We start from the raw sequence: 144,179 nt of genomic DNA, 5'->3' as shown, positions 1-144,179 counted from the left end.
TTTTGTTTTGCTTTTGAACCTTTACATATTGATTAACACTATATTTAGGCTACTGGTGAATTTTCCCTCCGACTGACTTTTTTTTTTCAGAACAGTCCCTTTAAGGTTTTGGGCCTAGAAGAGATGCGGATACTTGACCCAGTTGCTAATGAGGGGCTGTATAATCTCCAGTATCCTATAGCTCAAAATAGCAGGATGCAATATAAAAAGTACATCCTAAAAGGCACTATTGGAATGCTTTTTGTCTTCACAGGCAATATGTAAAGGACATGACTTTCTAAGAAAGTCAGAAGCTGGTCTCTTACAGGCACACAAAGCCATCAAATCAAAGCCGATAAGGTGAAGCACCTTGACAGTGTGGTCAAGAGACTGAAAGCAAGTATCTCGTACATAGAGGGAGAAAAGCATTGGAAAGAGCAATCAGCATCATCAGACCAGGTCTGTAGCAGCCAGATGGGGACATGCAGAATCTGCATAAAGCCGGGCTTTGTGAGAGGTAACAGTGTACCCCAATTTGTGAGCTTATCCAGAATATGAATCCGTTCTAACAGAGAATTTCACAAAAGAGAATTTCACATTAGGGATATGTGATTAGAGGCTCAAAATAGGAAATACGGATCTTTTCAGGCTTCGAGGTAGATGCCACAAAGAGTCAGCATCTTTGGGAGAACCATAAAACCGAAGCTGAGTTGTTTCCGCACACAAAGATCTTTGCAGAAAATGTGTTTAATGTCTCTTGAATACAGACTGCATATGTTAGCTCTTTTCCTGATGTTGCAAATCTTCATTTTAAAAAACCTTGAAATAAAAGGCTTATAGTATAGTGCTGTTGAGCAGTTCAAATTAATAGCCACTGTGGAATTTTACCACTTTAGCAAAAAAAAAAAAAAGTAGTTGAAGAGATATCAAAGTATTTCACAGACACCAGTATTTATATAATTTAGATGAGATAGAAATAAAAGAGAATGTTTTTCATGACATAAATCAATAATCAATATTGCCTATAATCTATGGTATATGTGAATGCATAATCATCTAAAATTGGATCCTATACCTAACATCTGTATGTTTGTTAAAGGTTTCTTTTTAATAAAAAATAGCATTAAGCCATGGATATTATTATCATTATTATTATCTTTGAGCTATTATTTGACTAAACTTTGTGGTGTAATACTTTCATGAAACAAAATATTAATGAAATCATTGGATGTATAATAGACAGCCTTTGTCAACCCCTCAATTTTTTTCTTCCTGTCTTCACAACGTTGCCAGATACGTGTTTCTGGATAAAACCCCCTAGAGGTCTCCTGCAAATTCTTTTTCAATACAACCAGATCATTGCAGATAATTGTATTACACAGTGTATCGATCCAAAATCGTTGTGCACCGGAAACATCTGAAAAAACATGATTATAGCTTTCTGTTTATTGTTCGTACATCATATAAGCAGGCTTTTGTATGAATCACCTGTAAGAAAGGCAAGGTGGAAACATCAGAGAAATTACCTCTTTACAAGAATCTATTGATCACTTTAAATCAAAGAAGTATGTTTGACATAAGATTACCTGCCAGTTTGAACATTAGGTACACTATGTTATAGCCTGGGGCAGTTGTAAGTCTGACAAAGGGATTGTAAATAAAGCATGCAGGCTGTGAGCGCTGCTGGCGTGGGATCAACTCAGGCTCAAGTCCAAGGCATAGGTAAACTTAAAATAATTTACCGCTTTTTAACCAACACGTAATGAATTAGAGTAAACTCTTAGGAGAACTGCGACGCATAAATAAATCTCTTAGTCGTTTCGAAATGGCACACTTTACGGAAAATTCACATCTTACATAGTTGATAAAAGCTCTTTTTTTGTCTATATGCCACAAGTTGTCTCAAGTAATCTTGAAGTCAGCCTATTGGCATAAGCAGATTCTTAAAAAAAAAAGAAAGACTTCCTGAAACATTCCTATATCCGTATTGGTTTATATGTTGCATTATTGACGAATATCCTTTTAACTTAAAGATTATTAACTTTCAGTTTTGGTGTCTGAAAATTCCCCTCAAAGCTCATTTTAAAAGTTTTGAGGTAGTTTTCTTTTTTATAGAAGAAATACAGATTGTGAAAGATGAAAAAGTATATAAAATAAAATATTACACAAATTGTTTATGCAACTGCATTAACAATGTTAAAGCCATATGATCATAAAATATTAATTTTTTAGTTGGTTACATTTGCTTATTGATCAAGAGCAGAGAAGGCATTAATGCCTTTACATATTGTTTAAGCTTGAAGAATTTTTTTTTTAATTTTGAAAACAAACTTGTTGTAAGATCTTTATTGGATTTTTCCCCCTATACTTTAACATGTTTTGAAATTATTAAACATTTAACTCATTTGTTCAAGAGAGATTCCTATATATTTGGAATTTAATAAAGATGAGCTCTGGGTGATGCATTGTTTCTTGTTAAATATTTAGCTGTTTGCATTAGCTCTGTGGTTTCCTGAGGCACAAATTTAGACTGTTAATATATAGCAGGTTTAAGCTATAAAAATGGTAGATGCTGCAAAACTGGTCATTTTGATCACTTGCAAGAAAATAATGCAAAGATACATGTACATATTTATTGAAAAAATAAGCTTTCTGTTGCTCAAAATCTATAAATGAGAAAGTAATGATCAGATATTTTTATATCTAATTTTTCATAGAGACATCATTTAACTTCAAAGATGAGTGACAAATGCAGAATATTTATATAGAGTTGCTTCTTTATGAGGTTGCCTGTAAAAGATACCTCTGATGTAAGGTTGTAATATTGTGGTTCACAACTTTATTGAAGCTGAACATAAACACTATTTTTGGACATAAAATGAGAATCATTAAAAGGAGAGATGCTCTTTTTATAAAAATATGCCTTTCCCTATTTCTATTTCTGTTGATTGAGGATCCTAAAAGTATTTCTTGTTTTTTCTTCATTTTGGACTGCAAGATTGAAATTACTAATTTTTGTAAAATATCATTCTATTCAGTGAAATGGATTAGATATTCAGTTTAACCCCAGAATACTTCCAAAAATTGGGCTTTAGAACATAATGTGAATAAATACATATCCAAACATATGATTAAAAAATAATATGCCTGATTACATTTACATTTGATGGTATGTGTTTGAGGACATAGAAATAAAAAAAAGATACAAACACTTTTATAAAGGGAAAATATTTGAACAAAATATACAGATATATATATATATCTAGGGATATGGTCAACAAAGAACAAAGGAAAAATGTCTTTGTCTTAAATCACTTAGTTTTTGAGAGCTTGAAGCATCCTGCCTAAGTCTGCGTTGGTCTAATGAAAGAGTGCCATCTATTGGATGACCTTGAAAAGCTGCTTAAATTTCATAAATACTAAATGTGAAAATAAATCAGTGGAGAATGATCATTTTGGCATAATTTATAATGTATCGATCTTTGTCTATGTGAGTATATATATACTTGAAGTCTATGCTAAAGAAAGGACAGGAATACTACACATTAAGATTATTCTTTTATAATATATTCATGTATAATATATTTATGTCACAATAAGTGTCACAAATAAATTTAGCAAATCATTGTCTAATTAAGACATCCAATTTTTTAATTCAAGTGTTTTATAAACTTGAGATTACTGACGTGCACCTTATATCCCTTACACATACCTTCGTTTATTTGTGCTTTAAATAAAGGAATCTGAGAATTGAATGCTTGAGCTTGTATTTGAACAAGGATACGTTTAAATCTTCCTCAAAGTTGCATTGCATCAAATTTAAACCAAAAACAAAAGGAAAACAAAACACATTAGCTTGAGTTTTTAAAAAGTAATGTTCTTGTTTTATCTTTCAGCCCAAGAACTTGCCAGTCAAGATGAAAAACTTCTTCTAATAGAATCCAGCTTGAAAGCTACTCAAGAGCAGCTAACTGAGCAAATAGCAGAAACAGTTCGCCAAGAACAGAACAGTAGAAAACCCCAGGCAGAGCTGAAGACAGTGACAGAAGGGATTATTGCTTCTGAAGAAGAAAAAAATGATTGCAAGTGAGTTGTTTTTTAGTATTTCAGAAAGCTTTACTTTACATACTGAAATCAAGTTAGTCCTTTTGACTTTAGTTGCTAAATATTTAACTCTCTCTGCCTTGCAAAAGGTTGTGAATATATGTGCTAGCTTGTACAATAAATTGTTGGTTCCAAAATAGAAAAACTTAAAATTTGCAATATTTCTTATCTGAAATGGCACATGTTGAAAATTGTAACAGTCCTATTCCAGATTCTAAATAATGATGTGGTGGTCAACTTTCTTGTTAACTATCAAGAAATATTCAAGGTGGATGCAAGAGAAAGAATACACTGTGTTTCTCTAGCACCTATCTGCCAATGGCATCCTTTTAGAGACCAAAGGTTACATATGGCTCTTGTTGCCTTTCTTTTTTGTAAAAGTAGCTGCTCTAAGCAAGACACTATTAAATTGAGAGACATTTAGAGTAGACTTATTGGTCAGTCTGTTGAGGCATGTAAGAGACTACGAAGAAAAGTAATAAAAATCTATGCTAATTTTGAAGCATCCATGAAAATTGTTCTTAGTTCAACATCTTCTAGTATTTAATTTCTGCTTTGATCATCTCTGAATATTTATGCAATGATTATACCTAACACAATGTTTTCAGATTTCATTATTTATTTTTCAAATAAACAATAAAGAATTTCTTGAGTGTTCTTATAATTAAGTATTCTATCCTGTCTGTCCTTTTCTCGATTTTTTGATTATTAAAAATTAATAAGGAAAGTAACGTAGCCCACATGAATACCTCTCTTTTTTTTTCTCTCTCTCTCTGTCAAGAATTACACTTTGCTCACTGAACTTTAGTCAAATTGAGTAATCACAGTTAGATAAAGCACACACATCTAAACTTTTTTTCCTCCTGTCACTCATACCTTTGAACAAAGTCCTGAGGCCAAAACTAAAATGCGCATTTGATATATACTGATCTTTGGAAGCCAAATTCTAAACTCCCATTACTTATAGCATGTCTTAATATATCTATTAATAGGATTTCAATACGATACATATAATGAATGTTGAAATAACTTTTTAATCTATAAAGCTAATAATGTTAAAAATTCTTTTTGAAATTTGTACATGAAGAATTTATTTCTGTTTTTTAATCCAAAGGTTTAATATTGTAAGGCACTAAAAATAATTCTACAATCTAGATTGACATTTCACATGCTTCTCAATAAAATTAAACGCTCAGATAAACTCTGTTTGCCATTAATGTACCTTTAGCCAGATGCCTGAATTCAGACAACAAGAAAGCTACATCTAGCAAATATTAAAAGGTAGAAATTGGTACCAATGATTGAAAGCATATTGAGCGAAGTTTCTTTGTGAATGGCTGCAGTAATGTACTATTGTTATAAATATTATGGTATTTTAAAATAGCCAAATTATATTAGGGGAATGATATGCTTTAGACATGTTTAGAGAACAAGAGACCTATAAAAATGGTTGCAAACACTAACGTAAAACTAATGATAGTGTCTGATGTTAACTAAATGTTATAAAATAATGCCAATATTTTTCTACACTGAGATATAACTTAAAAGCACATTTTTAGTACATCCACAAAAATATTACTTTTGATCTGAAAACTGGCATGTAATAATCTGTTTTCAATCTTGGATTTTATAAGTAAATAAATCATACAGTGATTCATCCAGTTAAAATACACTGAGTGATCAAACTTAAGCTCCATATGCTTGATCTATATTTATCTATTTTATTTTCCAATATAGCTTAATCATGAAATTAAGTAGAATTTTCTTTCTTAATATGTGAGCACTAGTGAGATATACAAATATCAGCTAAGATTTAAGAGTAGTTAGAATTGCAACAGCATTTTTATATGGAACAGTTTAATAATCAAATATCTTAAAAGTAATAAATTATAAATATTAATATGCCATGTTATAAGAAAATATTGAATGTTGAAGAGACAGAAAAATGATCATGATGAAAACTGATGATTCCTTAGGAGAAATAAGCTCACTTTTTCTTCAAAAAATAGCCTTAACACCATGTCATAGGATATGCTTGTATCCCAGATGTATGTATCTAAGCATGAAAAAATATACCACTATTTAAATGTGAAACAAAAATCAAAGCCTTTTTGATCTAGTAAACAAAAAGTAGGTTTATTTGTCTTTATTTTTTTCCACTCAATCAACAGGTGGCACAAATTGATCAAATTAACCAATTGATTTGGTATTGGGCAGTGCCAGACACTGTGGTGTTCACCAGTCAGCAGAAAGACAAGCCAGGTGTCATGAAGCATTAAAGCATTACAGTTAGTTCCCTTAACCAGTCATCCCTTGTTTGGAAAATCTGGATTTTGACTAAATGTTGCAGAGGGAAATGTATGGAGTATAAAGGTATGGTCAATACCTTGAATAGTTTCCAGAGTTTGCAGTCACACTAGAAATTTGTGGCAGAGATCAGAGGATCTCACTAGAATACAACAAAACTCTGGGACTTCCCCCCCCCCCAATATGAGAAACTCATTAAAAATTTTTTTTATTATTTTACAACAAAAAGAAAGAATAGAAAACCTGAAACATGAATTTTAAAATGTGTTGAAATTATTTATAAAAACAAGAATTAGAATTTACATTTTAAGGGATCTGCTACAATTTGAAATAGATGTCAGTTTTCTACATTTATCTTATAATGGTAATATTGTGTCTAAGCGATTTTTTGAAAAATTATGATCTGAAAATGATTTCCTTTATTCACTGACTTTGAAATAGTCATTCAGAAATAGCCAGGTTCCCACACCACCAAAATCTAGTACTAGGTTGTCATTCCTTAACTAAATATGAAATGGTTAAAAAGAAGCATGCAAAAACTTTGGTAATCAAAAGGAAGACTTTTTTTGATCATTAAAATGTGACCCTTAAGTTTTTGTTTCCATAAACTTAAATTTTTGAAGAACACATAGGGTTTGGGTTTTATTTTCCCCTCCTCTTTTTGAACTAAATGTAGAGAACACACACCGTACACTCAGTATAAGCCTGTTACACTTGAAAGATTTGTTCTGAATGTCCAGTGGGAACCTGGAAATCGTAATAATTTGTAGTATCGATTGAGTGAAGCTATGCAGCTGGGGCCTCCGGTGAATAGACAGGAATAGACATTTTATTGATTAACTTTTACAGTCATATTTTCAAGACTCCGCTGCAACATAATTTTCACTTCCCAGCTTTGTGTTGCTGCATCATGAAACTTGGATTCTTCTCCTTTAACATTTACTCACTTGAGGAAAAAAGTATGGACATGTCTTGCCAGGGTTGTGTTCTGCAGAGATGCATAACTTTCTGGAAAATGATTTCTCTCAAGTGCTACTTCACCACAAACAGTAGAAAGAAACTATCTGGTTATAACAGGTTTTGGAAATATCATTACGGCTGCTATTCGGTAATGAAACTTCTTCATATTTTCCTCAGTCTTTTCATGCTTAGAAATCTGACTTTTCCTATCTTAAATTCATGCATGTGATTATCAAAATTAATTATCTTGTGATGGCTTTGTTTTTATTCGTTTATACGGTACGTCTATTTAATATGGCAAGCAGAAGAAAAATTTACTTTAATAGTCTACAATTTAGTATAAAAACTCCTAAATCATTTTGACCAATATTTCACAGTATGAAAATATGAATATATACCTACTGGACATATATTCTATTTCTAGTCCTGTGAAAGTTTTATTTTTTTCATTTATCTAAGAAAAAATTGTTGCATTTGCACAGATGAACATATTGCAGATATTTTGTATATAATCATGTTTATTTACCCTAAGTCCTTTACTACTTTGCATTTTTGCACACTGGAGCAAATTGCAGATTTATAGTCTGGTTTACGTATGTGGAAAGTATTTCACTGTAATTTCACGTAAGAGCCGGTGTCAGATATTTAAACATTGAATTGAATTTGAAAAATGGGATTTATTTTAAAAAAAGATTACATCAACTCTTTTTTTTAAACTCATGTCTCTTCATTGGAAGGACATACAACAAGAATAAAAAGTAAAACTCACATCTCTGCATTTTTTCTATTTCTGACTTTGAAAAATTTAATGTTAGAATATGTTGTTCCAAACATAAAATTTAGGAGCTTCATATAACTACATAAAACCCAGGAGACATAAAATATAATTAAATTAGACCACAATTTAGCAACAAGCTTTAACAGTTAAGTAAGATAATTCATATTCCATGAAGTTTATGCTTGATCTAGTTAATTTTTCAGAATTTATTTTTATTAAAGATGATTGATAATTTATGTAGAATTTTGATTGTAAAGATTCATAAATTTGATTTAAAAAGTATTCAAAGCATTTTAAGCTTATAATTTACTGCTTATTTAAGTCAAAATGATAAATTAAGACATCCCTTCTTATTAAAGTGTGAAACTGGTATATTTTCTCATTTCAAATAATACTTTTTGTGATATTCAACAAGTTTATAGTATGTCTCCTATTGATTTTCAAAGATATAACTATTGAGAATGTGCTTTGAGTTTTCTTCCATGGAGCTTTAATTTATTCAATATAAGCATTTTTATGTGTAATCTATATGTAATGACAGTGCTATTGAAGTTCCACAGCTAAGAAAATTAATGTGGCACATTAATTTGTTTTAAAACTTTCAGGTACTTGCATATATGTAATTATTTTTTTACTCTAATGGAATAGCTCCTTTTAAAAAAGGCAAAGGTGATTGAATAAAATATCTAGGAATTAACGATTTTTTTCACATTAAAATAACGAATAAAATACTGTATAAAGAAGATAGGTTATTTTTATAACTTGTGTGGCTTTTTAACTGGAAGATTTACCTGCATAATCATGTATGTGTTTTGAACTTATTTATCAAAATAAGGAACACAATTAGATGAAATAATAAACATAAAATACAAAAAGTCTGAATTGAGATTGATTTCAATGTAATCCTGTAGAGGAATCCCCACTTATTGATCAATTTTAAAGCCCATGCATAGTACTTAGAAAGATAAAGTAAGCAAGGTCAGATAATCAAAGCATTTAAATAGTAAAAACAGCAACTGCCACTGTAGACTGCTAAAATAAATCCATAATACAAATTGCCTTAGCAAAAAGTGGATGAGCAGCTGATCTTCCTATTGAACTCTGATACTGTTCAGTGACCACACTGGGAAAAGGATTGGGAGAAATGCCTTCAAGATCAATATTGAGTGAGATGTAGCAGGGATTCATTTTGAACATGCAAGCATTACAGGTGTGAGAGTATAGACATCTTCAGGAGATGGCATCAAATGGAGATTGTTTAATTCAATTAAAAAGTGCCATTTATGCGTGATATTGCCAAACAACAGTCATAGAAATGCTTTAACAATCTCTTGAAAAAAAATTGTTTGGATAGGTTTAAAACAGCCCTAGCATTTGAAACTATAGAAAGTTGACTTTATACTAAAATAGTAGTGCAAATACTTACCAAAGTAAATTAATATCTTTCCATGAATATATTCCATATAAACTCACATCATTAATACATATTTAGCATATCAAATAATTATGTGATGATAGTCTCCAGTCCTGTGCAGACGTATAAAAATCAATTGCAAAACAGAGGATGAAAGAAACACTTTTTAGAATTATGTGGGAATTGGATACTCTTGCTGTGATTCCCTTTTGGAACTTGAGATTTGAGGAGTCCTATTTTTACTGAGAGTGCTTGAATTCTACTGACTCACTATAGTCTTGACGTTAGTGGACTCCAATGGGAGTTTTCAGTATATAGATCTATGACCAGCAGAATTAGGTTTAACATTTTTAACTAGCTTTCTTATAAAGTTTGAACTTAACATCTACTTAATGAGACATCTTCATGGCTATAATGACATTTTGTGGGAAAAATATGATTTAGCATAAGCATATGTAGTTTTATTATATTTTGAAACAAATTTATTCTTCAGTCAAAATGGACACTAATGTTATTTAATTACTCCCTACCTTTTCTCAGGTTCCCATAGGTGTCATCCTTTCGTCATTATCTGTTTTCATAGCTTCTAAGTTCATACACATGTTCATTACACAGATTGTATTGTGCCTCGACAATAAGATTTTCCACACATATTTTTCTGCCAGGTATTTGTAATGGAATATAACCACAGCCTCCTAGAAATTTCAAAGATGTATTTAGATATTTATAATATTACTGACTGAGAGATTTTACTTTATTTATGAAAACATTTCTAAATCAAACTTTTTAATTAAATGACCTAAACCATTGAATTGTTTTAATCTATTTCCTTCTAGAACGGAGAAGAAAGAAGTAAAATGGAAATTGATTACATTTAAGACAGAATTTCCATATCAAAATGAAATATAAATATCAAGCTTGGGGCTTAAAATTTGTGTAACTTAGGCTTAGTATTTTTCCATTCTTTCTTACCATAATGAATAGTTATTTACAACTATTGTAGTCTCCATGTTTACTGTATGAAATGCTGATAGCAGCAATTTTAATGGTTAAAATTGTGAAACAATATTCACAGTTGTCAGAAAAAGGTCATTCTATTTGCATTCATTAGGAACCTGGAAAACTGTGCAGTGTGTGTTTCCTTTGGGATGGTGCAGCTATTGATTTATATACCGCTGTAGGAAAAATTAATTAGGATTATATTTCACTTATTACTGCAGGCTGTGTAATAAGAAAGAAAAACACTTTTTGTTAGAAAGTTGAACAGAAAATACCTAAATGGTATTATTGTTTCTTAAATCACAACTACTTTATCGTATAATTTTTCTTTTATGATCTGGTTAAAGGCTTAGTGCATTTGTAGAAATTTAATTAGCACTTTAAAAAATGAGTGTTTTAGTACATATCCTATAATAGTAATGATGATTTAAATTAAGCGAAAGAGACATTTTCCCCTTGTTAATTGAAACTTTCCTTTCTCTAAGCTGAGTCAATGCGTATTTGTTTACTGTGAGTTGACAGGTAGTGGGAAGCTTTTTGCCAAAAGAATTAGGTCAAAAACAGAACAGATACCAGGGTAAGGTAAATTGTCAGAGTGAAGAAACATATCCCAGAAATGAGAATTTTAGAAGTATAAGAACAAGAGGGAGAAACTCACTTAATTTTTACATTTTCAGTCTCAGAAACTTTATGTGATTAGGTTCTTCCATGAATTTAACATTTCAACGGAACTGGAATGTTAAATTGACAATATTCTCAGCTAGTGTGATGAGATTAGATTTCAGATTGTTTTAAAAATACATTTGGCTTCTTTCTATGAACATCATGCATACTCTAAGTAAAAAATAATTGAATACAGTTTTCCACATTGTTTATATGTGACACATGTTTGAGATTAATCAAATTGTAGTCACTTCTAATTAACAGCAGGGAATAATTTCTAAATGAGGCAGAGCCAGATGACAAAAGATAGTTTGTGTGTGTTCATGACATACTTTATGAATGGAAACACATGCCTATTGTGACATTCTAACTTAAAAATTTTATTAGCATCCCTATTGTTTTTTTAGATATGTATTAGCATATGTGATAGCATTTAAGAGAAACCTGGCCTGTCGTGGGGCACTTGGGTATAGAATCAACATTTAGGGAAAAAACAAAATCAAAGAGAGGTCTTTTGATGCCACTTATAATAATCTAAAACTAAGGTATATAAACTCATTAGTATTATTATAAGTTCTTAGGTTTTATAAAAGGAGTTTATACAAGGTCAACAAGAAAACAGTATAAATTTAGGTTCTAATATACATTTTATACATTAAATATTATCCAAAACTTAAGGCCTAGGATTAAAAATACCTTACTCCCCTCTCCAAACTTTTAACATAATTTTTCTCAGCTGTGACCGTAAGAATCTATTTTTAGGTATACCTAGTGGAATATAAATTTGGTAAACATTTTGTCCTTTCCCTCTCTGCTTCAGATACTTGGAGTTGTTTCAAGAGAAGGCAGCTTTTACCGTCAATAATTTGGGATTTTGTCTTTCTAGAGTGATACAAAATATTTTCCACCTTGGCACATAATGTATCTGTTGCAAAAATTATATGAGATAATTATACCAGATTGATTGCAAACTCTTGGCTTTTGTGGTGAATCTAGCTTTTTCAGTTTGTTTCAGGAAATGCTGTGTGCTAGACCAATGAGATAACTAAGAATTTTATAAAATCATGGAAGTGTAGGGATAAAATTTTAATTCCTTTCTTAACTAAAACAAAATGACCAGGACTGTATTTCTTCAGAAAATTTATTAATTGAGTTATGTAACTGTCCACAATTTATTGAAAAGCTAATGTTTTAAAGATATTATTACTTTAGGTTGTGAGGGACACAAAAGGTAGCATAAATATGCTGTTTCACTATGAGTTGCTCATAGGCAGTAGGGGGAAATCGCATGGGGACAGATGTTCACCAAAGTGTAAAAGCAATGAGTTGAAATCTTCCTTTCAGAATGAGTACATAAAAAAGTAAGAATTGGAAATTATGTTTTGGACATGTGTAAATATCTGGTATGGTATTTTACATGGGCAAAAAGACTAAATGGCAATGATGAGAAAGTACATTTTTTATTTAGAAAATGGTGAGTAATTAATTTTGTAGAGAACATTTGGATCTGTAGAAAAGCAAGTTGAAACCACATTGCAGATAATCTTCTATGCTAGAGTTAGAAATTTCTTATTTGTTTAGAAGTAATGCAGAGATTATGAAGAATCACAGAAACGGAAGTGTAAATGATCATAGCAATGCTAGAGAAGCGCTAGTCTTACTCTCTTATTCTTTTCACATTTCACCTGTCTTATTCCCAATCATCCTTAAAAATTGACTTTTTAGTTTATCTCCTTCCCGTGCCTGCCTCTTCACTCATTCCGCACTGAATTATGTTACATACTCTGTGCCTCCATGGCACCCAATGAATGCTCTATTATAGCGTGTATCTCACCTTACTATACCTATTGGTATAATAATAAAGGCCCATTTCCCCCAGAGGATGGCTTTGTGTTCATTATTATCTCCCTGAACCATTGTAGGCACTGACATCTTTTGTTAGAGGTTAGATTAGTAGTGGATGAAGAGAATGAATTTAGCTCTGTGCCTGGTCCAATCTGTTATTTGTCACTTTGTAAAACATGCTGAGTTGCTGGCCTGACCCCTAGCATCTCTTGAGAATATCAAAGGAAAAGTTTACTTTTATCAAATTGTAGCCCCGATCCTTAACTCCTAGCTTATGTATGGCTTCAGACAATCCATCTAAGAATGGGAGAAAAGGAGTGAGTAAATGGAAGTTTTATTGAGGTAGATGGACATGCTAGATGGCAAAATAATTAAGAAATAAGTGTGTTCACAATTTTGCTTTCAATATTTGCTGTATGAAAAAAATTTTAAAAAAGTAGAGTAGTAGATTAAAAGTCTTTTAAGATCTATTGCACAAGGTGACTATAGTCAATAATAATGTATTATGTATTTCTAAATTGCTAAGAGAGTAAATTTCAAATGTTCTCATTACAAGAAATGATGGGTATTTGTAGTGATGGATATGTAAAGCAAATTGATTTAATTATTTCACATTGTACACTTATAACATTACTTTGTACTCCATAAATATATGTGAAAAAAAAATGGGTGAAAGAGGGCTAAGTCCTTATGGGACACAAGCTTGAACTGAAGATAGAAGATAAGAAGCTAGTGGACATGGAGGATATAAGAAAGAAAGTAGATAATTGATAGGGCAAGCAATCAAAGTATAAAGCAACATTTATGAAATTTAAAGATGGATACTTAAAGGAATCTTTACATTTGATAAAAGGCGAGGGTGGATGATAGGCAAAGATGTAAGAAAAATTTGAGGGCATGTCTGGAAAATGAGAATTTTGAAATAAAATCCTTTGATAAAATGAATAAGGCAGGGGTTTGGAGGACTGTGAGCAGGACTGTGAAAAAATGGTAAAATCATTGAAAGAAATAAGAAGGCAGTATTACTAAGGTGTGCCTAAAAAATTAAACTCTCAAGATGTGGAGACTTTATTGGATAAAAATAACTGGATTAAATGAATTTGAAAAAAAAAAAACACCTATTTTTTTTAGGTCCTTTTCATTTATTTAGGTCCTATTTCATTCAACACCTATTTATTTAGGTCCTTTTGTGTGCCTAACACTGACCTAATCCCTAAGTAATAAACATTGAATAAAAACAACAAAGTCTCTGCCCTCAAGGAGGTTATATTTTTTTAGTGGGGAGTCAGATAATAAAAAAGAAAAATATATATATATATTAGATAAAATTATACAGTATGAGTTGTCTCTTTCATGGATTTTATTATTATTTTCAACATATTAAAGGAGATTTGCTTATTAAGGATATGGAAGTATTTAAATGACATAGTTTCTTCCAGTTCTGGGAACATATTTTTCTCAGGAATCCATACCTTTGCGTTTTATATTTTACCTGCTTTCTGAAGACTGGAAAAGGGGACATTTTAATGCTTATAATAAAAACCCTGGGAACTTTATAGCAATGACTGACAAAGTATTAGAATACATGCCCAAATCACAATTGCATTTTATTTTCAGACATCCTGTGTTCTTTTGCTTCTTTTTTAATTTTGATACAACTTAAAGATTTTTCCTGAGTCTTTCTCTTCTTTTGGCTCTCCTCTTTATTCTTGATCCCAGGGCTTCACTTATAGGGCTGACTCTGAAGTGGCAGAGACTCCAGGCTATCTTAGGCAGGCACCGAGTTCTGCCTCCTTCCCACTCTTGTTCTGCTCCTGGAAAAGTTAAATTAATCTAATTTTTATGTTAAAATTATTCTATTGTTTATCATGATTGCCACTTAATCTCACTACTTTCCTGAAGGTGTGAAGTAGAGTTAGGGTCTTTTGCACTGCCATGCCATCTGGCCATCTTCCTTTCACTTCCTGGATGTAACACTAACAGAGATAGATTCAAGCTACTGGGTTTCTGGCAGGCATTTGGATTATTCTTAATTTGAAGTTAGGCAACAGGGAAGCCCAGACTGATCTAGCATAATTAACTGGACAATATCTCGAGAGAACTCAGAAGAATCCATTCAGAAACCAGTTTAAAGATTTTAAATAAAAACATGTTTAAAAGAATAAAACATGGACAAATACAGACCTTAGAAAGCCTTTGGACACATCTATCATAGTCAACAGTCAAACAGTAAAAGTTGTTGGTATGACATGTAATCCACCTATTTAATTGAAGCCATGTTTTAGTTGCTAATAATTTGTTTTGATTTGGTTTTGTGGTTTTTTTTTTCCCTATCACATTAAAGCCAGATATGTCCCTTTTTCTAATCTTAGAAACATTCCTGATTTCATCCAATCATCCATATAATCGGACATTATCTGTCTATCTCCCAAATTAGGTGGGAGATCTCAGAACACTGTAACTATTCAAATCCTTCAAATGTAAATAAAGGTTAAACTCCCATGTAACTGAAGACCTTTATCTGGAGCATCACAGATGACCTGTTTTTATAAAACAGAGGTTGGAAGCTACAAGAATGAATAAATCAAATGTCTACAGCTGCTGCCATGTAAACTTGACAGCTGAAATGTAATGAAAAGAACATCTTGCAGTACCCAATAGCAAATCCAAGTGTAGAAATAAGACATATATTGGTGACTCTTAGGTAATCAAGTCAGCAAATTTTTTAGGTGAGGCTATATCTAACTTAAGCCAGAACCAAAGTGAAATTATTAAAAAAGAGAGAATTCAAAACAGCATGATAATTAGAAATAATGCTTCTCATTTAGTGTGCACTCAATTTGTGCCAGGCTCTACACTGATTGTACTGATTGTTTTACATACATTGTTTCATTTAGTACTCATATCAACTGATTGAAATAATATCATTGCTATCATTTTTCAGATAAGGACTACAGAGTCTAAAGATTATAGAGATTAAAGAATTTGCTGGTATATCCATATCTGAGATTTAACCTCCTGTGTAATTAGACCTTGAAATTCATTCAGCCATTAAATAAACTACATACACTTAAAGCAACAAATGTACAGTGAAAAAAAACTTAGCTTATGGGGGCAAGAGAAGATGCAGAGTGCCTATTTTAATAGATTCTGAAGTAAGAAAATTTGTTTCAGTATCTGTGGATTATGCCAGTAAACAGATAATATTGCTATAGTTATAAATGTGATGAGAAACAAATAAGGAATATACTATAAAATAAACTTTAAACACAAATAGAAGATTCTAGCATGTCTATTATAAATATTCTAGAAGAAAGCTTTAACAATAGATCAACTATTCTGGCCAATGTACCAAAATGTGATATAGTTGAAAATGTTTTGAACTGTAATGCTGGAGTCCTTCCACTTGCTTGGTCTATTTCCAAACAAATAACTATTACTACACACACATATGCGTACCACATATAACCAAAGTAATGTAATTTTAATAGGGGAATTAATGCAATTGTAGAAACTGAAGAATATCAAATTTACCTTGGTACTGGAAATGATTTTATACACATTTACTTGCCATTTAACAGAATTAAAATTCTATGATGCTTTGTGAAAATTTCTGAATATTCACCTTCCTAAAATGTCTCAAAGGAGTGAAGTGGTATTCACAAATATGTTTTCAAATATAAAATACGTGCATTTTTTTGCTAAACCTAAAAGAGGATTGGAGATGATTGGAAATAAAACTCACTTTTTACAATAGAAATAAATGACGACAAAACGAAATGAACAATGCAAAAGTGGGGAGAAAGCACAATACTTACATGAGTGAAATTAGCTATGGAAATCACTGCATTTGTGTACCTGGTATCAGTAAATTAATACTTGGACTGAAATGCAGTGTACTTGATGATTGAATTAAATAGGCTGTTATTTTACTTGTGAGAAGAGACCCAGGAAAAACCTGGAATATTGTGATGGGAGAAGACCCTAAGAAAAGAGGGTCATTCCACCATGCTGGCAAAAACAGCTACTTCTGAGGTTGCGGTAGAGACATGACCTACTTTGGAAATCAAGAGGAACTCCAATGGCAAAAAGGGCAATAGAGACAAATTTAAGAAGCCAGAACGATTGTATCAAATCATAAGCCTTCATTACTTTGGAGGAAACAGTATAATAGACAGGGCTTTATAGTCTCAGACTCTAAATAGGGCTATGCTACCTTTATGACCTTACAAGGCTGAGCTAGTTTGTTCCTTAAAAGTGTTTTCAGGAAAACTTGCTTTTAGTCTAAAGTTGTGCACTTAAATAAATATACATTGGTTTTTCTAGATTTGTTTTCCTCCTAAGAAAGTAGTCAGAACTTCTGGTCTAATTTCTTACTGTGAGTAACATTTTGTTGAGAAACAAAAAGAAATTTGTGAAATAACATCTCCCCTGGAGGAATGAATGGATGACTTCCTATTCGTGATGCCTCCATAGCCCTCTGCCATTCAAGATGCTTTGTGCTGGGCGAGACAACGACAACAGCCTTTTATGGCAAAGAGAGGAGACTTTGGGGTAACAGTACTTTCTATGGTACAACTTTTAATTTCTTCCCTGATAAGCCTGAAAAGTCTAAAGCTACTTTTAAACTCCCCTGTATACCTCTCGACAAACAAAGGTGCCGTAGGACTATGCCCCTGCTTACAGAGGATTTGTACTAGCATATAATGAATGGACATAAACGGAAGAAAAGGCAGGAATAAGACTGAAAAAAATCAAATAAAAATGCCAGCTTGCATTTGTATTACATTTTAGCTTCATATATACATTAGAATTTTAATTTGTATCATCCAGAGAGAATATTAATATGTATCAATGTTTTAGATTTGCAAGAAGACCATCTAGTTTTTTTTCTTTTTTTTTAAGTTTATGAAATCAAAATAGAAAAATTCTGTGAATTACCCCAGGTCTGGTGGTGGATTTGGGACTGGAACACTGATTTTCTGACTTACCTAGGTAATCTTCCAATTAGAAGTTCTATTAAATTAAATCCAAGTTTTATAAAAGTGTCTTTAGAAAAGGATCTCATATTTCTACCATATATGATTTAGTATGAGTGTGAAAGTTAAGTTTCAATAGACAAGCAGCAAGAATGTAAAGTGCAAAACAATTCTTACCCTCAGGTGAAGTTTTCAAATATGTTATTCTGTGCTTTAGGTCAAAGTAAATTTTTGCTCATGCAAGACATAAATTCTGCTTAGGTAAAATGTAGTGTATTATTTTTCTTCCTAAAATTAATAAGTGGCCTTGAGGGATCAAAATTGCTGAGTAGTATGATAAAGCACTGGTTAATGTAGATACATTTATCCAAAAAATATTTAATTATTTCTGAAATGAAAACCTCTTCAACTAAATGGTATCATGTAGTTACCCCATTCTTTTAAATATCAGACCACGTAAATTCCCTGTAACACTCAAACCTGAGCTTGGCTGGGCTCAGGAGAAAAGCTGGTTGGCACAAAAGAAGCTTTTAGATATCTGGGCTCAAATGTTCTTAGTCAGATTTGACTGCATCAGATAAACGAACAGAGAACTCAACTACTTATATGGGAAGTAGACAAAAGATGAACAAAAATGTTCTTTTCAATAGTAACAGGATCTACTTTTAAGGAATTTTTACTGAACATACCTGTAAACAACTTATATGGTTATCTCCACACAAAATTCAATTTGGTTTGGAAAAAAGATTTATAGTTTAAATGTTAAATCAATTATTTGTTTTTCTTTAAAAACCATAGAGTGAGCACTCAAATAGCTGAGCAGCATCTCATGACGGACTATGGAGGTAAGCAGACCTGAGTTTGAATGCTTATAAGCTATGGCCACCTTGAACAAATTACTTCTTAGACTCAGTATTTTCATCTGTAATTTGGAGATAATAATGTCTTCCTCACAGGGATGTCATGAGAGGGCAGACAGTTTCATAGAGGGCACACTCTGCCTGACACAGTCATGGTTCTTGATAATTGGTAGACATTACCAACCTAGAAATTCTTTATTGTCACATAAAGGAAGCTACAAGTTGTCTAATAGTAACAACTTCACCATAACCCTCGGCATTGGGACATGATGGATACAAGATTAAACAGATTAATATATTCAGAGGATATTGCCCTTATTTGTGCCTTGATAAATGGATATAAAGTAGCCTCTGGCAACTACCAAAGGAAGATTTTTGTGGTGAGTTTCAACAACACATGGATTATTGCCTGACACCACCCAGACTTTTCCTCCAAAGCCCAGTAGCCTTATATTTGAAGTATAATTAATATCTTTAGAGAAAAGACAAATTTTGTTCTCTTAGGATTGTCTAAAAGTAGTCTCTTTAAATTTGCAATCTCTACAAATTTAGTATTATTCAAACTATGTTAGGTATAGTTTTAACATTACCCTTTTAAGAAGAAAGAGATTGATTAATTTGCTGCTGACAAGAGTTCACATTCTTTTTGTTTTTCTCAGAGGATGCATCTGCTTCCTATTCTGAACATGGTTCTACTTATAATCTAATTGCACTACCCTACACTGGTCTATTATTTTCTTGGTCTAAGTCTGTATTTTAGGCCAGTCATCAAAGCATACAGAAAGAGAAGACTTAGAAATAAAACATATACCTACTAGTCTCATTCTATGTACGTATGTATATATATATGTATATATGATACATATATATGTATCAGTATAGCTGCTTCGTATTTTGTAAGCATGCAGTTCTATGCTTTAGGCTTGTCCTCACAATTTCCTGAGATAGGTCAGGATTATTGGCTCCATATGAGTGTGATATTTGTCATCTAATGCTAAATGGTTGAATTATTTAAGAACTCTATTTTGAAATTACTTTGCTCCTTTCACTGGGTCTATTGCCATATAGCCAGAATATTTTATCCAGATGTATGAATGGAGACTTTAAAGAAAAACAAACAAAGAACATTCAGGCTGTATTATGTTTACTAAAATATCAGTGTGAATATTAATTCAATGAAGATCTATAAAAAATGAGATACCATTTAAGGAAATATTATCTACATAAAAGCTAAATTCAAATTAAGATTCCATCTTCACATTAACATAGTCAGTTAAAGTTACATTGCAATGTCATACTATTCTCTAGAAAACCACGAGGGTGGCACTAATCTCAAATTTAATAATACATATATTCTATCATAATTGGAGTTAGAAAGCTTTAGAAGATTGAACTTTTGGAAGCAGCTATATTTTTGAGCTTGGTGTGTTTGGCTGAAGAGTCTTTAGTTTCTCTTCCTTTATTTAAAAATAAAATATTTAATTAGGAACTTAGAAATCATTTTTTTTTTTTTTACTTGGCATAGGAAGATCTTAATGTAAATGTTAGCACAGGAGATGAATCTTACCTCAAAACACAATCATCAGCTTAGGAATTACCCAGGGCAAAATCAATTCAGACTCATATTTTCAACTGTTCTCTTTTGAACCTTGATTTCATTTATCACATTGCTTCTGAAGATTGATTTTATCTATCATATTTCTAGAATCATTGGTAACATATTAAACATACAACACTGAACATTTATGAAAATAATACCTAATGTGTTTCAAAAGAATGTTATTGGAAACTTTAATACATCATAGACTATAATCTTAATGGTTTTGTCTGACAACTGAAAAAAAGGTTCAGAGAGATGATTTAACTCTGTAAAAAATCACATAGCTGATAAATTGCAGGTTAGAATTTTAAATCCAGGATTTCTAACTTCAAGGTTAGCATTTATTCGATTATGTTATATTTGACTTTTATAATATTATAGCATATGTTATTTTATCGTGCTTCATTATATTGTGCTTTGAAGATATTGTATTTGTTTAAAAAGTGAAGGTTTGTTGGAACTGTGCATCGAGTATGTCTACTGGTGCCATTTTTCCAACAGCATGTGCTTACGTCATGTTTCTGCCATATTTTGTTAATTCAATGTTTCAAACTTTTCATTATTATTATATCTGTTATAGTGATCTTTGAATAATGATTTTTGATGTTACTATTGTAACTCTTTTGGGGTGCCATGAACCATGCTCACATAAAATGACAAACTTAATCAATACATGTTGTGTGTGTTCTGACTGCTCAACCAAACAGTAGTGTCCCCATCAATCTCCCTTTTTCCAGGCCTCCCTATTCCTGAAACACAACAATATTGAAACTACACCAATTAATAACCCTACAATGGCTCCTAAATGTTCAAGTGAAAGGAAGGGTCATACGTCTCTCATTTTAATTCAAAACCTAGAAATGACCAAGCTTAGTGAGGAAGACACGTTGAAATCTGAGATAGGCCAAAAGCTAGGCTTCTTGTGCCAAATAGTTAGCCAAGCTGTGAATACAAAGGAAAAGTTCTTGAAGAAAATTGAAATTGCTACTGCAGTGAACACACAAATGATAAGAAATCAAAACATGCTTATTGCTGATATAGGAAAAGTTTTAGTTATCTGGATAGATCAAACTAGCCACAACATGCACTTAAATCAAAGCCTAATCCAGAGCAAAGCCCTAACTCTCTTCAATTCTAAGAAGACGGGGAGAGATGAGGAAGCTGCCTAAGAACAGTTTGAAGCTAGTAGAAGTTGGTCCATGAAGTAGTACAAGGTGGAGCAGCATCTGCTGATGTGGTAGCTGTAAGCTTGTTTTTCCAAAAGATCTAGCTAAGATCATTGATGAAGGTGGCTACACTAAACAACAGATTTTCAGTGTAGATGAAGCAGTCTTAGATGCCATTAAGGACTTTCAAAGCTAAAGAGAAGTTAATGCATGGCTTCAGAGCTTCAAAGGATAGGCTGACTCTCTTGTTGGGGGCCAATGCAGTTGGTGACTTTAAGGTGAAGCCAGTGCTCATTTACCATTACAAAAATACTAAGGACCTTTTTAATGATGCTCAGTCTACTCTGCTTGTGCTCAATAAATGGAACAACAAAGCCTGGTTGTCAGCATATCTATTTATAGCATAATTGACTGAGTATTTTAAGCCTACTGTTGAGACCTACTATTCAGAAAAAAAAAGGATTCCCTTCAAAATGTTACTACTTATTGACAGTGCATCTGGTCACTTAAGAGCTCTGATGGAGATATAAGAATAGATTAATGTTTTTATGCCTGCTAGCACAACATCTGTTCTGTAGCCCAGGTATCAAGGAGTAATTCCACCTTTCAAGTCTTATTATTTAAGAAATAAACTCCATAAGACTGTAGCTACCAGAGATGGTGATTCCTCTGATGGATCTAAGAACAGTAAATTAAAAACCTTCTGGAAAGCATTCTCTATTCTAGGTGTCATTAAGGACATTCACGATACATGGGAGGAGGTCAAAATACTAACATGAACAGAAATTTGAAAGAAGTTGATTCCAACTTTCATGGATGTCTTTGAGGGGTTCAAGATTTCAATGTAGAAAGTAACTTCAGATATGGTGGAAATAGAAAGAGAAATAGAATTAAGAGTGGGACTGGAAGATGTGACTGATTTGCATCATTTTCATGATAAAACTTGAATGAATGAAGAGTTGATACTTATAGATGAACAAAGAAACTTGTTTCTTGAGATGGAATCTACTCCTTGGAAAGATACCGTGAACACTGTTAAAATGACAACAAAGGATTTAGAATATTCTACAAACTTAGCTGATAAAGCAGCAGCAGGGTTTGAAAGGATTGACTCCAATTTTAAAAGAATTTTTACTGTGGGTAAAATGCTATGAAACACCAGTGCATATCACAGAGAAAATTTTTTTGAAAGGAAGAATCAATCTATGTGGCAAACTTCATTGTTATTTTACTTTAAGAAATTGCCACGGCCACTCCAAGCTTCAGCAACCCCCACCCTGATCAGTCATCAGCCATCAACACTGAGGCAAGACGTTACACAAGCGAAAAGAGTATGACTCACTGAAGGCTGTGATTATAGTTAGCATTTTTTTTAGCAAATAAAGTAGGTTTAAATTACAGTATGTACTTTTTTTTTTAAAGACATGATACTATCACAATCTAAACAGACTACAGCATAGTGTAAACATAACTTGTATAGGCACTAGGAAACCAAAAAATTTGTGTGGCTGGCTTTACTGCAATATTCATTTCATTGCAGTGATCTGGAACCAAACCTACAATATCTCCAAGGTATACTTGTATACAATTTAATAGCATTTTTTAAAAAATAAAAATGATGTAGTCTTCATTACTGTTGGTCTTTTCCCTCACTGACTAAAAGCAATGATCCATTTAGTTAGCAAGCTCCTAAAGGGCAGAGACCATTCTGCCCTTCTCTCTGTATACTCTTAGCATTGGATATGCCGTTTGCATGGGAACACAACAAAAACTGTTGACTTAGATGGACGGAGTCTATTCTTCCAACAAAATATGTACTAAACCTCTGATTATTGTCCCCCCACTAGGCATTTCTAATATGTCTAATTTTTCCAAAAATAGTTATGCTAATTCAATCTAGTTCAAGATTCCCTGTTTCTGTTTCATTTTAATGAGTCAGGTTTTTTTTGTGTTTTTTTTTTTTTTCTTTTTAAATGATCTCACCAGGAAATGCTTTGGCAAAATATACTGGGCTTAATATAAGAAATACTGATACCAGCCATGAAATTTTCTTTATAGTTATAAATTCATATTTATTTCTCTACATTTATAAGGTGAATTAAGAAAATATTAATAAAGCTACAGTAAGACTTGTAGCAGTCCAGTAGATAATAAAGAATGTTTATTCTTTGTACTGTATTTTATGTACTATAGTATTCTATCTATTAAAGTATGTGAAATAGAAAATTAGAAAGTTAAAACTCACAATAACTTTTGCAGAAAAAAAAAACAAGAGAAACAAATGACAAGGTAATATTTAATTTTACAAAATGTATTCATAATATAAATCCCCATAGTATTACTTTTCAGTAATACTAGTAAATCACTAAGAAGCCTTCAGCACAGATAAGTTTAACATTTACCTGAAGATATAATTGATCCTGATAATTATTTAAAAAATCAGTTCACATATGAACTGCTAAAGGCAAGTGCCTTCTACTTTGAGCAAAAATGGAAAATTTTGCTGATTATATGTGAGGAGATTGTATTTTTCTATAAATTCAGATAAATTAGATATATTCTTAAAAGTAACATATTTACACTTTTTTTGTCATAGATGACATCCAAATAAAGAGTTGCATCTGTTTATCTGAAGAAATATATATAATGAATATGCCACTGAGTTGTTGACATCATCAATCATAAGAAAAATCATAGCACCCCATTCAAATAAAGGCCAGAAATGTATACATTGGCAACATCTAGGATCTCTAAAATAGTACCTATAAATACTCATTGCCCCTTGCCATGTGCCAGGTACCTTTTAAGACCCTAGAAGGATATGGCAGAATACTAAATAGACTCAAAAAATTCCTTTCCTTACAAAGCTGACAAACTGCAGAGACACAAACAAAATAAAATGATCTATTTCCATGTATGATAAATTTCTGAAGGGAAAAACATGTTGCATAATAAATATACCAGAGAGTTTCATTTAATTAAAAAAAATCAATAATAGTTTGGTTCGAAAGCACAAGAAGTGCCATGGTACAAGAGGTGGTGGTCCTGAACACTGCTACAGTGCTCATTTCTTTTTTTGTGTGTGGGAATTTTTCAGAGGTTATTGTCTCACATCCTTGACAAATATTTAGATATTTGTTTTAAAAAAATAAAACACATAATATCACAGGTTATAAATTATAAAAATGACTTTCCAGTCTTTCTCTTCTTTTAATGGAAAAAGAAAGGTGAGCCTCAGCATGTGCATTTGGTACAGATTTGCAAGTGTAGATCAAAGAGTATTATAGTGAAAAACAATAAATATCTAAGCAAAGCTTATGCATGTTCATTTGGAAGCATGGTCATAGAGGTCATCTCATCTTTTGAATGAGGGAAGCATGTAAAGAAGTAACTAATGTATCAACCATACAAGTCAACATCACTCTAACAAGAAAGGTATATATGGCCTTCACATGCAATGATTACACAAAGAAACATTGCCAAAATGTGCATGTGATAAGTGGGTAGAATAACATTTTATCAGTTTTTCTTTTTCAAATGACACAATTCCATTCTGCTTTTAAACCAGTTTAAGGCAAATTACTCATGATGATATCTTCACAAAAATAATTGTCTTAAATTGGATTCCCTGGAGACAGATTCTGCAATGCAGAGAGCTATGTACGTCTGTAGGGGGTGCTCTTGGGAGATACAGGAAGGCAGGACTGGGGAGGGGTGAGTTGCTGTCCAGCTAACACCAATCTTGATGCCACCAAGGCATCAGCAGATCCTAGGGGAGCTCTGGAGTTGTCTCAAATTCAGGAAATGAGGCCAAGCCCTTATATCTTTGTGTCAGCCTGACATTGACTCCTGAAAAGGGGCACAATCTTGCAGCTCCTTGCAGAGGAAATATGGCAGAACACCACAGTATTCCCTACAACCACCTAGTATCATAAAATATAAAATCTAATTTAGAGGAAATTGTGTCATTTCAAATGCAAATACATTATACATATTTGAAACTTTTTTTATCTTGAAACTACATGTCTCATTTGCTTAGAGTGCTATTGTAAAAATTAAAATGTCAACTATTAAACAACCTCACCTATTAATAATAAAAAACTTAGAGAACCCAAAATTAAGAAATAAAATATATGCTAGATGGACAAAACTGATAACATAATGACTAAAATTTTGAAGTAGCAGACAATTTCATAAAATGCCTCCCCTAATATTACTCCATTTGGTACTCAAGCAACACACAGAACTAATATTGTAATTTCTTTTTTCTAATGAAGACATTGAAGCACAAAGGGATAAGTAATTTAACTAAGGTAAATGACAGAAGCTTGAGTTAAACCATGTCTTTTGATATCATATCACCGTGGGAAGCAATAATTCCTTTGTCAGTCTCAAATTCCTAAAGGCAGCTATGTCCAGTTAACGGTGAGTTATTATTACCATAGGCTTCAAAATGGCAAATATACTATAAGTGTCCACCATGTAACAATGACTGTTACAGGCATGGTAAAGAGTGATGAAATAGAAGTGCCTATTGTTCCCCTCAGGGGATTTATATTCTAGTGATAAAAAATAAAAATAAGAAAACCAGTTGATGTGATAGATAAAAATGTAACAAAATAGAGTAGGTCGGGAAGTACTTTATTTTCTTTTGAATAATAATAGATAGTTCAATTGGACCCAAGTGATAGGCCTTTGAAGATCTAGTCATTCAAAGATCTGGGGAAAGAGCATCCCAGCCAGAGGATAGAAGTGCAAATTCTTGAGATGTGGATGAGGTTGATGTCCTAGCAAAGTCTGAGAGAATGGCTGGAGTCTTTTGACTTAAGGGGTAGTCCCAGAGTTGTGGTTTGGGAAGTAGACAAAGGCTAGAACAGGTGGACTCTTGTGTCCCAAAATGAGACAAGGAGTTTGTTTTCTATTCCAATTCCAATGAGAAACCGGTGGATTTAAGCAGGGACTAATATAACATGATAATTCCTTTTAAGATATTACATGATCTGCTTCTTGGAGAATAGGATAAGGAAGTGCAAAACTCCTTTGATGTGCTGATTATGTGAAAGCTGAAGTCATTTGTCAATGATGTCTTTAATTAGTATTTATTTTCATATACATTGATCAAACTTATATACAGCAAAATAAAAATAACCATGCAAATATTTAAACTTATCAATTCTATCATAACTCAAAAGAGAACAATGTCAAAACTATGAATTTTAAATTATTGTCACTGTCATTAAGTGTAAACATACCCCAGGAAAGTTCTACTAGAGAAGATTTCCACATTGCTTATATTTTATGTACATGAAGTTTTATGGGAAATTTTACAGTGTATTTATGATCAATATATAAACAGGAAAAATAGTTTTCTAAAAGATGTTAATAATTTTCGCATTATTAATGCTACAAATATCATTGGCCAACGGCAATATACTTGGTATTGTGGTGAGACTTGGAATATTAAGGTTAATAGGTACTTATTACTATTTTCTTTTATAACATTCATCTGTGAATTGTATATCACAAGGTACTGCTATGTGAATTTATCTGTGCTTTTTAAATTTCCATCTTGTACACTAACAGTAAGTTCTGTGAATTCCAAATGCAGGTCTGTTTGTTCACCTAATGCACAGTACATAGTTGGAGTTGATGTGAGGCTTTGAATCTAGCTTAGAGTGATGAAGTACATGAAAATAACTTCATGCTCAGAAAAATTGGTATAACTATTCTGTTTTAAACTTTATAATTTAGAGTTGGCCTCATAACAGCCCTTCTTTTGAGAAATTTACAGTGCAATTTGGCCATAGCATTGATTTTTTAATCTGTACTTCCCAAAACATAGCTCAATGAGATTATTTCTCAATTCAACACTTTCCCACTATGATACTTGTTCTTTGTTTCTCATCCATTTTCATTAGATTTTGTTCAATATTTTTTTATGAAACCAATTTAATTTAAGTCATAATCTTTTTCCTAACTTAAAAAAACACGATTCACTAGAGCCTTCAATTATCATATGATAAACTAATGTAAGCACACTGATTTATATAATTCTAATTTTAAAAAGCGACCTTGACTTCGTAGTTATTTCACATAAATTTGAATTGTCAGATAAATTTGCCCTTTTTTTGGCATATTGAAAAGAATATAAAGTTTCTCATCACTATCTTTGAGAACTCCTTGGAGGGTCATATTGGGAAAAGCTCCTTTGGAAGGTAAATTCAGTCATTAAAATCACATTGTACACTCACTCTGGGCGGGCAGAGACTGTATTCTTTTAGGTCAAAAGTTGGCAAACTTTCTTTGTGGAGGGCCAAATAATAAATATTTAAGACGTAGACCAAAAAGCAAAGCCAATAATGTCGTAGAAGTTATTTTACAACAAAAGAGAAAATAAGTTTTAACAATATTCTTATTGCTAAAATTAAAAATACAATAATAATCGTAATTGAGTACAGTTTTTTTGTAATACAGGTCAACTAGTGAAGATGGAGTATTTTTTGGAGACAGTATTTTGATTAATTAGGTTTCAAAGTGAATGTTCCCTATCATCAAATCAATTCCAAATATGTATATGTAAATACTTTCTTAGCTTGTTAATCACACAAAAACAAAATGACATAAATAGTGGTTTCCTACCTCCTGGTATAAAAAACAAGAGCAGATTTAGGTAGACTAATCTGTCAGTATTACTACTGCAACATCTTACAAGTGTTTGTCTTATCCGTACCAACCAGTTCACAGTATTTTATAATTTCCGATGTGATTTTATCTTTAGTCCATGGAAGCTTTTATAGAAGTATATTTACTATTTCACAAGCAGTTATTCACAAGCTATTATTTATCTCACCCCAATTCTACTGTTTTCAGAGAACATTCTTGGAAAGTTTACAATCTTTTGATATTTGGTGATATTTTGGTGAGGGTTATATTAAGACATGGAATATTCAATTTTGCATATTTTCTATGTAATTCAGTTAGGACGATTTGGTAGTTGTGTTTTCTAGTCTTCTCTAACTCACTCTCTCTATATATAGTTTATATATATATATAAATGCTATATTGGTAGTTACTGGTTTCAGCCTTTAAATGTATAATATTTTTCTGGCTTCCATTGTTTTTGATGAGAAATCAGCTCTTAGGCTTATTATTTCTCATTTTCTTTGGCATTTTCTCCCTTTTCTCTTTGTGTTTAACAATTTACTGTGATAAGTGTGATGTTCTTTGTGTTTATTCTGCTTATCTGTGGTTATACACCCTTCATCAGTTTTGGAAACTCATTGATCAACTTTTCAAGTGTTGATTCTGCCTCATTCTTTCTATCCTCTCTTTCCTGGACTCCGTATACATGCATGTGAGACCAATTGCCTGGGTTACTTACAGGTCTTATTCTTTCTTCCATATTTTTCATTTTTTTCTCCCTGTTTTCAGGTTAGACATTGAATATCGACCTATCTTCAAATTTAACAGTTCTGCCTTTTACTTTGTCTTAATTACTGTTAAATTCATATATTGAGGTCTCAATTTCAATTGGTTTTAGTTTTGGAATTTCCTTTGATTGATTTTATAGAGTCTGCTGACTCGGCAAAATTCTTCATCTTTTTGTTAATATTTTTCTTTACCTCTATTTTTGAATATATGAATCATTTTTACTTTTCTTTTGGTCTGTAGTCAGTTGGTCTCATTTCTTTTCATTGTTATTTGAATGATAAGAGTTGTAACTGACTTGTAATTTTTACTGAATGCTACGTATTTTGTATAAAAAAATGCAGAAGCTCCAAAAATTTCCTCCAGAGAGGGCTCATCCTTTTCTGTACTAGGCTGATAGATGTGGATGCTAATCAACTCGAATCAAATTAGTGATTACGCTGATTCAAACTGGACCACAGTTTTGGTACAGCTATCTGCCTTTGGTTAGCCCCATTCTTAATGAACAGGTCTCCAGAAATTTTAGATGAGAGCTTATTGTTTTACAAGGGTCTCTCTGCCAGGGTGACTTGAAGTTTAATGTTTGTTTCTCAGCACTGTGAGACTGTCAAATAATTTGATCCACTTTTCAGAGGTTTTAGTTTTGATTTTTAACCTTCATCATACCCAGCTTCAGAATTTAGGCAAATGTTTTTATGGAGAATCAACTTCAAATTCCTCAAGCCCTCAGGTTTGTTTTGTTTTGTTTTGTTTGATTCTGAAACTGCCAAAAGCTTTGCTGTTTTCCCTGTCACCACCAGCAGAAGCCCTCAACCCAAAGACTCCTTTGCCTACAGGAAGTATTTCACTGCACTTTCAAACTCCAGTAAACTAACATTTCCCCAATTCAGTCCAACAAAGGATAACAAGGGTTTCAATTTGGGAGTTTATGAACTGATTTCTATAAATTTGCAATTTCAAAATTCATTAGTAAAAGTAAAATATTGATGGAAAAACAAAGCTTTTGTTAAATTGTGTAACTATAGAAATATTAGAAGGTGTATTAATTTAAGTTATTGCTGTGTTTTATTATCACTGAAAAAATAAAGATGATGACAAACTTTTAAACATTCATGAAAATTTGAATCCAAAAAACTTGAGTTATTTTGAATAAGACATGTGCCAGGCTTGTAATGGGATGTCTTATATACTTTACAAGAACACTGGTTCATCAGCATCAATATTTAAGTAGTAAGAACCAAGAACTTTATGCAGTAATAACTTACACAAATTTAAGTTTAATAAGGAAAAATGTTAATGAAGTTTAAAAAATCTCTGAATTGTCACCTATAAAGTAATTTCCTTATATTATCTTTTTTTCATACAGCTTTGAAATTACTGAAAATTTAAAATATTTGCAAGCAGCATAAGATATACTTTAGGAAGTCACACATTACTTGCTGTGACTGAAGATCATCTAAAGTTTATGGAAGCAAATAAAGTTATACAAATATCTTTTAACACATGTGGCTATTAAATTGAAGAATTATTTTATATTGATTTCTAGTCACTTTCTTTTATTTATAATGTCGATATCACTGTAAAGTATAACAGAAATACATTTAAGGTACTTCTAAGTAATAAATAGTGACTTTTTAGTTTAAAAATATAGATGCAATGATTAATATATCAAGAACATGGAATATGGGAATTATATTTTAAAAATTCACATTAAAAATAATGAATTCAATGAAATCAGGAAAGATTCTGGGGGAAATAGATCACGATGTCTTTGTTAGTGCATCTTCATGATCATATTAGAAAAACAAAAAAGTTAATATTATTGGCAATAATCACCTATTAAATAGTTCAGAACATGCCTTTTTCTAGGACACAACTCTTAATACCAGTCATTAGTTCCATATATTGGCATGGGACACTGCTCACAATTGTCACACAGGGACTCAGGCACACAGAGTAACCACTATCTGTATGATTTTTCTACAGGTCACACACTTACCTAAATCTTATGCCTCCTCTATGGAATAAAGAGATGCAACTAGATCATCTGTAAACATTTTATTCCTGAGACATTATTTGATTCTATGTTGTATTAGTCAGAGTTCTCCAAAGAAACCTAACCATTAGGATACATATATATCTCCTATTGGTTATATATAGGATCTATATATGTGTGTCTGTATATAAGAGAAAATTATTTCTGGGAATTGGCTTACACGATTGTAGAGGCTGAGAAGTCCTACAATCTGCCATATGCAAGCTGGAGAACCAGGAAAGCCAATGTTGTAATTTGGTACAAGTACAAAGTCTGAGGAGCAGGGGAACCAGTGGTGTAACTCCCAGTCTGAGTCTGAAGGCCTGAGAACCGGGGAGGTGGGCATGCTGATGCAAATTATGGAGATCAAAGGTCCAAGAACCAGGAGTTCTGCTGTCCAACGGCAGGAGGTGGATGTCTCAGCTCAAAAAGAAAAAGGGAGAGAGAATTTGTCTCCTTCCTCTCTGCCTTTTTGTTCTATTAGGGGACACAACAGATTGGATAGTGCCCAGCCACATTGGTAAGGGTGGATCTTTTTTACTCAAATGTTGTTTGAAATGCGAATCTCTTCTGGAAACACCCTCACAGGCACACACACAGGTAATGTTTTACCAGCTATTTGGGTATTCTTGAGCCCAGTCATGTTGACTCATAAAATTAGCCATCACTAAGTCCACTAAGGAAATATTTTTTTTTTTCCAGTGTTAATTGCATATATTAAAATTCTCTTATTATTTATCTACTAAAAGTTTTATCCAATTTTATCAGACCCAAACCACAAATTTTATTTGGAAACGATAAAGTATGTGTGTATGTATATGAGCGTATATGTAGGCTTAAATATAAAACCATATAAATGTCCACCCTGAAAGATCAGGTGAGAGAGAAATGAATTATATCTATTGCAAACTTCTGATATATAACCTAATATTTTTCTCACTCTTCCACTCTACTCTTGACAGCAACATCCGTGAAGGCTGAATAAATCTGTTTATTAATTTCCAATCCCTAACTCTCATCTCAAACTTCATCCACATACTTTTCATCTTTTCCCCTAACATCTACTAAAGCCTACTATTAGTTCTTACCAATATCTACTATGAAACCATCATTTTCTAGAGTAATTTTTACTTAACTATCCCCATTGTAAAGTGTGGCACAGCACATCTTTGGCAATATAATTGGACAATGGTTTAACTCCAAACATTGACCTCCATATTATATTCCTTGTAACAGTAATATACACTTTGACTCACCTTTTATTTGAACATTTTTTTGCTAAAGTATAATACAAAGTGGCATAAAAAAGTTTTAGTCAAGAACATTCTGCCCCTATTAGGTGACTAGGATATGAATTATTGCACAAAATCCTGTGTGATTTTCCTAGTTCGTCCACACTTTAATAATGATGGACTTATATTAAGGAACATTAGTGTGACTTTTGTCATGACCAGGATCAAGAATCCCTGATACCAGGAACCCCAAAATAAATACCTGACCCTGCTTTTGGTCTAACTACTCCTCCCATAAGATCTATGCAACAGAAGGGAAAAACACTTTAGTATTAGCTAGGAAACTGATCCTCTAAGTGTATACTTAAGCTGAAATTATGTTGGGGGAACACATTGTCTTCAAGGCTATAAGTATAAATACATCTTTCTTCTAAGCTAAACCTGAATTCAGAAATGAATTATCAGGAAAAAAAAGAAAAGCATAACTGCCAGTATAATAGGAAATGAAAACACAGGGGGTGAGGTGAGGTGAGGAGGGGAGAGAGAGAGAGAGAGAGAGGAACAAAAACAGGGTTTTCTCTTAGGCCTTATGGTGATTCAATCTCAGCTGCCCACCTCAGACTTCTCAGTCTAAGATTGTTGCTTTACACTCCATTGTTGTGCTGGAGGAACAAGGTCCAAAATGACTAAGTTTTAACCCTGGCAAGTAGAACCAGACAAGGTGTCACCTCACTATTGTGACTAGACTTGGTGTAAGAGAATGAAGAAGGTTCATTCTTTCTTGGAGTTTTCATTCATTTTGAAAACTCAGGTCCTACAAAATGTGATACAATCAGCTTCTTCCAACTTCAGCAAGTCTTAAAAGGGAAGCTTTCCCCAACTTTATTCTGATCAATTAATTCCTGGACTTGGCGGGGTGGCGCTGTGGGGGAGGTGTTGTAGTAGGCAATAGGAAAAGAGGGGGAAGGTGAGAAGTCTTGCACTTGCCATGGTATTGAAAAATATTTATTTATAACTTTATAGCTAAAGATTCTCAGTAGTTCTCTTTAAATAAAACATCAGATGTTGTGTTTATATAACATTGCATTTGTTTTAAAGCACTGTGACACACAATGGGATGTGCTTGCGGCAGTTTTAAATAGCAGTTTACCTAGTGCATTAGAAACATAATTTTATTCATAAAAACAATAAAAATATTAGAAGGATATTTATTAGCAAGTGCAGACATATCTGCAAATTTAGAGAGATTCACCTTACTTAATTAGATTTGAAAGTGTTAAGTCCGTCTAATTAAATTTGAAGCTTATTTCTAAAATGTTAAGAATAATTTAAGATTACATGAATTTTTGACTATTATCTTGATAATAATGAATGAATATTGATTTGCTTTAGAAATAAGCAGAAGAGGTTTTATTTTTAAGATGAAAAGATGGATTTGCTTTTTTTATCCCAGTAAAAAACCCAATATGAAATCTACCCTCAATAATGTTTTGTGTACAGTATAGTATTATTAATTACATGCAAATTGTTATACAGAAGATCTCTAGAACTTTTTCATCTTGCATGACTGAAACTTTGTGTCATTGAATAGTAACTCTCCATTTCCTCCTCTCCCCAGCCCCTGGCAACCTTCTACTCTGCTTGTATGCATTTGACTATGTTAGACACCTCATAGAAGTGGGATTATGCAGTATTTGCCTTTCTGTGACTGACTTATTTCACTTAGCATGATGTCTTCCAGGTTCTTCCATATTGTAGTCCATGAAAAAGTCACTTCTTTTTAACGGCTGAATAATATACTTTGTATGTATAAAATGGATACCACATTTTCTTTATTCATTTATCTGTCAGTGGAGACTTACATTGTTTCCACCTCTTGGTTATTGTGAAGAATGCCAAAATGAGCATGGGAGTACAGAGATGTTCAACATCACTGATCACCAGGGAAATGCAAATGAAAATCACAGTGAGATATCAATTCACACTCGGTATCAACAATAAAGCAGAAAATAACAAGTGTTGACAAGAATATAGAGAAACTGGAACCCTTCGGCACTTTTGGTAGAAACGTAAAATGCTGCAGCTGCTACGGAAAGCAGTACAGGATCTCTCCAGCAAATTTAGCTTATAGCACCATGTGATCCAGCGATTCCACTTATGTGTATTTACCAAAATAATTGAAAACAGGATCTCAAAGAGATATTTGCACTCCCATGTTCATTAAACCGGATTTGATTGTAACTTTAAAAAAAATAAGTAGTTTAAAAAACAGAAGTCATACTTCTTAAAATTGATAGCAAAGAATCTTAAAGACAGTGAAAAAGTTCATTGGGTAAGAGGGTTAATTAGTATTATTTTATTTTATATCAATAAAATCACACTGAAAAATAAGTTAATGCTAACAGTTTAAAAAGAGAGACAAAGCAATACTGCAAATATATATTTTCTGAACCAAAATGGTTCAGAAATAAAGAAGTGGATAGAAATACAATGGTGGGAACATAACTTTCAACTAAAGTTTTAATTTGATAATTAAATGTGTGTGAAAAAGCATTAAACAAAAAGGAATTACTTTGATGAAGCCATTTTAAACAATGGAACAATGTAGTAAAAAGTCAATTCTCACATCATCTTAGATCCAGTATATGCTTTTTTGACATGAAATATGTAGAATAATGAAATAAATACTTAACTTTTTAAGAAACAAGTACATTTATTTTTGAAAAATTAATATTAATATATTAGAGAACTGGGGCTTTAGAGCCTTTTATAGTGGATTCAGACGTTCAGATACTGTTGTATTTGAGAGTCTATAAAAAAATCATGTTACATAGCTTTTCATGCTTCTTTGTAAGAAAGAGAAAACAAGAAACAAAAATATTGAATTCATTGGAAAAATTTGAGGTCATTATAATAAAAATGCCACCCCAAACCTGCCTATATTTCTTTTTTCTATTTCTTAAATTATCATTTGTCTTAAATTGGGTGATATTAACATACCCAAGATAAAAAATTAACTTATCTTTTCTTTGGCCAAATGAGTAGTATCCTGCTTGAAATGTGCCCTTTCTCACTCCATTTTAGCTCTTGGCCTTAAGAAATAGAGTGTGGCAGAGAGGAAGGGAGTTCTTCATTATCTGCTTTACCTCAGGGAGGTGACAACGATGCTAAAATTCAGTCTATACGCACTAAAATCCATTCATTCCTTTACTAAAATAATATTTATTCTGGGCACTGTGAAAGTCACTGGAGAGCGACTGTTATCACGGGAGGCATTTGGGAGTCACAGAGGCAACAACAAAGTATGTAGATGTAGTCTTGAGAGATGACAGGGACGACTTCTTAGAGAAGATTCTAGAATGGAGAGACAGTGGCTAACCTTCCCATAAAGAGACTTTCTGTGAAAATAGCACTCATAAAAAGCAAAACCTTGTCTTTGTAAGCATACCCATATTTTCATCAATCATCCCCTCACAGGAAGATGGGTTTATTCTGTTCTAAACCCCATTGCTCTATTGCTGCCACTTCTACTTTCCTCAAGACTTTGCACCATTAATTATCACCTCCCTCTTAAATAGTTAATCTTCTCATTTTTCACTACTCATCCTTCCAACTACAACAATTTTCAATGATTTTCATGCATGATAAAAAAAAAAAGTCTGTTTTCCAACCTGCCTACGTTAGTCACTACCTCTTCCCCACTTCATGGCAAACTTCTTGAAGGGATAACTCATAACCCACCAGCTGGCTCAGGCCTCTACTGAATGACTTCTTTTATAGTCAACAGACATCCCTCAAATATCAAATTCAGCAGCTCATTCTCTGTCCAGAACCTGCCTGAATACTTAATTTCTGTACAACATTTGACTTTGAGGTCAATGTTTCCTCATTGAAAATGAACTTTTCCCTTAGTTTTCCACTATTTTCTTTTAGTAATTTATTTATATCTAGCACATAGGTACATATTCCTAAATGCTTCTCCTGAAAGTTGGTATGACCTTATGTTTCTTTCACATTCTTCACATTCCTTCATTGTACTCACCTTAAGGTGGTTAAGGCTCGATACCAGACATCCTTTGTTTTAATGCCAAGGCTGTCATTTAGTGCTGTATAAGTTTGAGCAAATTGTTTTCTGAGCCTGAAAGTACTCAAATGTTAAATAGAGATAATAATTGTGTTGAGTTATATTGAGGATCAAATGAGATAATCTGTACAAAGTTACTGGAGAGTGCCAGGAACTTATAAATGATAAAATGCTAGACATTATAATTATTATTATGCATAATAATATGTTATTCTAATGTTAATTATGACTACTGAATCTAAGCTCTAGACCAGCACTATTTGACAGACCTATGCAGGATGATGGAAATCTTGTACGTATCTGAACTCCAATATGCTAGCCATTCTTCACATGTGACTATTGAAGTGTTTAAAATGTGGCTTCTATAAAGGAGGAGATGAATTTTTAACTTTATTTAATTTCAATTAATATAAATTTAAATAACTATATATGACCATGGACTACCAAATTGGACAGAGCAGTTCTAGAACATTATTTTTAGCTTCTTACAAGACATTATGTTAGCAAAGTTAAAACATGTTGAAAAACCAAGTCCCTCCCTCCTCTTGTATAGAACATGCTACTTTCCTAAATTCCCCATTTCAGTTAATGGCATCACCATGCACCAAGGCAAAACATTCAAATGCTATGTGATGTATTAGGATTCATTCTCAAATGAAAAGAGCATGACCTTTGAATCAAACACACCTGGCTTCAAATAGGGCATCTCCATTTCCTTGCCATTTGACCTTGGGCAAATTAAATAACCTGTGAGAGTCTCATTTTTTTTTTCATTTGTAAAATAGAAATAAATATGTGTATCACACAAGGCTATTACCAGGATTAAATGGCATAGCATATGTAAAACACCTGGCATAGTACTGGGCATATAAAGCATATATATTTCATAAATATACATTACCTCTTTCCTTGCCTCCCATTTCAAATAGATTAACAGATCTGTGGCTGAAATATTTTATGAGTCTTTCCTTTCTTTCCATTCCCATTGAATAGTTCTTATTAATCTCCTTCTCATAAAATTTTTCTGGTAGAACAGCCTCTTAAAACCTTTTCCCTAGTTTTAATTTTGTAATCTCTCTTATCCAATCCATTCTCTAAATTTCCACAAAATAGCTTTCTAAAACACAGATTTGATCCTGTTATTATTTATTGCTTTATACTTTTATTATACAAATCTATAATTCTGTGTTGCATGGTTCTAACTTTTACATAAATGATTTCACAAGTAGTATCATAGTGCACATATACTTCTGCACCTTTTAACCTTGTATCCTTGGGGTCCACAATTATGTTTTTAGGTATACATAAGTCTCATCTATTAATTTTTAAATTTATGGTATATTTAAAAATATGCAACAATATATTTATCTATTTTTCTGTTGCTAAACATTTAAGGTTCCTTTGAGCATTCTAATATATCTTTGCTTGTGAACACTTGTAACACTCTTTGTAGCATGCACACCTATTATATACAAAAGGGTGAACTAATTCAAAGTACTCAGCTCATTGGATTTTACACTGGAGATATATATAATTTTATAACTAGTACCCAGATCAAGGTATAGAATTGTTCCAACATTCCAGAAGGCCACCAATTCCCCTCCCCGCAGGAACATAATTCTGATGATCATCACTATAGATTTCTGTTTTTGAACTTCATACTTATCAGTTCATTCTTTTGAGTCTAGGGGGTACTCTTTTCCCAAATATTATATCTGTATATGTTCTGCATGTAGCTGTAGTTCCCCCATTATACAAATAGGATACTCAAGAGCAATGAAGAGGGAGTGGAATATAATTCATATAATTTCCAAAACCTCTTTATGCACTGTACTCTTGATGCACATTTGAATTATTTCCAGTTTCTTGCTATTAAGAGTAAAAATTTTATGAAATGGACATCTGCACTCATTTTTATTTTTCAGATTTTACCTAAGGATGAAATTGGTAGATCATAAAATAAGTACATGTTTAGCTATAGTAGATAACTCTCTATTCCATTTTTCTAAGTGGGTTACCAATCTATACTCTTACTAGAAATTTTTGAGAATCTCAATTGTGGCACATCCTTGACATTCTCTGGTTGCCACTATGCTAAGTTTGTAGCGATATTGCATTATGGTTGTGCTTCCTACTTTATGGATAACTAATGTTTTAAAGTATCTTTTCATATGCTTATTAGCACTTGGATATCCCTTTTTGTAACATGCTTTTTTAATATTTTATCCATCATTTTATTAGTTTTTTTGCCTTTTTTTTAATCTGTAAGAATTTTACATAGTCCAGAATGAATCTTTTGTTAGGTATATATATTACAAATACATTCACTAATTCTGTGGCTTGTTTTCCCCCTCTTAATATATATTTAATAAATACAATTTCTAAATCTTCATGAAGTAAACGTTTTAGATATTTCTTCTATTGTTAGTGATAGAGCATATTGCTTAATGCTAACATTAAATTCATGAAAATATTCTTCTATGTTTTCCTCTTTAAGTTATATTTTTTTAGATTTTATATTAATTTCTATGATATGATCCATCTGGAATTAATTTCTGTGTATGATGTGATGTAGTCAGGGCCCATTTTGTTCCATATGGATATTTAATTGACCCACCACAATTTATTGAAAAAAACAATCATTTCCCCCACTGAATTAAGGAGGGTCCTTTGTCATAAATCAGGTTAGTGTATATGGTGTGTCTGTTCTGAAATCTGTGTTCTCTTCCATTGAAATATTTCTTTACCTTTGTATTCATATCCCACTGTATAAATTGCTATAGTTTTAAAATAAATTGTACCACCGGTGGTATAAATCTTACAGTTTTGTTATTTTTAAGATTGCCTTTCTATTCTGGATTCTAGGTCCTTTGCATTTCCACATACATTTTGAAATTTAATTTACCAATACATAAAGTAACCTGCTGAATTATGTTGGAATTGCAATGAATTTAAAACAGAATTTGATGAGAATCGACATCTTAATATTGAGACTTCCAATCTAAAGATATGATATATCTATCCATTTATAAAGCTCTTATTTAATTTATTAGTTTACTCTGTGGAAATTAAATATATTTTGTTAAATTTATTTCTTGTTATTTAAAGGATATTGATGCTAATATAAGAAACATTGTTTTTGCCTTCATATTCTTCCTGTTACTAGTAAGTAGTAATAAAATTGATAATTATTCATTGATTTCTACAGAGCAAACTATTAATAGCTAATTTTACTTATTAATTCCAATAATTTATCTGAGGATGCATTCAGATATTCTTTGTATACAATCATATATTTAAATAATGACTTTTATTTTTTTTAATTTATTTATAATTCCAATGTTTATAATTTTTTATTTCTTTTTCTTGACTTATTACACTGGATAAAACTAGTACAATGGTGAGTATGCTTATCTCATTCCCAAACTCACATAAAAAGCAGTTGATTAATTATAATTCTGCTCTAGCTATTTTTTTATACCATTTATCATACTAACATTATTACATATTCAGAAAGTGATAAGTATATTATAAATGAGTCTTACATTTTATTAAATGCTTCTTCATAGTCTACTGATAAGATTGTGTTTCCTTTCCCCTTTTTTTCTTTTTAATATAGTCAATAATATTAATGTTAAAACAAACTTTATACATCACTATGTTCAATTTACCAATATTTTGTTCAGGACTTTTGCATGATAGATGTTGAATCACATTTAATATTCTTGACTTATCCTACCAATCTTTGCTATATAAAATCTGAAGTCCTCAAAAAAATGATTGAGAAGGTTTTTCTTTAAATATTTTCCTCCTCTCTAGAAAAAAGTTTATGTTTTTTTCTTTAGTATTAGTGAAATTATGTGAATTTGAACAGATAAATTTTATGATTTATCTTTTAAAAAACATATAATACTATTCATTTTTCTTTTCTTCTATTTTTATAAGTTTGTCAAAAATATTTCCATTTCATCTAAATAGTGGATTTTTGGGACAAAATTATTCATCATATCCTCAGGATATTTATTTATTTAATAGATACAGTCATATGTTTCTTAACAAAGGGGATACCTTCTGATAAGTGATTTGTTAGGTGATTTTATTGTTGTGCAAACATCATAGAGTTCACATACACATAGAGGATGCAGCCTACTACACACCAGGCTATGTGATACAGCCTTATGCTCCTAGGCTACAAACCTGTATAGCATGTTACTGTACTGTATACTGTAGGCAATTGTAACACATGGTACATATTTGTGTATCTAAACATAGGAAATTTACAGTAAAAATATGGCATTATAATCTCATGGGACCACCATTATATATGCAGTATGTAATTGACAGAAATACCATTAGGTGGTACATGACTATACTTATTTTTTTATTTATGTACTAACTTTTACCAATTATCTTTGGACATGAAGAAATGAATTAGTTATTTTATGAGCATGGAGACAATATTATAATAAATGTGGCTTTTTGTTTTAATTGTCAAATAAAAATTGTATATATTGTGTATAACATGATGATTTGACTTCTTTTCCTTTGAGTAGATACCCAGCTCATATTCCACAAGCTCCTTTCACCCCCACTCTTTCTTAGTTTCTAGTGATATGACTGTATCCGTTGAATAAATAAATAAATATTCTGAGAGTATCTGATGAATAATTTTGTCCAAAAAATCCATTATAGCAGAATGGCTCAATAGAGCTAATTAACACATGCATTATCTCATATTTATTTTTTGCAGTGAGAACAATTAAAATCTACTTCTTAGAAATCTCCACAGTATAATTCATTGTTAACTATATTCACCACATTGTATAATATACACCTTAAAATTATTCCTCCTATCTAACTAAAATTTTGTGTCATTTGACCAATATCTTCCAAATTCCTCACTCACTCAGCCTCAAGTCACAACCACTGTATTCTTTATTTCTATGAGTTCAATATTTAAGGTTTCATATATAAGTGAGAACATGTGGTATTTGTCTTTCTATGCCTGTATTATTTTATTATTATAAGGTCCTCCAAGTTCATCCATGTTGTCACAAATAACAGGATTTCTTTCTTTTTTATGGGTAAACAGTATTCCGCTGTGTATATGTACCAGATAAATCACTTTGTACATTATGGACATTTTAATGATATCAATTCTACTAATCCATGAGCAAAGGATATTTTACCATTTGTTTGTGTCATCTGCAATTTTTTTCATTAGCGTTTTGTAGTTCTTGTAGAGATCTTTAACCTCCTTGCTTAAATTTACTCCTAGATATTTTATATTCTTTGTAGCTATTGTGAATGGTACTGAGTCCTTGATTTGACTCTTAGCTTGACTGGTATTAGTATATAGAAATGCTGCTGATTTGTGTCCATTCCTTTTGTAACATGAGACTTTGCTTAATTTATTTACCAGTTCCGGGAATCTTTTGGTGGAGACTTCAGGGTTTTCTAGATATAAGATTATATCATCAACAAACAGGTATAGTTTGAGTTCCTCTTTCCCATTTCATATGCCCTTTCTTTCTCTCTCTTGCCTCATTGCTCTGGCTAGGACTTCTAATCTTATGTTTAATAGATGTGGTGACAGTGGACACCCTCATCTTGTTCCAGTACTTACGGGGGATGTTTTCAACTTTTCCCCGTTCAGAATGTTGTTGGCTGTGGATTTGTCATACATGGCCCTCATAATTTTGAGGTATGTTCCTTCTATGCCTAGTCCATTGACGGTTTTTATCTTGAAAGTGTACTGGGTCTTGTCAAATGCTTTTTCTACATCTATTGAGATGATCATGAGGTCTGTGTTTTTGTTTCTGTTTATGTGGTGAATCACATTTATTGATTTCTGTATGTTAAATCACCCTTGCAACCCTGGGATGAAACCCAGTTGATCATCGTAAAGCATCTATTTCGGCTGGGCGTGCCTGTAATCCTAGCACTCTGGGAGGCCAAGGCAGGCGGATCGTTTGAGCTCAGGAGTTCAAGACCAGCCTGAGCAAGAGCGAGACCCCATCTCTACTAAAAAAAAAAAAAAAAAAATAGAAAGCAATTAGCTGGACAACTAAAAATATATAGAAAAAATTAGCTGGGCATGGTGGTACATGCCTATAGTTCCAGGTACTCGGGAGGCTGAGGCAGGAGGATCACTTGAGCCCAGGAGTTTGAGGTTGCTGTGAGGTAGGCTGATGCCATGGCACTCTAGCCCGGGCAACAAAGTGAGACTCTGTCTCAAAAAAAAACAAAAACAAAAACAAAAATTAAAATTTAAAAAAATAAAATAAAAAAAATTTGATGTTGAATTTGGTTTGCTAGTATTTTGTTGAGGATTTTTACATTTGTCCATTTCCTCTAGGTTTCTACATTGTGTAGAGGTTTTCATAGTATTCATGGATGATATTTTGTTTTTCTGCAGTATCAGTTGTGATGTCTCTTTTTTCATTTCTTAGTGAAGTTATATGAGTCCTTTCTGTTCTTTTTCTGATTAACTTGGCTAGTACAATATTGATTTTGTTTATACTTTCAAAGAACCAACTTTTTGTTTTACTGATCCTTTGCATTGTTTTTTTAGTTTCCATTTCAGTTAGTTCTGCTCTGAGCTTTGTTATTTCTTTTATTCTGCTGACCTTGGTTTGATTTGTTCTTCTTTCTCTAGTTCCTTGAGATGTGATGCTATATTGTTAATTTGTGATCTTTCTGTCTTTTTGATGTAGGCATTGAAGGCTATAAGTTTTCCCCTTAGGACTGCTTTTGCTGTATCCCATACATTTGGAAAGCTTGTGTCCAATTTGTTATGCAGTGCCAGCAATCTTTTTATATTCATCTGAATTTCATCATTGACCCAAGGATCATTCAGTAGAAGATTGTTTAACTTCCATGACTTTGTGTAGAATTGAGTGTTTCTCTTGCAATTGATTTCTAGTTTATTTAGCAGCACGTTACTTAACTTCCAAATGTTTGGTAATTTTCTGTTTCCCTTTTTGTTATTGATTTCTAGTTTACTTTTGTTGCTGTCAGATGTTTTATATGTTTTGAGTCCATTGAAATGTGAGATTGATTGCACAGAATTTGTTCAATTGGTAAATACAGTGTATGCATTTATCTGTGGTGGTATGTACCTCTTTCATTAGGAGAAACATAATATCTGTGTGTTTCTTGTGGCAGGTTGTATATTACAACAATGAATACAACACTATTTACCATCTCATATGTTCATTTACAATCTGTTCTTTATATTCATACCATCAATAAGTGGGGCCTATGCCCTTTTCCCTTGAATGTCAGTGGGTTTGTAATTTGCTTATAACCAAAAGAATGTGGTAGAAATGATGCTATATGACTTCTAAAGCTAAGACACAAAGTGATGCATTGTCATGTTCACTAAAACACTTGGTTTTGGAATCCTGATCCACTAACCACTAAGAAGTCTGACTATCTTGAGACCACCATGCTGAGGTATGAAAACACATGGGAAGGCCATGCGCAGGTGCTCTATTCATCAGTTCCAATTTCTGAGCATTCCTAGATAAGGACCACAAGATTTATAAGTGAATGAACTTAGGCTGATTCCAGTCCCCAATGTCAAGAAACCTCTCATCTTTGTGTCTTTCAAAACTGAAGCCATTGTTTTCTGTTGTTTTATATATAATTTCTTCCTTTCTTTCTCTCTTATTGTTTATCTTTGTAGTTTGTAGGTTTTCTGTAGTGATAACCTTTGATTCATTTCTCCTCATTTGTGTATTTGCTCTACCAGCAAGTTTTATGCTATTATGTGTTTTCATGGTGGTAGATGTGATACTTTCACATTCAGATGGAGAACTCTTTGATGTATTTTTAGTAGGGCCAGTCAAGTGGTGATGAATTTCCTTAGTTTTTCCTATTTTGTGAAAGATTTTACTTCTTCATTCTTGAAGAAAAGCTTTTCTGAGTACAGTATTCTTGGCTTACAGTTGTTTTCTTTCATCAGTTTGAATATATCATCCCATTCTCTCTTGTCCTGTAAAATTTATGCTAAGAATCTATTGCTATTCTAAGGGGATTTCCTTATACATGACTTGATAATTTTCCTTTGCTGTTTTTAAAATTTTATCTTTGTCTTTGACTTTTGACAGTTTGACTATAATATGCCTCAGAGAGGATGTTTCTGGGTTCTATCTATTTAAGATTATTCAAGCTTCCTGTATCTGAATGTCCATATCTCTCCCATGATTGGGAAATTTTCAGCTATTATTTTATTAAATACCTTTTCTATGTTTTATTCCCATTTCTTCTCCTTCTGTAACTCCCATATGAGAGTTTGTTTACTTACTGGTGCCCTATATGTCATGTAGACTTTCTTCATTCTTTTTTATTTTTTATTCTTTTTATTAATCTTACTGGGTTATTTCAGATTTCTCTTCACATTTAGAAATCCTTTATTTTCTGCTTGATCTAGTCCATTACAGATGCTCTCAATTATGTTTTTTATTTCACTCATTGAATGTCTTAATTTTGTTTTTAACTGTATAAAACATTTTATTTCAATATGTGTTAACATTATTTGTGGTTTTAGAGGGCTTTTAATAAATTGCAATGTTATAATTTGATCTTCTCCCTTGCTCTGATTTTTTTCATTCAGAAAATTCCATCCTCTGATGTTGGATCTTCTTTGAGCATCTTCAATATGCATTAATTTCACCCAAATATTTTCTCTCTTTCTTCATTTCTGATAAATTTGAAAATTTGACTTTTTCATTTTCTATTAATATTAAAGCATTGTCAGTTATGTTTATTTTCTCCTAGTGTCTTGCTAGGTTAGCTTTCATAGCTGATATATGTTTTTATTTTATTTCATTTTTTTATTTCGGCATATTACAGGGGTACAAATGTTTAGATTACATATATTGCCCTTGCCCCACCCGAGTCAGAGTTTCAAGCATGTCCATCCCCCAGACAGTGCCCACTGCACACATTAGGTGTGTATATATATCCATCTCCTCCTTCTCCCTCCCATCTGCCATACATCTGATGAATGTTATTAGTATATGTGCACTTAATTGTTGATCAGTTAATACCAATTTGATGATGAGTACATGTGGTGCTTGTTTTTCCATTCTTGGGATATTTTACTTAATAGAATGGGTTCCAGCTCTATCCAGGATAATACAAGAAGTACTACATCACCATTGTTTTTTATGGCTGAGTAGTACTCCATGATATATGTATACCATATTTTATTAATCCACTCATGTATTGATGGGCACTTGGGTTGTTTACACATCTTTGCAATTGTGAATTGTGCTGCTATAAACATTCAAGTGCAGATGTCTTTTTATACAATGTCTTTTGCTCTTTTGGGTAGATGCCCAGTAATGGGATTGCTGGATCAAATGGTAGTTGTGCTTGTGGCTCTTTGAAGTATCTTTATATTACTTTCCACAGAGGTTGTACTAGTTTGCAGTACCACCAGCAGTATATGAGTGTCCTATTCTCTCTGCATCCACGTCAACATTTATTATTTTGGGACTTTTTGATAAAGGCCATTCTTACTATAGATAAGTAATATCACATTGTAGTTTTGATTTGCAGTTCCCTGATGACTAGAGATGTTGAGCATTTTTTCATATGTTTGTTGACTATTAGTCTATCTTCTTTTGAAAAGTTTCTATTCATGTCCTTTGCCCACTTTTTGATAGGGTTGTTTGATGTTTTTCTTGCTGATATTCTTGAGTTCTATATAGATTCTAGTTATCAGCCCTTTGTGGGATGTGTAACATGAAAATATTTGCCCCCATTCTGTAGGTTGTCTGTTTGCTCTTGTGATAGTTTCTTTGGCTGTGCAGAAGCTTTTTAATTTGATCGGGTCCCATTTATTTATTTTTGTTGTTGCTTTGATTGCCTTTGGGGTCTTCTTCATAAATTCTTCGCCTAGGCCACTGTCAATCAGAGTTTTTCCAACATTGCTTCTAGAATTCTTATAGTTTCATGCCTTAGTTTTAAGTCTGTTATCCACGGTGAGTTGATTTTTGTGAGAGGTGAAAAGTGAGTATCCTGTTTCAATCTTCTACATGCAGCTATCCAGTATTCCCAGCACCATTTATTGAATAAGAATTCTTTTCCCCAGTGTGTTTTTGTCTGCTTTGTCAAAGATTAGATGGCTACTTGAGGATGGTTTTATATCTGGGTTCTCAGTTCTGTTCCATTGGTCTATGTCTCTATCTTATGCCAGTACTTTACTATTTTAGTCACTATGGTCTTGTGGTATAGCTTGAAGTCTGGTAAATTGATGTCTCTCAATTTGTTCTTTTTGCTTAAGATTGTTTTTGCTATATGGGGTCTTCTCTGGTTCCATATGAAGCATAGAATTATTTTTTCTGGATCTGTGAAAAATGATGTTGGTATTTTAATAGGGATTGCATAGAATCTATAGATTACTCTGGGTAATATGGATATTTTAACAATGTTGATTCTGCCGACCCATGAGCATGGTATGGTTGTCCACCTGTTTACGTCCTCTGCTATTTCCTTCTTCAGTGTTTCATAGTTCTCCATGTGGAGGCCTTTTACCTGCTTAGTTAAATATATTCCTAGGTATTTTATTTTCCTTGTTGTTATTGTGAAATGCATTGAGTCTTTTGGAAAATTTTTTATTACTGTTTAAATCTTGCTCCTCAAGTTCAGGAGTTCTCTTTTTTCCTGGTTGAGTCTTGGGAGGTTGTGTGTTTCCAGGAATTTGTCCATTTCATTTAAGATTTCTGATCTATGTGTGTAGAGATTTTCTTGTATTTATAGATGATATTTTGTGTTTTTGTAGTATCAGTTGTCATATCTCCTTTTTATTTCTCATTGAGTGTATTTGGTTCATTTTTCTTCTATTTCTGGTTAATCTAGCAAGAGGTCTATCAATTTTGTTTATCTTTTCAGACAACCAAATTTTGTTTCATTGATCATTTTTATTATTATTTTTTTCTTTTCCATTTCATTTAGTTCTGCTCTGACCTTAGTTATTTCATTTTTTGTACTGAGTCTGGGTTTGATTTGCTCTTCCTTTTGTAGTGCCATGGTATGTGTCATTGGATTGTTAATTTGTGATCTTTCTGTCTTCTTGATGTAGGCATTCAAGGCTATGAATTTTCCCCTTAGGACTGCTTTTGCTGAATCCCAAAGATTTTGATAGCTCCTGTCCTGTTCGCCATTCATTTTAAGAGATATTTTATTTCCATGTTGATTTCATCATTGACACAGGAATCATTCAGCAGCAGATTGTTTATGATTTTATGATTTTGTGTAGAATTGAGTGTTTCTCTTGGAATTGATTTCTAGTTTTATTCCATTGTGGTCTAAGAAGATACATAGTATGATTCTATTTTTTTTAATTTTTTGAGATTTTTTTGTGGTATAAGATATAATCAATCTTGGAGAATATTCTTGTGCTAAAGAGAAGAATGTATATTCAGTAGTTTTGGAGTAAAATTTTCTGTAAATGTGTGTTAGGCCCATTTGTTCTATAGACCTATTTATGTCCAGTGTTTCTCTATCTATTTCTTGGATGATCTGTCCAGCTCTGTTGATGGTGCGTTGAAGTCCCTGGCAATTATGGTGCTGTCTTTTATCTCTTTGCTTCGATCTAGGAGTATTTGCTTTATGAATCTTAATGATCCTACATTAGGTGCATAAATTTTTAGGATTGTTATGTCTTCTCATTGAATTGCTCCTTTTACCATTATATAGTGACCATCTTTGTCTTCCTTTACCATTGTCAATTTAATGTCAATTTCATCTGATATGAGAATGCTTGGACTTGCTTTCTTTTGGTTTCTGTTTGCATGGAATATTTTTTTCCATCCCTTCACCTTCGGTCTGTATGAGTCTTTTTGTGTTGGATGTTTTTCCTGGAGATGGGAGATATTTGGATTGCATTTTTTTATCCATTCAGTCAGCCTATGCCTTTTTATTTATTTATTTATTTTTATTTCAGCTTATTATGGGGGTACAAAAGTTCAGGCTATATATATTGCCTATACCCCCCCCATCCTCCCGAGTCAGAGCTTCAAGTGTGTCCACCCCCCAGACAGTGCGCATCGCACTCATCATGTAGGTATTTTAGTTGGACATTCAGACCATTATTTTGATTGATAAGTCTGATATGTGGGAATCTGTTCATTTATCATGTTGGGTAATAACTTATTGCTTTGTTTTCCCTTTTGTGCTATTGTGTTATATGAGCTTTGTGCATTATCTTTGGGTAGTTTTACACTGGTGGGTGTCTATTGTACTGATGTGTGTATGATACACCTCTGAGTGTTTCTCACAAGGCTGGTCTGGTCTTGACAAATTCACTCAGTGTTTGCTTATCTAGAAAAGTCTTTATTTCTCCTTCATATATGAAACTTAGCTTTGTAGGATACAAAATTCTAAGATGGCAGTTGTTCTGTGTCTCAGAATCCAGGAAATGAGTGTCTATTAATTTGTCCCTGGATATTTACCTTAATGTAAACATCATAGATTTCAGGTTCATTATCCAACTTATGCTTTTAGTACATGATAAAACCATTTTACAATGGCAGTCCTTGGTATAGCAAAGCACAAATAAGTTTAACACAAATAATCATTCCACAGGGAATGATTATTAACATTTGACAGTAAATGTCTTTATTTTTAAAATGCATTGCTCATTGTAGCACCATATAACATTAATTATGCTAATGGTCTTTTTATTTTAACTAATTGTAATAATGGTATTTTGAGTAAAGAATGATATATTTCATTTCAATAATTTAAAAAATTTACTTGGGTTTATGTTTTGGGGGTCAAAGTGTTGATCTTTTTTTAAAAAATCTGTTTAGACCATGGAAATACAGGAAAAGCAGGTTTAAAATAGGTATAAATAATGTAGAGTATTTTTTTTTAATTTCTATTCAAGAAAAAAATTCAAAGACTTTTTCTTCAGCCTTTAAAATGGAAAGTTGAAGATTCTTATGAAAACTGCATCAGTAACACATGATACCACAAGGAATTTGACTTATTAACCTCACTTTTCATATAGAGGCCCTTAATTTGGAGCTTTGTCACTTTCTCAAAAGAGTTCCTGCATAGACTATGAAAAGTACACTTAAGCTTAATATTGCAACTACATAAACTCATCCTGTAGTAGTAGGCACTAAATTATGGGTTCTTCAATTTGGTTCATGTGATTTTATTTGCTTTGTTTTCAGTATTTGGTATGAAATTGGCAATAGAGAATGAATTATTATGCACTTACAGTTTCACTTCTATGTGCTAGTTTTCTGCTGATGTGAAAAGACCTTTATTTAGTCTGACCGATTAAAATAAAAAGCCGTGCCTGTTATAAACATGTTGGAGAGTTACACTTCATATTCCATTGTAAGTGAAAATAGAAATTTTACATACTGAAAAATTGCCATGAACAAAATGCTGCAAATCTGGAGTATCTTCCTATTAAGAGAACCAGAAATTAAATGAATACTATAGTTTCAACATTTATGTCATTGAGTGAAGAACAATAATACTGAAAGTTATGTTAGAAAATGCATTATGTGTCTCATATAATCTGGCTTAAATTTCAGGATGGCCAGGAATTTGGGGTCTTTTAAAAAGAAAGTCATAATTTTTTCTGCATGGTTAATTTTAAAAACAATCTATTATGTTAAAATCTTATGTAATACAACTGAACCACATCGTTGCATGTGCTGATGGACTATTACATATAAACGGTCTTTTAAATAATTTTAGTTTTTTTCCAAAATGATTTTTAAGCACTTAATTTAATGTTATCCTAAGCTGTGATTACTCTTCTCCCTTTTCTCATTTTAGTCTTTTGCTAAATCATGTAAAGAAAATTTGAATTTTCTTGCGCAGAAAAATTTGTTTAGGTGACTTTTAGCTGAGAATATTAGGTGCAGCACCAGGAATAAATACTGATAAAAAAGTTGTATATATGACACTAGTCTCATTTTGATATAACTTTATTAATGATGCTAATATAAAATAGTGAAAACGTTTTAGGCACTGTTGTTGGGTCTTTAAATTGCAGACTATAAGAAAATTATATTCTTTTAGTCTTCAAAGTATTACCAGTTCCTAATAAACATTCAGCGTATGTTAGATGAGTGTTGTCAAAACCAATTTCTTTGCCTAACCCATCAATATAGATTTTGTGATCATGTTTCCAACATACTTATTTATTTAAAATCTGTAGCGTACTAATGAACTATTACATTATATACAGTATGAAACATAAACAAAAAGAGAAATGGAAAAAAAATAAAATTGAACATCAATGAACTAGGTTTTGTTCACTTTAGGTTAATGAGGCCTGCCAGTTCTTCCTGTAGACATGTTATCCAAACCTACACTTAGTTCAATGAAAGATCTTCTGAATAACTATAAATAAATCCAGCTCCTTTTGATTTTCAAGAGCTTCTCATTCCATTTCTGCATTTCTGGAAATGCTATAATGACTCCAATTTTCTTCTAACTCACAATATTTGACCTTTATTAACTCTAAAACTCTAAATATTGGTACCCATGCCTCACAAAAGGAATCTTACAATCAAATGATTATAGAATTTTATGTCTTAACCAAGGTACTGTCAATATTTAATAAGTACACCAGGACAACAGGCATAAACAGGGACTGTCCTGGAAGAGAAGTGGTTTATTTTTACCCTAGAAATAATGGCTATTTTGAGGTGTTTGTAAAGTAACCTCTCTCCCACTACATATTACCTGAAGTCCTTTGTTTATGCAAAAGTTATCTAAACATAATTGCTCAAACTTCCTACTAATCAGGCAAGCATTGTCTTTATCTCCCTTGAAGTTTCTCATTAAAAAGATTTGGTCTTTGTCATTTTCTAAATATTTTCTTCCTTCTGCACTTTTAAAAAAAGAATTAATTTATTTTTAATTTAAAATATATGTATATATTTGTCATGTACAACATGATGTTTTGAAATATAATTACCTCATATTCTTATTTTTGTGGTGAGAACACTCAAAATCTTCTCTTAGCAATCTTTAAGAATACAGACGTCGCTAGTAACTATAGTCATCCTGTTGTTCAATAGATCCCTTGAACTTAAAATCTTTCACATAATAATAAAAAACATGTTTGAAAAAAATAGAATAAGATAAATGTTTTAATTCCTTTCCTTCTTTTTTCTTTTTTCTTTTTTTTGTACAGCGGCAAGACTTTAAAATGTATATACAGAGAAAAGTGCCAGAGGAGAAACTGTGTGTGCAGAACGGAAGTATGGAACATAAATGAAAAAGCAATTCTCAGAAATATATCACAGTAAAACTGCTATAAGGACTAGTTTAGTGAACACTTAGAAGAGAAACAATTCTCTGTTTGAGAAAGTGGAGACATTTTTCTCTAAGTCAATTTAATGTCACTACTTTAGAAACAAAAGGACTAATTTGTGTTTTCATTTTATTTATTTTTGAGTTATAACAGCACTACATATAATTTTATTAGGCTAAGTTAATGGTACCTGACATTTTTTAGTGCATAATCCTTGTGTTCTAGAATGTTAACTGCATAAATGCTTGGGGTGAGAGCCATATCAGGTCAGAAGACAAGACTTGGCTGGATTGAACCAGCTAAACTGAAATTAATGGGTTTTGAGCTATCAGATTTTAGAATATATTTAATTTAATTAATTAAAGTTTAAATTGAGTTCATTTCTTAGCAAAATTCTTAACAGCACAGTTAATTAGCTAAGGTCCAAATTTGCCAGTTGATTCTAATTTGATGAGGGATTTCTTCTGGGCTCTTAATTGCTATATTTGCCTTTTTAAAATCACAAATTCAAAGTCCAAGAAAAAGCTGTTAGCCAATTTCATAAATGCATTACAAAAAAGTATATATTAATAAGAATTATTATTGGAACTGTGTGCATTATTTTAAAAAATATATATTAATATGTGTGATAGCAGAGCTGTAATGTTTTTCAGATGTCTCTGTAAGTTCAGTAGAAAAAAGTCCTTGCTTACTGAAAAAGAATATATTCTATTGAATAAGTGTTACAAAACAGTGAGCATAAGGCTTTCTGAAAATGGAAAATTTAAAGGATCCTTTTTTATTTCAGTTCAAAAATGCAACTACTGTCAAAAATATCTTGCCCATGTAAAAGTTCTTTTTGAAAGAGACATGGCAGAAAGTCATTTTAAGCAGTACATTTTCATCTTTAGAGAAGATAGTGTTCTCCTAAACAAAGTAGTACATCTAACTGTTCCACTGTATTGCTTGAATTATCATTTTAAGATTAGAAAACTTCTATAATTCTTTCCATGGAAGCAATATGTACCTTTACATTTACATTGAGTCATAAATCCCATTTATATTCCTGTGAAGAAATTATAGAAAAAGAACAATGGCTTTATTTGGAGTAGGTAAATTTGAAGTGAACTATGATGAATTTATTCATTACAAGCAATTTCTAAAGAAAATAAACCTTAAAATTAGATATTGCCTAGTTCTGATATTTTCATAATGATTTTATAGTAATGGCCCTGATGCCTAATGTATCTGAGCTATTAAAGATTTGAGAATCTGAAATTATTCTTCAAATATATTGAGATTACATAAATTATTCGGTTTAAAGTTAAATGATTTTGTGCTTAAATAGTCATCATTTCATTTGTAGATATTTCCAAAACCCTTAAAATATAAGTCTATATATTACCGTGCTTACTGTCCTTAGGAGTATTCTGAATTTTTAGTGAATTTTCCACTGATAAATAATCTGTAATAAATGATAAATCAAATGGCATTTTAGCTATGCAAATTAAGACTTAAAAGATAGTATGTTGTAATGGTTAAGACTTTTAATTCTTGATTCAGACAATCTTGAAATCAAACCCAAGCAAATTAGTATCTGTGTGAACTGAGGCAAGTTACTTAACCTTTCTTAACTTAAGTTTCTTTATCAGTAAATTGGGGATAATGATAATGACAAAATCACACGGTTACTGTGAGAATTTAAAGAAAAAATGTAGTTCTTAGCCTAGTGTCTGACATGAAAAATTTTCATTATTAGTTTTAAGATGTTTAATCTCTAATACTGTAAATGGTGTTCTAATTTCCCTCTTTCCTTTTTCCTTCCTTCCGTCCTTCCTTTCTTCCTTCCTTCCTTCCTTCCTTTCTCCCTGTCATTCTGACGGGATTTGATTTTTGCTATAGTCCAGTAACTCCACATGTTTTTTATTGTTTTTATTTCTAAGAAGACAGCTATCCTGTGTGTGCTTAAAGTTGGGTTAAAAACAACTGGACTTTTTTGGTTCTTCATGGATTGAAGAATTGTGAGCAGACACATTTAGATTTAATGGTGAAGAAAACATCTTTCTCAGAGATCCTGAACTTTGAGCTGGATACAGTGACTGGATGGGAATTGACAGAATTGACGTTGTCTGTCTTAGGAAGGGGCTGATTGGATTCTTTATGTGAGAGAAAGTTCAAGATGTTATTTGGTGGCCAAAAGAGAGAAATGTGGCAAAGAGTGGTTAGTTATTTACTATACTCATTGCTCTTTCTTTTTCGTAGCCTCCTTTGTAGTTGCGATGAAATTATGCCTATGCATGTCACTTCCAAGTCAGAGCCATAGAAAACTTCCTATGTGCTACTCTACTCTCTCTCTTCCATACATTGACTGAACCTGAATGACCCTAAATTTCCAGGGAGTGCTGGAGCCACAGTTTGGAATGAATCAAGTCCATGAGTCAACACAAAGAAAGAGTCCCGCACAAGACTGTCTATTCAGGGACAGATATTTTGAATTTTTATAATGGAGAGTATAGACTTTATTGTGTTAACCATTGAAATTTTGGAGTTTTCTGTTACAGCATTCAGTCTGTTGACTAATAGTCCGCATCTACTAATAGTCATCTACTCTATTCTGCATTCTAGAGAATGAAGAGAAGTTAATTATGGAAAAGTCATAAAAATAATGTGTGGAAAGAGAATATCTAGTTTAAGACACAGGGAATAGCAAATGCAAAGGACAAGAGGAGACAAGAGATAGAGATAGAAATGAGACAGAGAGAGCAAGAGAGAGAGAGGATGTCTTATTTCAGTAACCATAATGAGTAGTTTCTGTATGCCTCATATTAACTTCCTCTCTTCTCTCCCTTATTTACTGGGATCCAATCACATTAGCCTTCTCTCTGTTCCCTAAAGACACCAATCTCTTTTCGGTTGCAGGACCTTCACAAATGCGGTGTCTCCTGCCAGAAATGTCTTCTCTTGAATCTTTGGCTAACTCCTAATCACCCCATGTGTCTCAAATTAAATGGAACTTCCAAGAAAAAACATTTTCTCAAAATCCAGTCTAACTAGACCCTTATTCTTAATCTCTTTTATCATTTTATTTTCTTTTAAAACAGTTATCACAATTTATATTCATGTAATAATTTGGATATTACATTTTAAAATATCTGTCTCCTCTACCACATATTAAACCGAAGGTTTATTTATCATTGAAAAATACTTGGAACATAATAAGTACACAAATATTTAGTGAATGGAGTGACTCATATGAGATGAAAATGAAAGTAAAGAAAGTTTTTGTAAGTTATGTGCTTGTCCTTTACTTTGGAGATAATTGACAGCCACTGAGGGGTTTTAAACCGACTGATATAATCATATTTGTCTTTCAGAAAGATGACTTCACTTGTAAAATCAATTGAGAAGGGGGTAGGGTGGAGTGATGTTAAGCAAGTCTAGAGAAAATTGTTTCTATAATCTATGAGATAGATGAAGATAGTGTTAATTAAATAAGTATGAGTGAGGATCAAAAGCAAGAACTAGAGCTGAAAGATGTTGTGAATGCAAGCCAAGTGGAGAAGACAGTGAAAGATATTGATGAAAACTAAGTATTTGGGAGAAACACCCAAGATTATTCTTGGCCACTTATAAGCTGTGTAAATTTCATCAAATGACTTACATTTTCTTTAGCCTCAGTTTTCTCAGCCAAATAGTTATGCGTTTTGTTAGTTTTGAAGCAATTATGCCAGCAATAAGAGGATGAATGAAATTCTCACAATGCTGGAGCTTCTTTGATCGAATCAGTGAGTTGGAGTCCAAAGCTCCAAACCTTAAAGCCCTGCTCCTCTTGCCTTTCCTGAGCCCTCATACTGATCCCTGAGGAACTCTTGGAATCTGAGGAGCACAGTGTAAAAATAATTGTGCTCCTAGAGGTCTACATTTGGAGGTCATGGACACATCTCAAATTAATCTCATAATCTTATTTCAAATCTGTTTCTCCACATATTGTCTCTTCTTTTCTCAGATTATGTGCTTTTTGAGTTAATTCTCCATGCTTCATTTACCAACTATTTACTAATTACTGTCAAATCTACTATCTTCTTTCCATATATTAATATTTTCTGCGCAGTTTAGTCATCAACTTGAAGTTACCTTTCTAGCCCTTCATACTTAGCATGTCCAAAATTAAACTTAATCTATAATTCCTGTGTGCACACCTACTCCCCATTCTACATTCCCTCATCTGAATGGATTCCATTAATGAATGTCTACGTGAAAAACTCTGGGAAGTCTTAGACTCCTTTATCTCTCTTTATATTTCTTTTATTTATATATAAATGCTAAGACCCAATCTCAGTCTCAGGAGAAACATCTAGGCAGGCATTACAATTACTCAATTCATCCCTCAAATATTAATAATTACCCAATGACAATGTATTAAATCAACCAATCATATTAATTGGATTAATCAATTGATCAGAAGATAAGAGGACTAGGAGAAGTTCCTTGTAAATTGATTTTAAAGACAGGGAGAAAATGAACAGGAAAAAAAAATAAATAAATGAAAAGAGTGAGAAAATAAAACAAGAGATAGAAGGAAAAGTTAAGAGAATGTTAAGCTACAAAAACCTGGAGAAGACAGAGCAGTCAGGATGGTGGACTATTGCAGACACTAAGGAAGACAAGGACTGAAAGGTGAATACTAATTTCGTAACAGAGAGAAGGGGAGGGTTCTTAGTGAGAGAAGTTGATAAAGTTCTGGGCATATAACTTAGGTTGCCTTGGGTTGGAAGGTGAACAAGAGGCAAGAAAGGATAGGTATGAACAGCTCTCAGGAGTCCTGGCCATGGAAAGGAAGAGACGAAGTCATTTCTGAGCTTCACTTTTCTCATCTGTTGATACATACTTTGCCTTCCTCACAAGATGTTGTAAGTGGGGATGAAATTGTGGGTGGCTCTAGAAACTTTTCAAATGTTTCTTAAATCCCTGAAAATAAATATAACTTCTGGGTGCAGTAACCAGAATCTTCTAATTGTCAACACATTGTGTTAAAATTATCTAGTTTTAGGGACAGTGGTCACCTTGAAGACAGGCTATCTCTTATTCATTTTTGCATTTTCAGTGCTTAATACAGTACCTAGCACATAGTAAAAATATAACAAAAGTTGCTTTGTGTTCCCCAAACTAAATTTTGGTATGTAACTTAAATTCTATGAAACTGAGAGTTAGTGTCTTTGTTCCCAAGAAAAATACAGAAGAAACAGAGACATTAAAAAATGAAAGACAGAAAAGTGGAATCCATTTGAAAAATTTATTCTGACATGTCTTTCTTTTTTTCTCCCTTCTAGAGACAGGGCAAGGCTGAGTGGTTCACTAAACTCAGCACTGTTGTGTGATGCATCCAGTTTTCAGTTTACTAACTTTGGATAAAAATATCTATAGAAAGATACCTGTTAGGCAGTTTCTGTACTCAATCTACAAACCTGCTTTTTTTTTTTTTTTTGACATTGAATGAACAAAACAGTGGTACTTGTTCTTAGTAATATTCAAAAAACCCAGAATGATATTAATACACTATTTTTATATGCAGAATGAGAATAAGAACCTAGAAGCAACCTCTTCTATGTAACAGCTCTAATAGAAGATTATAAAAAATAATCAAGTTTAGAATCTATACAAAATTCTTAGAGTTCACTGGTTTTAGATATAATAATATATCCCAGGTTATATTAATTAGAGATTAAGTATTAGATATTCAGAATATTTAAATCATCCTTTGCCTAATTTAGTTCATATTTGAGTTCCATTTCTCTGCTCACATAATTTCCCTTGCTCTACGTGATACAGAATGGCCCAGGTAGATATTATTTTATCCATCAGAAATAGCCCATTAATTCAACTGAAATATATTTTATCCCTCCAGTAGTGAATCAAGTTTAAGGGGCTTTTGTGGGTTTCTCAAATTAAGAGAAATAAGGAATAGAGAAACCATGGTACATCAGACTTGTTTGAAACCCTAAATGTTGATTAAAACCAAATATGGTACAGTATTGAATCTGCACCACCAAGGCCTGGCATTGCTCCTGAGCTCACAAATAGAATTTAGGTTTTGGATAACATTCTTCAGGGATTTCGCATTAAAATATTGCTTCAATGTTTATAGAGAAGCATTTGAAATCAGGATAATTTCCCCCCCAAAAGGGGAAAGACATGTGTAGGGATAAGATGATGGCATATGTTTTAAATAAAGTTTAGGAGAGAGTATGTGATTAACTTTTCACCAAGGCAATGACGTTTCAGTTCATATCTTTTTTATAAAAGACTCCAATAATATCCTAACTATTTATATACAATGGCAGCTACTGGTGATGCTATGCTTCATTGTCTTTTGCTACTTCTCTGCTCCCTGCTCATGGCTCTGGATATATTTACTACCAATAGTACACACTGCTACTCTTCTCTGGAAGAATTGTCCTCCTTTTAATGAAGTCACTTTCCATGCATTTGCAGAGAATTGAGAGTGCCTGAATTTATACCAGTCCACTCAAGCTCACTTGCCTCAAGATGGAACAGTGCTTGGGCATAGTTTGCACTTCATAGATCTTGCAAGGGCAAGGTTAGGCTGAAGGTAGCCTCTAAAGGAGGAACTTGGCCTGACATCACTTCCTTACTTGTATTTCTTCCCCCTTCTTTATTCTGCTCCTCCTAATTTCTTACTGGTCTCTCCTTAGAACACTTTTTTAGTTAGTAAATTTTATGTAAGTCATTCTCAGGTCCATTTCTGGGAAATCTAACCTGAAAGAGATATTTTGTAAAAACACTTCTGCATGATTATTAGTTTATTTTAAAGATGTCCAATGAATAATCTGCCTGCTGAGAGAACATGTATATATTTAGTGAATTTATTTAAAAGACATTTATTGAGAAGCTACTGGGTGCCAGGCAATGGAGTAGGAGAGACCAAGTCTTCTCCCTGCCTTCATGGAGTCTACTGGTAGACGCAAGTATTAAATGCATAGTATTCTTAAGTGGGGATGTGATTATTTCCGTGAATGGATAGTACAGGACTCTGTAAAAGCAAATATGAGGGTGACTTGAACTATATCAGGTTTTCAGAGAAAGTACCCACAAAGAAATGATGGTTAAACTGAGTCCTGAAGACAAGTAGGAGAAAACCAGGCTAGTAGGGTGGGAGCATTACCCTGAAGGAGGAAGCAGCCAATGAGAAAGGCCTGGAAGCAGGAAAGAAGGCCGACATGGCTGAAGTACAGTGAGCACAGGTGGGTGCCTTAGAGTAAAGAAACTTGGAATAGTTACCTAGAAAAGCTTGGAAGGTGGGCCAGTGCCAAATCATACATTTCTTCATAAGTCACAGTAAGGGTTTCTACTTTATCCTAAAAGCAATTGGATTCCCTAAAGAGTTGTAGGAAAGGAAAGAACATAATATTTGCATTTCCAGTGATTGCTGTGGGAGGAATGTCCAGTTTGGGATGGAGGGATGCAAGATCAAGAGGACTTTTAAGGAGGTCTATGTACAGTCCAGGGCTCTAGGTGAGTAATGATGGTGGCTTTGGCTGATGGGTGGCAGCGGAGGCGGAGAGAAGTAAGTGGCTGAATTAAAAAAAAACATTTCCTAAGTAGAACTGAGTGAAGAATTAAACATGGGGCAAAAAGGAGGGGGGAGGTACCAGAGATTACAGTCCTGTTATTGTCCTGAACACCTGGGTATAAAACATGTCACAGAAGAGATGTGGACCACAGGAAGGAAAGCAGATTTGGAGGTCCTAACAGACACTTAAGGTTTTAATTACATATTTTCATTACATCCATATATATTACAAATATAGCCATGCCTCACTCAACCATGGGGATTATGTTTTGAGAAATGCATCATTAGGTGCTTTTTCCTTGTGCTTTCACAAACCTAGATGGTACAGCCTACCATACACCTAGGCTGTATGGTAGAGCCTATTGCTCCTAGGCTACAAACACATACAACATGTTACTGTACTGAATACTGTGGGCAATTGTAAGACAATGGTAAGTATTTGTGTATCTAAACACATCTAACATAGAACAGGTACAGTAAAAATATGGCATTATAATCTTATGGAACCACCACTGTAGCTGCAGTCCATCCTTGACCGAAATGTTGTTATGCAGCACATAACATTATTCTCAGTGAGAAACACCTTTAATCTGTGTGTATGAAATCTAAACACATAAGGTATTTTTGAGTTTTTGATAAAACATTTAACTTGATTATGACTTTCTTATACATGTGACCATTCAGAATATAAAAGTATTATATAATTATTGTTAGTCTCCTAGAAAATGCAAAGTACATGAAGCCTTACTGGAAAAGATTGTAGGCCAGAAGAAAATAAGAAAGGAAGAAAGGAAGACATGCAGAGAGAAAGTAAAGGAAACAATAAAATGAGAGTAATTACCAGACAGAAAGAAGGAAAGAAGAAAGGAGGAAGGAAGGAAACATTTTTAAATTTTTTCTCCATTAATTGTCAAATTCAACCTTATACCAAGGTCACCCACTTGTTTTTAATGAAGATGAATATAATATACTGGATCCTGCTTACATCATATAAACACCTATTTTTCAACTGAGTGTTGAGATTTTTAATTCGGTGTTTCATCTTTAAAAGACAAATCTATTAAATTGGATTTGGTGTGCTTGTAAATTTGGATTAAGTTTAGTCTGATCTATTCTATAAGTAAAATACCTCATTACTCCTCTTGCAAACCATAGGGTGAGATCAAAGCAATGCATTTCCATTAAGTAGACATTTCCACTAAAGGTAAGTCATTTCTAGTATCCCAAGAGAATGTCTAAGAATAATTTAGAAAGAGAATTCTCAAATGTTGCTCAGTATGAACTAGAATAATCATGCACCTAGTGTAAATACAATAGAAAATCTCGTCCATGTTTCTAACCCTGCAGTGTGGATTTTGTAGAGTGATATGTAGAACTCTCAGCATGGCATTATAATTGAAACATTGTTGTATGTTACAAGATTCCATTTTTGATCTCACCTCCATAATAGTCACTCTTTAATCTTTTTTTTTTCTCTGTTGCCTCATTTTGCCTTCTCAGAGTATTATGCATGCTGAATACCATTATTGCTTTTGGTTATTAACTAGGGATGGATTTGGAAAAAGTAATTTTGTGCCGGCTTGATGTCGCAGAATAAGCTGTCAAACATCATAGCAGGTGACAGTGTGCTGTCCTTCTGTGGAGCTGCAGCACAGTGTGTGTTATAGTTGGAAGGTTATAGGTAATCAGAGAGGATTACTGACGGCAGCTTTATTAAATATCTGTGGAGGTCTACTGTGGCTGGGGCCAGATAATATGAGCTTCCAATATGAAAACAGGAAATTATTAATAAACTGGATTGGCTGTTCTGAATGCCCTTGCAAAAGTTTATCTAATTTTATTTTCCAGGGAGATGAATGTCAAGTATTAGATTTATTATTACTTAAGGTGTAGGCCTTTTTATTCTTTGAAGTGATTCTCTTTTAATTTGTTATATTTCCCTGGATGTTTGATGATATTAACATTGTTTAAACCAGAATGTTTCCATTCTCATTTTCTAGTAAGTAAATTTTGACAGTTCAGAATAAAGCAGTTTTATGTGGGTTTTTTTTCCAGATAGTATATATGATAAAATATGGTTTACCAGGAGATTTAAGTCAGCATCTAAATTGTCATGATGTTTTTCTGCATTCTAATAAATCATTTTTGTAAGCTTGAATTAAAACTTTTTTGTGGAATTTTCTAAAAGCTAGTAATTTGTTTTACTCATCCTTAAAAAAAAATTCTTACATTTATTGAAGGAGAAACTGTTGATTTATTTTTGTTCAATTGAAGCACAAAATAATAAGGGAAAGAATTTTAAGAACTTCTACCGCTCTTGATGCACCTTTATCTACTCAGAGAGATGAGAGATGCACCATCTTACGTTTAGCACTGCGAAGTTTGACAAGCATTGAAACAAAAAAGGAAGTGTAAATTTTACTAATCAAAACATCTGTACTGTGCAGCCATTTACATTTTCCTATCAAGACATGAGAGAAATGTTAATTTTAGACGACTCTTTTTATGACCTATAATTACTGTCATTAAGAAAGCTCTGGAGACTTACAGAGAGCTTTGACTGAAATACAGTTTGACATGTTCTATAATTAATGCTGAATTAACGTGCTACATGAAGTGCCTAGGAAAAAAAAAGGTTTCTTTTTCTCAAAGAGAAGTCAAAGAAATTGTATCACAGGCATGCCCGCCAGCACAGCAGTATTTCAGCCTACATTGTGGAGCCTATGAAAAGCCAACTTTTCAGGTACTTTAAATTATTGTTAAAACTTTCCTTTGGTTTCAGTTTGAGTAGGATGTGTATACACAAGCATTGACGTTTGTTTCCAAGTTCTTTCTTTCATATACTTGATAAAAAGTTAATAATTGCTTAAAAGTAGTTAGTTCCTTTTGACATTCTAAGAACACTCGAAATGACATTAATAGAAAATTTAACAATAAAATGTACAATGTTTTCTTTTCAGTGTAGTCATCTTTTTGTTTTCCCTTAAAGAGTGTTACTATAATTCTTTATGAAAATATAAGTTTCATGAGGGCAGGTAATTTTGTCTTCCCCCCAGCCCCACACTGCTAAATCTCTTGCAACTAGAGTTGTGTATGGTATATATCAGGTGCTCAAGAAATATTTGGTGAATGAATTAAGAGAATAAGTAATTCTGATAATATTTCCAAAGATATTCTTTATGTTACTCTCATAGTCATTTTTTAAATGCCCTGGCAAACAATATGACATGAAATATCCTTAGTAATACACTTCTAGTCCATAGAGTTTGTGTGTGTGTGATTTGAAAAAAGATCAACACATTTTTAGAATAATCTCTTAGACAAAAACTGCTCAATTGAATTAAAAAGGAAAGTCTCACTTTTGTGTAAGAGCATATTGAAGTTTCATATTAGTTCTAATAACTTTATATCAGTCATTTTCAAAAAGAGAGAACCTTGAAAGTCTTTCAAGGCATTTCCAGAAGGTATCTTAGGCAGTTACAGTTTTAGTAATATTTGTTAATAAAAATACTTATAAAATTCTTCACAAAGAAAATACTGAATATTATTTCTCATAATTTTAATTATAATATTTTTTTTTTGTTTAATGTTGATCATTAATTAGGAAACAGGTGTTCTGAGGAATATTTAGAAATAATGTGTCCTCTACCATAATCTACATCTAACTTGAAGACCCAGAGTCAGCCTCAGGGATCAGTTAGTAAGTAAAACACTAAAACTGGGAAACTTCTAGGTCAGTTTCCTAACATTAATATTTAACTTAATATTTATGGCTTGGAATTTAAACATCTCAGATTATTTAGCTCAGAATTTTCCAGACTATCCCAGCACCTGAATTGATTCTTTCTTATAACAGAAGCAAGTCTAGAAGTTTCATTGATCTGCTTAGCAACATTGCCGTGAATTAGAAAAACAAACAAACAAAAACCAAAAAAACCAAAAACTATAACTCACACAAATGCCCAATAGACCCAGGACAAGCAAGAGAGATTCAGGTGTGTGTTAAGGTGAAATACCTATGATAAACTGGTTCAGGAATCTCCTCTTTAACTTCGAGGAATTCCTGTTATTGTTTCTGTGTGAACAAACATTTTTTTTTTATTAATGTTGGCTTAGAAAAAATGAGATATAAATGTGTAATTGTATATAGAGAACTATTCTTACTTTGAAAGTATGCATCATATGAGTGTCTCACATATCTGGAATCAATTGGCTTAATCTATGAACATCCAAGGAAATAATTTGCAAGTATGCAAACATTTTTTAAAAAAAGTATAGGCAATCAAAATTAAGGATCTTGTCCTAGTGCCTTTAGATTTCAGTTTTACTTATTACTCCACGCCAAAATGGTTTCACCCTTTGAGAAAAAGTTCCTAGTAAATCTTACATTGTTATTATTTTTATTATGGTTGCTATTGCAATCATACTCTAGCATTGTTTGGTGCTAACAAATATCAGATTTTTAAAGAAGTAGAATAATAATAGGGGTTTATCAGCTATGTGTGAAATGCCTTCATTTTATTTTTTTTCTGATCTCAATTTTTTGTGGAAAATTGAGTTCAACATTTATTGTCTTGACCCATCTAGGTCAGAGAGGAGGAAAAACATTATTCCAGTCAAAATAACTACAATGAAATGAAGTTAAACTTAGTATACATTTGATTTTTGTTCACGGTTTGCCTACTTATTTTTTGGTAAATATGAAAATCAAAAAAGTTAAAACAGTGGATCCTTTCCTCTCCTGAGCCTCTTCTTTTTATTTCATGAACATCTTCTATTTGATTGCAAACTTCTTGAGGGAATGGACCATGCATCATTCCTTTCAGCACCCTAACTGCAGTATTGGCTTCGGCATAGCCATGCTCCACGTTTAAAGGGAACACGGAAGAAACAGAATGATCCTGTCTGCCAAGTACAGGTCCTTCATAAAGAGAAGTGAAGAAACAGCTGGTCTTTGGAGCACCTGACACCATGAGGGATCTTCTCTGAGGCCAGTAAACAGTATGTACTGAAGGGTAGAGATAGAAAGAATAGAAATACAGAATGTTTTCTCCTAAAGGTAAGTCACATGTGAGTGAATGGCTATGAGTATGAGAGAGAGAAAGTGTGTGTGTGTGTGTGTGTGTGTGGCTGAAGCAAATTTTAGATAAATGGTATATTATAATAACTACATGCCTTATGGGCTATGATCAAAATAAAAATTCCTCTGAATTTGTTACTCAATCTTCAGTAAAAGATAGTTTCAAAATGATCTTAAGTTCCAAATTAGGGCCTTAATACAGAAATTAGAATGTGTCCAGTTGAATGTATCACTAAATGTTTTATTCTTGGTCAATCATAAAGCTTATTCTCCCTTCTAAGCCATTATAAGGCCTAAAAATGGAAGTGTCTTCCTAGAAGAGAGTGTTAGCATCCACTCTCCCCATTCGCGTCCTCTGTTTCTGGTTGCAGGGTGAAGTGGGGGGAGGAAGTAGAGGTTGGGGGTAGAATGCATGGTTTCGTTTTCTGCATGGCTACATACTCCCTGAGCCTGAGAGTTGGTTAGGGAGGGCTTGTCCCTTAAAAGGACATCTGTGGGAAACTCATAGTCATCTCTAAGGAACACACGCTGAAACACTCTTATCTCTAACCCAGTATCACTTTGGGCTTACTTTGTAGTTTTCTTCATAGTCCAGCCTCTCTTCCAGGGTAAAACATAAATGTGTAGTACAGGCCATTAATGTCACCACCTCTACCCTACTTCTCTCTCAGGGGTAAGTCAGGCACTAGTCCACTCTCCTTGGTCCCACTTAGTTTTAGAAAGCACATACCAGACACTTTCCACAGCCCTGAAAAAACCCCTCACAAAGAGCAATGGTTAATTTTATGTGTCAACTTGACTGGGTTAAAGGATACCCTGATAGTTGGTAAAACATTATTTCTAGCTGTGCCTGTGAGGGCATTTCCAGAAGAGAAATAGATTACTATTTGAATAATTCAGTAACTAATTCAAATAGTTTACTATTTGATTACTATTTGACTATCAGATTACTATTTGAATCAGAAGACTGAGTAAAGAAGATTCTCTGTTGTCGTTGTGGGTGGGCAACATCTAATCCATTGAGGGCCTGAATAGAAAAAAGTCAGAGAAAAGGTGAATTTGCTTTTTCTCTTTTTTAGCTGGAACATCTATCTTCTCCTGCCCTTAGACACAGGAGCTCTTGGTTCTTGGGCCATTGGACTCAGACTGAATTATAATATGGCTTTCCTGATTTTTCAGCTTGCAGATGGCATATTGTAGGACTTCTCAGCCTCCAATTCCCACAACATATCTCCTCTTACATATCTATATATTTCCTATTTGTTCAGTTTACCTGGAGAACCCTAATACACATGGCATAAAGGTAAAGGATATAGTATTCCTCAGTGCTTCCAACTTTGGACAGAAGAATAGAAGCATTATTCATTTCTCTCCAAAAAAAAAAAAAAAGTGTCTTTACAATTTGCTCTCTCAACTATAAACAGTTCTTATTTCCCTGATCTGGCCATAGCTCAAAAGTTGCAAAACCTGTAATTGCCCCTTTAGTAAATTCTGTGTTTCAAATTTACCATATTTTTGTTTTCTCCACTGAATCTTCTATTTTACCATCTGTTGCAACTTCATTGCAGGAGGTGTGAAAGAGGAGGAAAATTGAGTGGGTACTTTGAAGCCAGACTAAAATACTTGGCCAAGTTTCTTAGGAGTGAAAATATTTCATCAAAGGAAATCTTACTTACATGTCCAAAAAAAATAAAAAATAAAAATAAAATAAACAGAATTTCACTCACTGAAGTAGAGTCAGTAAGCTGGGAAGCTAGATCTCTTCTCCTTTCTCTCCAATTCCCTGCCTTTGCCCTTCACAGAAACCCCTGGATATGAAGAGCACATTTTGAAAAACCCCTCCTGAAGACTACATGAGGAACAACCGGAAGATTCAAAGAAGACCAAAAAATCAGATGTGTGTTGTGGAGACAATGAAGGCTGTGAGACCAGCTAAGAAATAAGAAAGTGGTTGCAGAAAAAGTGAGGAAGGGAAGGATTTGAGCACTACTTAAAGGGATAATATATGAAGATAATGGGCAAGCAAAAAAGAGAAAAAAGACAGGTGAATCTAATTTTGACAACATACTTAACCCAATGTATTAAAAGATTATTATTTCAAAATATAATCCATATATAATTATAAATGAGACATTTAATTTTTTATATTAAGTCTTTAATCTGCTGTATATTGGATATATAGAATGCATCTCAATTTGGACTAGCTAAATTGAAGAGCTCAACAGCCACATGTGGCTAGTGGCTTCCATACCTACAGGGCAGCTCTGTGGCATGAGTTGCCCGACCTTGGCTCACAAGTTCACTGGCCAAATCCAGCCCAATTCTTGGTTCGGTATGGCTTGGGAGCTGAGAAGGATTTTTTACATTTTTAAATGGTTGGAAAACAAAATTGGAAAAGTAACAGTATTTATTGGCACCTGAAAATGATATGAAATCCATAAATAAAGATTTATTGAAGCACAGTCATGCTTATTTATTTATTTTTAATTTTTGTCAAATTTCTTGGTAAAAACAGGACAGTCAATTAGTTTTGAAAGACTCTATGGCTCAAAAAGTTTAAAGTATTTACCCTGTGGCCCTTGACAGAGATAGATTGCTGATCTCTGCTCTGAACCGTGAGCTCTCCAATGACTATGATCACATCTTAGGTATCTTTGTTAGCATCCAGCACTTGGCTGACATGCAAAAGAGACTCAATAGTTTCAGAACAGGATATATTTTATAAATTCAATGACATAGCATTTATTGAACAACTATAAGCCTAAAATACATACTGTTTACCTAGAAATCATATCTTACAACTTTCATAGTCAGGTTCACTGTATCACCAGAACAGAAAAATAATAAAACATACTCAAGAACATAGAATTCTTAATATAGATAGATCTGGGTCCAACTTTCGGTTTTGCCTCATCCATAACCTTGGGTAATTTACTAACCCCCTCTAACCTCTGCTTCAATATCTGTAAAATAGGTCAAAATAGTGTTAATAGCAGTTAAATGAAATGATGCATATAATAATTTAGTATAGTGACTGAAGTGTGGTTAAGTTTTTAATAAATGTTAGCTATTTTTACTACATATATACTGTTTCCTAACTTAATTTATTTCTTTCAGTAGTTTTTAGTCATCACTTTTGAAAGAAGTTATAATTTAATTCATATGGTTTATAAAACCATAATCTAAGTGTTTGTTCCTTTTGACAAATCTTAGCATAGCTACGTAAGTTAGTTAAAAATATTATGGACACCAAATCACATTACTAGAATATTATAATTGCGTGAGGCTCATAAGTAAATATAAATACATACTCTACATGCATATGAAGAATATTTTCAAAGAAAAAGAGGTATTTATGTATAAGGAATGTATTTACGTATAAGATATATTATTTAGAAAGCATTAACAATTTGAGAATCAGAAGTACACATGTTTAAGTAATACACTATATAGCTTTACCGAAAACCTATAAAATATTTTTTACAACTATAACTTTAAAATTGATAATTTAAACATTTAAAATTAATAATTTAAATAACTAGATAAGTTTAAGTTAATACTTTTAATTTAATGATGTTTAAATATTATAAAATATTATTATATTTAATATTATAATAGCATTCAAATCACATTGTTCCATTTATTTCCCTTGATGAAATGTTAACATTGCTGAAAATAATTCTTTGGACTGTTATGTTTAATTTAGGTTTTATGACTCCTCTGAGTGAAGAGAGGAAGAGTGTTGTAATTTTCTGGACATGGAGAATCATTTGCTATGGTAAACTGGATAAATGCTTGTGCTACCTCATGGGAGTAGGATACAAAAGGGGTAGCTGGATCTATTCTGCTGAGATGCCAAGGCCTCCATATTCTTTCAAAATCAATGGCCTTAGAGGGATCATGAATTGTTGAGGTAGAACAATCCTTACTCCTCTTTACCTCTCATTTACTGCCTTTGAAATCAACTGGAGCTGCGTAGTTGGAAGTAGCACAAAGGGTAAGGCTGGAAATAAAAATATAGCCTAGGATTTGTGATGCTCAAGTGATTCAGACTCATTTCTCCAATAGCTGTGGTTCTGAAATATGCTAGACTTATCACTGATATATTGCAGTTCATAGCGTTCTAATTCATTTTACAGAAGTAATCCTGCCCAGCTCTACCATTAGTCTTTTAAGTAGAGCTTATGTTTTGGTTCCATTTGATATAATTCAACCTTAAGTTCATAATACCTGATTTTATCAAATTATGCAGATATAAAAAGTGTCCGGGCCTTATTTGTGGACAAAAACAAAGTGATTAAAAACTCCCATGATACTTAAGATTCATGTGTGATATTAAATGCTCCTCAACCTGCCAAACCTTTCTCTTCTTTCATTTAAGCAGTTTCTCTAATTCTACATATTTCTTTCCTAATTAAAAATGGGGATAATAAAGTCCCTTAGCTTCTTTATTCAACATATAATAAAAGACACTTATTCTTTCTTATGTGTAAAACTGATATTTAAAAAAATGATGTTCTTAGTGCCTATTTGATTTTGTGAATGCACTGCATATGTTAGTCTCATATCCCTTAGAGGGAGAGGGTCTGTGTTTACTTAATTTGTTTTATATTACTATATATTAATTTTGTCTTGTAGTCATAGCCTATTCATCATCAATTATGAGAATTTTGTTTTTATCACTTCAAAAATAATCCCTAAAATTTAAGTGTTATATGTCATGGGAAAACATATAAGGAATCTGGAAAATAATTACCACTTTGTAGTATTTCACGATGAAATATTATTAATCATTACTGAAAGTAATGTGTTGATATTGATTGTCTTCTTCATTTATAACACTGTTTCCACCTTTGTTAGCTTCATTTTATGCTACATACCTAAATCTAAATTTTTGAAACATTTATTATGATTAAATGGTCAGTAACAACAATAATAAAATAATTATATTGTCCTCAGATTCCTTGGATTTAATGATTTTCTTCGGGAAATATAATATTCAGATAAATTTAAATGATGGAAGCCAGCCATTTAATAAGAAGAGAAAGATGACAAAGGGTCCAAATTTAACTTTAATCTAATATTGCTTATAAACACAAAAAGAGAATTACATTTTTGTAAATAATTTCCGATTTTAAAATGTAACCAGTAATTCATTCTAAAACCATCATGATGCAAGCTGTTATTTTAAGTTTGTAATTATTAATCAGTTTCAATTGCAAAGAACACAATCATTTGGTTTCTTCAGACTCTAGTCACACATTGAGTAGTCTCTTAAGTTACTATCGCTAATCACAAACAAAGATGTGTCCAAATTTTGAAGGAATATGGGTGTCCCAAACCTCAGATAATGAATTTTAGCTCTCTCTGGAGAAAAGACTTTCCTGTATGTAGTCTGGCAATATTCCAAGATTTCTTTTTAAAAGTAACTCCATATGTGTACTGAAAATAAGCTAGTGATGTTTTAAATCAACTGGAAAGAGAGGCTGTTCTTTTCAATATTTTTTTCCTGGGCATAACTTTGAAGTGCAGCATTTGGGGATTATGAAGGTTTGGGTTACCTGCTGAATGAAGGCATGGAAAATTATTTGAAAGTACTCTTTTTAAAAAATGTACTTTAAACTCATGAAATATCACCTGTGGTTATGAGGAGGTATGCAATTCAAAGCATTTTTTTCAACCTAAAGAGAAAGAGTTAATTTTAAATTGAGATGATATTTTCCAAGTTTTCTATGGCTACAAGCTCATAATCAAAAGTTTGTGGTTCACTCCTTTTAAGGACAGGAGATGATGGGGATGAGTAAATTCAATTAAATTAAAGAAAATGTGGGTAAATTTATGAGTTGGGTACTGTAAGTAAAACTGAAGCAAACACTACAGCTTACTATAATGAGTGTTTCACAGCAGGCATTTTAAAGTGATTTTATTTTCAAATAAATTCAACTTGCACGTATTTTCCTGTAATCTGTTTTGAATTTACTTGATGCAGTCAAAGGCTTGAGATTATATATATATGTGTGTGTATGTGTATATTCCGTTGGCAATATTTTATCTAGAAAAAAGTTGCTGGCATTGCTAAATTTGTATCGTGTAATTATAAAGTAAAATGTATTTGAATATGCATTCTTTTTCAGAAAGCAAAGGAACTGTAATAATATATGTCTGTCTTACCTCATGAGAGATATTCTTTGCCTAAGATATCACAGACACACCTGCTACAATTGGATATTGTCAAATAGCATTTTGAAAAGGCTTGGATGCCTCTATAGCTAAATGTTTATATTAGTATGCAATACATTTGATTATAACCAAATGAAAGGATGGCTGTATCTTCTGTTTAACAGCAATATGTCAATGATTTAAAAATATTAAATCTTCTGATACTTATCAAAATAAATGCTATTTGTATTAAAGGTCATACTTCATTGAAAATGTAAAGAAATGAATTCAGAACCTCCCTTCCAAATCAAGTTGACATTTATAAATAAGTAAAATATTTTTAATTTGTACATTTTAAATGTAAATGTGGTATGGCATGGTTTATAACTTATGGTAAAACTATAACTTTCACTAGAATATGTGTTTCATTAAATTGAGAAATATTCACTACCTGTGTCTTCCATATGGCAGGCACTGGGCTGAGGAGCCAGTGAAATATATTGCATATTCATATTTATAAGTACTAAGGACAAAACATGCAGAGAAGAAGAATATAATACTTTGAGTGTGCTTCTATGTGGGATGTTGTTGAAATTTTTTACATAGAGGGTACAAAGCATCACTGAAGGGGCTTTTGAATAAAGAGCTAAGGGTTCCTGAAAGGGAACATTGTAGATATTGGAAGGTAGAGTGTCCCCATCCAAGATGGGCACAAGGGAATGTCTCTGCTGTGTTCTGTGAACAGTGAGGAGGGCAATGTGGCTCTAGCTTCATGAACAATGGTGGTGAAGTTATAGGAGAAGATACCTGAGAGGGATAGGTAGGACCTTGAAGGCCATGAAAGGACTTTGGATTTCAATTAGATTGAGTTGGAGAGTTTTGAGCAGAGGAGTGACACAGTGTGTACCAGGTTTCAGCAGATGACTACTACTTTTAGAATATTGTAAGTGGGCCAGGGTGGTAACAGCAAGACCATCTGGGAGCCCATTGCTGCAATCAGAGGAGAGGTGATTGTTTCTGGAATGGTGGGTTGTGGGCAGTGGTGATGGCAGAAGTGTTCAAAAGTGGCTGCGTGTTATGTCTACAGTATTTTGAAAGCAGAGCCAACAGGGCTTGATTTTCAATTTGATGTGGAATATAAGAGAAAAAGAAGAGTCAAGGCTGGCAGGGGATGAGACCTGAAGGATGAAATGGTCATTGACTGTGATGGAGAAGACTGGTAGAGGAGCAGGTTGGGGGAGAGGAAATCTGGAACTCCTATTTGGACACTCCAATAGGCAATTGTGTTTGTTTGTTTGTTTGTTTGTTTTCTTTTTGAGACAGAGTCTCACTCTGTTGCCCGGGCTAGAGTGCCGTGGCGTCAGCCTAGCTCACAGCAACCTCAAACTCCTGGGCTTAAGCAATCCTTCTGCCTCAGCCTCCCGAGTAGCTGGGACTACAGGCATGCGCCACCATGCCCGGCTAATTTTTTTCTATATATATAATTTTAGCTGTCCAGAACATTCTTTCTATTTTTAGTAGAGACGGGGGTCTCACTCTTGCTCAGGTTGGTCTCGAACTCCTGAGCTCAAACAATCCACCCACCTCCGCCTCCCAGAGTGCTAGGATTACAGGCGTGAGCCACCACGCCCGGCCTTACAATAGGCAACTGTTTACACAGACTGGAATTAACACGGAGGTCCAGAGTTGGGATATAAATTTGAAAGTCATTAGAATATATAGATTGTATTTAAAACTACTAGACTGAATGAGATCACCTCATGAATGAATGTAGACAGAGATGAATAAATATTGAATTCCTTATTAAAAAGTTAAACATAGGCTTTATTGCATTCTTTTTTATATTTTGCAGATTTATATACATAGATATAAATAGATACATATAAAGAAAGCTTAATAGCTAAAAAATAGACAATGCAATTCAAGAAAAAAATAGCAAGACGTTGACAAGCAAAGAAAAGGAGAACTGGTAGAATTGCTGCAAATACTTTGGAGAGCAATTTTTACTGTGCATATAGTTGAAACTGTGTATGCTCTATGACTTAAAATGTCCGCTTATAGACATACCATAAGGAAACGTTATAAAGAACTTTTATTATATATCCCAAAAAGACCTATACTAGGATTTTTATTAGAACATTGCAATTCAATATCTATCAGAAAAGAAATAGAGAAATACATGTTAGCACATCTGAACAATGAAATATTATATAGCTGTCAACTATATAAACCAGAACTATATCTATCAACATAGATTGGTCTTATAGATACAATACTGGGTCAACAAGCAAAATGTAAGATGTTTTATACAGTTTTGAAATTATTTTGGTAATTAAAAAGAAAAAACATATGTTGTAATATACATATATACTGTACTAAAATGTAAAAACATGCGTGGGTTTAAAATTAATTTTATAATTATTGCTTTCCTAAGACTGGAAAGAAAAACATGGAGGATTATGATAGTATTTGTATTGATTTATTTCTCAAAAAACGTTAAAAAATATGATGCAACTATGATGGAATGTTTTTATTTCTTACTTATGTGTGTCTTATGCTATGTTCTTTTCTACATATTTTATCTTTTTAAAGAGATCATCTAATTTTGTGTGTGTGTGTGTGTGTGTATGTGAAAATTGAATTAGGAATTCTTCCAGATTTTGAGTTTTTATGCTATAGAGTTGGATTGCTACTAGAACTATTAAATCAATTGTAAAACATTTAGTAAAAGATTTTACTAAACTCATTATTAACTTCTCTCAGTGAAGAAATTAGCATTTTCCTTCTGCTAGTTTTTCATAGTCAAACTTAAATTCATAGCATCACTCAGCTCAAATGAAAAGGGAAATAACAAGCTACACATTAAAAAGAAAAATATACCCACCCCCACATTTGGAAACTGAAATAAATATCATGAGGAGAAAATTCACAAACAGCAGATGCTGTGGTTCACTTTTCAGTTGTTGATATTAAACACGAACACCTCTGAGATTCCACATCCTGTGTTTATAGATTGTAGTTGAAATGGTAAAATGGTATATTCTGGTACTGTACTTATAAATATGTTATACTAGAAGGCTTTTATGATGGAGAGCCATTTTACTTACAAAATGTTAGGTTTCCTCTAGCATTTTATTTATTTTAACTTGGAAGAATACTACACCTTTAACCTGTACTGAATGAGATGATAAATAATGAACAATGTAGTGACACAAAGTCCTTCTGTGAAAAGTAAATGATTTCATTTTCAGACAGGTAAATGTTCAACACAACATGAGGAATATGATTAATTTTTAGTGTTGTACATAGTAAGATTTTCAAAACATAGTAAGTTATTAAAATTAATAAACAAATATGCAAAATCCTAAAATTTTGTAATGTGAATTAAATCTTAGTTATGAGAAAATATTTTATATTACAAAGATAGATCTTACTAATATAAATTTAAAAATTTATTAAGCAAGATAACAAAAGTAAAGTCTGCCAAGAACATTTCTGAAAGTCATAAGTTAATTTTCCATTAGGTCTAATTAGGTTTACACTATAGATGTTTTAATATTTATGTTAAGAAAAATTAACTTCTCTAGCTTCTGTTTTTAATTCTTCATAGCCATCTTGCATGTGCCTGCTGTTGATTACAAGGATGTAAGAAAGTAAAGGTATTTTATTGCAGTGACTTTTCTTTAACTAAATTAAAATTGTATACTTGCTGAGGATGTGAGCTCTGGCAGCAGATTTGCCTGGGTTTGAATTCTTTAATCTCTTTTATTTTTCTCACTTTTAAAATGAGGCTAATTGTTTTGTGAAGACTCAATGGGATATTACATAAAAGTACTTAGTGTTGGGCCCTGATAAGCACTCAGATCCCAACTATCTAGAGCTTAATTATTATTGTTTTTTTTTTGTTGTTGTTATTGGAAAGGAACTAGTTTCCTCAACATCCACTTTGGACCCAGTTCAATTTCGTTCTCCTAGTTTAATGATCGTTTAGAAAAATCACGCCTGATTAAATCCTTTCTCTAATTAAAACCCTTAACAATTTTCAATGGCTTTTAGGGCTCAGATCAAAAATCCTGACCCTATTCTTTATGGTCCTGACTTCCTCCACAGCCTCACCCCCCACAATTGTTTCCACTTGGCCTTCCGGTCACATGTTGTCTTCTTTTGACTCCAAAAGTCATTTATGCTCCTCCTACTTTAAACAATCTCATATATTAATATACACAACCCTTCTACCCGCTAATTCCTATTTGCCCTTTAGCTCCATCTTCTAAATTCAATTTCTCTGGATCCTCCTGACAATCTCCGAAGGCTCCTCCTCCCGTCAGCACTGCTCTCTCTGTAATACCCACTTCTTAATTTTTTGTTTGTGGTTAGTTTTATTGTGAGATAGCATTTCAATATATTAACAAAATGAGTTTTCCACGTAGAAGGCATGTGATGAGTTTCAGTAAGCCTCATTACACCGCCTCCAATTGCCCATGACTATCAAAGTTGTCCTAGACTGGAGAAGGGACAGGGGAAGCAGAGAGGAAATATGACCTCATTGGGTGCCACGGAGAAGGTAGGTAGGGAGAACAGGCAATAGGAAGAACACTTAAGTTTGGGAAATTTAAGAGCTTGGGAAATTTATCAACTCAGGAAACATACTAAGCCTCTAGATAAAGTTGCAAAAGTGACCAATTTCTAAAGTACCTCAATCTGCAGCATGTAGTGGAAGCAGGAAAAATGTCCCAATGATGTCTTTCAAGATTTGACTCTGAAGCAACCTCTGACCTCCCTGCAGCTCTAGAATACTTCAGGTAGGTTTCAGACTCCTAAGGACTTTTCAACAAATGGCAGGCATAAATATATTGGCATAAATATATTACGAAGACCCTTTGTTATCACCAACACCATGTCAAAGGTATTGCCCACCACATCTGAATTGGGCACCTAACAATTTGGACAAACCCTCAGAGAAATTATTTCCACCAATAAATTAAGGGCCATAATATTAATATAATTTAAATACAATATAAAGTGATAATATAGTTACTTTGTTGCAATGTAAGTTTATTGAATACATTTTTTTTTCTGTCTCTAAAATTATGCAACTCCATGCTAGACTGTAAGATCCATAAATGCAGGGGCCTGGTCTGTATTACTCACTCATATCTTCAGAAGCCAGTATAGTCTCTGGCACAAGTAAGTGAATATATTATTTTCTGCTTGCATAAATAGGTGATGATGAGTGAATGAAGAGCGTAAGGCCTACTGCTTATGAACCAGAGGCATTATCTTATGGAATATACATTTGAATTAAGACTTGGATATTATAAATAGATTCCTGGACTTGTTGGCAAAAATGTTACTACCTGAGACCACTTGACCAATCTGGGCCCCAGCTCTCACATATGTAAAACATAGGTAATAATACTTACATCACTGAATATTGTGAGGATTAGGATACCTACCATGCATAAACACCAAATATATGGTTTATTTATATAAGGTCTTCATATTTTTCTTTTAAATGATATTTTTTACTAAGCTAGTGTAAAATCAGGAAACATTACTTTTCTTGACTTTATATTTGTAGGAGGTAAAACAATGTCTGTAGTTCTATATAGTGGAGTATAAATGTTCCTTAGAATTGGAAACAATTCTTCTTTACAGATGTATATATCTGAAGAAATTCTAATTTCCTTATTAGTGAATAAAGGAATTCAGCACTTAATCAAACACTCACTGCACTTAAGTTATTCTCTGAAAGTATTTGAGAAATACCACATCTACGTAGGTCTATGGATTAATATTCATCGAATTATCCTTTCAAGAGTCAATGGATTTTTCCACAGATTAAAAAAATAATGTCTGACAATCAGAGAATCTGACTTAGCCACTGTCATGAAATAACTTACGGCTCTCCAAAATTCAGATGTTGAAGCTTTAGCCTCCATACCATAGAATGGATTGTGACTGTATTTAGAAATAGGCTTTTAGAGAGATAAATGAGTTAAAATGAGACCATTTGGGTGGGTCCTAATTCGATATAACTGGTGTCCTTAGAGGAAGAAGAGATAGGACACTGAGAGACACCAGGAGAGCACTATCACAGGGAAAACATCTCGTAGAGACAGGAAGAAGGCAGCCGTGTCCAAGCCAAAGAGAGTTCTCGGAAGAAATCAAACCTGCTGACACTTCAATCATGGCCTTCCAGCCTCCAGAACTGTGTGAAAATAAATTTCTGTTGTTTAAGCTACCCATTGTGTTTGTTATGACAGTCCTAGCAAACAAATACAGCTATCGTCAGTATTATTTTCTATAATACTCTGTCAAAATATAAAAGCAAATTTTAATTTTAAAAATAATGATATCTAGGACCTACTAGACCTAAATATGACCCAAGATTTCATTCTTGGGTATATTCCGAAGAGAAAGGTAGGCTGACATCCACTATAAAGGTATTCATAGCAGCTTTATTCATAATATCTCGAAACTGGAAACAACTGAAACTCATATCAACAGGAAATAAGGTAAATAAAGTGTGGTATATTCACACAGTGGAATATAACACAAATGGAATAGAAAAATCAAATATTGATACACATACCAAAAAGGGTGAATCTCAAAGTATACTTTTGATCAGAAGAAGCCAGACACAACAGAATACATGCCACATGATTTTATTTAACTTCACAAACAACAAAAAGTAATTTATGATGATAGAAGTCAGTTCAGGGGATACATAAGGGAAGAATGTGCTGAAATTTTTAGTATATGATCTGGTTGGTGGTTACATGAGTGACTGTATAAGTTTATAAACACATGGAGCTGAACACAATATTAGCAGGAGTTATGTGACCTATCCCTTAAATACAAAAAGAAAAATAATCAATATCATCCATTTTATAGTATTTTTAAAAGATATATGTAGTCCATGATAAATAGGTGACTGTGTGTATATCGTATCTCTGGTACAATTTTTTTAACTTGGGACTTATAGCTTGGGCAGGAACATGGAAGGTATAAATTTTGCATAGGTACTTCTTTTTTGAAAATAATATCATTTTTTAAAGTTTGATAAAACTTTCCTAAATATTTTGTCTTACATTCTTTCTTTGCACATGCATTTGCACAGGAAACATTCTCAGTCTATCCTCTCCTCCAGACCCTGCCAGGACGGCAAATGACTTGTGCTTCTAGAGACTGTTAAAATGTCACCTCTGAGTACTCTTTCATAGCCCTAGGCAGTTAGTTTGTTGTTTATATTCTTAAACTTCTCATAGTGTATTGTCATGAATTTGTATATGTGTGTTTCCCACAGTCTTTTTGGGAAAAGCTTCCCAAATTGTTTATTGAATGAATAAATAAGTGGAATAAATTGTATGTGAAGTTAACCATATGGTAGGAATGAGATTGGCTCTTTGAATTATGTAAGAGAACATTTTTTCAAAATCAGGGAAGAACCATACTTTTTTACTGATCACATGGGAATTTGTGCATTTCTTCTGATAGCTTGAAGTCAGATTTATATATCAATCTCTCCTGCATGCTATAAAATGTCACAAATGTAGCACTGTGCCTTATTTATCCTTATTTTCCCATTACTGCACTTAGTTCCATTATAGATAGTAGTTGGAACTTCATAAACGTTTGTTATATGATTATGAATCAATGAATTTAGAAACAGTCACTTAAATAATGAATGCAAAAAGCTATCATACTTATCCATTCATGAGATTTGTCATACTACTGAGTGGAGTTTAAATTTTCTGAAAGTTTTTACTAACAGAATACAATTTGTATCACAAGAGTTAAAAAGCTACTCAATGGGTATCAAAACTTTCCTAGTAAATGGAAAGTAAAAAGTTTTATTGGAAATTTTACTTGAAAAATAAAACCAGCGTTATTAAAATTAATTTATTTAACTTTGTATTTAACAAAAATTTTCAGGGCTAAGTTTTAGAATAAAGAATAAATAAAATATTGATTTGAGAATATATTTTTTCCAATTAAATTGTATAAAGTGCTATATGACAACATGACAACTTTTATTTCATCTTTGATCTGAGTATGGCCTTTTTTTGAAATGAGAATTAAGCTTTTATTTGTATACTGAGTATGGCTTTGAGGGTTATAAGTAATAAATAATAGGAAAGGACTTTACCAATTTCCTTGATTATCTGTATCAATGCTTTGATAACTATCTCTTGTCATCATTCATGTCCTGATTTTCTTCTTATATGTTAAGAAGTATAAATGTCATATTTTTATCTGTGAATGATTTCATCTGTAATTTAAATAGTTCTTCTAATATCATTCATCAACTATAAGAAATTCTGCTGTTTTATCATGATTTATGATCTACCTTTACAAAGAGTTTATAGTAAGTATATTCCTAAAATTTCTGGAGTCAGTGTCTAGCAATTATAAAGACTTAAATATAATGAATGGAGTAAGTATTTAATAATTTAAAAAGACAGCAAATTTTGAATGATGAGTTTTATAAGAGTCCTGTTAGTAAAAATGTTTTTATACTGACCAGATTTGCTTCCCTTTGCAACCTCATAACTCTAAACAATTATATGAGTAATACATATTCATATAGTAAATATTCAGATGAGGAGCCTATGGAATAAAATAAAAAATAAAATAAAATGAAATTCTAATAATCAAAAAAGTGTAATAAAATGTGTGTATGTATTACCTAACATTTATTTATTTCTCACTAATTCCAAGCAGTGATCTATAACATTTACTTTCATCATAATTTCTTAGAACAACCTATATAATAGGTCATTTTATCTTCATTATGCAGATAAAAAATAAAAACAAAACCTTAAGTATATTAAGATTACAAATCTTCCCCAAGAGATAGAGGCAGGATAGACAGAGAATTCTGAATAGTCACAATGACATATAAATATCCTTTTACACTTCTGATAGCTCTAGCTAGACCTCTCTTAGACCAGTTTCAACCGATGAGGCTTTAGGGAGTTGGGCTAAGCAAACTTTAGAGACTTTCTATCTCTAGAATGTATTAATACTGAACTATGTTCAGTGGAACCATTAATTTTGATAATTATAGAATAATTCTAGAACTTTTATTTTCCTAATGTGTATCACAAATTTCCATTTTAGTATCCAAACAGTTCAAAAGCCTCCTTTTCACAGGACACTGATAAACACCTCATAAAATGCACTTTGCAAAATCCTGACTAAAAAAAGCATTTCATCCTTAAATTGTTTTACTTTTATTCTTTGATTAGACTCTCAGCATTTGAAATATATTTGTGTCCACAATGAACTTGATCATTTCTTAAATTATTTACCTTAAAAAACTAGATAATTCTTTAAATAATGCATTTTTCTTTAATATTTTTAAAACAGATTTATCCTTAAAACAAATTTTTAATGGAAATTTTTATGGAAGTCAAACAAAAATTCCAATGATACACACACCAAACCCAATCCAATTGCAAATGTTCCTCCTAAACATGAAAGCTACTGAACATTTAGGAAAGTTTTTCTTCTAATCAGGCAAACTGCAGCAATGGCAAGAATTTTTCTCCTTTCAGTGTAATAAAAGTAAATTTAAGTTTGCTTGACCTAGAATGGTTGAACAAAAAAATTATTGTGATATCAAAGTCCACACTTTTACAAGACTCTGTCTTTTACAGCCACTCTATGATCTCTAGTGCCAAACATAATCCCAAGAAAGACTCTCTGAGATTTGTGTCCCACATATTAAAAACAAACCACATTTTACAATCTAAAAGAAAAATAAATTCATGTATTTTTTAAATAGAAAAATTATCCTGAAATACTTGGAAGTTTTTTTTTTTTTGAAAATAATCTTCAAAATTAGGAAGTGACAAATAAAAAGAGTTAAATATTTCATGGAGCTTTAGTATGTTCATAATTTCATTCAACTTTGCTCTAACTAGAGAAAGTGAAACAAGCTTACTATATATCTAATTTTCAGGGATCACAAATTTTGATGAAACAAAGTAATACAATATATGTAGGAAAGCACATTGGCTACTGCTTGGTTGTTCCACCTCTTCTCTGTGGTACCAGGAAGTGGTATAAAGCCCTATAAAAACAGCATAGCTTGTGAAACTAATAGGTTGATGTAACTGGAAATTCAATACAAGTGGTTTGATAAATGTGGGGAAATTTAACATTGAACCTGTGGGATTTTTGGCCAGACTTTTAAATTTGATTGATAGATTTAAGAATTATATATATGTAGATTCAATGCAAGTGTGTATCATGGTATCATAAAAACACTATTATCAACTAAAAAAGTTACAAAACTCTATCTCACAGGCATTGGATAGCTAATGCGTTTTTAACTACTAAAGTCTACTTCTGCAATTCACTTGCTTTTATCTAGTCTTGATGTGGTTTTGCAATTTAATGTTTCTTGTTGAGATTCTTAGAAGACTTTCTCTTCATCCAATTGACATTTGGTGGATAAAGTAATCTCAGGACAGTCTTTGCCACTACTTTTTGTTTGATTAAAGCTTTGTTTTCTGTTTTAAAATTCAGTTAAATAAAATGCCTTCTAATTTAGCTTCTCAAAGAAACTTCCTTCAGACCTCATATATGTTCTTGCAGATATCCTCTTCTTCAGTTTAATGGAAAGAAAAACCAAACTACATTAACAGAAGTAATATTTTATTTTTTTATTTTTTTTATTTATTTTTGACTACTTCCAGTCTTTCTTTTTTTATTTCAAAATATTAAGGTGGTACAAATGTTTTTGTTACATAGATACTTTGTATAATGCTTAAGTCAGGGCTTTCGGTGTGCCTGTCACCGGAATAGTGTTCATTGTACCCCATAGGTAAGTTTTTATGCCTTACCCTCCTCTCATCCTACCCCCTTGTTGATTTCCATTGTCTCTTATATCTCTTTGGGTCCATGTGTAACAATTGTTTAACTCCCACTTATTAGTGAAACCATATGGTGTTTGGTTTTCCACTGCTGAGATAGTTTGCTTAGGATAATGGCCTCCCATTCCATACAAGTTGCTACAAAAGACATTATTTTAATTTTTTTATGGCTGAGCAGTACTCTATGGTGTGTGTATGTGTGCGTATGTATGTGTGAGTGTGTGTGTACAATCACATTTTCTTTATCCACTCGTGAATTGATGGGCACTTAGGTTGATTCCACATCCTTGCAATTGTGAATTGTGCTGCAATAAACATTCAAGTGCAGGTGTTTTTTTGACAAAATGACTTCTTTTCCTTTGGGTAGATATACAGCAGTAGGATTGCTGGATCAAATGGTAGCTTTACATTTGTTTCTTTGAGCAATCTCCATAGTGCTTATTTATTTATTTATTTATATTTTTAGTAGAGGCAGGGTCTCGCTCTTGCTCAGGCTGGTGTCCAACTCCTGATCTAAAGCAATCCTCCCACCTCAGCTTCCCAGAATGCTAGGATTATAGGCGAGAGCCACTGCATCCAGCCTCCATAGTGCTTCCTATAGAGGTTGTACTAATTTTGTAGTTTCACCAACAGTGTATAAGCATTCCTTTTCTCTGCATCCATACCAATTTTTTTCACCTTTTAATAATGCCATTCTAATAGGGATAATGTGCTATCTCATTGTATTAAATGAGGATAGTTTTCTTTTTTCTAGCCATCTGTGGAAATATCTACAAATATTTTGAAATTTTTAAGGCAGAAACTATAAAAAGAAAGTTAGTAGTTATGAATTTGGTTTAAACTACAGCATAAAATGTTTTAAAGTAAACATCCCATATCCCATTCAATCCTCTAGTCATGCAATTGATGGTTCTTTGCACCTTATAGGCATGCATGTACAAGAGGTAGTGTTGTTTGTATTATACTCCTCTATTATATCAAATTGTTTCTGTCAAAATCATTTAGTATTTAATACTAAATAATATTAATTAATGAATGCTAGTAAGGTCAAAAATGTTGGAAGTGATAGGTTCTGAATAATTTTCCTTAATAAAACACAAATTTAAAATTTAAAAAATGGGTTAGTCCATCCAATTTAAACTATTAATTAAAAACAGTATATACTTATGAATTAGAATAACTTTAGAGATTAAGTAATAGGCTGGATAGTATGTTGAAAGAAGGAATGTATGGAAAGAATATGTAGAGACAGGGAAACTTATTTTCCTTTAAATTTACATTTACTCAAATATTGAAATAGCAATTTTGAGATTAATGTATAATTAAATATTTGAAGTACTAAAACAAATGTCAGGATTTAAAAGAAAAACATTTTCATTCCATTAAAAATATCTTTTCTGATTCTCTATTGTTCTGAAAACAATTCACACAACTTAAAGTCTTTCATTAAAATTTCTATTTCAATAAGATATACCCAATGTGTTACATAAATTATTATAAAATTATTTATAAATTTTTTACCCTTTGTTTCACTTTGGCAATAGCCATGCCAATAGCTGTACAGAGATGGACTCTATGTCATAATACAAGTTTATCAATTGCTTTTTCTGCCACACCATCAAAATAAATACAATTGCGTATTTTATATACTTTCTCTAAAAAAGACTTTTTGCTGATTAAGCATGATAATGAGAAAAGTTGCGAAAGTTCTACACATATTGCCTATGTACTTTTCATCAGTGTAATAACTATATAATTATCTGAACAAGGAACTTAGTATGAATTAAATGCTATTAACTAAATGCTGTATTTGAATTTCACTAATTTTCTTATAATTGTCTGTTTTCTGATACAGGATCCAATCCAGGATTCCACATTGCATTTGCTTGTTTTTGTCTCCTTACAGTAACCACTATAAAGAAGAGTTGTCTCTTCTACTCATTTACTAATTTATTCAGTTATAGACTTGTGGGTATTTATTTTATTTTTATTCCATTGCTATCAGTATTTATTTTGTTATTATCGGTATTATCGTTATTTACATTATCTCACACTTGCCTATTGGGAGATCTCTCATGTTGCCTTCTGTGTCCATCCAACATACCCCATCATTTTTGAGCATTTTCTTACTTTTGGCAACAAAACATGCACCAGATTCTTTTGTCTTTTTCCTGTCCCAGTCTTGGAATTGACCATAGCTTTAATAAGTCCTGGTTCCTTTTATTGAAAAATAGTATTTAGAAATAAGGTCTGAGTTCTAAGTGTACTCATTGCTACTGAGTGTCATTAATTCTAGGCCCTTCTCAGAGCATAAAGCTCTGAAACTCATGGATGTATTCTAAACCACACTCACATACCTATACCTATTTCTGTATTTATATGCCTGTATCAATACTAAAAACCATGAATTTAGGTCAATTACAATCCAATACCTTAGTGTATTAGTTTTCCAAATATTATTTCTTTCTTGCTCACTCCCATCAGTGTGATTGTTACTCATTTGTTACAGTTTTAAACTCATTACTGTTTATTTTCTTATTTGCTCCCCCTCTCACATCCTGTAATCTACCCAGTGATTTTATATTAACCTAGATTTTATGCCTGATTCTTAAGGGTTCTCCAGGTATACTATTAAATCACTTCCTAATAGAGATGGTTTTTATTTATCAACTATGCTTCTAAGACATGTATTTTATCTGACTGCATTGCTAATAACTATGATAATAATGTATAGTTTTAAATGTTTAATGAATAAATTATTTTTCAACCTATTGATTGTTATTAAAAATGCAAATGGCTTCTGATATAAAGGTTTCCCTCTTAGATTTTATAGAAAATATCAGTATTCAGTTTTATACTGAACACTGTAATAGTAAGGACACAATGTCATTATTTTCCAAATGTGTGAGGAAGTCATAGACACATTGGCATCTTCCCAAAGTCCATTAGAATTGTATTGGTTTTTATATTGTAATCAGTGTTTGGCCACTAGGGAAAATGGACTGCAGAGTACAACAGCAGCATGATATAATAGATTAAATTTAAATTATGATTACTTTTTGTTATGTTATGATTTGTAGAGAAAAAATAAAGATAAATTTCTAGCTTCTGAAGACAAATGTCTTCTCTTTCTCTTTAACTCTAGGGCTTATACCATCCAGGCATATAGCAGACAATCATTAGTCAAAACATACAATAAACTATCACAAATCTTTAAATTTGTATCCTCTTATAGGTTCTGATTCAAACTTGATGAAAACATGACTATTTCTGGATTATTTACAGACTAAATATCAAGAGAAGAGATTAGCTTTCTCTCTTTCTCCTGCTTGCTTTAATGACCATTTACCCTCATTTGCATTCCCTGCAGACTGCCAAAAGGGAAATGAGAAGACGGCCTTTGGGTCACTCAGCTTGACTAACACCCTATTAACTCTTAGAAATGACTGAGTGTGGGAAAGGCTTTATATTACAGGTTATATTAGGTTTTCAGATTATCTATACGAGTGCTATCTCAGTTCTTCATGACCAAGGATAATTAAAGTGAAGTCTGCATTAAATCTGCTGCTTTTCTATGGTTGGCTGAACGCTGGAAAAATTGAGATGTATGGAAAAATATGAAAATATTTCCTAGTACTTGAAAAAGCTCTTTTACTATAATTGAAAATGGTATACCCTTTTCTACTTTATGACAGAAATGGTGTTGTTTATTTTCAGAAAAACTAGAATGTGATAGGGAAGAAAATGAAAACCTTAATTTTTGAATTGAAACAATTTCTATTTTCATTTATAATATTTCATCTGACATCAAAGCAAAAGGACTTCCAGCTAAAGGCAAAAACACAGAAAAGAAAACACAGTATTTCCTAAAGTTCCCAGTTCTTAGAAGTGATTAAATATTAGTGAAGGAAGGACCGATATTAACACCCAGGACCCAAGGCAAGAATACAATTTATCTGTAACTTCTCCCAGAGCCTGTAAAGAAAGAGATACAGAATGTCTTTTTTCTTTTGGGTTGCTGGATCAAATGCTATTTCTATTTTTAGCTCTTTGAGATATCTCCAAATTGCTTTCCACAGGGGTTGTACTAATTTGCAGTCCCACCAGCAGTGTAAGAGTGTTCTTATTTCTCTACATCCATAACAGCATTTCTTGTTTTGGGACTTTTTGATAAAGGCCATTCTCACTGGAGTTAGGTGATATCTCATTGTGGTTTTGATTTGCATTTCTCTAATGATGAGAGATGTTGAGCACTTTTTTTTATAAGTTTGCTGACCGTTATTCTGTCTTCTTTTCAAAAGTTTCGGTTCATGTTCTTTTCCCACTTTTTGATGGGGTTGATTTTTTCTTGTTAATTTTCTTAAGTTCTATATAGACTGTTGTTATCAGCTCTTTATCAAATGTATAGCATGCAAATGTTTTCTCCCATTCTGTAGGCTGTCTATTCACTCTAATGATAGTTTCCTTGGCTGTGCGGAAGATTTTTAATGTGGTCAGGTCCCATTTATTTATTTTTGTTGCTGCTGTGATTGCTTTGGGGGTCTTCCTCATAAATTCTTTGCCTAGGCCAATGACTATAAGAGTTTTCCCAACATTTTTCCTCTAGAATTCTTAAGGTTTCATGCCTTAGGTTTAAGTCTGTTATCCATCGTGAGTTGACTTTTGTGAGAGGAGAGAGGTGGTGATCCAGTTTCAAACATGTGATTATCCAGTTTTTCCAGCACCGCTTATTAAATAGGGATTCTTTTTCCCAGTGTATATTTTTGTCTGCTTTGTCAAAGATTAGATGACAATATGAGGATGGTTTTATATCTGGGTTCTCAGTCCTGTTCCAAAGGCCTATATCTCTGTTCTTGTGCCAATACCATGCTGTTTTGGTTATTGTAGCCTTGTGGTAAAGCTTGAAGTCTGGTAGACTGATGCCTCCCAATTTGTTCTTTTTCCTTAAGATTGCTTTGACGATCCGAGGTGTTCTCTGGTTCCATATAAAGTGTAGAATTATTCTTTGTAGATCTGTAAAGAATGATGATGGTATTTTGATAGGGATTGCATTAATTCTATAGATCACTTTATGTAGTATAAACATTTTAACAATATTGATTCTGCCAATCCATGAACATGGTACAGTTTTCCATCTGTTTACATCTTCTACAATTTCTTTTCTCAGTGCTTCGTAGTTCTCCTTATATAGGTTTCTAACCTCCTTTGCTAACCATAGTACTAAATATTTAATTTTCTTTGATGCTATTTTGAAAGATATTGTATCTTTGATTTATTTTTCAGCTTGACTCTTATTGGCGTATACGAATGCCACTGATTTGTGTACATTGATTTTGTATCCTGAGACTTTGCTGAATTCATTTATCAATTCCAGGAGTTACTTGCTTGAATCCTTGGGATTTTCTAGGTGTAATATCTTATCATCAGCAAAGAGTGAGAGTTTGACCTCTTCTGTACACATTTGGACACCCTTAATTCTCCTCTCTTGTCTAATTGCTCTGTCAAGGACTTTCAGCACTATGTTAAATAGAAGTAGAGGTAGTGGGCAACCTTGTCTGGTTCTAGTTCTAAGTAGGAATGCTTTCAATTTTTTGATAAACCTTGAGCCTTTGAAAGCCATTGATAAGAAGTTTGCTAGTTATCCTCTGAACAAATATAAAACAATGAAATGCTTTGGGAAACAGTCATACATGATGAGATTTGCTTTTCAAAAAGATAACTCCTATTGTAATGTGGAGAATGTAATTGCTGAGGGAGAGCAGCAGAGGCAAGGTGGTGTAGGACATTTACAAGAAAATTGCACTATGTTAACAAAACACACAACATACACAGCACACAAGATGAGATTGGTTTGAATGAGACTAGCAGAGACAATGCTAATTGTGATGTTTTGTCTGAAACATAAATTGCCTTGAAACTATTTCCAAACTTCCTTTTCATTTCATATAAGTTTTTCTCACAATATGAATGGGAAGAAACTAAATCAACTCTAAAATAGGATTAATACAGATTTTTTAAAAAATATACACTCACTTCCACAGAACTACCACTTTATTTATTTAATTATTTTCTTCATTTATCCAATACACTTTTCATATGTAAATATACCTAGAAAGTGTTTTAATAAGATTCATTTAATAAGACATTGAAGTTTCAAAACTCAAAGAATAATATTTAATCTTCCTCAATCTAGTCTCTTTCCCTCCTTGATGTACTTTAGTAATCATTTTAGTAACGATGATATGAAAAACAAGCTATTCTCACTATTTTAAAACTGAAACTTTCTGATTATGAGTTCGGCATTTCATGTTATAACTTATAACATTTAAAATTATAAGTACAACATTAAAATGGCTTGAAATACAATTTTTCTAAAATGATAACATCACCTATTCTTATTACAAATATTTTTAGTTTGTATATTTTGTTCCAATTTATATGGGGTATATAAATGCATTGCTTTCTGTGGTTTTAATAAAATGAATTTTTTTTCCTGTCTTTATTTTTAATTTTTTTCTCCTTAATATATCTCTCATTTCAATTACTGCATAACATCCCACTGAATTGTCTTCTACAAAATACATAGTTATTCACTTAGCTGATCACTTATTTCCAAACTTTTATCATTTTAGTGCTATGACAAATAATTTTTATATTTCCTATCTTTATCATTTGGGTAACGTCTTGCATGTCTCTGTGTGTGTGCTGCCATACGGTTTTACAAAATGGTCAATTTTTGTGCTAATTTTACCAAAGTTTCTCCAGGGTGATAAACCCTTTATTTATTTTATTTTATTTTATTTTTCCTTTTAGTTTTAGTTGACATGTGATGACCGTATATATTTATGGGATACAGAGTGGTATTATAATACATGCATATAATATGTAATGATCAAATAAGAGTAATTAGCATGTCATCTCTTTGAACATTTATCATTTTTATGTGTTCTGAACATTCAAAATCCTCTTTTTAGCTTTTTGAAAATATACATAAATTATCATTAACCATATTCACCCTACAGTATACAAAACACTAGAACTTATTCCTCCCATCCTGTTCTAACTTTGTATCTGTTAACCAACCTCTTCTTATCCTCTCCTCCTTACCACCATTTCCAGCCTCTAATGATCACAATTCTACTCTCCACTTCTATGAGCTCAATTTTTTTTTTTTTTAGTTCCTGCATATGAGTGAAAACATGCAGTATTTATCTTTCTGTGCCTGACTTATTTCACTTAATATAATATCCTCCTGGCTCATCCATGTTGCTGCGAATGACTGAATTTCATTATTTGTTTTACGGATGAACAGTATTTCATTGTGTATACATATCACATTTTCTTTATCCATTCATCTGTTAATGGACACTTAGGTTGATTCCATATCTGGGCTATTGTGAATAGAGCTGCAATAAACATGGGGGTGTAAGTATCTTTTTGATATACTGATTTCATTTTCTTTGGATAAATACCCAGTAGTGAGGTTGCTAGATCATATGGTACTTCTAGTTTTAGTTTTTTTGAGAAACCTCTGTAGTATTTCCTACTGGCTGTACTTACTAATTTACATTCTTACCAACAGTATATAAGAGTTCCTTCTTCTTTGCATTCTTGCCAATATCTATTATTTTTTGACTTTCTGATAATAGCCATTATAACTGGGATGGAATGATATCTCATTGTGATTTTGATTTGAATTTCCCTGATTATAAGTGATGTTCAGCATTTTTAAATACATTTGTTGGTCATTTTTATGTCTTCTTTTGAGAAATACATACTCAAACTCTTTGTCCATTTTTCAATCAGATTATTATTTTTTTAATTGTAGAGTTAAGTTTCTTGAATACTCTGTATATCAGTCTCTTACCATATGAATAGTTTGCAAGTATTTTCTCCCATTCTACAGGTTGCCTCTTTACTCAGTAGATTGTTTCCTTCCCGGTACAGAAGATTTTTAGTTTGATATAGCACCATTTGTCTATTTTTGTTTTTGTTTCCTGGACTTTTGAAGTATTACCCTTATAATTTTTGCCTAGACTAATGTTCTGAAGCATTTTCCATACATCTTATAGTAGTTTTATAGTTTCAGGTTTTAAGTTTAAGTCTTTGATGCATTTTGAGTTGATATTTGTATATGGTTAGAGGTAGGGTCTGGTTTCATTCTTCTGAAGAGTGTCCTTTTCCCAATGTGTGTTCTTGTGAATCTCTTATTTTAAACATAAGAAAACTAAAGTTGAGATGATCTAGAAGTATAGGAATACAAAAGTAAGAAAATCAAGGTATACCAACTGAAGGAACATGGCTCCTTCTACTAAACCAATTCCTTAGTGCTCTTCTAAGACCTTGCACAGAGTAGTGACTCAAAAAGGGTGCCACATACATACTTGAATGATTATCTCCAATGCATTGATACCCAGGATTATTGTCAATGATAGAACAAATTAATGATAAATAAGAATATTAATAAATCAAATGATATTAGTAGGAAAAAGGTCCCTCCCTGTGCATACTGTATTCATTCCCATGCCATCTCTGTTGGGCTATATACAAATCATGCCAGAGCCTGTGGCTTTATTGTCGTATGCTGGAGGTGATGGTACCCTGGAAAGTCAATTTTCCTCTTAATTTTGCTTGCAGAATAGCCTAGTTGCACACTTTATTTCTAATTTCATGAGAAATCAAGTGGCACAGGACATTTACTACAGTGACTAGTCAGTGAATTATAGTTATCAACCACCATATCCATTACCTTGTTAGAAATGCCTACCAATCCGATGAAACAGAGCTATGAAAATCTGACAAAACGCAGGAAACACTGAGAACAATGCTGGGTGGTTTCAAGAGACTGGAGCTGGCAATCTTTCTCCTCAGTAATGTGGTGCTACAGAATAAATGTGAACAGATATGAATTTTTAAACCTATTTCTATAGTCATTACCAAGTTTACTTTGTTGTTCTGCTTAAAAGTTGAAAAGAAAATATGGATTTAATGATTTATTCTAAAAAACCATCTTAAACCTACCATACTACGCTATTTAATTACTTGTTACTCAAAATATTTATAACTTTTTATTTTCTGTCATTACTTACTTTTTATATAATAGTCCACTTATGAAATTTTCCAGGAAAACAATAAAAAAATTTAAGTTTGCTATAAGCTAAATGGGCTTAAAAAGAGCAAGAAAATTTAATTAGCAGTCATATAAAAATAAACAATCATGGTTTTGGGGCCCATCTGCTTGTGCTCTATCTTATCAGCGTAGGACATTTGTGACACCATATTCTGATTGTACCCTCTAACACAAATGTTTCCTAAGTTTTCTGAGTTTATTGATCTTCCTTTCTTTATTCCTGGACCTTAGTTTTCCTGAATGATTTTGGAAGGTACTCTTAACTTTGGCCTCAGAAATTTCATTCTTGCTTGAAAAGAGAACTCTTCACTAAAGTCTTTTGAGAACAGAATCCCTAATGCTTGCTGTTTGTTCGTTTGTTTGTCCCCACATTGAGTGTCCTAGATAGTAATGGATTATTTGGGGGAAAATGGTAGTTTAGGTAAAAATAAAAAAATACTACATTTGAGTGTTTCTACTCTTTCTGTATCAAAACAATCATTCTTTTTAATCATTGTGATAAGATAGCCCCCCAAATAATGTTTACACTGAAAACATTAAAAATTCACTTTAGTGGTGACCCAAATACATTTGTGTGTATAGGTATGTCCAAAAAATCTACAATATATAAATATTCAAAAACTATTAAAGGTTTTATTATTATTTCTAGAGGACTTTTTAAAATATCAGATAGTATTCATGGCAGGCCAGAATGCCATCCAAAAAAATGTCCACACTCTCATCACTGGAACCTGTGAATATGTTACTTCACATGGCAAAGGGACTTTGCAGATGTGATTAAGTTACAACTCAAAATAGGGAGATTATTCTATATTATCCAGGTAGACCTGATCTAATGTAATGAGTTGTCCAAAGTTGAGAAGTTTCTCCAGCTAGAGTCAGAGAGATATGGCAGAAGGAAAAGTCAGAGATTCAAAGTAGGGGAGGGTTCACTTGCTGTGGCTGTTGGCTGCCACACAGCAAGCATGATGAATACAGGCAGCTTCCGGGAACAAAGAAGAGCCCTTGGCTATAGCAAGCAAAGAAATGGGACTTTAGTTCTAACACTGCAAGGAACTAAATTCAGCCAACAAACCGAATACGCTTGGGAACGGATTCTTCCCCAGAGCATCCAGTAAGGAACAAAGCCCCACTGACACCTTGATTTCTGCCTTATTGAGATCCTAAGTGAAAACCTATGGAGCTTACCTGGACTTCTGACCTATAGAAACTGTGAGATAAATTTGTGCTGTTTTAAGTCACTACATTGGTGGTGATTTGTTACAGCGGGGGACAAAACTAATATGTAAGTCTTCAAAAATAAAAATAAGTACAAATAAAAGTGTTATGTATGTTACATCTAAAATATTTGTGTCCATTTAGTAATTTCTATAAAATGAATATATACTCTAAACACAAATATGTTAGGCAAACAAATGCAATTTTTATTATGTTATATATATTTTCCTCTTAAAATAGAAGTGAATAGAATTATTTTATAAATCAGATCTTCAAGACCAAATTTCCAATACAATCTTCCTATCATAGAAACCAGAATTTCAAAAGAAATGCTCTGAAAGAAGTAGTGCTTACTTAGGGCACTTAGTGATCGCTTTTGAAGAATCACACTTGAATAAACCCAGAAGACTGTTATGTGAGACCTTAGTCTCTAACTTATTTACTTGAAGAATAATATTCAGATGGAAGTTTTTACAGGTAATTGATTCTCACATACTGCATCAGGATTTCTCCATCTCAGCACTAGTGACATGTTAGACTAGATGATTCTTTTGAGGGGTGGGGAGGTGCTATTTTATGCATTGTAGGGTGTTTGGTGTATCCCTGTCTCTACCCAGTGGATGCTAGGAACAACCCACCAAGTTGTGACAATCAAAGATATCCATGTCTCTTTGGAGAATGAGGAAGCAAAATCAACCCCTGTTGAGGATCATTACACCAAAAACCTGCTTGATGTCAGTCTCTTTTCTAACCTAGCACCAGTTAGTTGATTCAAATGAAAATGTTCATTTAAATAATTTTATTCTACCTGCTCCAGTCAACTAATCATATTCAACTGGTTACTGTTATTATCGTTGTTGCTATTATTACTTAGGTTCTCCAGTCAACTATGTCATTTGCATATGGCTTCCATTGTATCGTGAGCAGTTTTTGCATCCTTAGGTGCTATAATGGTTTTGTTTTTTCTTTTCTTTCCCCAAAAGCTATCCTGGAAACAGTAGTTTTGCTCCTTACAAGTAATTTTAAAAGCTATCATCCTTTTTTGAGTTACAAGGTTTTGTCTTATTCTTACAATTCTCAAGTGAAAAAAACTTAAATGAAAGAACTGTTTCTCTGCACTCAAATACAGCTGATCAGAAGATGAAAAATAATAACCTTTTCCTTACAGACATCTATATATTCATCCATTTATTCGTTTTCTTATTCATCCACCCATATATCCATCCATCCATTTGTTTATATGGTACCTCATGTACACATGATTCTGGGTATACCAGGGCAAATAAAAGTTAGCTTTTTCTCTCAAAGACTATTAGGTGGAGAGGGCTGAAATTTAAGAATCAATACCTAATAGTAAGAATTAATAATATAGGATAAATACTGAGCTAAGGGAATACAAAGAGGCATGATAACCCAAATTCTTTCCCTTATGACCTTTAAAGGTAAGAGGCTGGCTTAACTCTGGGGTTCACTATTGAAGAACTTTTAGATAAAATCTTGATTCGGAGTTGCAAGTATACATACTTTGGACTGGAATAATCAGATTAAATAGGGCAAACAAAGTTTGTTTTAAGATTTTTTTTTTTTTTGCCTATGGTAATCCTTAAAAAGTGCTACCAAAGTTATAGGCATATGGTTATTAATTTGGTTTGATTTAGAATAAACTTTAATTTTATAAATAAAACGTTTTCAGTTGGTCATAGCTATGTGGTTTTATTTCTGGGTTCTCTATTCTGTTCCATTGGTCTGTATGTTTACTTTTATACTACAGTCTTGTAGTATGATATGAAGTCAGGTAATATGATGCCTCTAGATTTGTTCTTTTTGCTTAAAATTGCTTTGGCTATGCAGGCTCTTTTTGGGTTCCAAATGAATTCAGAAATAAAACCATATAGCTACAACCAATGGATCTTCAACAAAGCAGACAACAATAGGGGAAAGGAATTCAATAAATGGTGCTGGAAAAACTGGATAGCCATCTTTAGAAGAATGAAACAGGACCCTTATCTCTCACCATATATAAAAAGTAATTAAAAATGGATAAAAAACTTAAATGTAAGATATGAAACCATAAAAATTCTAGAAGAAAATGTAGGGAGTACTCTTGTAGACAACAGCTCAGGCAAAGAATTTATGACTAAAACCTCAAAATCAAATTCAGCAACTATAAAAATAAATAAATGGGATTTAATTAAATTAAAAAACTTCTGCACAACAAAGGAAATAATGAACAGAGCAAACAGACAACCTACAGAATGGGAGAAAATATTCATAAACTGTACATCCAACAAAGGTCTAATAACCAAAATCTACAAAGAACTCAAACAAATAATTAAGAAAAAAAATTAAAAAACACCATGAAAAAGTGGACAAAAGACATGCACAGAAGTTTTTCAAAAGATGATAGACAAATGTACAATAAATATATGAAAAAATGCTTAACATCATTAATTATGAGGGAAATGCAAATTAAAACCACAATGTCATACCACCTTACCCCTGTCAGAAAGGCCATTATTAAAAAGTCAAAAAACAATAGATGTTGGCATGGATGCAGAGAGAAAAGAATGCTTATACACTGTTTGTGGGACTGCATATTAGTGCAACCTCTAAGGAAAGCAGTATGGATAGTCCTCAAAGAAATAAATGTAGACTTACCATTTAATCTAGCAATCCCATTACTGGCTATGTACCCAAAAGCAAAGAAGTCATTTTATAAATATCACATCTGCAATTGAATGTTTATCCCAGCAGAATTCACAATTGCAAAGATGTGGAATCAACCTAAGTGCCCATCAATTCAGGAGTGGATAAAGAAAATGTGGTATGTATACATACCATGGAATATTACTTCATCTGTAAGAAGGAAGGAAATAATGTCTTTTGCAGCAACTTGGATGGAACTGGAGACCATTAGCCTAAGTGAAGTATCTCAAGAATGGAAAAACAAACACCACATGTTCTCAACCATAATTGGGAGCTAAATGGTGGGCACACACAAGCACAAAATGATATAAAGGACATTGGAAACCAAGAAGGGGAGAGGGTGTAAAGGGGTGAGGGTAAAGCCTTACCTATCAGGTACAATAAACACTATTATGGTAACAGGCACACCAATAGCCCTGACTTAAGCATTATTCAAGGTATCCATGTAACAAAAACATTTGTATCCCCTTCATATCTTGAAACAAAAATAAATAAATGGAAATTTTTACAATGAAAAAAATTTTCATATCATTTAAGATTATTGTTTTGAGGTAAGTGAGATGAAGCATAAAGATATATTAGAGATTTGGGTATTTCTAAATTAAATTCTACAAAGAACTATGTACTTTTACAACTAGAACTGTACAAGTGTGTCCATCATAATTTTTTTTGTTAATTTCACATCAAATGTTCAACTTAAAAACATTTTTGCTGTATCAGTTTTGTCACAATATATCATTTGCAAATTTGATGAGTCAGTCTTCCAAATATACCAAGGAAGAGACAAAAACTGCTAGCTCAAGCAAGGTGGAATGAAAGCCTCAGAGATCTCCTTGTGGATTGACAATAACTCCATTTATTCTACTCTTTGTAGCTCTGTGGTTAAGAGCAAACACTCAAATTCTAGACTGCCTGTATTAAAATTAATCTGAGTTTTATTGTTGATACTAGTTGTGTAACCTTTACCCAGATGTAAAATGGATGGGGGGTAAAATTAAGTTTTATATTGTAGGACTTTGGGGAACTAAATGGCTTAATGCATGGTTAAAAACAGAGAACTGAAACAGACATGTTTAATGTACAATAAATAGGACTGTAAGTAGTGTTACAGTTGTTCAAACCTGTATATCTATCTATTTTCACTGTCGACTATCTTCTTTATGATCTTTCTTCTAAATACTTCACAAGACATAATTACTTCAGAAAATAAATGATAAAAAATATAGAGTGCTTAGTTTAAAAAATCTTACAATTTCAAACTTTTAAAAATCTTTTCTGTTTATGTGGTATTTTGGAATAGAGAGAGTATTTTGAAATATTTCTACATTACAACATCTGACTATAGAAAATGACATGTTGTGCAAAACTTTTATTTATGCTTTCTGTTTTCACCAGAACATTTGTCCCCTGACAGCTTCAAGTGTCTTTAAATCTTTCTAAATCATTAAGAGACAAAGTAAGAATAAATTCTGTCTAATTTAATAATTCACAGTAATGTTTCAAAGATCTTTCCGAATTGTCATTTGTTTCTGTTCTATTTTAAAATCTATTACATAAGATTAATTTACATATCAGTTCAGTCTCAGAAGAGTATTAGACCATTGATTTTGATTAGATATCTATTATCTATTCCATCATATATTACTCACACTAATGCTATAGGAGATTTTAGTTAAAATAATCACAGATTTATTACTTAATCAATTTTTAAAATACCAATAGTGTCATGTATTGAATTATGATTTAAAAATTCTAGTTTGAGTTCAGGGTCTTTTTTCTTTAACTCTAATAAAATAGTACTCCTTATAAAAAGAAGCAGTACTTTTAAAGTCCACATTAGTATTTGAAAAATATGAACATGTACATTGTTCTTAAAGATCTACAGATGGAATAGTAATGATACTAAAGACATACTAATACTCTCATGTACTTCAAATATAATTGTCTGTATAAATTGAAAGGTAAGTGCTTATTTAACCTTTTTATGTCCATTTCCTTAATATTCTGGGTTTTTAACAAGCAAATATGGCTAGATCAGCATTTATATGTATATGTTTTTAAAAATTTGGAATAGGTTGAGAAAAATTGAGCATTAGAAGCTCTCTGTACTTCATTGAATCATGGGCATGCTTAATTGTGGACAGTTTCCTTGTCCACCCCCTAGCCACAAAGTGAAGAACATTGTATTTTGTTTCTCTCATTGTTCTTGTGATGCTCAGCAGAGAAACATGCAAGGTGAGTCCCTGTTTTCCTTCTGGCCATTGAATAATAGAAGTAGCAGATTTGCATTAAATCCTTTTGAAAATAGTGGCATAATGAAAGAAAATAAATCAGACTCTATAGTTTTACCTTCTTTACTCTCAAGTTAAACAATCATAAGTAGAATTGCAATGATGATATGAAAGGTTTCTACCCATCAAATTGACATTATTTTAAGGAAAACTTTTGAGTCAATCTTGTGGTATTTTTTTCCTATAATATTCATCACTTTATAGAAAAACAAAAGAAAAAAATACATATTTGTGTCATACATGAAATGCCAACCAAATAAGTAGCACTCTAGAGTTAAACTCTATCAATTAAGATCCTTAACACTGAAAATGGGAAATCCACAGGGGGAAGATTCAAAGCCTTTTTGATGACAAAGTAAGATTGTCCCATTGCATTTTTCATGACTTGTAAATTTATTATCTCTGTAAAACTCAGTTGCTCATAATAATTGACAAGGAACAAAAGGAGGTGAAGGGAAGAATGAAGGTGGTGAGAGAGGGAGGGAGGTGCCAAGGTAACGGGAAAGGAGTGGTCCTAATAGAGCCAGTATGGGAGATCTTATGTTTCCCAAAGAAGCCATTGACTTTCCCAATTATCTTTAGTACCACTAAGAAAAGAAACCAATATGGTTAGTACTGTAGTGGCATATAGTCAATAGGAGTCCGAGAAGAGGGGTTTCAGGTGACAGAGAAATTCCCAAGAGGCCTAGGGTCAAATAGAGAGAACAGAGGACTGTTGAGGTGCCAGGAAAAAAAAATTCCAGCTTAGGAGTCAGAGAATGAACCCCACTCAAAACAGGAAGCCAGAAAGAAATTTCAACCCAGGAGGCAGCTTTCAAAAGATGCCTAAGAGTCTAACCTAGCTTCAGAGAGTTTATTTGAAACCATACCAGTCAAAATTTCTCCCTGCCGCAATTCAAAGGACTATCATTGGCAGCACAGGCTCAGGAGTTGGCCTTACCTGATCAATGCATCCCTGATCAATCATTCAGGAGTGAAGACAAAGGCTTTCAAGGTGCACAGTTGGGGTCCTGCATGAGAGGTCTGGGGGTGCAACGATGCAGCTGATCCTTTTTGAGTCATGGGCACTACAGCTGTTAAAGAAAAATAAATTATTTGTGGCACTTGTTAAAAATGGTAAGAAAGACTTCATTCAAGAGAGACTACTGCAATGGGGGCTTTGCAGTAGGGGAGAGAGACCAGGTTGAACTCCTAATACAACAAGGACAAGTGGAGATTTACAGCCAAGAAGTAGGGTGGGGGAAATTACTAAGAGAAAATATCAAGGCTCAGGAGAAGCCTGCTGTGGGCAGGCCAGGGTGATAAGATATCCAGGAGGGAGACCAGATACCAAGGGTGGGGGTTTTACACTAAACTGACTCAGCAGGATTCTTGAAAAAAACTGGACCAAGCAGGCCAACGAGACAACCCAAGGTCAAGTCCTTGTCAAAAATCTTTGTCACAACCAAGGCAGAAGCTTCTCTTCACTCATTGGCAAATAGAAAGTTTAAAGAGCACCATTCTATCTCTTCTGAGTATAAACAAGCAGTGATCACATAGGGAGTTCTCAGCAATCCTTCAGACCATCTTAGAAAAATGAATTGTAAGCTATGTGTGGGGAAGATATTCTGTTTATATATACCTTTTTATGTCTCTCCATCAAATCAAACAGATTTTATATATCTTAGGTATGTAATACATGCTTATGGGACTGGAAATTAGAAGAAATTAGACTTGGTCCTTATGCTTTTTACATACTAAAGACAGTAGGAATACACCTAGGCTGTGGGTGCATCTTCCATCCTTCACAGTACTAAAAGAAGCAAACAATAGAAACTATCTGTTTGGTGACAATGTGCAAAATTACCTGGAAAGAAAAGAAACTATAAATAGGCAAATGGCAAACTGAAATAGAATCAAAGCCAACAACTACTATCCCACCTAAAACAAACAAACAAAAAACTCAAAGACCTTAGTCTTTCATGATGTGATAAGTCTGAAAACAATCACCAGTCATTAATGAATACTTTGAACTATGGGTTCAAAATCTCGAGAAGGGTCTAATAGGACCAAGCAATCTTTATAAAGTATCCATTGTAAAATCTCAATATTTATCAAAATGGGTAATGAAATTCTACTGTAAGCAAATTAAGCATCATCAAAATTGATGAGTGGACGATGACACATATACAAACACAAAACATAGAAAATGCATAGCACATAAAACTAAACATAGCAAGTGTGCCCACTCCATTTTTATGAAAAAAAAATGAAAACCTGATTTGAATTAAAACAATCTCTGGAGGTAGGCTAATGCATATTATAAAAAAACAAGTAAGTGTAAGGCGTGGGAAAAGTTCAGACATTCCTTCCGCATATTGAATCAATTAATAGCATGTACAAGGAAACCCTGATTATTTGAAGGAGTGGAGAAAAATGACTTGATTCTTTACAAGTAGTACAGACTATTATTAGTATTCCAGATAGACTGTGTTGTAGCGAGTCCATCATGTGCTTTGATCTGTCTGCATCCACAGCTGGAAACTTTGCACCAGGCCCTGGAAGCAGCACCATCTGACAGTCGCCTCCCTCAGGAAAGTGAGTTAGTGGTTGCAAATGTTAATCAGTGGATCAAAGCGCAAAATGGAGCAAAACTGGATCCTTTTAAAATTTTTATTTTATTTCCTATGGCCCTAAACAATTAAAAAATTCATAATTTACTCCTCAACTTATCCTGTACATCTTGTCTATAACCCCCTAGCCTGCCTTTGTTTCTACCTTCTTTTCTTTCTTTCTACCTTCTTTTTTTTCTTCCTTTCTTCCTTTCTTCTTCCTTTCTCTCTTTCTCTCTTTCTTTTTTTCCTCTCTTCCTTCCTTCCCTCCCTTCCTCCTTTCCTTCTTCCTTCCTTCCTTTTACTCCTCTCTGTCTCACTTTCTCTTTTTCTTTTTTTCCTATATGAAAATTTGCATTTTTAGCTTAAAGAATATCTAGGGTTTCAAGTGATCAGAAAGATTAAAACGTTACTTAAAACATACGTATAATACAATTTAATACACACACCACACACACATATTCACACATCCATTCCTAATGTGGTTGAAAACTCTTTTAAATAATAGTAGCATCAGGTACATAACCAAATGAGAGATCATACTAATTTGGGTTATTTACCATCTAACGATGATACTGACACCAAAGCAAACAAGCCCGAACAACCAAACTAACATTTGTCTTAATTCTCATGGGCCCAGGCATTCTTGTACTTTCAGAACTGCCTGATTTTCAGATTCTAGCTTTTCTCTCACATTATCATCCTCTATATAAAACGTTATAGTAAGGACTAATGGGAAAGACTGAGGGAGTTTCTAAAATGTGCTGTGATTCCATAATTTTGAAAATGGGACTAATTTTTCTTCCAGAAAATAGTCTTTCTATTGTTTAAATAGTTGAAAAGCTGGTTTCTATAATAAAAAGTATTTCACGGTGAATGGCAAGAAATGTTCTAACGGAAGTACAGAGAATTTGGTGAAACTCAGAAAATTGATGTTTTGACAATTTGAACAGATAAAGAATGAAAATAACATTTCTCTAAAATTCCCTGCAAGCAGGGCAACTACTGCCTTTGCACTCGGCACCCGAATAATTCATGATGTTAATCAAGTTAAAATGACCATGTTTCAAGCTGAATATGATTAACTTTAATATTTTTAATTTTTTAATGAAAAAATCAAGGGAGCATTACTGCAATTAACTGATGTGCCCAAATTCACAGAAGATATTACAGAAATTACTCCTTCCCAATATCACTCCTCTTCCTCCTACTACAACTCTTATAGTCCACCCCTCCTGTCTGTTTTCCTCTCTAATTACCTTCACTTATGTAGAACTTTGCGTTTCCAAAGATTTTGGCTTACATTGCTTCAAATATCTAGATAAATGTTTCATTTCTTGGAGCATCGACCTTCCCTATACTAAAAGCATTGATATCCTTTAACCTATAGCATTTGAAATTTCTCATGCTCACTTTTTAGGTACATAAAAAACAGAGACTATTTTCTAGTGGTGGTGTATTATGTCATTTTGTGTAATGAAAACTATACTTATCCTTGAGTGTTAATTCTAATGTCAGCTCTAATGTTACTCGAATTTAAAGATTAAAATTTGAAATTTAAATATGCATTAATGAAATTTAAAAGAAAAAGTACTTTAATGTTACTTTCATCATTCCTAACTCCCAAAGTGGTAAACGTAGAAGATGTAATTATGCCTTGTTTCAGAATCTGAGCACCATGATCAGTAGCTACCGTTTAACCAAGCTATCCTAGCATTCCAAGGCGGCTAAACTCCAATTGTTTAGAATCCTTCATATATAAATTCTCTGAGAAATATTTCGCCCCCAAACATTATATGTCTCTGAAATCAGTACAGCTTTCTACTAGTGCTCATGTAATTGTGTGTGTGTGTGTGTGTGTGTATATATATATATATAAAATGTACATTTATACCACTTATTTTATTATGACTAACTTGTCACATTGACTTTATAGTTTTATTAATCAAATGCCAAGGACTTGAAAATAGTTTAAATATTCACCTAAGTCAGTTACTCAGGCTAAGTATTTCTGGTTTTGCTTCTGAAAATACAGATGATTGCCTCACAAAAATGTTATTCCAATATGCCTCAATTTTAAAGTTCTGTGAATTCTCTCTAAATTTTTATTATTTTTTTGTTAATAGTGGTAACCATTTTTTGTTATCTCTGTTATTTGTTTTTCTTTGCTATAAAATGTGTTCTCCAGGTTATCAATTTTTCTTCTTAAGTCACTTCTATTTTGGGTCCCTTATTTTTGTAATTTATTCATTCTTATGCATATTTTATAAAGAAAAGTCTTTTTACCATAATTAGTGAGAATTATTTCCTTTAGTAGTGCTACATTAGAAGATTTTTCAAAAGATTTAGAGCAGCTCCAATAAATTTTAGGCAGTGGATTCTCATTTGTCTTTGATTTTATCAATGTACATGGAAGATCTGCTTTGTGGAGTTAATGCTGTAAAGATGCTTTGTGAAAATCTTACTTATTAAATATTAAAGTTGGAAATGTATTGGTATCAGTTTGCTTTTACTGTATAATGTATCATTCCAAAATGAAGTGTCTTTAAGCAACAATAATTTGTTTTACTCTCGATTCTTTTGTTCTGCTGGGTATCGTTATTTCCCAGGCTACCTTGATTGCTACTGGCTTAGCTCGCATTTATATGTGCAATCACATGAAAGTAGATGGAAAATTAACTAGTAGCCAAACAATCTAGCATATACTCATTCGTGTATGAGGTATTTAGCAGGCTGTTGACCAAGGTGATGAGAATATTTAAGATACATGTTTCTGATCCTCATGCAAGTTATCCTGGTCTCGTTGGGGTTCTAAGAACAGCAAGAGAGTAAGCCCCAATGCACAAGCACTTCTCAAGCATCTACTTGCATCAAATTTGCCAATATAATTGTCCGTAGCAATTCACAAGGCTCACAAAAGTACAAGGCATGGAGAAGTAGGCTCCACCTCTGGATGAGAGGAGAAGAATGTATAGACATTTTAAAAACTATCCCACATTAAACAGAGTTTTGAGTTTCAATACTTTCTCTGTTCTGTGATGTTGGGCAAATCATTTCCCTGCTGTGTTTTTTTCTGCTTCTCATGTAAAATAAGAAAATGTAGGATTATATGAGGTTCAAGATCTTTTCTACTCCCTTTCTTTAAAGAAACATTAGCAATCAATATTTATCATACCATTTGTTTTCCATTACAGCCAAAATAGTTTCTGATACATAAAGGTTTTGGTGAATTAATAAAAATATAATTTATATACTAAATTCATTTATAGAAATCATAAATTTAAAAATGTATAAATTAGAAAATTTACTTTTGTAGGGTTTTGAGATAGTTGAAAGAAGAATTTCAATTGATGAATGATATAATACTTAATCGATGTAGAGCCACCAAAAGTGTAAGTAATTAGAATTTTAGTGTCCAGTGTTAATTCATATTCAAACAGTTGGTTATCACAACAAATAATATTCTTTCAATATACTGTAACATCTTCATTTAAAATTGCAAATTATATATCTGTGTGTTTATATATATGGAAATATAAACATAAATATATGCATATATATAATTTAACTCATGGCAAGCTGTGGACTTCTTTGAATTGACCAGTTTAATCCTGTCTTTCTGTTATTAGAGAATAAATCTTCAAATAATCTTGTGTAATTAGGGATATTTACTTTTACTGTCTTTTATAATGTGTGCAGCTAAAAATAAAAAGATTGCTTTTGTTGTCAGGATTGTTGCCTTTAAAATGCAAGAAGGCCAAAATTTACAGAAGCTGCCAAAGGCAACTTGCTGAAGTCTCCCTGAATTCCACCCTTTCATCCCTCCAAATTCTTTAATCTTTAAGATACACTCTACCCCATCTTCTCACCAACCCTGACCAACACTCCACTATGAAGTATCCCATTACTTTTACTGTTTAAATTGGAGTTAAGTACATTTGTTTACTTCTCACATATAGCTTCATTCTCTTGCCAACATTTGAGAAATGGGTTACTTGATTTGGAATCATCAAATTCTTTCTTTGAGTGTTGGTTCTGTAGTTTTATGAATATAATTAGATTTTCTAGTCTAGATCAGTAAACCTCAATTTCTCTACAATAAAATTGATAGTACATTTTTGTAAGGTACTGGAATATTAAATGAAATTATCTTTAACAAAATGCCAAGGCAAACATTCAATATAGTAGAGGTATTATTTCCCTTACAAGAATTATCCCTTTCCCTGGAATCTTGTTTCTAAACCTCCAGTGCCCTGTGAGATTTGACTATGTTGAATAAATGAATAGTTACATGAGCATAGCCTATTTCTCCTAGTCTGTACTTCCCTGATGATAAATCATCTACCAATGACTCTTAATGGGTTGGCAAACCATAATAAATAGAGCATTGTGTTAGTATCGGTTTGCTTATGTTACCAATATCCAAGTAGATTTTTTATTTTGTATTTTAATACATATTATCAATTGATAACTATAATGCTTCTATTAGTATACTAAAGAAAAAGCAGTTATTTTTATGCTAAATTTTTCTTCCTAAATTATTTTTAGTAGTCATTATATTTTTATATGAGCATTTTTAGAGTTTTGAATGATCAAGTGTTAAAATTTTGGCATTGTCTTATTTGTAATCTTCCCATATTCATTCTGGAGTATCTTAGAGAGAGCATTTGTCAAAAACACATATATTTCTGGGTAAAAATAATTGCACTGCAGATTATGACAGCTGTGAATGGAAATTCTGTCAAACGAGAAGGACTCAGTTTCACTTAGCCAGGACACTCAGGACAACTTTCAAGAAACAACCCTATTCCATGTGCACCTCTTTCTGAACTTTGTTTCCCAGAAGTATCTCGTTCATATGGGAAACATGAATTAAAAGCCAAAAGTGATAACCACACATTTTTGTTTAGCCTTTTATAGGTTTACGTCATTTTTTTATATGGAGACAAAATTCTACCTCTATATAGTATTTAAAAATACAGGCAAATTCTCTAGATTCAAGTTTAGGTCATGTGTCCCTTGAATTTTTCCTTCGGATGAGTTCTTGCACAGAGACAACTTTTAAAACATTTTAAGCAAAACAATTTGCACTTACTAAGTGGAATTACTTGTGTCTTTATTCAGCTACACCAAATTTCACTAGCCCCTATTATGGCACTCTGCCTCCTGGGTAACAAAATCTCAAGACGTTGTCATTCTGAATCCTGAATACTATACTAATAAACATAATTTGCAATCAGAATTGATTCTGCAAATATTCTTGGGGAAGTTCTGAATGCATTAGGACAAGTATTATACTTAGCAATATACTAGAGAATGTGCAGACCTTTTTGACATTCCTGTAGTGAAGAAAACTGACAACCAATTGTTTGGGTCAGATTATCTCTTAGAAGCAGTTATCAAGACTTTCATGATGCTGCACATACCTTTTGGTTCACTAGCTTAAAACAAAGGAATGCTACCTAAGTCAAGGTGTCCTGATTTTCTTATGAGACAAAAAGAAACTATGGAATAATTTTAAAAATTTTAAATGAGAGAAACAGTGCTAATTCATCAAACATACTATAGAAAAACATATGACATAAATATTATTTCTCCTTACTACCAGGCCCTATATACAAGAGGAGTTCCACTTTATTGAAAAGCATATTTGTAAACTAATTTGACCTCAGTAGGATATTAGTTTCTGTACAGTCTTTCTGTTTTTATTGTTTAATATACTTACTAGATAGCTAGCATAATAAAATTAGCTTCTATTTTTCCTAAGAACTAGCAAAATTACACAGGTTTGCAATGCTTCAAATTCTCTACTTTAGTTAGGGAAATATTTGTAAACATAATTTTAAAAAGGTATTTTTAATAAAATGTTCAGAATAAGCTGAATCCAATGGCTTTTACAATTATTATAAAACACAGAATGATTATTTCTGCTTCTTCCAACAAACTTTACATTACCTATGAGGGTATGGGAATTACAAATATTCCTATTGGCAATAGAAGTTGTTTTTAATATAAAAAACATCTACAAATCTTTGTTATTCTCAAAGCAGCTGTGAAAAACATGCAAATGTCTTGGGTCTCAAAATATTAAGGTTGTCCATTTTCCCCCTATTTCCCAAATGTCTACTTATTTTTTTTTACATGTATGGATAATATTGTAAACCTTGGTTTGTTATCAAATTAAATTAAGATCAGAGTTAATTCCCCTTTGTTTCATATTCAGAATCCTATTATAGTATGTTCAAATTTAAGGTCTTCATTTCAAGACTAGAAACTGAATTGTATATGGTCCATTTAAGGTTAATTTTTCCAGGAAAATATATTTTTAAAAAATAACACTTTATTAAGTGAATGAATACTGTACTTTTTCATTTATATTATTCATATATCCACAATGATTCTTTATAAAATCAGTTTTATTTTATGAATATGTTGTTATAAATTAATCTTGCATACAGCATATTCAAGCTTTGCACTGATGATTTCAACCTTTAATTAAAAAACAACAAAACTAATCACATTTTATTATAATCTTAAGGGTTGTAATAAAACTGTAATTTTAATATGAATGCTTTAAGGAATTTTTTGTAACAGAACTGGTAGAAAAGTCATCATCAGGCATGTAGTTATCAAGGGATGCTTGATTAATTTATCCCACATTTTAATGCATGTGAAAAATCATGTTTGGCAAACAGAGGAAACCAAACAAAATTATTACTCTTTGCTTCAGTGTTAAATATGGCTCATTGAACTGACTGCAATGACTTGTTTTTATACCATGATTCATATGTTGTCTTTAATAATTTCTTTAATAATAACTTAATAATTTTAAGTATACTTCACACTATATAAATTTTTCACATTTACTATTTATTATCTATTCAATTCTTACAACTGTCTTGTGAAATTAATAAAGGAGTGTCATTATGTAACAACTTTACTTGTAGGTGAAAACATCGAAACTCAGAGAAAATAATTTGACCTATCTGAGGTTACATCACTACTAAATGAGGAGCTATTACACGGACTTAAACTCTGATCTTCTAAGAATAACATTTGATAAATGAATAAAATTGGGCACTGGACAAGAAGTGATGGCAACTTTACGATCACGAAAGACAAGAAGAGCCTAGTAAATAAAACCAATTTATTCAATAACAACAGAACATTGAAAATTTAAAATTATAAAACTAACACATGAAAGAAGTCAGGAAAGAAGAAAGGGTCCCTACCTTAAGTAAGAATTGATTGAAAATATGTGTATACATAAACGTGTATTTGTGCATGTCTGTGTGTGCACAAGAAATCTCTCTTTCTCACCTCTCTATTCATCCATCCGTTATCTACCTACAAAACAACTTCGTATGTCACAGTTTTTTCTTTAATCAAAGCTGCTGATAAATTGTTAGATTCATTATTTTCACCATTTATCCATGTCACCAGCCCATCATCTGTTTGACTTAGTAAAAAGTAATGAAAAAAGTGGTGTAAAATAGAGGACTTGAGGGAGAAAGAGTTGATTCTTGGATATTGAACACAAGATAATCAGAATCTGAATAATAGAAGGGAATGGATGCTAATTTTACAAATAGACTCATAAATTCCATTCAGTGTGAAGCAAATTGGAAAAAAATGTGGTGCTTTTAATGGCTTAACCAGCTGTGAATTGAAGGACATGCAATACACATGGAATTTATTTTTTATATTTTTTCAGCATATGCAAAGACTTAGTTCCCCATCATCACTCATGGCAGTTGTTCAGCTAATTTTTGGCAGGTTATAGAAACAATGTCTCCATAGTCACCAAGTGGCTCATTTCATTTATATAATGAACACCATTTAGCATTCAAAAATAAAAACACATATCAAATCCATTGCAAAAATACAAAGAGTGCATGATGAAGTGGGAAGCCACTAAATTACCATACACCAGCTTTTCCATTTTATTGCCCATATGAACTAAATTGAACAATTCCAGATGTTTTAAGGCTTCTGATAGCTACAAGATAACCTTCCTCTCTATCACTCAGCCTGGTCAAATAGTTCCTCACTTTCTAGCATTGCTACTACTTTCTATTGTGAAAGAAAGAAAAAGTTGGTTAATTGTAGCTCTGGAGACCACCAGAAGTCCCACATTCTGGCCCATTAGCTTTTTTCTCTACTTGGTCTTTTCCTTTTCAACACCTTATTTAAGGTGGTCAAATATGAGGTCTCAATGATAAAATAGTAAAGTTTTTTTAGGCATGAGTTATTCTAACATTTAACTTACTTCTCTGACACTTTTAAGTATATAACTAGAGACTCAGCATATTTTTGTTTATTTGTTTGTCAGTTTTGGGGAGAGGAGATGTCAACATAACTGGGCCTAGTCACCTCAGTTAGAAACATCATTCTTTTAAATTGATTCCAGTAGATGAGCTTCAAATAGAAGCATTCTGACTTTCTAACCCAAATACATTTTAAGCTGTGGTTAGGAAGCTTATTTGATTTTCTAATTACCTTGTCATATATTTTTAGTGTTTCCTTCACTTTGATAACTAAACTGGAATAAGAAAAAAAAATCATTCTTAGTATAATTTTTAAAATACATGTACTCAAACTATTACTTATTGGCAACATAAAGTTAAAAATTTTGTTTTCAGATGATATTGACATACTCTATTTTCCCCAAGAAAAATAAATCTAAATTAACTAAAAGTGATAATCATTGCTTTTTAATATTTATATTAATATTTTTAACTTAGATTGTAAATATATATTGAAAGAAGTCATTTATTTCTTATTTAAATGTACAAGTTTAATATATTGTACTAAATCTTACAAGTACTATTTATATAAATTTGAATATTTGTTCATCAAAGTGGACAATGAAAAGAACTAAATTTCAGAAACTATACTGACTGCCTATACATTAATTTTTTTCCAAAGCTCCATTTAGATATATATCCTAATGCATAGATGGGGAAAATAAAATATATATTTAACCCAGTATGAATGTACTTAATAAACCAATGGTAGCTTGGCTCACACGGCTACTTTAGGTGAAGGGAACTATAATTTAAACATTTAATATTTGATTCTCTCTGAGCATTGTCTCATTTACAAATCATGACAGCTCTAAAACTGTGTATTATTAATGATCTTGAAAGACAGTAAATATAAATTTAAAGAAGTTTTAAGTAACACATTCAATGCTTTATACTTTCAAGTGGTGAAATTTTACTCTTCCAAAGATGGTAACAACTTTGCAAAGAAAACAAAAATAATAAAGGACTAGGGGAGAGGGGTTTCAGGACACACACATAGGATGGTCATTTAATTAATCATTCAAACCAGGATACTTTTGAGATTAAAGGGGGGGTTAATAATTTCATAGCAATTGAGGTATTAACTGGGACTTTGTATGGGCAAATTACAGTGCATTCTAACTCTAGGCATAAGGGAACCATGTTAGACTATTTTGTGTTGCTATAAATGAATACCTGAGACTGGGTAATTTATAAAGAGAAGAGGTTTATTTATCTCATGGTTCTGCAGGTTGAGACATTCAAGGGCATGGCCCTGGCTTCTGGTGGGGCTTTTGTGCTGCGTCACAACATGGCCAAGGAGGTCGAAGGGGAAGTGAACGTGTGCTAAGAGAAAACCTGAGGGGTATCCTGGTTTCATAGCAACCTACTTTTGTGGGAACTTACCCATTCCAGAGAGAACAAATCCAGCCTTGTGAGAGTGAGAACTCACTATAGGGAAAACAGCACAAACCCTTTCGTGAATGATCCCCTCCATAGCACAAATGCTTCCCGCTAGGTTCACACTGGGGATTAAATTTCAGCATGAGCTTTGGGGGGGACAGACAAACCATATTCAACCCATAGCAGGAGCCGAGACAGTGACGGCTTGCCATTGTTTGAATTCAAACAGGGCCAAAAGAATCTACTTCAGTTCTAATCAATTAAGTAATTAATTCACCATTCTTAATAAAAACAAACTCGATTTACTGAGTGAGCTAGACACTTCACTAGTCGCTGAGGTTTTGATTAATTAAAAAAACCATAGTTCCTATCTCCTTTAAAGAGCTTTCCATTCAAATGGGAGCAATAGACAAAGACAAGCAAGAAAATGGATAAAGTAATTACAAACAGGGATACCTACTAAAGAAGGAACATTAGGCTCCAATTTATGTCTCTTTGAAGAAAAGAAAATGAAGCCTTTTGTATCTTAGTCAGTGAGTCCTGGGTTCAAGTCCAGGTTAGGGAAACAGGTAAGGGAGAATAAGAGGAGGTTAAGATCAATTCTTAGATCAATGAGTGGCTGTGACTTGTCATCAGTGACACACACAGCAGCTTGGGAAAGATCCATTAAGTGACATATGGAGGAAAAACTTTCAGTCAAAGGGAAAAACAAATACATCCAAAGTTAAAGAAATTTTGCAGGTCATGGGGACTTAAAGATAATTCCTTTGAACTGGGGGGAGGCAGATGTGGAGTAGGGGTCAGAAAATGAGGTTCAAGTTGGGCAGGAGCCCTGTCACTCAGGGACTGTGCAGAGAGTAGGGAGCAGATAAGTTTAATTCTCAGGGCTGTGAGTGCTACTAAAGGGTTAAAGGAAGACAAGTAGCATGTTTTGATATAAGTTTAAGAAAAAATATTCCTCTAGCTTTTTTCTTCATCACTTTTTCTTAATCTGCAACTCCAATAACATTATTCATATAATAAAAAATATTTTTATTATACATATTATTCATATTATACATATTCATATAATAAAAATATTTTTTAAAAATCCATCTGTATAACTTTTTTCCTCTTTCATATGCCTCCTTTCTTTCTCTTAAAGAGATAAGAAACCAATTTAGAACATAAATCTGGTCAGTTATAATACAAATGAGTAGTTATATTGTTTTAGTGAAAGTGAAGTAGAAATACAAAAATGGTTGGTTAAAGATCTGACTACTAGGAAAAAAACTCAGCATCTTTCTATTCCTATAGTGGTAGGTAGACTTCTAATTTGGTACCCAGTAACTGTCACCTCCTGGATCTATGCTTTTGCGTAGTTTTCTCCCTTCAAGTATAAACTGATCTCAGTGATAAAAAGAATATGGTAAGTTGATTGGGTGCCAATTCTTTTGTAATTAGTTTACAAAAGTTTTTGACTTCCATATCACTGGAGGGTCTCCCATTGCTTTCTGACTTTCACACTTTGGCAAAGCAAGCTGCCATGTTAGAGAGAGCAAAGCACAGAACTGAGGGAGGCTTTTGACCAACAGCCGGGGGGAACTGCATCCTGCCTACAACCACTGACCATGAAAGTAGATACTTCATCATGTGGATCTTCAGATGAGTCCCATATATGACACCTTGATTGACACCCCATGAAAGATCCTCAGGCACAGCACTTAGCTAAGTCAAACCTAGAATTCTGACTCACACACACTGTAAGTTAAGAAATGTGTGCTGCTTTGAGTGACTTAAGTTTTGTGGTAATTTTTTATGCACAAATAGATTACTAATGTGTGCATAAAGTACAGTTTTACTCTTTTAAAACAGGGGCTGTGGGGTGTTATTTTATCTCTTTTTATAACATAGAATTTATAAATCCAAAGGAAAGGCAACAACGTATTAAAAAGACTTTAAAGGCCAGTAATTTTGTTTGGATGAGAAGGCACAGATTCTTAAGCATGAGAACTTTTATCATTTAACTTATTAAGAAAAAAAATTACATTCTTTTTTTCAAGTATTTTTAAGACGTGGTTTGAAATATGTTTATTACTAATACCTCAGTTAATTCATATTCTCTCTGAAATGCAATAACTGTCTTTCTCAATGACTTAATTAGGTCAGGTTTCTTAGAAGCAGAACTGGAAACTGGGAATCTTGTTCAAATGTTTTATTGATGGAAGTGCTCTCTGAAGAAGGGGAATGAGGGAAGCCATATCATAGGGAATGAGTAAAACAAAGATTATTTCAGTTGGAGACTAATGTCAGTGTGAACCCACAAAATTTTGGGATTACAACTACACCACAGAGTATTAATAGATTTTCCTTTGAGGGAATAGTTAAGCCTTTTTTTTTTTTTTTTTTTTTGAACCAGAATCTCACTATATAGCTCAGACTGTTCTCAAATTCCTGACCTCAAGTGATCCTCCTGCCTCAGCCTCCCAAAGTGCTGGGATTACATGCCTGAGCTACCACGCCTGGACGGGTCCGGACTTTTATGTCCTGGTGACAGTCAGTGACTGAGGTAAGGGGGCACACATTCCATGCAAAGGAAGCCCCCAGTTGGGTGAGGGCAATTCTCTGAGAAAGCAGAAGCTCTGAGCTGGTATTAGCCAACACTCATAGCATCTCGAGAACACGTACCCTGCAAGTAAAGGACGGGGACGCAAACATCATCCGCTATAGCAGTTACGTATTCTGATTCTTCTTTTTATTTTTCAGATATATGCTAGGAAAATGGACATGTGCAACTCTTTTAGTTGTGACACTTCATAACTTATCTATAAATGTTAACTTCATCATGATAAGGGTTTTGAAGGTAGGAACAATTTTTTTCTTTTGTGAAGGGAACATGTAATCAATCATTTAACAAATATTCATTGAGGAAATTTTATATGTAAGCCAATTACTGAATATTTTAAGGACTGAAAAGGTGTCTTATGTTAAAAGAAAAGCCTCTCTAACTTAACATTAAAGAGTAAAAAACTTTCAGATATTCCCCTATTGTCACAACTTTTAAAAATAACACTCTTCAGTATGTCCAACTTAAATTTGGGTTCTTTCTTTTTCTCTATGTTTATAGGTAGGTAGATATCACAATATATATATTTGTTTAAAATTGAGTGGCAATAGTTCTAAAATGTTAATGGTCCAGAATACACTTGTGTTAATTTTAAATTATTATTAAGTGAGATCACAACAACAACAAAAAAGAGTCTCCAACATCCCTCAAAGATTTCTACACAACTAGGAGCATGTAAAATCTAAAAGGAAAAATAGGTTATGAATTGCCATAAACACAAATGAAATAGAAATTCAGATAATGGAAAAAAATTACAAAAATAAGTCAAATATGTACTTCAGATGAAGAATAGGACATTTTGGAATAATTGAAGAGAAAAGAGATGGTTCAGAGGGGAAGAGCAAATGTGAAGGCAGGACTATGGTGTGTTTTAGACAAAAAATGTAGTTTATTGTATTAGTAATCCTTGGATTGTGTAACTATAATTATGAGACCTAAGTAGCAATAATACATAAGATCATGCAATGTTTTGCATATGGTCCACTGTACAAATTTATATTAGCTAATGTAAATCTTATTATATAAGTTAACATAAACCTTATTATATTAGCTATCATAAAGTTATGTTAGTTAACATAAATATCCACCTTCACATTTACTGAATTCTTATTTGTATAATCTTATGTAATATTAGTGGTATATGCCCACTAGGTTTGCTGTAAGTATGACAATCCCTTGAGCTCACATTTTCTTTCCCTATTGAAAATCGTTGGCTGGCTCTTGATAAGCTAGACTCTAAATGTTTCTGGATTTTAAGTCTTTAGAAAATGCATTCAATTTCTTCCCACTTTTGACACTAGCATTAGGTCATCCCACCTCTGAAAGCATCATGTTGAAGTGGCTGCCTTCATATATTCCTCATTGTTGTTCTTTGGTGAAATTGTCACTTGAAGGTCAAATTAGAGCTCATTCAACCAGAGCCACAGCCGCAGCAGTAATCAGCCTCGGGTTATTTCTTCCATTTGAGAATTTTCAGTGCAGCCACTTGTAGTTCATTTCATACTTTTACAAAGCATTACTGCCTATTGGTTGCATTGTGTAATGAATATGAGTTTGGCTTTATAATTTTATAAATTTACAGTTTCTGGCTTTTTTTCAATTTTTTTTTATTTCAGCATATTACAGGGTACAAATAGATTATGTATATTGTCCTTGCCCCACCCGAGTCATAGCTTCAAGTGTGTCCATGCCCCAGATGGTGGGCATCGCACTCATTATGTGTGCATATACCCATCCCTTCCTCCCCCCTCCCATCTGCCCCACACCTGATGAATGTTATTACTATATGTGCATTTAAGTGTTGATCAGTTAATACCAATTTGATGGTGAGTACATGTGGTGCTTATTTTTCCATTCTTGGAATACTTCACTTAGTAGAATGGGTTCCAGCTCTATCCAGGATAATACAAGAGGTGCTATGTCACCATTGTTATTTTTGTGGCTGAGTAGAACTCCATGGTGTGTGTATATATATATATATATATATATACACACACAGCACATGTTATTAATCCACTCATGTATTGATGGGCACTTGGGTTGTTTCCACATCTCTGCAACTGTGAATTGTGCTACTATAAACATTCAAGTGCAGATGTCTTTTTTATAGACTGTCTTTTGTTCTTTTAGGTAGATGGCCAGTAATGGGATTGCTGGATCAAATGATAGTTCTACTTGTATCTCTTTGAGGTATCTTCATATTGCTTTCCACAGAGGTTGTACCAGTTTGCAGTCCCACCAGCAGTGTAGGAATGTTCCTATCTCTCCTCATCCACGCCAACATTTATTGTTTTGGGACTTTTTGATAAAGGCCATTCTCACTGGGGATAGGGGTTGGCTCATTGTGGTTTTGATTTGCATTTCCCTGATGATTAGAGATGTTGAGCATTTTTTCATATGTTTGTTAGCCATTAGTCTATCTTACTTTGAAAAGTTTCTGTTCATGTCCTTTGCTCACTTTTTGATAGGGTTGTTTGATTTTTTCTTGCTGAGTTTCCTGAGTTCTAAATAGATTCTAGTTATATGACCTTTATTGGATGTGTAACATCCAAATATTTCCGAAGTTTCTGGTTATTAGTATTTGTTTTTCACCTTTGACCTCAAGTTTTCCTTATTACAAAACTATTTCTCCTTTTAAATATTTTTATATTAAATTTTATTGGATCAGTTTATCAATTAACTCATAGAAGATCATTTTAGTTCATGTTTCTTCCTTAATCTAGGAAAAATTCCTCATGCAATTTACCATCAGAGGATGTATGCAAGCATTCCACATATTAATGAAATAAACACCACTCCTTTTTGTACATTCTATAATAGCAAGAACTACAAGACCCTAACAAATCGTAAGCACACTAATTTGACATAAATCAGTGTTAACAATGAAGGGACAAACTTACTGAGTTTAAGGAGTTTTTTCCTAAGATATTTCTCTTTTCATGAAGCTCAGGAAACTATATATGTATTTTTAAATATGAAAAATTTATGATGAATCACTTTTTAAGAAAGATAATTTAAAAAATTTTAATGTCATGTATGCCTTACCTTTTTAAATTTGCACACGCTGTACTGTTTTAAGTCTTCAATTAGACATTTTAGACAAATATTCATTCTATTAATAAGGGCAGAATTTACCACCATGGCCATAAATGTTTTTAGTCATTTGAAATTCTGAATGTACAGAGATGAATAGCATCGTTTTAGTTCAGTGGATTGAAAGAGTGATCTTTGAAATTTACATATGTTGAATAATTTAGTTCTGACAATAGTATTGAACATGGTTGATTGATCACAGTATGCTGCCTCAAAATAATTCATAATCTATAGTTTATTAATCTATAAATAATTAGGAGGCAAAAATGTCTGTCTTAGAGAAGAAATAATTAAATCTAATTTGTGGATATCTATGTACTATGGACTCTATTCCTCTTTGCACTTGGCCTATTGTACCCCCATACTCAGCAGAGATTTCGTGGCTGGCCACATCAATGCTCTCACAGCACTGTCTGCACACTTGTCACCAAACCTCCAGGGCAGTTTCCAGGTTTGCTCTTGAAAACATGGAGCAGACAACGAAATAGAAAACAATTAGGTAAGGCTACTCTAGACAGGGAGACCATGTTCTTCTGCATTTCCTGCAGTATCAAAAACGAGACAAATTGAAATTATCACTCATTATCTTCACCTCCCTAAGCCTACTACTCTGAAGGCAATGCCAACTCAGCTAATGCAAAGCACAATTTTAAGAAGTTCCTAAACATGTATCCAGTGTGTTCCACTTCTTCACCTGTAATACTTATACTTATGTTAACTCTTTATGATCTCTTACCCGAGCCACTGAGTTTCTGAGCTCACTGCTGCTAGCTTGTTTTCTTCTAAAATATAAACATGACTATAGTGTTTTAGTTATTAGAGCATTTTAGTAATACCCCATCATTCTTAGAATAAATATCAGCCTGCTTAGAATGGAAGAATCTCTGACTTACCTATAACTTAAATCTACTTCTCATTTCCCTGCACTGTGTTTAATGACTTAGTGACACAGAGCTCTTAGACCTCACCCATACATATTATTATGCTGCGCCTTTTGTTTATATTACACCTCTATACATAGATTTCCTCTTTCAACATCTTTTGCTTAGCTTACCTCTTAGTCAGAGGCATCTTTGCCTTCAGAAATTCTTCCCCTCACCTCCATAATGCCCTATTTTCCCCATTCTATACTCCATCACTCCTTGTTTCTTTCTTAATACTTGTGGCATTATTTTAAATTATCAATTTACACTTCACCTAGAATCAGAGTCTTTAAGAGCAGAAACTATATGGTAATCACTACTCTTTATAGTTAGTTCTTAGCCTGGAGTGTGATAAACCCACACAAAAACTCTGGTTGAACCAAAACTTCACACATTAGTCTTCATTGTTATTTTCAAAGTCTCATCTGCTTCTTCTGTGTTTATTTTATTGTGGCTGATTGGTGCCAAGGTTGCTTGAATTGCATGAATGTAAAATAAATAAATGATGGAGGAATTATGAAGTATTATTACCAAATGAGTAGCTCATATTTTACTTTTGAAGTGCCATTTTACCCAACCCATTGGATATCTATCCCATTAGCTTTTCAGTTTAGATTTTAGATTTTTTTTTCTAATTTTTGTTTTTTAGACCGTAAGCTTCACATGCAGGAGGGATGGTGTGTCTTATATATTGCTTTATCCCATATGTCTAGAACTGGACCTTGTGCACAATTGCTGCTCAATGGATATTTGTTACATTTATTAAGTCCATTATAATTGAGAATTGAGGAATACTGATAGCCCTTCTGTTATAAACTCCCTTTTGATTTGCAGAACGTCTGTGGCTTCTTCTCCTAGTGTGCAAAGGAGGCTCTAATCCTGCATGTAAGAGAGGCTGTAAGATGAGGGGATCCACAGCTGTTATTTCATCACATTTGCTGTTGTATTTTGCCAATTTCTTTTATTTTCCCCTATTTCCTTCGAATTACATCAGTGCGTGGTTAACTCACATAAAGACATATACCAAAAGTTAAATTTTAATTTATATTTCCTTCTTATTTTTAATTGCTGTTAACACCCTGTAGGGAGAAAAATTATTGTCTGCAAGAATTTTTGTAGTCTTTAGATATTTTTCAGTGCATATGAAAACTTTCATATTGCCAGTTGCCTTTCAAATTAATTTCACAGGTAAAATTTTATGAAACATAATATTGTGTGTTTCATTAAAATAAAGATATACATATGTAGGATATATATATGTAAATTATATATGTTCTACTACATTCTGATTCATCTGCTAATTTAATAACTCTATTAAAAGCACAATCTGTTTTCCTGATATATTTTTATATGATTCTATTGCTTTTTGTTATGATTCCATTAGTCTGAGATGTTCACAGATATTATCTTTTTATATTTGTTACATTATTATACCGCTTAAGGTAATTACAGATCCTTGGTGTCTGCCTTGGAAAAGTTCTAAAGATTTTCTTTGCGTTTTAAAGCAGATAGATGATATAGTTGTAATTTCTACAACAGCAATTCTAAAATTTACTTATTTCTGTAATTTTATTCTGTATTGTTATTTGAAACATAGCTGAAACAAAGTAAACATTTACTGAGAATAATAAAATTTCATCTTTCGTATGACAGGAATGAGAAAATATCTTGGGTAATTAACACGCATAGTCATTGTCACAGTGCACCGTTCCTTAAAGAAACACCATAACATGTAATTTCTCACCTAGTTATAAAAATCTGTTGTCTAGACTTTTGTTTCACACACTGAACTTTTAATTTTATTTATTGCTCTTAATTTGCTAATATTACATCTGTCAAATAGGGTACACGGAAAATATTCCTAGAACATGGGTTAATAAAAAACAAAAACTAAGTAAAAGGTAAGCATTTTTTTTTTTAAAATGTATTTTGTATCACTAGATTTAGGACGAGTACTGTCCTTGGTGAACAGTACTTTCCAAGATCCACAGGAAACCCCAAATGTGACAATAGTCATGTATTACTGATTAGAAAAGCTGTTTATTAAATAAGTGAGTGAACCTAAATATGGTTACTTTTTCTGTACGACATTTAAAATATATGAATATCAAGTACAACTGTGTTGTTGCTAACAATTAACCTCCTTTTATTATAAGGGCTTATTTAGGTTAAATTTTTCTTGGAAATAAATGGTCTTGGACAAGAACCTTTGTCTTACATTCCATTGTCTCATTCAGTGATTTAGCATATAAGGCACCACAAAAAAGCAACTCCCTAATTCAAAGCCATCAGGAGAGCTAGATGCATGCAGTAGATGCATGCCCTCTGACTTCCTATAATTTCTATCATTTCTTTATGGAGGCAAAGTCATCATGTATTAATCTATAACAAATTCAGGGAGTTTTGTTTGGCTGATTTAAACGCATTTTCTTCCAAACTCCTATAAAAATAGAGACTATAAATTGGTTAGCATGGATTGCCCATGGCAGCACATTTTTTAAATGAAAATTTTCATTGTCAATGGATTTTATGCAGAGCCTTTAGAAGTTGTTCAAATCGCCAGCAGTCAATTTAACCATGCTAATCTTTATACCTGAGGGCCTAATTCTTAGAAAAGCTTTTGGCATGTTTTCATAGACTGCTCATAATAATTATATGGATGAACTGTGAATTCTAGTTGTCTGTATTATAATCACCTCATTTTATGTTTTGGAAAACGGAAAGAAAAGTCACTTTTCCCCCAATTACACACCATGTACCCACACACAAATGGCCATAATCTTTTGGAAGAAGGTTCTGAGCATCCATCTGAAGTGAATAAATATTTCTTTGTAAAGATAATATTAAAAATGGAGTGTTTATATATTTGAAGTGAGCTAGTACAGCTATAAACATGTGCTCTATTTGACCATTTTATACAATTGTTTACAGTTTTACAAGACATACATAGTTACCATAGCAACAACTCAGAATCAGCATGGTATAAAACTTACTTTACTCCAGGAAAGAAAGCCGCTTTAACAAAGTGTGTGGCACACATTATAGGTTGAAAGCAAGTTTTTATCTTACCTTATTTTTAGAATTCTCTTCCATAAATCATAGTTGGTCTGTTAAAATTTATTATCTTGAAAAGAAAATATAGTCCAATGGTCTAGCAGTCTAACCAAAAAGTCTATACCTAAACCACTCTATATAAATGGTCCTCAGATTCCTGGGCCTACTATTCGGGGAAGAAATTGTTATAATCTATATTCCTATGTTTTATTTTGCCAGACCCTAGTTCTTACAATGGAAAATTCAATTTGCTTCAGCCTAAATCAATGATTGTATATTTTAAATCTTTTATTGGATAGGAGATGTAAAAATAGATCATTACTTAATTCTTCAAATTTTTAAAATCCTATCACGTCTATCTTGACCCAAGCACTATTCAAATCATGGTAATTCAGAGAAAAATCAAAACCACATTTATACCCTTAGAAAGATTAAAATATGGTATTGCCATTTCATTTTGTTTCTTTTATAAAATTAAAAGATATAATACCTTGGAGTTGTTTCTTCTTTTATTTTTTTTAAACTTTTTTCTTACTGTTAATCTTTATTTGAGGTTAATATACACACATCTCTAAATACTTATGCATATATATTTAAGAGTGCATCCCCTCTTTGATTAACAATTCATGATGAATCACATCTGAAGATTATAGAACAAGTATATTTGTTTTTTATGTGACCTAGATGATTATGTAGTTGTGGATAATCCATTAGTTAATTTGCACTAATAAAACAAAACTTTACTTATTATACAAGGCACAATATTAACAAAAGATGTATGAAACAATCTCTGACTACAAGGATTTTATAAGAAAGCTAGAAAAATAAGACAATATCATATGTCCATAAATCACTAAAGTCTAAAATAGTACATATTGAGAACTGTATGAATAGAATGGGGCATAAGTGCTAATGGTTGAAAGAAAAAGGAAGATTTTTCTTTTGAAGGTGGGGCATGGAAAGCAACATCACTTGGAAGTGTCATTTGTCCTGTATTTCCAAGAATATGTAGGGTAGATTTCTTAGTGGTTTATAACTCTGACTAAACATTAGCATCAATTGGTAAACTAAAAATGATTCCCTAAGACCATCTCTATGCAATGAAATAATGAAATAAAGTATGCAGCCCATGAAAAGGTGGCTTTTAAGGTCCTCAGTTAACCCAATATGCAGCTCACACTGAGAGCCACAGAGGTAAACATTCTGCTGTTTACCTCTGTGAGTAATGTGTTCTAATGTGTGCAAACACATTCTAGAAAGAAGAAATAATATTTACAAAGAACAGAGAGAGGAAAATAAATGCAACACACTGTAACAGAATGGATACACTGAAATATCAAAGCATTCTAAGAAAAGGCAGTTAAAATTAATTTTGAAGCTAAAGATAGGGAACTAAAATAAATTTTTTCAAAAGACCGTAGATTTTGACTTTGGCATAGACAAGTTGAAGAAAAGGAAAAAACAGGAGGAGGCGGAGAAAGTAAAAATTAGTCAAATTTCATATCTTACCTATCATTTTGGTTGCAATTTTGTATACTAAGTTTTGGATCATTTTGAAATGCTATTTTGATTCAGCCTTTTGCATTTAACACTACCATGGCATTCAATACTCTTTTTCATATTTCCATAGCAATCCAATTCTATGATTGATTGTGAGTTATTTATATAATACTCTTGTAACATAGAATGGGAATATTCTCAAAGAGAGAGAGTTTTTTTCTCAGGATATACCTTAGAAGTGTCTTAACTGGATGTTAAAGTTTTATAGTTGGACACTTCAATGAACTGACCAGCCGCACTGGGCATTTATTATATTCATAGCATAGTTTTCTTTGGAGTTCTTCTTTACTAAAGAAACTATAAAATAACTGTGCAGAGGGACCTTCTTAGAGCAATGATTTCTTCTATTTAAGGGTCTCTTGGTGATGCTCCATTCTAATCAAGAGTCACTTAGTGATTAGTTAACATACAGCCTATTTCTGGTGAATAGTTTTTTTTGTTTGTTTGTTTGTTTGTTTTTTACCTCTTGTGAGTGTAAAATATTCGACATAATGCATATCATCCAGTTCTGATGCTAAAAAGGACACTCAATGCAAGCATGTGAAACATCAAAATGGATCCTAATAATCCTCCACGAAGTTAGCCTGATTTTGAGGGATAGCAAAACACATCAGTTCAAATTTATTCATATATACTCAATTGCTAAGAACTTTAAATTTTTCATATCATGTAAATGCCCTTGCTTTGCTTATTTGTTGAAAAAATATTTCATTCCTCACTGTTTACTCTTTGTTAGCAAAGTTTGTTTGGAGTGACACAGCCTGATCAAAACCATAAAACAGCCATAAATTGATATTATATGAGAGAAAACAATATTTGAGCACTCTATGTCTTAAGTTTTGCTCACTTGAATTTGGTGATAGTAAGTGTTTTTAATATCATATGTATGTATATATAATATACAATTTAACAGCCTTTTGAAAGTACTTTTGAAATAAAGTGCAGATCCTTTAACACATATTTTTACTGTTTTTGAATTCTACTGCTGGATTTACATAAGACTGTGTCTTTAATTTGGGTGTTAAAAACCATGAAAAGAGATTGAATTTACAGCAAAGTTAATTGCAGAGGATATGACAGTTTGAGCAGTATAGTCAAAGATCAGACACTCGGGTTTATGAAAATTCAAATTCAAAATCTTTGCTTTCTTGGGCTTCTCTGTCAGTAATAGATAATTATTAGTATGAAACATTTAAAAGGAATATGCAGTTTGATCAGTTAATTGATTTTTAGGATCTTTAATTTCACTTTTATCCTTACCCTTTCAAAGATTACCTTCACATTGTATAAATTTCAACAGCACATAAAAAGGCAGCATGTTGCTTACTTTAAAGACAATTATTTCAGTATAGCAATGTTAAAACTTCGTCAATCTGGAATCCAACCCACATGGTATCATTCTGAATCCAATTTAGACAAGTTTGACGAATCTCACCCTGCCTAAAAAAAACTATAAATATTAAACTGTGACTAAAAGCTCTTTGTGATGTTTCTGTCTCCTCTTCAACTCCTGGCTCCCCTTCAGTTAATTTGCAACAGCTTCTACATCTGGCAGGTGACTTGATCGATGATCCACCAAATAATTCTCAATTCTTCAAACTCCATACAATATTTTTGGTCATCAACAATCGTAATTTGTATTTACCTTTATTTTTCCCAAATATCAAGCTTCTTAAAGAATATCATCCATTTTCAAAATCCCCCAATTTTATTTTCTTATTGTGTAAATTTAATTCTTTCCATTTTACAGATAATGAAATGTCAATATAGGAGTTCAATGTCAGTTGCAGTGCTCAGAAGAACAAGGCAGGGGGAGTCACTTTTGCCCCTTAGGTAGAATGTTAAATAATTTTATCTTGGTTGTACATATGGCAAAAATAAGTAACTGGATATCACAGAAAGTGGGAATGGGCTGCAACAATCAGAACCCATTCAGCTTATATTTTCTGGTAGAATGTATTCTTCTTTAGGCTAGACTATTGGCAAAGACATTTTGTAAAGTTAAGTTATACAGTCAAACTTCTATCCCTTTTTTGAAAGTGGCATTAATTTATAGTGTTAGTGTATTGTGTGAACTCAGGCTTTGCCATGACCATTATTCTAACAATAACTAAAGGTGTCAAGTTATTACATTTATCAAAACTGTTTTCTACGAACTGCATAATACCCCATTTTGCCAAAGTCAGTTTGTAATATATTTGCTGTATTTAGCATTAAGATGTATATTTGCAAAATGTCCTCATGTTTCTTTGTCCATTCAATTCTTATCACTTTCTATGTTGATGCACCTACAATCCACATAAGTATTTTTACTGTTTTTTTGTAAAATTCTGATACCTCAATAGGCTCAAGTGTCTCAGTAACTCCCATCAATATAGACAAATTAATCCTCAAATGTATTGCTGATTCTGATAGACAAAAGCTTCATTTTCTGATTTAAAGAACTGAGATCATTTACCCATTTTTCAGAAAAAAAAAGAGCTATTGACTATAGCATGTTAATAAAGCTACTTTCCCTGGTAATTCTACCAAAAAATTAAAGGAGTTATAGGATTTGCTTAAGGTGAGAGTATAATTTAATAGCAAAACTTTTAATCTTCTTGGTTTTCTTTGTGATGTGAGTCTAGATTTTTGGAGAAAGCCTCCTTTGATCTATTTCTAGCAATGAAGGCATCTAGATCAGTAGCCCTTGAAGAACACCCACATTTTTCAGATCATCAAAAGCCCTGTATCAGTGTGGTGAATGCGTCCCCTCCTGAAGAAGAAAGGGAGAGCTTACAGAGAGCACCTGATTGTAGCAGGAACAGAAGGACTGTGTTTGACCTTGTTTGAAAAAAAGGGGAAAAGCAAAAAAAGAGAGAAGTTGAATAAATAAAAATACCACCACCAAACTGCAAACTGTTATCGACTGATGAATGCGTTCACAGAGTATTTGTTTTTGTGTGTGTGCAATGTTTGAGGTATCCTGAAAAGAACATAAAATGTCTAAAGTTCATCTTTAAGCTATGTACTTTTGTGACTGCTACAAGGTTTTACTTTTGTCACTAAATTTAATGGAAGTGTTGAAGGAAAGAAAACTTGAGGGAGCAACAGATGTTTGCAGTTTTCAATTTGCAGACTTGAATTCTTGCAACTGATTATCTAACACATACGTGATTTTAGTTGATGATTATTTCCATATATGCTTTTAATCAGTATTGCATATGGTTAGAAAGAAATTTGTAATTTCTTTTTTCCGATGACTTGTTTTGAGTTAGACCAAGTAGGTATGCTCTATATTTTTATTGCTGATCTATCTTTACATTAAAAGATTTTCTCCTATGGTTTTTTCCTACATTTTCTCCTATCTCATTAGTCCCTTACTGTCAGCTTTAGTTAATATCATTGATTTGGGGGAATTGTCTTAATTATCTAATACACAGAACATACTGAATAGGTTAACATTTCAGGTGCACAGTTGTAATAGACATTAGTATATATGAAAACATTATCAATTGCAATAAAAAAGTTAAAACCAACCCTTAAATATATTGATCTTTTAGTAAACCTTATTTGAGGTACTGTGAAAGATTAGGTGAAAATAGTTTATATTTTGGCTATGGGCATCATCCAAGAAAAAAAAACAAACCTGTTAAAAGAAACACAGAAAATTTAGACAGGGGTAATATGCCTAACACCGAATTTTTCACTGAGAACATTATAGAACTATTCAATATTAATTAATTTATAAAAATGATTACTTTTTAATATATACAGAAATTGATTTGAGGAATGAATTCAGATTATTAACTGCTAGCAGTTAGTCTTGCATATTCAAGTTGATGGTTTATTTCTGTAACTTTCTTTATTTCAATTCACTGGAAACAATTGATTTGGATGAGGCGAACCAACAGATATTTAATGACCCTTCATGTTATCAGAGAATAGGATTTCTAAATGTCTAGTCAGAAATAAAATTAATTTCTTTGACGTGTATTTTATTTTGATGATTTTTCACCATAGTAGGAAAAATTCTTATAAAATAGGTAACCTCTAATATATTTCTTTAATTTTAATTTTAAACTGTGGCCTTATGAACCAAAAATAGTTTTAGCAAGAAATTTGTGGCATCAGTGAAATGACATGCAAGAACAGTGAGGATGGAAACTTGAGACCTTGAGAACAGAGAAATACAACCCAGGAATATGTGTTTGACAAAAATCCATAGGAACTGGGAGTTTCACGTTTCACTCAATTCCATTATGTTCAATTCAACAAAGCTTTGTGAAACACTAAACTGTGGGAGATGCAAATGTGGCTGTCAGAGTCAACGTTTTTGAAATCTACCTCTTGAGAATGATATTCAAAGGGGAGGTACTAGGAAGTAACAGCTCATCACCGTATTGTCCAAAAACCTCGGGTGCATATAGGTTCTTTTATTGTATCTTCTGCAGCACTAAAATGTTAGAAAGTCTGTTTTGCATCTTTACAGCATAAAACAGGACAAGTATTTTGAGTCAATGGAATAGGTAGCTGCCTAACCTGGAGTCCCCAACTCACTGCCTTTGAGAGTGAGGAAAGGAACAGAAATGTTTAAAGCAGCCAGATGGAAGATAATAGTACATGGAACAATGAATATCTGGTTTTGGGTCTAGACTCCAGGCATACCCCAACTTTTGTGTTTTGGGAAAGTTATTTAATCTCTTTACTCCTCACCTTTCTCATTTATAAGCTTTAAAATATAAAATATTGTTGGTATTGAATTACATCTGACTTGCAAAATACGCAGTACTATTTGGTTCACCCTAGAAAAATGAAGAGTTTTAAGTTCAAGGTCACCTTCAAGATGATCTTCAGGTACTTGATGAGATTGTATTTGGAAGAGAATTGAGAGAGCATCAGGTTGAGAGATCATTGACCATGGGTAGAGAAAAAAGGAGAACGGGGCCTTTGAGAGAAGAACTTGTGAAAATGAAAACCTGGGGTCTTGAAAACTTCAGGTAATTTTTGGAATTCTATAGTTTGGATACATTGGGCTATCTCAGGCCTATATAATAAGGATTCATCTAGAAGAAAACAAGAATAACTGTACAACAACAATGCAAATTGCTTTTTACCAGTTCAAATGAGAAGAAGAAGACTTGAATGCTAGCAATGTCAGTATATGATGCATGGTAACTTGGAGGTGAGATTAATAGCTTAGGATGTAAAGAGATGGATAGAGCTTATTGAGGGGAAATAAATGTCAATTCTTACAATTTGCATATCACATTAGGAGCTTTAAAAAATGCAAGTTCTAATGGAGTCACTCATACAAGCTTTAGACAAGAGAGCTCATGCATTCGTATAAATGGCATAAACTAAGGAAAAATACACACACACATGTGTGTGTATGTATGTATGTGTGTATGTATATGTATGTGTATATGTATACATATATATATATAATATATATTTATTAAGTATGAAATGTCCGATTCCCTTAAATACTAAGTTTGACAGTTGTTATCTCTGACATTTCACTTAGACACTTCTTGGTTTATGCTTGTTGTGAAGGTACATCCTCAGTCTTTCAAGTGCATGTTTTGGCTTGTGATTATTTGTCAAATTTTTTTAGAGCAATTTTTGTGAAACCGTGGCTAAGTAAAAAATTCGTGTTATTTTCAAATATGAGTTCCATTGTGGAACCAATGAAGCTCAGACAGCTTGAAACATCAACAAAGTGTTTGCAAAGGATATGGCTAATGAACACACAGTACTTTGGTAGTTTGAGAAGTTCTGTTCCGGTGATTTTAATTTTGAAAATGAGCCATGTGGGCAACCAGAGACCAAGATGGATAATGATGAGCTGAAAGCTTTAGTGGAAGTGAAACCATCTCAAACTACACGTGTATTAGCAGCAAGGTTTGACATTAGGATTCCAACATTATTGGGCCATTTGAAATAAATCAGCAAGATAAAGAACCTGGACAGATGGGTTTCACATTAATTGAAGGAGTGCCAGATGGGAAATCATCTTGAAGCTTGCCTTTCTTTGCTGTCACAACATAAAGGCAAACCATTTCTAGACTATATTGTTATGTGTGATGGAAAAAACGATCCTTTTAGACAATTGCAAGCCTTCAGTACAATGGTTAAATAATGACGAAGTGCTGAAATATAGTCCAAAAGTGAATATTCATCGAAAAAAGCTAATGGCGTCTGTTTGGTGGTCCAGCACTGGTATTATCCACTACAGCTTCATGAAAATTGGTCAATCAATTACAGCAGATGTCTACTGCAACCAATTGGATGAAATGATGAGGAAGCTTGCGATTAAGTAGCCGAGACTGGTCAACAGAGCCGAGCCAATCTTCATGCAAGACAACCCTCGACCACATTTTGCACAAACAACACTGCTCAAACTATAGTTTGGACACATTGGGCTATCTCAGGGCTGTATAATAAGGCTTCATCTAGGAGAAAACAAGAATAACTGTGGAAACTCTGTCATCCACCATATTCGCCAGACCTTGCACCAACTGACTAGCACTATTCCAGGCTTTGGACCACTTCTTGCAAGGAAACATATTCAATTCTCAACAAACTGTGGAAAATGCCTTTTGCAATTTCATCACCACTCACTCTCTAGGCTTCCTCCCTGCTGCATAAATAAGCTACCATTAGGATGGCAAAACTGTGTTGATAGTTTAGGTGCATACTTTGATTAATTGTGCTGCTTCTTGTTTGAGATATAATAAACTACTCTTTTGATTAGAAATTTGACATTTCATATTTAATGACTTAAACATGTGTGTGTATATATAAAAATTAAAAAGAGGGATTTTTCCCCAATTGAATGATCTGTGTAAGATCCAGCTCTAATGAGGAAACAATTAGATTTCTCTTGCATATAGCTTAAACAGCAAGAGCAATTCTTCAGTGATAAAGAACAGTTTTGTTTGCCTTGTTTTTTGCCTGTTTGCAATTTTATCTATGTCTAAAACACCTTATTTCCTGGCAATGAGAATAAGCCTATTGGAAATGGCAGTCAATGAAAGTGTACTCTCTTCTATTATTAGAATAGAGTTGAATGTTGCCTCTGTCTTAAAACTTGAGCCGATAGTGCATATAGACAGTTGCTTGAGACACATTGAAGCATTTGCTTTTGGTGTTCTTGCTTTCAGATACACATATGACGAAATGCTTCTATCCTGAAGAAACTAAAATGAAAATCCTGAATGAAAGCAGGCCCTACTATTCTCATTCACTGAGATTCCTACCATTCTTTTCACCTGGAATTGGAGTTTATTAAAGCTTATATTGTTGCTAAAAGCAAAACATTTTCAGTACATTATCAGTGATTGTAAATTTCCGGATTCTTTAATCTTTTAATTAATTCTTTTAATCACATAAAAGAAATTAGCTGCTCAGAAAGAGCAAGGTTTCTCATATACCAGATATGCAACATCTTTCTCAATACTCCAATGAAAATGTTATGTTTTAAGTTTGCTTTATTCATGTACTGCATAAAATATACAAACTAGAACCTTTGTCTCTACCACATTTGGTATTTTTGTTGCACAACAAATCATAGAAATAAAAGAATAAATATTTTATGATGAATAATGTTTAGATTTGGAGCAGATACCTCTTGATATCCATGTCAACAAAATAGAAATTAGTTAGGCACTATGAATTCAGGGTCCATTCAGACCTTAAGGACTACCTTTTAGGGCTGTGGAAGATATTAATAGTACACAAAATATGTATAGAAGTTTGAGATGGTTGTGTAGATTTTGGAAGTGTCTCTTACTCCTTCATCTAGCCATTTATGCAGCAAATTTTATTGCATGCCTACTATTAGCCAGATAATTTTCTAGGTGCTGGAGATGCAGATGTGAACAAGATAGTCAAAATTGTTGTCTTTATGGTGCCTGTGTTTTTAGTACAGGGGACAGAATATAAATAAGTAAACAAAAAGTATTGAGAATTGCAAGCTAAACCAAGGAATAGCTATGCTAACAAATATATCCTGATATGAGGTTAACTTGGCTACTTAGAAAATGTGCTATCATGAAATTATATCACATTTAAAATTTCCATTAAATGTGTAGATAAAGGAGACACTGTATTCTACTACTCAGAACTCATCTTTAGGACTGAGGAACTCATTCTCCCAGCTGCCTGCCAACTGATGGCTCACAGCTAAGTCGTTTTTCAAGAAATTTTCTTCAGAAGAACAGAGCTTCCATGCTCAATGTTGTAGTTTTTCTGCAGGGGCAGCTTGTAAACAGTGACTGCTAGAAGTATGTTTACATCTTAGCTCCCTTGCCTCAATTGGGACAACTCTGAAATTGCATCCCAGGTACAGAGAGCTCTTTGGATTGGCAAGGTGTTTGTGGCAACTGCATTGCATTTCACCTTTCCCTCTGCCCAATCCTTCTTCCTTCACTCCCTTACACGTGTCAATTCATAGAGAACATCTAATGAAAATTTTTAACGAAAAATCACTATCTCACAATCTGTTTCCCAGAGACCTGTCCTTAGGTGATTAGTAGGTCTAGGGAGAAGTACTTTGGGAGGTGCCAGTATTTGCAAAAAAAATAAAAAAAATTAAAAAATTGTAAGTGCAAAGTTGAAGGTGAGTACAGTGATTTGTTTCAGTCATATTTAAAGGTACCTTTCACAACATTTGTTGATGAGACTTCTTGCCACAGTTATATAAATACTTATATTTTCTTTTTTTTTTTTTTTTTTTTTTTTGGTTTTTTTTTTTTATTTAATTTTACAGAATCAAAGAGTCTGACAGTATATCTTGTTAGATACAGTATGTCCTCATAATGTATACATTATTTCTTGTACAATGATATGAAATAATATGGGAAATGTTCATGATAAATTATTAAGTGAACAGTGCAAGTTAAAAACAATAGTTTCATATTTTTTTCCCCACCCCCCCTTTCCCGAGTCAGCACCTTCAAGTGTTACCACTCCCCAAATGGTGCGCAATGCACTCATTGTGTAGGCATACCCCCATCCCCTCCCCCACCCCCCACCTCAGTCTGATGTCCAATTGGTGTCGTTTCCAGATTTGTATTTAGGTGATGATCAAGGAAACCAATTTTCTGGTGAGTACATGTGATGCTTGTTTTTCCATTCTTGGGATACTTCACTTAATATAATGGGTTCCAACTCTCTCCAGGAGAACCATAGAGATGTTGTATCTTCATCATTCCTTATAGCTGAGTAGTATTCCATGGTATACATATACCACAGTTTACTAATCCAATCATGTATTGATGGGCATTTGGGTTGTTTCCACATCTTTGCTATTGTGAATTGTGCTGCTATAAACATTTGGGTACACGTGCCTTTGTTACAGAATGACCTTTTTTCCTTTGGGTATATGCCCAGTAATGGGATTGCTGGGTCAAATGGCAGGTCTACTTGAATCTGTTTAAGATACCTCCATAATGCTTTCCACAGAGGTTGCACTAGTTTGCAGTCCCACCAGCAGTGTATTAGTGTTCCTGTCTCTCCACACCCACGCCAACATGTGTTGTTTTGGGTTTTTTTGATAAAGGCCATTCTCACTGGGGTTAAGTGATATCTCATTGTGGTTTTGATTTGCATTTCCCTGATGATTAGAGATGTTGAACACTTTTTCATATGTTTGTTAGCCATTTTTATATCTTCTTTTGAAAAATTTCTATTCATGTCCTTTGCCCACTTTTTGATAGGGTTGCTTGATTTTTTCTTGCTGATTTTCCTGAGTTCTAAATAGATTCTTGTTATCAGTCCTTTATCTGATGTGTAGTATGCAAAAATTTTTTCCCATTCTGTAGGTGGTCTGTTTATTCTCTGGACTGTTTCTTTGGCTGTGCAGAAGCTTTTTAATTTAATCATGTCCCATTCATTTATTTTTGTTGCTGCTGTGATTGCCTTGGGGGTCTTCTTCATAAATTCTTTGCCTAGGCCAATGTCTGTAAGAGTCTTTCCTACATTTTCTTCTAGAATTCTGATTGTATCACGCCTAAGGTTTAAGTCTGTTATCCACCGTGATTTGATTTTTGTGAGAGGTGAAAGCTGTGGGTCCTGTTTCAGCCTTCTACAAGTGGCTAACCAATTCTCCCAGCACCATTTGTTGAATAGGGATTCTTGTCCCCAGAGTATATTCTTTCCCGCTTTGTCGAAAATTAGGTGACTATATGAGGATGGTTCTGTATTTGGATTTTCTGTTGTGTTCCACTGGTCTGTGTCCCTGCACTTGTGCCAATACCAGGCTGTTTTAAGAACCACGGCCTTGTAGTATAGTTTGAGGTCTGGCAAATTAATACCTCCCATTTTGTTTTTGTTGCTTAAAATTGCTTTTGCTATACGGGGTCTTCTTTGAGTCCATACAAAGTGTATAATTATTTTCTCTATGTCTGTAAAGAATGATGTTGGTAATTTAATAGGGATTGCATTGAATCTGTAGATCACTTTGGGTAGTATAGACATTTTAACAATGTTGATTCTTCCGATCCACGAGCATGGTATATTTTTCCATCTATTTGCAAGTTCTGCTATTTCTTTTCTCAGTGTTTCATAGTTTTCCTTATAGAGGTCCTTTACCTCTTTAGTTAGATATATACCTAGATATTTTATTTTCTTTGTTGCTATTTTGAAGGGTATTGAGTCTTTAATTTGGTTTTCCGATTGACTGTTATTGGCATATATAAATGCCTCTGATTTGTGTATATTAATTTTGTAGCCTGAGACTTTGCTGTATTCGTTAATCAATTCCAGGAGTCTCTTGGTTGAATCCTGGGGGTTTTCCAGATATAACATCATATCATCAGCAAAAAGTGAGAGTTTGATCTCTTCCTTCCCTATTTGGACTCCCTTGATTCTGCTCTCTTGCCTGATAGCTCTCGCAAGGACTTCCAATACTATGTTGAAAAGTAATGGAGACAATGGGCAGCCCTGTCTGGTTCCAGTTCTAAGTGGGAGTGCTTTCAGTTTTTCCCCATTCAGTATGATGTTGGCTGTGGGTTTGTCATATATGGCTTGTATCATTTTTAGGTAGGTTCCATCAATGCCTATTTTGTTAAGCGTTTTTATCATAAAAGGGTGTTGAATTTTGTCAAATGCTTTTTCTGCATCTAATGAGAGTATCATATGGTTTTTGTTTTTGCTTCTATTTATGTGGTGAATTACATTTATAGATTTACGTATGTTGAACCACCCCTGCATCTCGGGGATGAAGCCCACTTGGTCGTGGTGGATTACTTTTTTGATAAGTACTTGGATTCGATTTGCTAGTATTTTATTGAAAATTTTTGCATCTATATTCATGAGGGAAATTGGTCTGTAGTTCTCTATTTTTGTTGTGTCCTTTCCAGGTTTTGGTATTAATGTTATATTGGCTTGGTAGAACGTGTTAGGGAGAACTCCATCCTTCTCAATATTGGAGAATAGTTTATGTAGGATGGGCACCAGTTCTTCTTTGTATGTATGGTAAAATTCAGGTGTGAACCCATCTGGACCAGGGCTTTTCTTTTTGGGAAGGTTTTTTATTGCTGTTTCGATTTCAGTTCTTGATATTGGTCTGTTCAGGTACTCTATTTCTTCCTGGTTGAGCCTGGGAAGACTATGTGTTTCTAAAAATTTGTCCATTTCCTCCATGTTCTCCAGTTTGTGTGCATAAAGATTTTTGTAGAATTCATAGATGATATCTTGTATCTCTGTAGCATCGGTTGTGATTTCTCCTTTCATGTTCCTAATGGAGGTTATTAGAGATTTTACTTTTGTGCTCTTGGTTAGTCTAGCCAGAGGTGTGTCTATTTTGTTTATCTTTTCAAAGAACCAACTTTTTGTTTTATTAATTTCCCTTATAGTTTCTTTGTTGTCCTTTTCATTTAGTTCTGATTTGATCTTAGTAATTTCTCGCCTTCTGCTGGGTTTGGGATCGTTCTGTTCTTCTTTCTCCAGTTCTTTGAGTCTATTCGTTAGGTTGTCTATTTGCATGTTTTCTGTCTTTTTGATATAGGCATTTATGGATATGAATTTTCCTCTCAGGACTGCTTTAGCTGCATCCCATAGATTTTGATAAGTTGTATCTCCATTGTCATTTAATTCAAAGAAATTTTTGATTTCCATCTTGATTTCTTCTTTTATAGAATAATTATTCAGGAGAAGGTTATTTAGCTTCCATGACTTTGAGTAAGAGTGAGGGTTTCTGTTTGTGATCATTGTTACTTTTATTCCGCTGTGATCTGAGAAGATGCATGGTATAATTTCTATTTTTTTGAATTTTTGAAGACATGATTTATGTCCTAGGACATGGTCAATCTTAGAGAATGTCCCGTGAGCTGATGAGAAGAATGTATATTCTGTGGACTTTGGGTAGAATGTCCTATAGATGTCAGCCGTGCCCATTTGTTCTAGCATTCTATTGAGGTCCATTATGTCTTTGTTTATTTTCTGTTTAGAGGATCTGTCCTGTACTGTCAGTGGGGTGTTAAAGTCTCCAGCTATTACAGTATTGTTATCTATCATTTGGTTGAGATCTAGTAGGGTTTGCTTTATGAATCTAGGTGCACTTAGGTTGGGTGCATATATATTGAGTATAGTCATGGCTTTTTGATGAATTGTGCCTTTAATCAGTATGTAGTAGCCATCTTTGTCTTTTATTATTTTTGTTGGTTTGAAAGCTAAGTTATTGGAAATTAAGATTGCCACACCAGCTTTCTTTTGGTTACCATTTGCTTGAAATATCGATTTCCATCCTTTTATTTTCAGTCTAAATGCATCTTTGCAGGTTAGGTGAGTTTCTTGAAGACAGCAGATACTTGGATTGTACTTTTTTATCCATTGGGCCAGTCTATGTCTCTTGAGCGGGGAGTTCAAGCCATTCACATTTATTGAGAAAACTGATAGGTGAGACAGTTTTTTGTTCAGCTTGTTGGGTAGAACTTCATTGTGATGTTTTCTCTCCTGGGCCATTGTGGTATCTGGAATTTCATCTTTAGCTCTTGAGTAGTTTTACATTCGTGGATCTTTCTTGTGCTGATCTGTGTATAATTCTCTTTTGAGTACTTCTTGGAGGGCTGGTCTTGTCTTGGTGAATTCCCTCAACCTTTGTTTATCTGAGAATGTCTTGATTTCTCCTTCGTATAGAAAACTTAGCTTAGCTGGGTACAAGATTCTAGGCTGGGCATTATTCTGTTTCAGAAGCGTGAAAATGGGGCCCCAACCTCTTCTTGCTTGTAAGGTTTCAGCTGAGAAATCTGGCGTAATTCTGATGGGTTTTCCTTTGTAAGTTACTTGTTTCTTTCTCCTTACAGCTCGGAGAAGTGATTCTTTAGTGGATATTTTGGTCAGCCTGATGACTACGTGGCGTGGTGTTTTCCTATTTGCTATGAATCTCCCAGGGGTCCTTTGAGCTTCTTGAATCTGTATGTCTAGAGTATTGGCAAGGCCTGGAAAATTTTCCTCGATTATGTCTTCAAATAGCTTGTCCAACCCTTGCTTGTTATCTTCTTCACCCTCAGGAATGCCAATAACTCTCAAGTTAGGTTTCTTCACATAATCCCACATTTCTTGAAGACTCCGATCATTTCTCTTACTTTTTCGATCTATCTCTGTGACTGACTTATTTAGTTGGAAGGAGTTATCTTCAATTGCTGAGATTCTTTCCTCTGTTTGATCTACCCTGCTCTTGAGACTTTCCACAGTGTTTTGTAGCTCTCTGAGTGAATTCTTCACTTCTAGGAGTTCAGTTTGGTTTTTCTTCAATATTTCAATTTCTTTAGTGAATTTTTCCTCCAAATCCTGTATTTTTTTTGTGTTTTCCTTGTGTTGTTTATCCATTGATTCTTGTATATTATTCAGCTTGTTTATAATCCATAATTGGAATTCTTCCTGTGACATGTTGGTGTCTTGAGTCTGGTTTGTGTCAAATGGTTGGGAGCTGGTATTTCTCTTTGGGGATGAGCTTTCCATTTGATTCTTTTTGCTCTCCGTGTTTTTTCGCTGGGCCCTTCCCATCTAGATTTGTCGTTGGATCTTTACTTATAGGTTTAGTCTGGTTAACAGGACTCTTTGTGCTCTATTCTTAGGCTGTGAAACAGTCTAGGTATGTTGCTTCTTTTGGCAAGAGGGGGAGACTGTTGTGTATTGTTCAGAGATTTTTCTGTTTCCGTTGGGGGACTGCTTTCGATGGGTCCAATCCTAGAGGATTGGAGTGATCCAGGACCACTTTGGTGAGTTAGGACACTGTGTTGTGGTCTTTCAGAAGGCAGGCAGGGTCCACACTAATAGTAGACCGAAATTCTCTTTGTTTGTTTGTTTCCCTTTGGTTCTTCCTCTATAGGGGAGGTTTCTGACTCTATCTGCCGGCAAGATACTAGCTATGGGGAGAGGACGGTGACTTTGCTTGCTCAGCGCCCCAGTTGCTGTAGCTCCCACGGGCAAAAGTCTGTCTTGGCCCAATGTCCCCAGGGATCAGGTTCCACACTCTCGCTTCTGGAGAAGTATTCAGTGTTTACACTTGGGCAGGGGTCCTATATAAGGTCCGTGGACCAGGGGAGAGGGCCGTCCAGGGTGCCTCTTGGTACCCTATTGCTCCGCAGTGACTTGGCTGTGGGCCCTAGAGTGGCGATTGCGTGCCCGCAGATCTCCGGCCCTGGGGGTGACTACTCAGGATCCGGTATGTACCAGAGCCAGGGACCTGGCCCGTTCCGAAACTCACTGTGGGTCCCCAGTTAGAAGGCGAAAAGAGAGGAGAAAGAGAAGAGAAAAGAAAAAAAAAAAAAAAAAAAAAGAAAGAAAAGAAAAGGAAAGAAAGAAAAGAAAGAGGAGAAAACGAAAGAGAAAAGAAAAAAAGAAAAAGAAAGAAAGAAAAAGAAAAAAAAAAAAAAAAAAGAAACGCAAAAAGCCAAACCAAAAAACATCAAAAACGCCAACAAAAATGAACAAAAACAAACTACATAGCACTTCACCACACCGCAAGGCAGAAAGATACACAAATCTGAAGTATATGATTCAGCAACTCAATGTTTTTTTGTTTGTTTGTTTGTTTTACGCCTTAGCACAGCTCTGCCCCTTCACTTCCGCTCGGCTGGGTCCGGAGCGGCCATTAGATGTTTTTGTTTTTACGCCTTAGCGCAGCTCCGCCCCTTCACGCCCGTCCTGCTGGGTCCCGGGCGGTTTCGCAGTGGATTTCAAGATGACGTCTGCGCGCCCGCACAGCTTCGAGGGTGGTGGGGATCCAACCTCCGCGCTCAAAAAGGCGCGGCAGCCAGAGGCCCAGAGGGCAAAGGTGCCCGCCGAGGCTGTCTGCCGCCAGAAAAAAAAAGAAAAAGAAAAGAAAAGGAAAGAAAAAAAAGAAAAAACCAAAAAAAAAACAAAAACAAACACAAACACAAACAAACAAAACCCAGAAGAAATTTACCAAGAATAAAATATACAGTTCGGCGAGCCTATTCTTCTTGTTCGTGTTGTTTTTTTTTTTTTTTGCCTTAGCGCAGCTCTGCCCCTTCACCCCGAGCGCGGCCCCGGCATATCCCGTACTCCTGGCGTTGGTTCAGAGACCAGCGGAGGGCGCCGGGCAGAGAGAGCCGCTCGGCACTTTATGGCTCCCGAGCGGTTTCGCCCTCGCTTTCAAGATGGCGCCTGCAGAGCTCCGGGGCTGGAGGAGACCGGCTCCTCGGCAGGCAGAGACCACCACTGCCCGGGGGCTGGCGAGCAAGAACGCGCACCAGGGGGTGACCGGCTGGAGAACCGCCGAAAAAGGCAGCACGGGCAGAAAGAGCCGCTGGGCACTTTTTGGCTCCCGAGCGGTTTTGCCTTCGCTTTCAAGATGGCGCCTGCCGAGCTCCGGGGCTGGAGGGGACCGGCTCCCCGGCAGGCAGAGACCGCCACTGCCCAGGGGCTGGCCAGCAAGGACGCGCACCGGGGGTGACCGGCTGGAGAACTGCCGAAAAAGTCAGCACGGGCAGAAAGAGCCGCTGGGCACTTTTTGGCTCCCGAGCCGTTTCGCTCTCGCTTTCAAGATGGCACCTGCCGAGCTCCGGGGCTGGAGGGGACCGGCTCCCCGGCAGGCAGAGACCGCCACTGCCCAGGGGCTGGCCAGCAAGGACGCGCACTGGGGGTGACCGGCTGGAGTACCGCCGAAAAAGGCAGCACGGGCAGAAAGAGCCGCTGGGCACTTTTTGGCTCCCGAGCCGTTTTGCTCTCGCTTTCAAGATGGCGCCTGCCAAGTTCCGGGGCTGGAGGGGACCGGCTCCCCGGCAGGCAGAGACTGCCACTGCCCGGGGGCTGGCCAGCAAGGACACGCACCGGGGGTGACCGGCTGGAGAACTGCCGAAAAAGGCAGCACAGGGTACAACGCTATTTGCTGTCCGGGAGTCTTTTGTGTTTTTCTGCCCTGGGGCAGATCCGTCCCTCCTCGCCAAGCGCTGTCTCAGCTGAGATCCCCCAGGTTCTATGGTAATTTCTCAAAAAAAGCCTCCTGTCTCCAATGCGCCACGTATCCCTCAGTGATTCTGTGCTGGCCTGGGTCAGGGCTCTGTTCAATTGGGAGCGGAGGACAAGCCGCTTTCCCGAGAGGCTGCACCCACCCCGGCTGGGGGCGGGTGTATCCGACCCGCGCTCCGCTGGCTAGTGTCTGTCCCGCGTTCCCAATTTTCGTTCACCTCAGACCTCACTCGCTCTGTTTGTCCCACGCTGATTCTCCGTGGATTCACACCGCTGTTCCTGTGTGGGAGCGGTCTTCTAGCGTTGTGGCAGGTCCGGATCGATGCCTTCCTTCCCAGGAGCGCAGATTCAGGCCGTCACCACCACTCCGCCATCTTTGATCCTCAATACTTATATTTTCTTCAAGATTGCTATGAGTTTGATGTAGACTGATAATGTAAAGAAAATAAAAAAGAACTTTTCAGTTGGAAATATGAGTCCCACTTCTAATCTTGGATCCAACATTTACTGTGCAATTATGAAGCACCCAATGCCGAATCAAGTGATAACCATTCAAATACAAACCCCAGTTTTCAAGAGGAAAACACTTAATAGTTGTATGATGAATAAGCATCTATGGTTATTAGTTCCAAATAGAAAGTGGTAATAATATTAAAATCCACCTCATAGAGCTGTAAAATATCAAATGACATAACTCAAAAAAATCACTATTTATTAGTAATACTGAGAAAATCTATAAAATAAGTTTCTATAATTTAAAAATAATAGAAGTATATAATATAAATATTGTAAGTATAAAAATATAAAGTATAATAAATACAAAAATATAAATATTTATTACTGTTTTAAATAATGGATAATGTTAACAGCTTGCTGTTGTGATATACAGCTCTTTCAAGAAGCAGCTTTCACCAGTAAGCGTGTGCAATTGTAAGAAGGAAAATGTTGATCTGTGTAGATATTAGTGTTTCCTAAGTGCTTCATGCTGTTCTAAATAAAATGTCTTGTGAACAGATTGTTCAAAGTATCCTCTGAGAAGATGGAAGCATAAAAGGGAGTGCTCACATTATTTCATAGGAATAAAACATTTATATTAGCGAATCTGAAAACTAGGAATGTGCTTAATGCACTCAAGAAAAAAAAAATGGTGAGCTTGAATATGCACCTAAACAAAGCCTAGGTCTTCTGGAGCCAGTCACAGATAGGTGGCCCATTTTTCGCTAACCTTCAATGATTTAAGTGCCTACACTGTGCCATGTGCTGAAATAGTCACAAGAGTATTATAAAGAAAAATAGAAAAAAGTTATTCTTATGAATGTTCAGGGGCTTATAATTACTGGGAAAGACAGATAATTTATAATAAGTGAAGTTTATCAAGTGCATAAGCAAACTCAACAGACCCAAAGAAGGGCTGGCTGAGCTGTTACCTGAACTATGAATAGATACTAGTTAGAGAAGACTGGGATGGCCAGTATATGTGTGTGTTTGAGGGTGGAAGTTGTGGCAAAAAGAGGTGTCCCAGGTGGATGCAACATAAAGTATTGGGCTTAAAAAGAGCATCCTTTGTTTACACAATTGGGAAGGATTAAGGTTGTGAACTGTAAAAAACTGTGGGCTTTGTACACTATTATACAAATTTAAAATGTATTCCAAGAACAATGATGAAAAATGTTGAAGGAAAGAATAGAGGTCCATTAAGAATGTTAATGAATCCATGACATAATTTTAATTGTTTGCTAGGAAGATCACAGCTGTAAGCATGAACAATGGTTTTGATCGGAACAAAAATTGAGTCATTGAAACTGGTAAAATGTTGTTTCCAATATTCCAATAAATGGGGCTGAGTTTAGCCTAATGAAGTGAAACTCATTGGCCCCATTAGTCTAAACTTAGCTTAGACCACAGTACACTTTAAATAGGCAGAACTCCTCTCTGGATTCTGAAGTGAATTAATGCCTTTCTCTCCTTGATACAAGGTCATTAAGAATTTGACTTTGACAAGTGTTCACCAGTTACCCATCATAGAAGAGTGAGAGAGTTATGACTTCATGTAAAACGCCAAGTGAGTATGAGGAACAAATGGCTATTCAGGAGATATGAAGCTAGACTTACTAAAGCTGTTGAAGAATGTTCTTAAGAGAGAATTGAGGGACTATCCTGTGAGGCAAAATGCCAGGAAATTAATAAGCTTGCCTAAGAGGCAGAAGGCAAGCATGGAACTAAAAATTGACCCATGGTTTGGTAATGGAGGATGAAGTCAATGGTGGTGCCTTGACCTACAGACAAACAAAAGGATGAAGGAATGTGGAGTCAGATTTGAACAAGAAAAAGAGATAAAAGTCTAAGTGGCTCCAGGAGGGTGAGGATGATCACAGGGTGAGAGCAGATGTACATCTTGTAGATTCTAGATTTGGAATCTCTTCTTTGGCACACACCAAAGGAATATTTGATAAGAAACGAGACACAACCTTAACAGGTAAACTCCCATTGGATATGGTTCACTATATTTGACACATGAACTTTATTCTGATTTAAAAGAAGACTCCAACTACATAAGGCAGTTGCCTGTCTTGGGAAATTACCTAAAAGTTTTGGTTGAGCTTATGCTGAAAACAGTACATTGCATATGGAAAATGTTCAGTATTGATTTGTTGAAGGAATGACTGCAGGATTGTTTCAAGTTTTATTTTATTTCCTTTTTTTAAAGAAAAAGAATTGTTTTCATTGTGCCTGACTTATTTCAAAACAATGCCAGGTGAACTCTTTTTATATTAGTAGACTTTCATACTGGTTATTTTGCTGTGAATTTAAATAGATGAAATATTAGATGTTAATAGCAGCTCTATGATGAAATATTGTGAGGAAACACTGAGTTAAATGAGATTAGTGTATTTTCTTACTACAGCATTTCTCAGGAACTTTTAATATTTTTAATGAATGTTGTGAATGCTTAAAACAATAGTATATCATGCCTTGTTTCCCAAATTAATTTGAGCAAGAAACCCTTCTCTACACTCAACCTGGAGCATTAATAAAATATTCAACCAAAATTTATTATGAACTAAAGCTATTTCAGTGGAAAAAACAAACAAACAACAAAAAAAAAACACAATAACAATCACAACCAAAGGTCATAAAATGCTTCATGGAGTTTACAGAGCAGAGAAACAATAAACAAATAACTAATTTAACTTTGTCGTACATTAGATAAAAATGCTTTGGTATAAAATAGAAAGGGGCCTGTGATTTTGAATGCCTCAATAAGAACCAAATTAAGCAAAACCTGAGAGGAGGAGGGGACCAGTCATGTTGAAATCTGAGGTAAGATCAGGAGGAACTCCTGTTTGTGGGACTACAGTTTTAAAACAGTGCAAAAACATCAATGTGCTAAATTATTAGTTTAATCTGATAACAAACATTTATCCAGCACAGTGTTGGTGCTGGTGATTCAGTGGAGAGGAATGCAGAAACACCTGGGCTTTGTGGATCTTAGATTCTAGTGGTAAAGAAAAAGTAAATATAAAAAAACAGGCCAATCGAGAAAATAAATACAAATTATAGTATGTTTTTAAAGAAGGCCTACTAAGAATTAATATGAAGAACAATATTTGGCAATTTTTAACAAAGAGATTATGAGGAAAGACTCATTTGAAGGTATTTCATTTAAAATGAGACCAAAGGAAGAGAGAGACACAGCTGTCTGAAGAGTTGTAGGAAGAATGCTGTAATTAGAGGCAACAAATTTAGCATTTTCAAGGAATTGAGAAAAACCATGGCTGGAGTATACTGAATAAAATGAAGAGAGGCAGGCAATTATCTAGAATAAGGAACATTTAATGCAGAGCCTTGGAAAGAGTTCTGAATTTTATTCTTCTGCAACAGAAAACCATGAAAGGGATTTAAGCAGAGAAGTAACATCTTCCCATTTATGTTTAAAAGAAAAGATCCCCCTCCCTGAGTAGAAGTTGAGAGTCCATGGATGGAGTCTGAGAGACAGAGGGAGCAGTTTAGGAAGCATTTCATTGCAGATATGCTAATATCCTGGATGTAGTTCTGATGACCCCCAGCATCTTCCACTCTGCATAGAACAAGAGAAATCTGGAGAAGAAATGTTAAATGCTGAGAATTAGCCAGTAAGGCAGGTGAAAAACCAAATGAAGGTAGTATGGTGGACACAGGCTAAAAGAAAGGTGGTTGGAGAATACAGTGGTTAGTTGAAGGCTTCCTGTTTTATTATTAAAATTTACTCTATATCTGAGAGGCACAGTGTATGACTCTTTCAACCATAACATTCATTTGTGACAATATAGTCACAGGATTTCAGATCATAATCATATAGAAAAGGAGCAAACCCTGATGTCTATTGATGATGGATATAACATAAAGCTTAATAGTTTAAGCACTAGTTTAAGAAGTACATTGATTCAAAAATTTCTCCATGCCTCAACGTCTTACCATAAACAGTTTGTGATTCTTTAAATTGAGTTTTTTTTCAAAAGCACTAAAATATGGAGGATTGATGACAGCTAAAATAAGCTATGGAAACCAGTGAATCTCATCTTAAAGTCATACTTCTCATCTCTTAGAAATGGAGACCCAGCCTTCCATCAGTCTCTCTGCTGAACTGCCCTCTCTCAGGGAGGAATTTCAGTCTCTATGGTGACTGCCTCCATTTCAGTCAGTCAATTAGAGGTGAAAGGTATTCCATTTGCAGTCACATAAGCCATAGAGTCCACCTACTTCTCTTCATTCTTTCAGCCAAATGATATCTTCTTATCTAAGAGGAAAAAAAAAATCTGAGTATCTTGGTCATTTAATCTGAGCTTGTTCTGTCCTAGTTACTCTGTTGCCTTTGTTTCAAATGGCAGAATTCTCTGTAAATCAGATAAAGAACTGTATCATTATGCTATCATCTTTGAAAGCTCCATAATTGTAGCTTTTCTATCCAAGTCACTGAAATAAAACATCCATTTCTACACTAAATGTTAATTTATTTCCAGTTATACTTATCATGTTATTTACTTAGGTTATAGTACTTCCAACCTTTTTTAGGGGTCACTTCATTCTACAGAGAACTATTTTCTAAATTACTTATCTTCACAAAAGACAATGAAACCTGAACAGATTAGAAGCTATTCTTATTTATTACTGCTTCCATATTTTCCCCCAAAGGACTTAAAAGATTGTTGTTACTGCTTTTGTTTTAAATTTAGTCACATCAGCTGAAAAAGAGAGTCACTGTGAATGTGATTAGATCTAGTTAAATTAATGTCCTGATTAGAGAAGTTAATATTTGTGTAAAATGAACAGAGATAAAAAGGAAAAATAAGCAATATGAAAATATTTACCTGGAATAGTTTACTGCTGAATTTCTGTTTTCACATTTTTATCCCTATTCTTGTTCCTCAAGAAGTATGAAACATAGTGGTAGTTATTTATAACTAGAAACTTTTATGATTTCAAATAATAGAAGCCCAATCAAATAGATATCAACTGAATAAAGTAATTAAAGCAGAATTTATCTGGAGAATCTATAGATTCTGGTTTCAGGCCAGGCTGCCTCAAGGAGCTCTAACCTCATTAAGGCTCGTGCTTATTTTCTCTATTTCTTCCCTGCTTTTCCCTGAATCTGGATCTATTCTAATGTAGGTGATCCCCTTGAGATATTATGCCTAAAAGCACCTTCAAGCTTACATTTTAAACTTTGAGTGACCGTGTCGAATAGAAGTGGTGATAGAGGGAAACCTTGTCTGGTTCCAATTCTAAACAGGAATGCTTTCAATTTTTCCCATTCAGTATGATGTAGACTGTGGGTTTGTCCTACATGGTTTTTATCATTTTGAGGTAAGTAGCATCTTTGCCTATTTTGTTAAGCATTCTTATCATAAAAGGGTGCTGAATTTTGTCAAATGCTTCTTCTACATCTATTGAGAGGATCATATGTTTTTTGTTTTTACTTCTATTTATGTGGTGAATTACATTTATAAATTTGCTTATGTTGAACCATCTTTGCATCTCTGGGATGAAGCTTCTTTGGTCATGAAGGATTATTTTTTTGATGAGCAGCTGAATCTGATTTGCCAGGATTTTATTGAGAATTTTTGCATCTCTATTCATAAGGGATATTGGTCTGTAGTTTTCTTTTTTTGCTGAGTCCTTTTCTGGATTTAGTATCAGGGTGATATTGGCTTCATAAACCATGTTGGGGAGGATTCCTTCAGTCTTGATGTTGTGGATTAATTTCTGCAGGCTAGACATAAGTTCTTTGTAGGTTTGGTAAAATTTGAGTGTGAAACCATATGGTCTGGTCCATTTTTTTAAGAGAGGTTTTTTAATTGTTGCTTCAATTTTTGTACTTCATATTGATCTGTTCAGCAATTCTATTTCTTCCTGATTGAGCCTAGAGAGGCTATGTGTTTCTAAGAATTTGTCCATTTCTTCCATGTTTTCAAGCTTATGCACATAGAGATTTTTATAGTATTCAGAGATGATATTTTATATTTCCATAATATCAGTTGTAATTTCTCCTTTTTCATTCCTGATTGAGCTTATTAAAGTCCTTTCTTTTCTGCTTCTCATTAATCTAGTGAGAGGCATGTCAATATTGTTTATCTTTTCAAAGAACCAAGTTTTTGTTTCATTAATATTCTGTATACTTCTTTCATTATCGATTTCATTTAGTTCTGCTTTGATCTTGGTTATTTCTTTTCTTCTGCTGGGTTTGGGGTTGGTTTGCTCATCTTTTTCCAGTCCTTTGAGATGATTAATTATATTGTTGATTTGTGATCTTTCTGTCTTTTGGATGTAAGCATTTATGGCTCTGAATTTTCTTCTCAGGACAGCTTTAGCTGTAAACCACAGATTTTTCATATCTTGTGTCACCTTTATCATTTAGTCCAAAGAATCTTTTGATTTCCATCTTAATTTCCTCCTTGACCTGATTATCATTCAGCAGTAGGTGGTTGAGTATCCATGACTGTGTGTAAAGGTGAGTGTTTCTGTTGGAATTAATTGCCCTCTGTCACCACTTTTATTCAACATAGTGCTGTAAGTCCTAGCCAGAGCAATCAGACAACAGAAGGGAATCAAGGACATCCAAATGGGGGCAGAAGAGGTTAAATTATTGCTCTTTGCTGAGAATATGATATTATATCTAGAAAAGATCAAAGATTCTGTCAAGAGACTACTGGACTTGATAAATAAATTCATCAGTGTCTCAGTTTACAAAATCAATGAACATAAATCAGTAGCATTCATATACACCAACAATAGTCAAACTGAGAACCAAATCAAAGACTCAGCACCCTTCACAATAGCAACAAAGAAAATAAAATGCCTAGGAATATATTTAACTAAGGAGGTGAAAGACCTCTATAGGCAGAACTATGAAACACTGAGGAAGGAAATAGCAGAGGACATAAACAGATGGAAAACCATACCATGCTTATGGATTGGTAGTATCAAT

The sequence above is a fragment of the Eulemur rufifrons genome, chromosome 3, assembly GCF_041146395.1.
Source record: "Eulemur rufifrons isolate Redbay chromosome 3, OSU_ERuf_1, whole genome shotgun sequence".
NCBI lineage: Eukaryota > Metazoa > Chordata > Mammalia > Primates > Lemuridae > Eulemur > Eulemur rufifrons.
The sequence above is the reverse complement of the archived record's forward strand: the minus strand, read 5'-3'. Positions refer to the sequence as shown.